At 41.6% G+C, this 113209-nt stretch overlaps 5 protein-coding genes and 1 non-coding gene across 11 annotated transcripts; 5 read left to right on the forward strand and 1 right to left on the reverse strand.

Moving 5' to 3' along the window:
* Window positions 1-496: 496 nt before the first annotated feature.
* Window positions 497-21525, forward strand: LOC131474220 (guanine nucleotide-binding protein G(I)/G(S)/G(O) subunit gamma-4). The gene is made up of 3 exons (XM_058651983.1): window positions 497-1335; window positions 4109-4214; window positions 19428-21525. Exons 1-3 carry the CDS (start codon window positions 1268-1270, stop codon window positions 19554-19556), a joined length of 303 nt encoding a protein of 100 aa, XP_058507966.1. The 5' UTR covers window positions 497-1267; the 3' UTR covers window positions 19557-21525.
* A 4747-nt stretch (window positions 21526-26272) lies between these two features.
* Window positions 26273-38220, forward strand: b3galnt2 (beta-1,3-N-acetylgalactosaminyltransferase 2). 3 transcript variants are annotated; one of them, XM_058652254.1, is made up of 13 exons: window positions 26273-26542; window positions 29644-29770; window positions 30115-30215; window positions 31829-32028; window positions 32177-32272; window positions 32803-32913; window positions 33034-33112; window positions 33580-33763; window positions 34106-34231; window positions 35509-35668; window positions 35768-35824; window positions 36890-37062; window positions 37451-38220. In XM_058652254.1, exons 1-12 carry the CDS (start codon window positions 26434-26436, stop codon window positions 37025-37027), a joined length of 1488 nt encoding a protein of 495 aa, XP_058508237.1. In that variant the 5' UTR covers window positions 26273-26433; the 3' UTR covers window positions 37028-37062; window positions 37451-38220. The 3 variants fall into 3 exon arrangements, with proteins under 3 accessions (XP_058508237.1, XP_058508238.1, XP_058508236.1); XM_058652255.1 differs by having other exon boundaries at window positions 37678-38220; XM_058652253.1 differs by having other exon boundaries at window positions 36890-38220.
* Window positions 38221-44828: 6608 nt separating this feature from the next.
* On the reverse strand, window positions 44829-55074 carry ggps1 (geranylgeranyl diphosphate synthase 1). Of its 2 annotated transcripts, none has more exons than XM_058652391.1 (4): window positions 54501-55074; window positions 51996-52088; window positions 51401-51471; window positions 44829-46376 (listed from the first exon to the last, which is right to left on the reverse strand). In XM_058652391.1, the coding sequence occupies exons 2-4, from the start codon at window positions 52066-52068 to the stop codon at window positions 45573-45575; spliced, it is 948 nt and encodes a 315-aa protein (XP_058508374.1). In that variant the 5' UTR covers window positions 52069-52088; window positions 54501-55074; the 3' UTR covers window positions 44829-45572. The 2 variants fall into 2 exon arrangements, with proteins under 2 accessions (XP_058508374.1, XP_058508372.1); XM_058652389.1 differs by having other exon boundaries at window positions 54505-55073.
* A 133-nt stretch (window positions 55075-55207) lies between these two features.
* arid4b (AT-rich interaction domain 4B) lies at window positions 55208-98246 on the forward strand. Of its 3 annotated transcripts, none has more exons than XM_058652386.1 (24): window positions 55208-55415; window positions 58313-58361; window positions 69691-69801; window positions 73581-73646; window positions 74709-74799; window positions 75815-75894; window positions 76779-76870; window positions 79880-80021; window positions 81397-81476; window positions 84428-84504; window positions 85186-85334; window positions 85496-85568; window positions 86480-86574; window positions 86701-86798; window positions 86938-87136; window positions 87249-87451; window positions 91192-91374; window positions 92349-92433; window positions 92522-92720; window positions 92855-94090; window positions 94259-94369; window positions 94481-94708; window positions 94886-95032; window positions 96076-98246. In XM_058652386.1, the coding sequence occupies exons 2-24, from the start codon at window positions 58356-58358 to the stop codon at window positions 96219-96221; spliced, it is 3897 nt and encodes a 1298-aa protein (XP_058508369.1). In that variant the 5' UTR covers window positions 55208-55415; window positions 58313-58355; the 3' UTR covers window positions 96222-98246. The 3 variants fall into 3 exon arrangements, with proteins under 3 accessions (XP_058508369.1, XP_058508370.1, XP_058508371.1); XM_058652387.1 differs by having other exon boundaries at window positions 92522-92657; XM_058652388.1 differs by lacking the exon at window positions 91192-91374 and having other exon boundaries at window positions 55209-55415.
* Window positions 98247-99396: 1150 nt separating this feature from the next.
* Window positions 99397-102085, forward strand: tomm20a (translocase of outer mitochondrial membrane 20). The gene is made up of 5 exons (XM_058651806.1): window positions 99397-99610; window positions 99874-99920; window positions 100012-100093; window positions 100617-100759; window positions 101544-102085. Exons 1-5 carry the CDS (start codon window positions 99487-99489, stop codon window positions 101586-101588), a joined length of 441 nt encoding a protein of 146 aa, XP_058507789.1. The 5' UTR covers window positions 99397-99486; the 3' UTR covers window positions 101589-102085.
* LOC131474686 (small nucleolar RNA SNORA14) lies at window positions 100803-100935 on the forward strand. Its single transcript, XR_009242440.1, has one exon. It is a non-coding gene; the product is annotated as a small nucleolar RNA SNORA14 (small nucleolar RNA).
* Window positions 102086-113209: the final 11124 nt, after the last annotated feature.

The raw sequence follows: 113209 nt of genomic DNA on the forward strand, positions 1-113209 counted from the left end.
AAACATCAATGAAGTGATGGTCCTTGGCTGATGACTCTGCAGCTACCAACTTTGGTATGCGGTCTGGCTTAGGCCTGACTCAGGGAAACTGACGTCCCTGCCATGCATAGTCCTCCATGGGCACCGGTGGAGGTGTGACAGTCGGGCAGGAACACCATCATCAATGTATGGCACAATAATTCTGCTTTTTTTTTTTACACATACTGAGACATAACCGATAGAAGTGCAGTGAGTAAATTTGATCAACATTTATTGTTGCAGTTGCATGTTGCAGGTCCCTCACTACATCCCTCCCTTCCATTTGTGTTGGAGAACCTATGTAACCTCCAGTTAGCTTAAAAAATAATGACAAGTTTAGTGTGTGGGATATTGGTCCACAGTGGAGACTTTGCCATTATAAATATTAAAGGCTCATTCTAGGCTCATAAGTGTACGCTTATAAATACTTAAATATAGTTATTTTATCTTAATTTACTGCCAAATGAAAATAATGTACACACTGGATCTTTAAAACCCACAATTGAATGTTTTATTAAATACAATAATATCAATTGAACCTTTTTTATTGAGATGACGTGTGGTTGTCGTGCAGCCTTAAATCAGAGGTATAAATAAATAATAGATGTAAATATTGATCATGATTGGTTGAACAGGAGGTTTTTCATGTGGATGCAAAAGTGCAGTGTTGTTGTTATGGATGAGGCCCGTATCCGTTGCTATGTTGGGGAGGAGGGGGGGACCCGGTGATGTCAAAGATGATGTCAAAATAAAATAAGGAAGCCTGCACGTACATAATCTGCTGCAGGAGGCAGCGTTAAAGCAAAAAAAACAAACAAAAAAACGTTTGTTTTAATTGTGCGGGTGCGTTCACGGTCAGTGTGTCTCTGCTCCACTGATCGAGCTCCTCTCTGCCCCACAGAGTCTGATCGTCACTCAGAGATCCCCCCCCACCACCACCACCACCATCACCACCACCACCCACCGCCCGCTACATGCGAAACATCTCTCCAGGTCCAGCCGCTGCCGCTGCCGCTGCTCTCCAGGACCCCGCCGCTTTAGATTTCATCTTCCTACGCGGATTACGCACGACGCACGGGGATCGAGATCCAAACGCCAGGACTCACTCAGTCACTCACCTCCGCGGGTTCAGTCCACAGTGAAACCAGGCTGCTGGGATTTCCTCCACCTCTCATTTCATATTTGACAGATTTTTTTTTTCTCTTCTCAGTGTGTTTGAGTAAGTGTGTGTGTGCTTGCGTGCGTGTGTATGTGTGTGTGTGTTGGGTGGAGTCAACCCGGAATCCTCCAAATTGGAAATCCATTGGCACATTTCAGGTAGGTCAGCCTACATTAGTCAGCTTATACATCTGGGCATCGCAGCGAAGCCACGAGCGGCTCCTTTTGTGTTTATTTCCTCCATTTATTTCCTTATTCTTGTTGTTTATTTTCCATAATGTGTGTGTTTTTGGTTTCGCTGTTTTCTGCTCTCACCACACACACACACACACACACACAGGCAGGGCCGCAGCAGCGCGCGCCGCCACGATGTGTCTCCACAATTTACTGCCCTTTAGAAATAAGAGGCGCACCATGTTTGACTGATGTGCACCAACAGTCATCACCGTCGCTTCACGGGGATGAGACAGATCCAGTGAAAGCACGCGCATACGTGTGTAAATATGGCAGGAAACGAAGGGGGAAACCTGAGTGGAACAGGCCTGGTAGCTTCCTACGAGGGAGTGATTCAAATCCACAGATTGGCTTGAGAAGAAAAAATCCCCGTCTGCATCCCTGTGCATCATAGACGTTATAATATCTGTTCAATTACAAATACAGTTCGATTCAATGCGTTAGAAAGGAAATAAATGATGATAAAGGGCAGCGTGAGTCCTCCTCACTGACATGTGGTCAGGTGTCATTTATACAGAGAGACAACAGGGTTCAGAGAGGAAATCTATATTTTTACATCACAGCACACACAAGTGGTTGATCCACTGCTTCCTGCATCTCTACAAGTTCAAATGTGTTCTTTTGTGAAATGTTGTGCTCGGATTTACCCAAGTGACACAAACTTACACTCGACCAGTAGCTCCTGTGTTTCTGCCGCGTAAAAACACTGGTTTTCTCTCCAGACTTTGGTTTCTGGAGATTTAACAGCATGAACTTGTTATGAAGCAAACCTACAACTACAGTGGCCTTTGCGTTAGGAGTATCAATTTGGTGATATATCGTCGTCCTTCCTCGTGCAATATCGATATTTTAATGAATAAATTAAAGTCCCTGCTCGATATCTCCTCTTGGTGGCGGAAGAGGGAATTTACGGCGTCATAATGGTGGAGAAAGCTACGTTAAGAGATGAGTTGTTCTCTATGTTGTGAATAAATAGAGAAATCCTTGTTTTCTTCAGTCAGACAGATATCGTGGCGTATCGCTGTATGATTGTCTTGCAATATATTGATTATCACAGAATCGTTGTATTGTGATATTATTGGTATCATCGACCATGGACCCTGTGAGCCTCACCCTTACTTTGCATACCACAAAGAGTGTAAACCACTCTCTCACGCTCTCTCTCATTGTCCCCCTTCTTCTTCATTGGTTCAGGTGTCATGGTTATGTGGGGGAGGGGGGGGGGCATTCATTTTCATCTGTGCTGTAACAAAATCTGTGTAGAAACGTGGCAACACAAGATGGTGGCCATCATGACACAAGGCCCTTAAGTCTAAAAGTACAAAGTCTAGGTTATCTGGAATTATCCCTTTAATCCCCTGCATCATCTTTGTCAGCCTGTTCTTTTAAAGAATAAGTTTCTAACTTTAAAGGCACACTGAGTGTTGGTGAAGTTGCATGTTGCAGCGGAATATCTCTCACCTTACCCTTCCCTTTCAAAAGTGTTGGAGAACCAGTGTAGCCTTTAGTTTGCAGTTAAACGTAAAGGGACACCAACTCTTTTTTTTTTTACTAGTTTCCAGAGCTAAATGTGTTATTTGATCATCAGACAGTGGATCTGAGCTCCATGTCTCATTCCCACAACAACAGAGGAAGAAAATTGACTGCCCTCAAAGAAAATAAAAGCCCTACACTGTCCTTCACTGTGTTTCTGTCAATTATAACATGTTTTATGAGTAAAAAATCTGAAAAAATAAAATACATTTAAAAAAAAAAACAAACAGATCAAATTTAATCCAACTCCGTAACAGAATGTGGATTAAACAATTGTTTTAAGTAGGGCTGCAGCTAACAATTATTTTCATAATCAATTAACCTGTCAATTGTTTTCTCAATTAATCGAGTAATCGTTTAGTCCGTGAAATGTTGAAAAATGTTCATAATTCTTTCTCAAACCTGGTGATGATGATGTTCTCAAATGTCTTGTTTTGTCATCAAACCAAAAATATTCACATTTAAGAAGCTGAAAAATCAGAGAAGCTGGTTGAAATCCTTTAAAAATCACTCCAATCGATTAATCGACTATCTAAATAGTTGACGATTCATTCAGTAATCCATTAATAATCGATTCATCGAGTAATTGTCTCAGCCTTACTGTTAAGCTTACTCTTCATTTGACCAAGTGGAAAACAATTGGAATTGAAAACAATTGAAACGGCCCTTTAAGTAAAAGCATTTAAACCTAAGTAAAACCTAAGTAAATAGCATAAAAGCATTGTAAGAGCATGGCTATCTCTGTATATAAATATAAAAGGCTCATTCTGGGGTAAAAAAAAACAATCAGGTGATTGTACACACATTAAGAGTGTTTTTTTTTTTGTCTTTAAGGGATTTTGGCTAAATAAAAATAGCTCTCCCTGCGTTGTACACACTGGACGTTTGAGCAGTGTCCGTCACGTGTCCAGCGGCCGCCGTCAAAGCTGTTTATTCGGGTATAATGGAGCTGGGCTGCTGTAAAACATGTTCCTTATGGATAAAATGGGTGCTCTGAATTAAAAAGAAAAGGTAGTGGTGGATAATGGTCGCTGTGAGGGCAGAGACATCACCCTGGGGGCTGCTGCATTCTGGGTCTAATGGGATGTTCATTGACTCTATATATGTGTGTCTCCCCCCCACCCCCCAACCACTACCACCTTTGTGCGTGTGTTTGGTGTCACAGGAGCATCATGAAGGACGGCATCGCCAACAACAGCACGGCCAGCATCTCCCAGGCCAGGAAAGCTGTGGAGCAGCTGAAGATGGAGGCCTGCATGGACAGGATAAAGGTACAGTGTAATAAATCGTCTTTGTTTGATTTGTGAGAGCAAATATTGTTGTTATTTTTTTTTTTTAAATCGACATTATCTGAATTTACAGATCATTCGTAAAACTCTCAAACTCATGGACATGAATCCTGAACTTTATTAGAGGTCAATATTTACATCAGCTTATTTAAACTGCTCTGCATGTGTCACTTTGAAATCAGCAGACTAGAAACATGGACTGGTCCAGACATGAACATTATCATCTTCTCATCTACGCCAAAGCTAATGCAGTAATGAGGTTTTCCCAAAGTGTCACATTGTCTCTGGATTAAAATACAGCTTCTTTATTCCCCCCCCCCCGCCATCATTTAACACATTTCCTGCAGCTCCCTTTAGAGCCTCAACGTTTTGCACATATAATAGTAACTATCACAATAAACCATAATGAGTTCACATCATTTATTTACAACAGCAAGATGAGGAAAAAAACTGTGTTTCTCTGCATAGTTTAGGGCAGCCTTCTTTGACAGGTGTCACATGATCTGACCTTCATCACCTCTGACATAAATATACGCAGACGCCACGTTTTACGTCGATGCCATATTGTGATAATCTGTATAAGCGAAGTCGACGGTTGACTGTGATTACTGCATTAAATCATTCATTTAAGCATGTTATTAAAGAGATCCATAGAAACAAAAGCACGTTTTTATAACTTGAAATCATATATCCGGGAACAGCTGAATATGTATAAAGGCTATTATTATAGCAGCTCAGCCTCAAACTTCCGCTACTGAGGTTTCTGACTCCGGATGACCTGGTTGACGCGCTTTGCCTTGGCGATCGCTCTTTTGAACTCTGATTGAATGTCCACGCTGTTCGTTTCGTTGCAATATATTGGTTTTATTGCTGTGCGTTTTCTTTGCATGATGAAATTCCAACAAACAATCCAAACAGTCATGAGAAGCGCCTCCGCGGTACAGCGGTCGAAAACCGTTTGCCCTTCCGGTTCACAAACCTGACAATGACAGTGATAGTGCCACCTATATACACCTGAGCTCCCCCCTCTGAGAGCACAGCGACCCCACACACACATTGAGTGAATTACACCAAACCTCATAACACACATTCGGCTCCTATACACCGGCCCCTAATTGTTAATGGCAGCCTGACATAACAATTCAAACACAACAAGACAGGAGCAAATAATGTGTTGATACAGTTACATTAAAGTGCAGTACAGACAAATCTATATTCCATGTACCAAACAAAGTTTCGTCACTGGCCTTTCAATAATGTTGGCCCTTGTCTGTAACCTCACGGAACGCACCAGCCCTTGTTTATCTGGAAAAACCTCCAGAACCCTGCCAAGCAGCCATGAGAGGTTCCAGGCCATAGCATCCTCTGAGAGAATTCTGTTCCTGTAGGGTGGTGGTGTGTCGCTGCAGTGCCACCATATGGTTGTTAAGAGAAGTGTTCTGGTTCTCCAACTGCTTGATCTGGTCCTTCAACAGGCTGCTCTCTGTCTGCAGAGAGGCATTTACGGTCTTATGAGCAGTGGTTAGCTCGGCACGCAGTGCAACATTGAGTGCTTTGCTCTCCTGAAGCTTCTTATCCAGAGTGGAGATTTTCTCCTCCTTTATCATTGACTGTTGGACAGTTTCCTCCAGTCGAGACTCAAGTAGCCTGTACCTGCTGTCGTCCAGCGTTTCTTCGAGCTTGCACACAGAAATCCTGTTCACCATCGCCAAGGGCAGCTCCACCTCAGAAGCACCACTGTTTCCATTCAGTGGTCCGTTAACAACCCATCCAAGCACTGTCTTTATAGCATATGGGCCATTCCCGCTACTGTTAATGACCTCCAAGGGTTCTAAAATCCTGGGAGCGTTGGTTCCAATTAACAGGTCGACGTTTGCTTTTATGTTTGGGATGTTTACCTTGGACAAATATGGCCACTTTGCCAGTTCTTCAGATTTTACCATGTTATTAACATTGACTGGCATTTGTGTTTGTGTGAGAACCTCTGGGAGAATATGAAAGTCATTGCTGTCCAGAGTAGATACCTCCAAGCCAATTAATGAATATGATGGAACCACTGTTTTCTGCCCCATCGTGCTCAACAGGAAGTTGGTTTTTCTCCCTGTGATGTTTAGCTTCCGCATTAGTTGTTCTGAGCAGAATGTGGCTGAACTTCCTGGATCCAAAAAAGGCATACGTTTTTATTATGTGATTTCCCTTTGCACTTTTGACCTTCACAGGCAGGATGGATAACACACACCGGTCCTTACCGGCCCCTGTATATCCACATGTTTTAGGTGAAGTTGGCTGGTGAGATGTTTCAGACTTTTCCGGGACTGGTTGCCTTTTAATATGAAGCACAGTGGGGTGGGTTTGACTACATATTTTACATGTCAAGCGATCTTCACAGTCACGACTCATGTGTCCCACACATAAACATGCAAAACAAACCCCCCTTTGCCTCAGAATCTGAATCTTTTCCTTGTGCTTCCAACCCTTGAACTGTTTGCAGTCCTCCAAAGAGTGGCTATGAGCACAGCAAAGGCATTCAGTCTTTTCTGGGCCTGCTGTGGGCTCCTCAACCTTTTCTGGCGCTTCCATAGATGTTATAGTGGTGGCCATGACATTTCCTTTCATATTGTATCGAGGTTGTGCTTTAAACCCAGTGACAGACTTTATCCCAGCAACACCAGATGACTCCTGTATCTCACCAAACAAAGGGTCAGAAAGAATCCTGACACGACGCTCAATGAACATGACCATATCCATGAAGCAAGCTGGTTGATTGGTTGTCTCCATTATGTCATGGGCTATGGTCCTCCATTGCTCCCTCATTCTGAATGGCAGCTTTGACACAATGGCTCTTATATTTACTGGCATATTCAGTTCCTGCATGTACTGAAGCTCTTCCATTACATTGCAGCATCCACGCAGAAATAATGAATAGGCTTGCAGAGTTCTTACGTCCTCAGATTTAACTGTCTGCCAGGCCAGAGCCTTTTCCATATAAGCACTTGCAATTTTGTACTGATTTCCAAAATGTTTCTGGAGAAGTTCCTTTGCCACTGCATAACCACGCTCTGGAGCCATATGCTGGCAGCTTCGCACCAGTTCACGTGGCTGTCCTCTTGTGAACTGTTCCAGATAGTACAAACAATCCGCTTGTCCTGCCTTTTCCTCTACTCCTTGCTCAAAGGCTTTGATGAACGTCCTGTAATGGAGAGGGTCCCCCTCAAATGTGGGAATATCTCGTGGTGGTAGTGTCATCATACGCTGTTGCTGTACCAGAGCTGCTGTTATTTCATTTTGCCTTTGCATTATGGTAAGTATGTCAGGTGGACTTTGGCCAATGTGGTGTTGTTGCATAGGTTGAGCAGTTGATGACTGGTGTTGAAAATGCGGCAATGTTTCAGATATGTTGACCTGTTGCTGCTCTTTTTGGCTGCACTGGTGCATTGAAGCAGCTTGGACCCATTGCTCAGTTTCCTTGGGTTGCACATCCTTTAATATGGTTTCCTTGGGTGGTAGTGACCATTTTGACAATACATTTTGTGTTGATTTCCATGCAACAGGACGGTACGTCTTTGCCATAGGGTTCAACGTGGTGACAGAGTTTTCAAGCCTTTTCTTTTTCTCCTTTTCCAAATAGGAATTCATGCCATTGCTGTGTGCTTGAGAAGAACCTCTCCGCTCTGAAGCCTGTAATACAGCCAGCTTAGCAGTGGATGCAGCTATTTCAGCTTGTAAATCAAGCTGTTCTCTTTTCCTTTTCAGCTGCTGTTCCTGTTCCTCCAAGTCATGCTTTTCTTTTAAAGCTGCAGCCAGAGCAACAAGCGCTGCCCTTTCTGCTTCAACCATTATGGCTGCAGAGGATACAGTACTTGATCTTACACTACTACGGCTCCTATGGCTCGAGTGCTTACTAATATTTGAAACACTGTCATTTGGATTAACTTCATCCACAACATTACCATTTTCGTTTGCAACACTGTCATCATTTGATACCCACATTTTTGTGTTAGCAATACACTCACTAATAGGCAACATTTTTGCCTTGAACCATATTTCATGTTTTTCCTTTTCCTCACATGGCAAAGAATCCAACAAATTAATATGCATGTATTTTGCTTCATAACAGACTTCCAACAATTCATCAAGAGCATCCTGTACCTTTGTTTTATCATTCTTTAGCATCAAATCTTGTATTGATTTTCTTATGATGGCTGTTTGATTTAACTTAGCTTTTCTGCCAGACTGCAACCTGTCTAATTCATTAGCAAGGGCCTTTGCAGTGAGTTTAACCACACGTTTTTGGGTTTGCGTTTCAATACCGCCAGCCACACTACTAGATGTAATAACATTTTGCACATTAGTCCCAGCAGCTTCAATTGTGTCCGACATAGCGCTGCTTCTTCTCATGATGAATAGTCAGTTCATAAACAGCCAGCAGCAATCAACGGATCCGTCGCAAAGTTTATTGTCCCCCTCGCTTCGGCGACCAATGCATTGGGTTTATGCCCGGCGATGTGTGCACACAATTTGAATGGCCATTTACCGGTGTAGCGCTACACATACCTCCGTGCGTTGGGCGCCGTGCGGTAGTTCCATGGTCTGATGGTCCGATGATCCGATGCTCCACAGCCAGGTTCAGCTCCAGCACCGCCCGTCTTGCGTCTCGATATCCTCTCCAAATTCCCTCAAATTCCAAACCGCTTCCAGCAGCTCCCCCCGTCTTGCGCTCTCGTGAGCGGGTGCGATGACGGCGTTCACGGGATCTGGACCTCCGGCGTTCTCTTCGTTCCGTACCAAACGTGCCTTAAGTGTCCCACAAAGTTCCAACTGGTGCGGGTTTTCGACTAATATTATAGCAGCTCAGCCTCAAACTTCCGCTACTGAGGTTTCTGACTCCGGATGACCTGGTTGACGCGCTTTGCCTTGGCGATCGCTCTTTTGAACTCTGATTGAATGTCCACGCTGTTCGTTTCGTTGCAATATATTGGTTTTATTGCTGTGCGTTTTCTTTGCATGATGAAATTCCAACAAACAATCCAAACAGTCATGAGAAGCGCCTCCGCGGTACAGCGGTCGAAAACCGTTTGCCCTTCCGGTTCACAAACCTGACAATGACAGTGATAGTGCCACCTATATACACCTGAGCTCCCCCCTCTGAGAGCACAGCGACCCCACACACACATTGAGTGAATTACACCAAACCTCATAACACACATTCGGCTCCTATAGCTATAGTTTATTTTTCTGGATGTTGTTGCTGTATTGTGATGATTGTTATTTGCCCATAGTTTTGTCCACAGCAATTCTTACAGCCCAGAATAATCTTTTCCGAGAATACACTTTTTGTGTGTGAACAATATATAAAGTTAACATATATATATATATATATATATATATATATATATATTTATATATATATGTATGAAGTTTAAACCCTTGTTGGAAATGTTCAGGATAATCTAAACATACAAGTTGGCAAAATATGGAGTAAATAATCAAATAAATAGGTGTTTTATGATTAAAAAACATCATAATTTAGTGCTTAACGCTTAAGTAATTCCGCTTCTTTTGTACCGGCACTTATTATTATGTTAAGTACTATGTTATTGTGTAGAATAATATTGGATTGCATCATTTCACTGTGGAAAACACAGTCAGTTAAAGTCAGTTAATAGTTTTACTATTTAGATTTTTCGTCTGTGACTGCCATCATTAGTACTTAAATGAATGTCAATAATAGTATATAAATAGGATTCATCATAATATGTTGAATGTAAATGTTAGTGTTTTAAACATTTTTAATTTTTTATTGAGAAAACCCAGTCTCCACGTCTTGCCTCTCACAATATGGCGCACACGCTGACGTATGGCGTCAGTGCTGCGACGCGGCGAATGAGGCGTCTACGTGTCCACAGTTTATTTATGTAGCACATTTTCAGTGTGTGACATTGAGGAGGGTTTATTGGCAGAAATGGAACATACGAGGCATACGTTTACAATCACTTTTTGTCCACCATTTTGTTTCCTGAATGCAGTGTTTTGCGAAAGCTCAGTATATTTCTAATGCTTTCTAATGTGTGAGTGGAGACAGGTGTGAAAGATTGTTTACATCCATTCTGGTGTGTAAGGGCCACCGTAGTTCCCTGGTGTGCTTGGAAGAGGGAGGGGTGAGAGGAGGAGTCTCCCCATTTGTTTCAATCTGCAGTGGAATTTAAAATAAACCCTGTCATCCAAAGAGCTGTAACACTTAAAATACATAATAATAATAATAATAATAAAAAAGATTAGAAAAAATGAAAATAAGAAAATGAGTGAAAAACACTATAAAGTAAAAGAAAGAAAGAAGCAGTACTCACACCCTAATTAAATACATTACATACAATACATACAAGTTCAACTGGGACATTCTGGGTCATCTTTTTTGAATGCGTCCATAAAAACACGTCCTTATATTGACAGCTTTGATGATGAAGTTGTGAGACTAAGGTTGCATTCACTGCAGCACGTCTTAATCGAGCCCTAGTTTGTTTGCTCAGACAGTCCGGTTCATTTGGGGAGGAGTCAAAGAATCAAAGAAGCAAACTCTGGTCCGCCAAAAATCATAGGTCTCGGTTAACTTCAAGTGCATGCAGGAAGCGGACGAAAGTATATCATAACTGCTAGTAAGCGTTGACCAACAGATGATTGTTTCCCAACCCGGGTCCTCAGGCAACACTGCCCTGCAGGTTTTCAGACGCCGCCCTGCTCCAACACACCTGATGCTCGTTATCGAGCTCTGCACAAGCCTGATAACGAGCTGTTCATGTGAATCAGGTGTGTTGGAGCAGGCCAGCGTCCCAGCCTCTCAGACATGTTGGGAAACACTGCATTGTTTGTTTGTCTTCTCCTTCAGTAATTATTGATGCAGCGCCACCTCGGGCGAGGAGGGGAATAGGTTTGTTTCGTTTCACCAAAGCGCTGTGTGAGAGCTGAATGTTGCAACTGAAGACGACCTACGTGCTTCAACAATGGGAGTCTTCAGCAGAAAGTAGTCAGTGATTCCAGAAATCTATTAAAAAAAGGAAGCAGTCAGGACACATATTCACCTTTGATTTAAGCTCCGTATTGGCTCACATCACATGTGATCTGAGCCAAAAACAGAACAAAAAACACCAGACGAATGTTATATATTGTGCTTACATTTGCCAAAGTGTGTCCAGATATCTGTATTTTTATTCAAGCTAATGGACCGTTTATTTACAACGCTGGGATCAAACCTCATATGAAATATTCATTAAGCCAGTGTCTCATTGCTGTTAGTTGTGTGTTCTGGCGCTGATGATCTGCCTGTAAAGCAGAAACACACCATTGAACCAAAAAGATAATATAAAATAAAATATAACAAAAAAGATAACAATTCCCATGATCCCACGCTGCTTCCCCGTGTCTTCAAACTAGGTCATTTATTATTGTTGTTATTTTAAGACCCCTAGTGGCAGAAATAACGTCTCTGCTCTCAGTCAAAGTCCTGAGACTTTTATTGCGACGCCGTACAGAAGAGAATGTCTCCTCATCAGGCCACACCTGGTTAAATATTGACTTTTGAGCCTTGTATAGTCTTTATGGATAAGGTCAGTCACCGTTCTTGTCATAATGCTGTTATTGTCAAGGGAGTTACTTCCATTCAGTCGACAGAACCATTCATAGAGGTCGTTGTTTTTCCCCTCCTCACTAGAAAGCCTGTTTTCCATTAACGTTTCTCTGGAGTGTGAAGGAACGGTCCTTCCCAACAGCTTCTTTTTTTCTTTTTCTTTTTTAAATCAGCGACTTCTTGTGCAACTTAAAAGACCGTGTCATCATTTCATTCGGTATGCTCCTCATGTGCTCAGGGAATGATTGCCCACAGCCCCGAGGCTGTTCGCTCAACCACGGCTGGAATCCTCCCCATACACTGTCATCTCCGGCACAACAAAGGCCTTTTTTATTATTATTTGTTTTTGTTTCCTTAAGTAATTATCTCAACCTGGAAAACATGGCTCGGATGTTGTTTTCGAGTTGGTCCCTGATTTAAAATGTCAATCTTCAAAGATTTTCATTTAAATTAAAGTGTGTTAAATCACTTTTATACTGCGAAATGAGGTAAAACAGGGATGATCGGGTTGATGGAAATGTTCTTATACACTTTATTAGGAACACGGGACATTCTTAGATGGTTTTCTTTTATACCTTGGTGATTAAACCTGTCTCCTATGACCTCAATCTTAATCATATTTTCATAGATTTGATGATTTTGTTATGATATAACTGTCATTTTCTCACACACACACACACACAAAGAGTGATGATTTGACGTGCGTCAACAACCAAAACATTTTCTTTGTCATCTGAATAACACGATTTTTGCGCCAGTGATTCACTGCAGCACTGGAGAATTTCATCATAATGCTGTTCTTTCACACATTTTATGAAGTCACATTGCATATTCCTATTATTTTGTGATGAACTGTGCAGCGCCACTGCATATGTTCTCTTCTTCAGGTTTTCGTTCTTCATGTAAACCATGAAAATCCCCAGTAAGATCAACTGTTTCTGAAACACACAGCAACATTCTCCTCGTTGTGATGCTCAGTTTGAACTTCCACAGGTCGTCTTGACCATGTCTACAGCTCTAAATGAAGTTCCTGTCATGTGATTGGGTGCAAATGGAAATATGTACTAGTGCAAGTGTATTTGTCTAATCACACCATTTTCTGGACTTATTTACTTATTAAGACTGAAGATACTTAAGATAATTTGACTTGATTCGAGGAAACTGAACGAGTGCCATTTTCTTGCTGCACTGGCAGATCATTTAGCTTGAAACAAGTTATTTTCCCCTAATCTCGGTTATATTGTTTTTGCAGTAAAGCAGTTGAACAGCAAGCAGCTGTACCTAATAAAGTGGCTGGTCAGTGGATTTTAAACTGGGTGTCTGTGGCAACACTTTTCAGGTGTTGTCAAACAGTATCACCCTGATCTTTTAGAAGATCATGACCATTTTTAGCTTCTGAATCCTCTCTTATTTCAACACATCCCAGTGTTGTTAAATCAAGGGGGCGTGGTCTCCACACCGTGAATATACAGGGGCGTGTTTTTTCCACATGTACATCATTTTCAGCCGCTGCATTATTCAAAGTTTGGTAAATTCGTGATTGGTGCACCTGAATCTACACCCATATTTTTTTATATATATAAATGAGGTCCAGTGAGTGTAAACTACAAAGCACCAACATGAAAGCTCTGGATATAAGTCACACAAAGATCTACAAAGCAGCCTTACTTTCATCTTTGTTTACAAAATGTTATTTTAAGTAGTTAAGTAGCTAAGAAACAAATGAACAATAATAATAATAATAAACGGGGGGGGGCAATATTTACAGCCAGTCTTTAATGTTCTTTGCAAAATGAAGTAAATTAAGTGCAAACCGTTAAACTGCATTGCCATTAAACTGCGAATATAAATATGCATCACCGTGTGTCCTTGTGCTTGGCTGTGTCGTTGTTTAAATGTGAAGTTAGCGGTAAAAGTTTTTGTTTTACTTAAACTTCAACTGGTTCACCGTCAAAGTGGAGAAGATGTGTTTGATGTGTCTGATTCTTCTCGAGCCGGACTGTTTCTACGAGCGAGTCTCCATGCAATGTACAGTCAAGAGGTTATTATGAGATCATCTGTGAGATTCTATGAGATGATGGTGATGTGGATAATGTATGAGCATGTAGGGCCTCTGAAGATGAGTGCTCCTTTCTCCCAAAGTGATATAGTGATAAATGTTAAGGAATTATTTGGATTTCAGGTGTCAAAAGTTGTCATTTTTATCTGTAATTCCAGTTACAAAATGAATTTCCGTTGTAAAAACCCTTGAAATTGAATTTGGTCTGTTTCTGACGTAATCTGTAATCAGGCACCTACAGAGCTCCGGTAGCTGACGTCATACAATCCCGGCATACAGCTGTCAGAAACAAAACAACGCCTGCTTTTTGGCAGCAAGCTGCGCGGTTCAAATCCAGACGGGTCCCTCACATTTAATTAAAGGACGTGACGTGGGGGAGAGAGTGAAGTGGTGACTGGAGTCGTCTCTGTGCCGCTGATTGAGGATCACTATATTCTCATTAATTGCTCAATCAGCTAAAGGAATGTGATCTGTGCTAATTAGAAGGACTCTTCTTTCATCATGGGGCTGCAGTGTAATTACAGTCTGTCTGGGCATAATGACACACACACACACACACACACACACACACACTGTGCAGTACCGCTCTTTGTCCTGTGGGGCCCCCGCTTCTGCAGAAACACAGGGAGTAGCTGCACGGTGGTGTCATTATTAGTTATTGCATTAATGATGAGGTTATTATTATGAGGACCATTTGTTTATTTGCTGCTTTGCATATATGTAGATATAATTAGTGGTGAAATGTATACTATGTCTTTTAATATGTCTTAAATTACAGAGTCATTCATATGCACATTAACCCTCAAATACGGATTAGATATCAAGTATATTATTGTGCGTCTATGCACTGGTGATTCCTTTCTTTTATATGTTAGTGGATGCAGATCTTGTCCTGAGTCCTTACTTGTTTTCTGCCAAATTTAACAAAGAAAACTCTACGTACAATATGTCCCAAAGTATTTGCGTATGGCGTACGTATTAGACTAATCGCTGCAACATCTCCTCTCTCGTGTATTAGCAGCAGAGGGATTAGACAAACACACAGAGAGAAGCACAGTTCAGGCGCAGTGACGCTGACATAAATAATACAGATGCATTAGCTGGATGAAGGTGGCGACAGTAGTTAGAGCAGAGGGCGGACACAATCACGCAGAGAGGTAATCATGTGTGGGAATACTGCTTTGTCATTTTTCTCTTTTTTTGATCAGGGAAACTAAAGTGTTGCACAGCTGGATAACTCAACACAGGGAGCCCATTTTCTGGTGAAGAAAATCAGTGCGTGGCAATGATTGACTGTATTTTTAGTTTAACCCTTTAGCCTCAGAGAAAATGTCCTGTGAGGAAGTGCTTTTGCCCATTTTTCCAGAATAACTTTCAATATCTGGCAGTTATTTAATGTCATTGTACACACACCAGATTTTGCATGTTGAATTTGAAATTTGAACAGTATAATACCTATTTAAAATATCATTTGTGTGAGTCTTTGTCTCAATGTGAAACTAAATAGAAACTATATACAGGTGTTTTACAGTGTTATACAGAGACGCTGATTTGCCGGCCTTCACTTCAGCTTTGACGTGCAACTTCTCAGCTTTCAGAAACCGTTGGAATTTGTTGCCAACTATCACGTAATTACAGAAATGTAAATGTGCGCTTGCCCAAGCGTGTCGTCTGTGATACGCTCGGTGTATACAGGGTTAAAGGAGAAGTATGATAAGTATATGATTTCATGTAATAATCTTGCAAATCTGAGGAAATGCAAGATAAAAGATTGATTGAATGAATTTATTTTGAACATGAAACAAAAGTCAAACTTTGACTTTAGTTTCTAGTCACACATAAGCTGGGTTTGAGTTACACGAGAGCCGAACTCACATGAAATTAGTGACGTCACACTTTGAGAAAAGGAATAATTTAGTTTTCAATGCAATCATTTACATAAAGGAGATAAATAGTTGAATAGAAACATGTTTTTCCAACCAGCAACTGTAAAGACAAGCCCCAATGCACGCTACTAACTTATAATAAAGCACACCCACAGTATACTATATACTGTATATTGAATCAACAGTATGGATTCATTTATGAAGTCATTTTTTGTGTAAAATAACCTCACAGGAACACTTTACTTTGTTAATAAACGAGTGACTGTTTTATTATTAAGTCACACGTCGGCTCAAAAATGTATTTTTTAAGAAACAAAGCGCTCATTTTATCACACTGCGATACTTACAATATTTATTATACATTGACAGGAAATGTTTTTATTGGACCTCTTTCTTGCTTCTCTATTAAATAAATAGCTTGCTTCAAATGTGTTTACACCCAGAATAAATGTACAAGTTACTATGGCACAGTCCATAGAAGTGACTTCAGCCACTTAGCTAAAGACTAACCACAAACCTTGCTGTTTGCTTTTATTGCTTTTTCTCACTGCGACGCAGCATTTTCTGACAGGAATTGATGGCACCTCAGTTTTGAGTCAGTGCTGTGTCAGGACGTCATAAAACCACACTGAAAACACTGGAAATATTCCTTTCATTCTTAATATATAACACGTGAGTGTTGGTGTTGGATGAATGGACGATTCTTTGACATAGTAGTTCAATATTTTACGTAGTTAAACGAAGTTAAAAGACCAAACCAATAATGACTTGATTGACCTACTTTGTCTCACTGTGTCATCGTATACGAATGTAATCCACAATTAAGTGTAGTATCTAATACTCTGCTTTGTCACATTTGTTTAAAATCATTGTCCTGCTGTTTTGGGAAATTCCAAAGTCAGAAAGAGGCTTAATAATGGTCATAATTTGGTGACTTTAAGGAAATATAATACAAACCAGCCATGTTTCCCTTTGGAGTTCAAACATCCCAGCGGATGATTTTACTTCCTCAAATGATTCTTTTGTCTTTTTCGACTTCTCCCTTTCGAGGGGCCGCCACAGCAGATGATCCGCATATTTGATTTGGCAGAGATTTTGCTCTTTCCTGACACAACCCTCCTATTAATCTGGGACCGGCACAAGAAGTAATAATCCCAGTGTTTAAGACTAAATATCATCGGCAGAACGATGGATTTTATGCGCTGTATGTATGTGCGAGTGCAGCAGTGTGACAGACAGGAGATCAGATGGCTCTGTGTTGCGCGTCGCTCCCTGAGCCCTCACCGGCTCTCTGATGCAGCTGATCCTCCCCGTTACCTCCCACTCAGCTCCCAAGTGCAAGCGTGTATTTGTTAATATTTACCATCTTTTCGACCTTGGAAATGACAATATGCCCGTGGAGATGAAAGTGTGCTGTGTGAGATGTTGTGTTACCTCCTTTTCCCCCTCAGCTGCTCAGGGTCAAACCTTTGCTGTGGTCAGTCGTCCTGACACGCTGTCATTTCCTTCAGGCATCAGTGCGGTCACCACTGACACACAGCTGATGCCATTTTACACTTTTGTTTCTTCAACATCAGTGGTTAGCACATTCTACGTGGAGGTTGCATGTTCTCCCCGTGTGTGCATGGGTTTTCTCCGGGTTCTCCCGCCTCCTCCCACAGTCCAATATGGGGATTAGATAAATTGGACACTCTAAATTGACCGTAGGTGTGAGAGTGATATGTTTGTCTCTATATGTGTCCCTGCGATGGACTGGTGACCCGTCCAGAGTGTGACCCCCGCCTATCGCCCTATGTCAGCTGAGATTGGCACAGCTCCCCCCACGACCCTCCTGTGGAGGATAAAGCGCTCGAGAGTGGATGGATGGCTCGCTTTGCCATTATTTTGACTCTCGATATCGGAGGGAATGGCAATTTTCACATCATTATTGTCATTTTCACTTGAATAGCACATTTGAAATGATGACTGTGTGATATTTGTGCAGATCTGTAAGAAACACAGATGTTTTTTTGTCAGTCTGTGGTATATTTTGGGAATTTGAAAATTGCAGTAGGCCATATTGTGATTTTGACAACATTATTGATTCATTGTTCAGCTTCAGCCCTAGTGGAAGAGCAAACTGCTACAAACCTTAATGCACACAAGTCTTTTGTTTAAAATATCAGAGATTGGTTTATCTATTGGTTACGATGAGGGTGCATTGTTTGACCGACCACTCAGACAAAGAAAAAAAGAGCCATGTGGATCAAGTTTAGCCTCCAGACCATTTTCCCAGTATATAAAAGTGTATAAAACTCACATCTTATTCACCTCAACACATTTATGACTCACCTTTATTACTGTCAGGTCTGACACTGTGTCCATGTTTCCTCACATAAACTATCATACAGTCTCATACATCATCATGGAGCACTAACTATCAAATCAACCAAAAAAAAAGACATTTTAAAAAACACATTTTTCACTCACTTTGTATAAATGCAAAAACATATAGAAATAAAAACCTCTCTTAATCCGATGCAGCAATTCTCTAAACTCATTGTTCTTTGTCCCCAGAGGAGGAATCTCAATAATATTGCAGTGTTCCTATGACATGTCCTGTTTAATGACGTTCCCCATTTCAGGAAAATACTTAAATGCAATTTGTGCGACAGAAACTGTGATTTGATTTGCGACGTAATTCTGTAAGACTTAACATTTACTCTGTAATTAACTGACGGAGCATTAAGACAGAAATGATCACTAAAGTCTAATGTGAGGATGGAAATATGAATATTATTTAAAAAAATGTTATGTATTCATTTAGTCCTGACATAGACTTAAATGTTGGAAATCTAATATCTCTCTCTGGTTATATTTTTAAAGTAATTCTTTTGTGGGGGGGCGGGGATTTTATGCCTTTTGTTAGATTACAACCAGCACAACGTTAGAGACAATGATGCAAGGACGATGCAACAGACCGAGAAAACGCAGCACCAACTTGTGAGGGAAAGATCACTGGAATCATTTGTAAATAAAGCATAGATTCCTGAAAAAGGATGACTTCTAAACCTTGTGTGAAGTAGATACTTTCTGATGATCCTGCATGTTCTAGATGTTTCCCTGCTCCGGCACACCTGACTCAAATGGTCGGCTCGTCAGGAAGCTCTGCAGACGCCTGCTAACGACTCGTTTCTTTGAATCAGGGGAAACTTCTCAGACATGCAGAGCAGCGGGATTGAGAAACCTTGTTTTAGATGAAGAAAGTAATTCAGGCAAGGGAAACATTTCGGAACACGGAAATCCCAAAAGGATCGTTGAGGATTTTTAAAGTGTGGTTTACAGACACTGCAGGTGCAGCACTACTGTCACTGAGAGACAGCCAGAGACACTGACACACAAGTACAAACACTTTGTTACTGTACACAATGCTGTACCTGTACTTGTACCTTATTTATATAGCAACTTTTACTCCACTACATTCACTCTAACTATCTTTGGAGTTCATGGCTGAAAAAAAAAGTGACATCAACTGCTACCAAAGTCCTTTTCTGGTAAGATACTAAGATAAGGTACTTTATACAAGGCAAAAGTCAGCCGTGTCACTGCTTCATACAAATCACTGAGTCATCTATGTGTCGTCGTTTCAGGTGTCCAAAGCCGCCGCTGACCTGATGGCGTATTGTGACGCACACATACGCGAGGACCCCCTCATTGTGCCCGTCCCCGCCTCAGAGAATCCGTTCCGGGAGAAGAAGTTCTTCTGCACCATCCTCTGATGACCTGCGAGAGGCTGCACAGGTGCAGGCATGGCGTTGCCTGGCTTCCCTGTCTTCACCACACCTGAAGCTACATGGCCATAGGCGTTGAGTTGAGTTTTGCCCGGTGGACACTGTTGTTGGTCAGCTCTGTCCTGGTGGCTGAGGGGTTTTGGGGGAGTCGGCTAGCAAACTGGCAACCCAGTGAGCGTATCATGTCTTGTTAAATAGGTTTGTTATTGCTTTGTTATTAGAGAACAGCCTTGCTCAGTGCTTAATGAGATGAGAGATCTTTTCCTTTTCTCTTTTTTTTCTTTCATTGTGCTAAATTTTAACATGCCTCAGGAGACAGTCATTTGCCCAGTGTCGACTTCTTTTTGAACATTAATTCCCTTTCTCTTTACCCGAGTAGAAAACATACATCTTTTTTTATTGTCTCGAACATTTGAGCTAAAAGTACGGCTGGAATTTGACACCTTCCCCCATTAGTGGTTTCTGTTTCAATTTGCCTCCAGTCACCGACAATTAACCTGCTCATTTTAGCGCCGCAGCACAGCATTAGAAACCTTATCTCGTTGTCATTGTTTCGTTTGTGCAGACTGCACTCGTAGTAAGTAGGCGGCGGCTGCTGCAAATAAATAAATTGACTCTCTGCTTATTGAAAGGTGCAGAGCTAATGTTTCAGCGGCGAGATGATTTCTTCAGGGTTATCGCTGTGCAAACAGCCCGTAAGTCAAAAATTATTTATGAATCTGCTGCCTCCCTCGCTGGCCTGCTCTCGTGCGTTCTACCTTTACTGCTCACTCTGATTTACTCTTCATACACTTCAGCCACTTCACGTCAGAGACGCTATCCGTTCATTTCCTTTTACAAAGCTGTGGAATAACCGTTCCTGTTTCTTTTTTTTCTTTTAACAGCCTTGTTTGGTCGCTGGGCATGTTTCCTGAGCGTGATTCTTTTCTGCCTGTCCTAGAGTGAATGGCACGGCCTTTGACATTAATGCCAAAGTAGAGGCCTGCATGTTTCTCTGCTCCTTTCTGACAGCCTCCTCCTCTGTTTCCCAGAGACTGTCAGTCCTTTAGGGTGTACAGTATGTTACAGTGCCAATGTCTGTGCGAGCAGCGTGATCTTCACACTGTGGTCGTGCAGATTTATTTATTTTTATTTTATTTATTTTTCTCATTCTGTTTTTGTTTGTTTTGGACGAAAAAGCACACTGTCGAGACATTTCCTTTACATGGTAGTTGAATAGCATTTGCTGATTTTTATGATGAATTGTTAATGATCGTTATTAATATTGTTATTATCAGTAGTATTATTGAATATTTGTTGCATAGCACTGAGAGCTACATGATGTGTAGTGCTAAGCTTGTATGATACTTACTAAAAAAAACAACATTTATAAATCATGCAATTATTGATACTATTTGAGTATTTTTTAAAAATAATGGTAAGGGTCGGTTTACATAATATGACCCCGTTTGGTGGTTCTGGCTTCTTCTTCTTTTTGCATTATCGTTTCTGTAAAATTTAATGAAATTTCCTCTTGGTACTTGAATATACTTTGCATTAGGAATCCAAATCTGGAGAAGATGCTGGACAAACTCTAAAAACTATTGCAGCCAAATTTCTTTTAGGACAGTTTATTTCCTATTTGAAAACCTGAGCGTGACCTCAGGACAATCTCGCTGACCTCATCTTAAGGATGGTGCCAAATCTGAAACAAGAAAACATAACGGCTACAGATGAATATTGCATGGATTTATTTCTACGTATAGCAGAGAGAACTATTATGAAAAGAAACATTGCCTCTTTCGTTGACGTTTGGGTGCTTCTCTGCACAGAATAATCTCACTGGAGTCCCGATATGTCGACAATGTGCAGCTGTGTTCATGAATGGTATTATTGTTTTGGGAAACAATAGCATTTAAATAGCAGGCTTTGTAAATCCTTTGATGAATCAAATGAATTAAAGGAAAAGGGCAACCCAGATGTGCAGTGTCTTCCATATTTCTGCTTCATATCACACGCTGGCATTTCGAGATCCATATGAACGACACAAAGAGTGAATGGTGGCTGTGTCACAGAGGAACATGGTATTCCGGTGTGTGGTGGAGACCTCCTGTGGCGGAGCTGAACCACAGGCCATCTGGATGCACTGATCATGTGTCATGGCGTTTTTCCTTTTTCTTCTTCTTTCTTTGTTTTAAGATTAGGATTCAGTTCAGCCTCTGCCAGTTTATCTTCTGCAGTGAAGCGAAGAGGAAAAAAAAACAACAACAACACGCAGTACATCCTCTGACTCTGCAGGTCGCATGAATAATATCCATGTTAATGACTCTCCGAGTATCAGCCGCTGACATCAACACTCAAATTATCTGTTGCCGCTATATATAATATAGTTTCCCCCTCCGTGCATACATTTGCAGCCTAATCTCTGGATTAATATGACCACTTTGGTTGATGTTGGGTTTTTAAAAAAGTCAAAACACTTTTCTGCTGATCATGTTAGTTTCAAATTGCTTTTTTCGCCACATAAATAATACAGAGAAATCAATTTGGTGAAGGTCAGATATAACTTAAAAAAAAACAAAAAAAAAAACACACACATCCGTAATGGCACAGATTGCATATCGTGAGATGCTCGTGATGAGTGACGTTGATAAGACCCTCGCTGATTTATCTGAAACAAACCCAAAGGAGCTGGTTGTAATTAAAGACAAGCGGAGATGTTACAGAAGAGGATTGTATTTAACTGATTATTTATCCACATTTATTTTCAAATGAAATGAACCGACACTTTTCTCACTCGGCTTCTTACAGTACATGCTACTGAATGATAGAGTGCAACATGACCATATATAAACTTAGCTCAAAAAGTAAGGAAGTTTGTGTTTGGTCGATTAATTCTTTGTCGTAGCGATGCTCCTTGGCAATAAATCTTATACTGTTAGAATGGTGCCACATTTGTAAGGAAATGCTCCCATGTGCACCCATGAAAAACTTGCCAAATCTTCTCTGCCAATGCCCAACAAGAAACAAGACATATTGGCAATTTAACAATTTATTAATTTAACAAAACAGGGGCCTCAGTAGCATGTGGAAGTCCTCTACTAAGGACCCTGTTTGTTAAATGATTACACACATATTTCTTGTTTCTTCAGACTTCAATCATCCCGTCCAATAAACAACACCTAACAAGAGTCAAGAGCAGAATGAGTTGTTTGGCATTGGCAGAGAAGTTTTTCATGGATGCAACTCTGCTGCATGTCCTTACTTTTAATTTATTTGAATAAATCATTGATCAGAATATGATTGTTGTTTATACTTAGTCACAGTCACATATTAGCTGGAGTGTGTTTAACTTTTAAGAAGTTGTTTTATATTCCTAATTTCATTTAATTTAATCAAATACTTGTGACTGACGAGTCCGTCGTCTCACAGGCTGGCACGGTAATGTCCATTTTATTTACAGTATGTGGCCCAGTCAAGTCGTGACAACAAGCAATCCCAAAATTGATATCCTTGACGAATTTACAGAGAGGTGTGAGTTTTATGTACAGAAAGAAACACTGTAGAACGGTTTATTATTGGGTAAAACCCACAGAGCTCAGCCGGGAACTGGCTGCATAGAAAGAAATCTATATCGAGAAGAGCAGGGAGTGCTGAGTGTTTTGAACAGTGCAGGGTGAAAGTGAAAATGAAAAGAACTGCATTCACCATACAAAAAAAAAGTATAGAACTCCAAGAATGGGGTTTGACATATAGAGAAAACAAATTGGACAAAGCAAAAGAGCAAAAGAGAAAAATAACGTGTGAGATAAGGTTTGAATATCCGCCGCGTTGGAGCAGAACGTTGTGTTTAAATAAACCTTCCATGTTGCTGTGAATAGACATTTCCTTTCATATGAACAACCATTGTTATCGGTACATCAATGATTATGACTCCAAAAGAATTATGTAATGCACAGGAAAGTAATTATCCCTATGGTGGTGGCTTTTCCAACACCAGGTATCAACACTGGTGCAATTTAACAAATTGATCCTCAAAAGGGTACAAGAAAAAAAGCTAATGATTCCTCATATAGAGAATATTTATATCCAGTCTCTGCAGCCTGTCACATCTTTTCACATCATCGTGATATAATGTAGTTCCACACCCATGTTTTTTCCACTGCATTTATTTATTTATTTATTTTTTACCCAGAAGGGGATTATAACGTCTTTAAAATAACATTTATGCATCTCTGGTACTCCATTAAAATCAATACAAATGAAATGTTTACAAGTGTGGCAGCTGGCGCTCTTGGTGGTGAGGCTCTCTCTTCCTCTCCTGGAGAACTGCCGGTGCTCTCAAGAGTCAGGAGAAATCCTCGTCAAGCATCCCTCTGCATGATGCACAACACATTCTATTTAAATGATTTATGTGCGGCTCAGAGGACCTGCTTTAATTTGTTCTAATCCTAAATATCAATATTTTTTTTTTTTTTGAGGAATGAAATTGTTCATACATTTAAGTTTATGGCCACCTCGTGACAGACTTGCAGAAAAACAAATCAGGGAGTGAGGACATTTGGGAAAAGTGAGGACACTGTCCTCACTTTCTGTCACACATTTAAATGGGGGTTAAGACTTGGTTTTTGGGTTAGGGTTAGAATTGGGTTTGGGGTAAAAGTTGGGTTAGACATTTAGTTCTAATGGTTAATCTTTAGAACACAGAGCATTTTGGCTGCTTTTTGACACACAGTATATACAGAGGCTATAAGAATGTGCAACGTAGAGCGTCTTATATCCTTTCTTTCAGCCCAACCTGTGCAATCTGATGAAAAAAAACAACTATAAAAACACACCTGAGCAAAAGAGAACTTAAAATGTTTAAAATTAAATTCAATTTGTGAAATTTGGAAATACATCACAGTTCAAAGTTCACATAAAGAAAACAGTATAATTTGGTGACTTCTGCACAATTATTGCTACCTTATCACTATTAAAAAAGACAATATAAAATGAATCATAACTTTGACTCAACAACACATAAGAAGACAAACAAAAAAAAAAAAAATGCATTTTTAAAGCTTGAATATGTGATTTATAAACACACACACACACCCCCAGGATGTCCATATAAGGACAATTTACCATGGTTGCTCCTGCGAGCACTAAGGGTTATGATAAGGGTTAATGAGTGTCATTATGAAATGAAGACCTTTTCTGGCATTAACATTGACCTTGTCAGGACCAGCAGTCCTCATGGAGCCCAAAACCTGGTCCTAACAAGGCCAAACCTTATTAGTTAAGTTTAAGGCTAAGATTTGAATTGTGGACAGGTCAAGGTTAGGGTTAGGCATTCACAGGTAATGGTTAAGGTTATCGATAAGGCTTTGGTAAGGCCGTCCAAATGAGTGGAAGTCAGTGCAAGTCTGTGTGTGTGTGTGTGTTGAGGGTCAAACACAATAAATAACAATGAATAAATATGTAGATTTATGCATAAAAGTTAATGACCCAGTGGATTCTTAGCCATATGCCTCAAGTTAGGAAGAGACTGATTACTTTAGTCAACAGCAATGACAATTTTAAAAGAAAGTCTTTAAAATGAAATACCAAGAGCAGCTCGTTTATCGGTCAACTAACCTCTGTCTAACCTATTAATGCAATCACTATTACTGAAATATTTATTGTAATTTAGGGCAGTGCCTTAAACTCCTTTTAAAACACCTCTGCTCTCAGATTAATGGTAAGGATTTGGTCCGATCTGATGCATCATGCAAATAAAATATGTCCGGCCCAATCATTCTTACACTATGATTTAGAGACACACACAAGAAATCAGCCACAACATTAAAACCAGTCACATATTATATGGTTGTGTCAGTGAGTGTAGGTATATTTAGAGGCTTAAAACAAGCACACTCTAACACACTAATTCATTCAGTATAGAAACCCTCACTTTATCATAATAATAAAGAACACAGAAGAAAGAGTGACTCATAGTAATTTTCCACATCATTCACACAACCTATTTTCTTCCTGACCATCCTGAAAGAAAAGTTTGCTCTCAGGTAAGAATGACTGCAATATACGCACTTACAATATACGCCATTTTTCTTCTCATCTAATCAGTAACGGATCTAATTGTGTTTATGCTGTACAATAAATCATTAATCATTAATATTTAATGATAAATATTCTGTGATGTATTAAAGGTTTGATTGGTTTAAATTTGCCTCAAATTTCTTTTTATTTTGCTAATAATATGAATCAATGAAAGAGTTATACAGGAGAATGTGTCTCCGAGTGAGTCACTGAGAGTATAAAAACGTAAAATACACATAACACATGACTTAGTAGTAACTGCACGAAACAAACCATTAGAAAAACAACATTAAAGCACTATTTCATTTAAGAGTGCCAGTGACACGTAGAATGAAGTGCAGAGCCAAATTCATAGGTTCTCCGTTTTCCTCCCACAGTCCAAAAACATGCAGAAGTTAATTGGATTCTCTAAATTGACCGTAGGTGTGAGTGAGTGAGAGGGTTTCACCGCCTTTCGACTATGCCAGCTGGGATTGGCTCCAGCCCCCGCGCCCCTCATGTGGAGGATCCAGCGGGAGAAAATGGATGGCTGATTATTGCATTTAGTAGGGTCTTGTGTATTGAACTTCATCTCCCACGGTGCACCGCGACAGGGCTCCTCGTCTCCCATTGGTCCGCCTCTGTGAGCGGCGGAGGCAGACATAAGTCGGTGGCGGCTGTGATGAGGAGTCCGCCCGCCCGGCGGAGGAAGGAACAGAGCTGAAATGTAGCGCACACTCGACGCAGCTCACACCGACGAGCAGGAGGAAGATTCCGCACGTGCAAAGCTGAAGGCTGCTCCGGCTGGAAGTGAAGGGCTCCGTCCATGCGCAGGCTAGCGCTCCTTCTGCTGCCCTGTGCCGTCGCCGTCCTGTTGCACTTGTGGCTGACACCACGGAAGCCCTCCTCTCCGCTGGACAACAACACACACTCGGGTACTTTTTCCCAGTCCCAACCGCCGGTTTTCACCTCCGCGAAGCCGCGGAACTTTTTCACGCTCGAGCGGCTGGCTAACTTTGCGGTGTTGTGTGTGTGTGTGTGTGTGTGTGTGTGTGTGTGTGGGGTGGTGGGTAGTTTGTGTGTGAACGTGTAGTGACTGTGACTGAGTGTGTGTGAGCTGACACAACATGAGTACATGTGTGTGTTTGAGTATGAATGATGTGGATGTGACAGTTCAGTGATGTTGGGCGTTGCTGGGACGTCTGGAAACAGCAGAGCTGAGCATCACTGCTTTTTCTCTTCAACTACAGCACCAACACTTACTTATTACACCATGTTTTTACAGTTTATTACACCACTATTATTGTGATTTTTTTTTTTCCTTTCCTCTGACAGTATTGTCTATGGTTCTTGTGATGTAAGTCAAGCTATTGTTCAATATTGACTTTATTATACATTTAAAAAGTCCTAGGGCTGGGCAATTATTCAATAACAATATGAAAATCTATATCTTGATATAATTATTGTAAGAATCAGTAAAACAAAAGTGAAAGAAATGTCAATATAATGTTTATGCATACATTGTGCAAAAGCTCTTTATGACACACCATTTTAATTGCCATGAGTATTTTACCTCAGATTTGTGCAATTATTCTCTGTACTACTACTACTAGTACATAAAAGTATGTGTGTGTGGGTGGTAGTTAAAGGTGCAGTGTGTAACTTTTTTTGCGATTTTTGTTGTTGGTGTTTTGCGTCTCTGTCGGGGCTTTGTGAACATAAAAAAAACAACAACCATAAACTGTGTCCTGTGTGTCATGGTGAGTGTGGCATGGTGGTTACTAGTGGTTTGCACTGTTGCCTCACAGCAAGAAGGTGCCAGGTTAAATTCCCAGTCTGGGACCTTTCTGTGTGCAGTTTGCATGTTCTCCTCCGACCATCAAACATGAACGTATGAATGTTGGACACATTTTGTGGCGGCGTGCAAAATTTCATTGTGCATTTTCGGTTGTACAATGACAATAAAGATGATTTCTTTCCTTCATTTGGTAACAAGCTCTGTCAGGCTATACTATAGCTGTGTTTCCACCCAGTGGAACGGTTCAGTTTGGTACTCTATGGTACATTTTATTTTGCATTTCCATTAGGATATAAATAATCAGCCCCACCCTAGTTCCATTCTTTGGCACCTTTTCCTTGGGGTACCAGAGTAAAATGGTACAGTATGGGCAGGGTGGAGCTAAACCGGCTCCACCCACGCTGATTGAGCGACAGTAAAATGTCACTCCCTTGCAATCGGTGTAAATATCCCATGAAAGTCGAGGCAAAGGCACTAAATGAAAAGAGAGCTGCTGGATGTCCTCCACTGTTGTCTGTTGTGTCGCGTCCGATATTGTTGTCGTGGCACCAGTTATTAACGCTATGCAGCCATCGGACACAGCACACACCTCGTTTACTAAGTAAAGGTGGTGTACTCAGTTGAAATGCAAGCCAAGCGGTGCTGTACCAAACCAAACCGTGCCATAATGGAAACACAGCATAAAAGACCTGTCATTTGTGCGTGTACTGCAGCAGTGCAGGGGCTGGTGGGGTTGTTTATCCCTTCAAACTGACAAACAATTAAGGTTTTTATGTCTTCTTTTATTCACTTCTGAAATGTTGTGAGGGAACTTGTTTGTGTTTTCAGTCATACGCCATCATGTTCGCAGCTGTCTCGCATTAGTAGTGCAGTGAAAAGAAGAATCAGCAATGTGTGAAGGGGTTTGAATCTAACAGCCATTTGTTTATATTTAAAAATTACTCACTACGGCTTTACAACCACAATTAATTGGTTTCCTCAACTTTCATATGTTGGTTGTATTGCATTTTTAATTGGCATAAAACACATTTATTGGTAACACTTGATATCACATATTATCCATGTGAAAATAGTATTCTAATAAGTACCATCTTATTCCTATCATATCGATTTCCAACTTAATACTAATAATGATTGCAGTGTGGTAATAAGGAGATAATAATACAGTAATACCTTTGTTTTCAAAGTAATGTCCAGGTAATAGCTTGGTAACTAGAATTGCCTCCATCAGTCTAATCAGTATTCAAACGGAAATGATTTTGAATCAATATATTGTTATGCACACCATATTGTTATGTTGTTACTTACCTATTACAAAAACCCTTATCATAAAATGATTGATTGTTCAGCGCTACTTCAGGCTGAATCAGAGCCGTAGAGGAGTTGGCCACCAGTTGACTATTAATTTAAATGCATCACAGTATGTCAATGCAAAGTTAATGTAAGTAAGTGGAGAGTGCAGTAAGCACCAGCAGCGCAACGCATAAATCAAGCCTGTTTTTCAAGTATGGTTTTAATTTTATTAATATATCTGCGCTTGTTGCACTGTCTCTCTCACCAGCTCTAGATGACATTTAACAACACATCACTGTTTACTATTGTGGCACCTTGTTGTTGTTTGAGTGGTTTTTTTTTCTCTTTCTTTTGTCCTCAACATCAAACACATTTTTCACAAGTTACAGGAGTGTTCTTTGTCTCGTTTTGATATTTTCAACCATAACATTTGTTGAATAAAAATTAGGGATGGGATGTTATGCGACATTATCACGCATCAAGATTAAAGAATAAAAAAGATTAAAAACAAATCATTTTGATCATTAGGATGATTGTTAATGGGCAACATTAACATATTAGTGCAGCCTGCATTTTTCTCAGTCATTCCAGGATCTCATTATTTTTTCAATGATATTATTTCTACAGCATTTATGAAACATTTTTAGTTTTTTGTAATATTAATTATCCTAATCTGTAAGTTATTAGAAGCTGTTTCTTACATATACAAACCAAATGAAGGTAGGCTCTGCCCTTTTATGTTTGCAAACCTGAAAAAAGGGACTACTTTAAAGCATATTTCCTTACAGTAATGTGGTCAAATGCAATTATCTTGATCAAAATGAAACCAGTTTTCCCAGTAAGACGTGAACAATTCTTATTCATGATTATTTTTGTAGAAGTCTATTGTAATGTCCATCCACGCATGTTTGAGTGTGTTTAAAATGGTCCCTGTGTTTGACACAGATGAGGCATTACCATACTATGAAGTTTTGGTGGGAGTGCTGTCAGCGAGACACCATTATGAACTGCGACAAGCGATAAGAGAGACCTGGCTGGGATACCTGCGACATCACCCCCACTTCCAGCACAGGTCTGTCCAACTTCACCACTCCTATCTTCTTTTCTCCCCACATGTCGGATTCATAAAGTGGAAGTAAAGCCTGCAGCTGGCAACAAATAACAGACTGCCCAATCAACCCTTTCTTCTTTTACCCAACCAGCGGCCAACACTTTTCTCTCATTCATTCTTCCTTTCGGTCCATTTCCTTCTCAATCTGTGATTTAAGCACTGATAAGGTGTGATGGCCTTTAAGCAACCCTGAGTAACCATGGTAACAGAGGTTGGATTGATGGACAATCTTTTGAAATCTTGTTGCTTAAATATTGGACAAAGGAAAAATGACTGCAGCGCAAGTGTGTGTATTTGTTTTTCAGAGTGGGGGTGAAATTTATTGTGGGCGAACATGGGTGTCCCATTCCAGAAGAGGACAGAGAGGATCCGTACTCGTGCTCCATCCTGAACTTCACCGAGCCAGGTACTGAAGAATCGTCGTCCACTGACTGATAAGGGGAGATTGGCAGCTGTAATACACAGATATGTTCTGTGTGAAAGGAGGAGCTGCGGCAGAGTAGCTGAGGAGATGAGTGAAAGTGAAAGGATTAAAAGAATGCTTTTTCACAAAAAAGTAGAAAACACCTTTGTTCATGTTCCCCCAGAGCTCAAGGACACTTTTCTTTATCCTTCCATACCCAAGGCCATAGCAGTGGAGGCAGCTGCTGCAGCCGTAACTAGCACTGCGTACTAACGGCTATATGAAGCACTCGCACACAGAAAATGAAGTAATTGAACAGACTTACTGTCAGTACATTTTTATGTCTCTCACCTTCACTGAGCCAGTCCAGTTCAGCCATTTCATGACTTCTCCCCATCTGCTCTCTTCACGAAAACATAATTTCTGCTCATCAGAATAGGCTAAGGCCTTTAGGGTCATGGTGACGTTTTATTCTTTCTTCTGTTCTCTGCTCGCCAGTGTGTTAATGGTTTTAAGTGTTTTGCTTCAGTATCAGAGGCAGGTGGGCAGCTTTGGTGCAAGACACTCACTGAGACTGGAAAAGAAAGACATGGTGGCTGCATTGAAACACAGTCGGTTTCCAGACTCAGGATTCTGCTCAAAGCATGTGTGTTATTAAAATATGTTTTGTTTCTGCTGCTTTTATCACACGGATTTAAAAAGAAAACAACCAAAACCTAAATCCATCTCCCAACACGTTGCCAAACGAACTACTTGATGTTCATTTAAAGATGTATGTTAAAGCAGTGACATTTGACTCAAAATAATGATCCATTTATGTGGCAAATATCCTTAAACTTTCATGGATGTACATATTTACAGGTTGTTGTTTTTTTGAAAAACAAAAAAGTAAATTGAATATGTCTGTTTTTTTTGCACCGTTGGGGGGAAATTATACATATTTTAAAAACATCTGACATTTTATTGATTCAATTAATCCAATAATACACTTGAAATGTAAATGAATAATACAGAACATAAGCTGTTTCTTGCCAATGGTTTATGATTTATGCTAGGCCTTTATTGATTTTTCTTCTCAATTAGCAAGTTGGCTATCTTGTGCTCGACACTGCAGGGAGAGGCACTGTTATTTGTTTTTGATAAGTTTGCACAAACAAAGTATTTGTATTGAGTCAGCATAAGAATATTTAATATCTGTACAGACAAATCCTGTCCACTCTTGTCAGTCTGAGAAACATTTGGCTTGAAAAACGGTCTCATCGCTCGTAATTGTCTTTTATTTTGAGGCGGGCAGCACAACGTGTGTGTGTATAACATATATAAAGTAAAAAGCCTGCTTCTCTTTAACAGACTCAATCTTTTTATTGATCCCCTGGGTAATAAACTGCTCTTTTGTAATTAAGAAACAACATTCACAAACAGAAGCTCCCCTTTAAAGACAGCTATCCCTAGAAGCAGCTCTGCAAAGTGCTGATGAGGTCGCTTTACCAGAGTCTCCCTTCTTCTCTCAGTGCTCTCCCTCTCCTCATCACTGAACAGAGATGGTCAGCATTTAGGATTGTAATATATTTCACCTGCACTGGTGCAGTAAGTGTCTGCCCTCCCTTCTGTCCCAGTCTCAGGGCAGGACACCGAGATAGAGATCGTGAAGGTGTCCGACACCTCGGTGCTCACCCTGTCAGACGTTTCGGCCGTCGCCCTGGACTTCAAGGTCCTCCATCCAGTGGTGATCACCAGGCTGGGGGTGTTTACCAAAGGACCCCGTGCTGAGCTTCAGAGTAACATAACGGTGAAGCTTCTCCAGCTGGATCAGGAGGTAACCGGGTCTGGACCTCGAAGAACAATGTATTCCTTATGCTGTTCGTCTGTACAGTGTGTTTGATACACAGCCTGAGGGCAGCCGCCATTGAAATAACTATCTGTCGTATAGTATGTTGTGAAATGTGAATTTTTTTTTTTTGCAGGAGGCCGTGGTTACTGCACGCTTCAGTGCCATCAGCACTGGGACCATGGTGAACGGGGTGTGGTACAAACCAGTGGAGCAGTTCATCTTACCTAAGGTCAGGCTCACGCCTACTCAGGCTCCTGCTAGAGCCAGACGTTTACCATCCAACACCGTTTTCGAGTTTGCTATAGGACTGCACAAGTTATCGTCATAGTATCAATATGCGCAATAGCAAGTACATATCACAAAAGGTAAAACAAATATTGTGGACGCAAAAAATGTTGTTACTTACTGCAGAGGTAGATAATTATGTATTTGTTTTTAATAATGTCATTTTCTCCCAAGAAGTGCAAAGAACACTGGTTAGACAATTGCAACAAGAGACATTGCAGTTAAAAATCAAACAATATGTTGACATTTATTTAAGATGTTTTCAGAATTGTATGAGTTTAAATTGATACAATTCCAAAAACAAATCCTAAATAAATGCTATCCAGGTACTAAGAGATGTTTTTGATTTGAGTGGCTTCTCACAGGTTGACACGGTTGACTTTTATATACAGTATCCCAATGCACAGAAATAAAATTCTTCAAAACAACACCTTACTACACGTACAACAAATGCAGCGTCTGCTCTTCATCCAGGGTTTTGAAGGGACACTCGTCTGGGAGAGTTTGGATTCTTCTGGATTGACAAACGTCAACTCTTCCTCTGTGCAGCTCAATGACGGCGGCGGCGTCCTCAAGTTCTCTTCTGTACGTGTCCACGTATGGTGTCGGTTACAAATGTGTAAAGCACCGAAATGATAATAATACAGAATTTAAAATAAACTTTTAAACTTTTGTTTTTTTTCCCCTGTTTTCTTGGAATTGCAGATTGCAGAAGGCATATTGCCTCACAGAAGTGCTCTTGGATTTCCTGGTTTGGCGGGAGGGTTCACATTTACGATCTATGGTCGGTGCAGCAACACAGAGTACATTGTAAAATGTTCACGTGAACAGTTTAATCAGAATCACACTATGTAGACGTGGTTGTGAAGGAGCCCCCATTTTAAATTTCCTTTAAAAAAAAAAAAAAAAAAGGGTGATGAGATTAGCTTATTCTTTTCACCTCAGGGCACCTGCATAAATAAAATGGGAAACAACATGTTTTCTCCCTTCCTGTTGTGTAAGGTTATTGATTTTTACCTCCTGCTTTTGTTTGCTCTTGACATTATCTGAAAATGGATTTGTAGCCAGTTTGGTCAAAAGAAGATTAAATTCACCATTCAATGTCTGTGTAAACAGGACTAATGATCCACTATGTAAACTGTTACAGTTTTATCACATTGTTTTGCCAGCCTGTGGTTTCAGTCATTATCTCATAAAAGTGCCTGTCATTACCTCCCTGTGCCCGCTGCACCGCCACCACCTGCGTGTCAGATGGAGATGGTCTGTCGGGGCTCCTGCGAGGCCGACCAGCCAGGATTCAGGACCATGCCTCCAGGCTGAGGCAGGAGGACGCCGCCTTGCAGCGAGAGAGCCTCAGGCACGGAGACATGGTTTTCGTGGACGTGGTGGACACCTACAGGAACGTGCCTTCCAAACTGCTTCAATTCTATAAATGGTATGCCAAGTGCTAATAACTCGATTCTCTGTCTCCAAATTGCCTGGCCCCTCTGAGGAAATCTACAACCTGAAATGAAAGTGTGTCGTCGACTCAAACTGCCTCGCTGTTAAAATCGCAATTGCAATCACTCAGTCAGGGGCGAAAGTAGCTGTGAGTCATCATGTAGCAACACACGCAGGGTGGTTCTAATCTTTGATTTCAAGTGTTTTATTTAGCTGCAAGACCTCTTGCCCTGTGCTCTGGATGATATTTGGAAGTAAATCTACCCTAGGATATTGCGGGGGGGGGGGATCACGCGTTCGGCTTTAATTATTAAGGTTTGAATTTCCTCTCCGACAGGTCTGTGAGAAACGCCGACTTTAATCTGCTGCTGAAGACGGATGACGACTGTTACATTGACGTGGACTCTGTGTTGATGAAGATCGACCACAAGGGTCTCAAGCGTAGCAATTTCTGGTGGGGGAAGTAAGTATGTGTTTGTGTCAGTTCATGACAGTTGTGATTTACTTTGCTGTACTGTAAGTCATGATGGGCATGAATATTTGATTATTCCTTTAAGTTAATAATCAGTTAATATGATGACAACTATATTTAAAAGATACAACATTGAATAACATTTTTATCAATGATTGCATTGATTTAAAAAATTATTTCTACCTCAATGACTCTAAGTTGTGGTCCATCGGTTTCCACAAGGTGGCAACAGCAGCGAGGATATAGTTATTTAAAGGACGCGTGTTATTGCCCACAGGTTTCTTGAATGCAGCTTAAAGCCGCTTCTCTAAAATCAACTCGCTGTGGACTGAAATCAACTCATGTGGATTATGAAATTATTTTGGTTTCTTGAATGCGTCTCATAGCGTCTCCTGCAAGCTGAAATGACGAAAGACAAAATGATGTCTAATATAGACCATGGTTATTATAGTGAAGGAAAACTAACGAAAGCTACAATTGAAAAAAAATATTTTCTTTAACTGTTATAAAATTAAAAACTAGAGTTTTTAAGTAACAATAACAAACTGAACTTGTAAAAAATTGTAGCGTAAATGTGCTTCGTTTTCGTTTTTCGTCTTTCGTAAATTAATCTCATACATACCTTCATACATATGAAGGGTGTTTATCTTTTCTCTGCCGGCAATTTTGAAAGGTTCCATTTTTATTCATAATAAAATGTTTTCAATTTGTTTTTGTTTACAATGTGGGGCCTAAGGAAAACATAACATTCATTATGTTGTTTTTACCTTTCACACTAACTGCATCCAACCTCAGCAGTATGAGGCTGTTATATTTGATTCAGGGATGGTTGTTCATCTGTCCTAATATATTTTTAAAATTGCATCTTTTGTTGTTTTTTGTATTGGGTTCTTTTTGAATCTTGCACCTGGCAAATACTCCATATTACAAAAAAACTCAAACTAACACTAAAGCTAATAAAAATCTAAACTACTAAAATAAAAACTAGCAAACCCGCTCTAAAACAAATTAAAACTAACTAATTTTAAAAACAGGAAGTCAAAACTAATGAAAAATCCCAAACTATTATAACCTTGATATAGACACATAGTCGGATATTTGACGTATAATCACGTCTCGTATTCAAGTAGCGTTTTTATTAGAAATGCCCATCCCTTTTGTTTGCAGAACTTAAGTGAGAGAGAAGCACAATTGCTTTGCATTGTCAAAAAGAAGTGCCATGTGAAAGCAAGGCAGGAGGTGATTATGTATCTGCTGTACTGACCTAGTTTCAGGCAGAGCTGGGCAGTGGATCGTATTGGGAAGTGGCAGGAGCTAGAGTATGCTAGTCCAGCCTACCCGGCGTTTGCCTGTGGCTCAGGCTACGTGGTCTCTCGTGACCTCGTCCAGTGGCTTGCCAGTAACGCAGAGAAGCTGAAAGCCTATCAGGTGTAGTACCATAAAGTGAGAAACTGTGGGGAAAGTGCATGATGGTGTAGATGATCATGGACATCATTTGAAGAACGTGTCCTGGGTGACTTGTTACAGGGAGAAGATGTGAGCATGGGGATTTGGATGGCGGCTGTTGGACCTCAGAAATACCAGGTAAAAGAGGAGCAACTGCACAAATGATACACTGACTCTATAAAGTAAAGGCTGTGGTGTGGTTTATTGGCAGAGAGACAGAGATGCATCAGAAGCTGGGATTGGATCCAGGCTCCTCACAGCTCTTAAAAGATTTATGACCTGCTTGATCACTTATCCTCTTATCAGCGTTTGTCAGGCGTTCAACAAGTAACTCAAGATTAATTGGACAATGGAAAGATTAACAGTTGAATTTACTTTCACTTATTAGCTATTAGTAACATTTCTGCATTAAATGTAGTATTGTTTTGAATGGGGTGCTTGCACCAGACACAGCTGCTATATATTATATCCCATGCTCTGCATCCTCTTCTGTTCTAGATAAAATGCAGAGACTCTTCAGTATATGCACCTGCACACACATCCACTGGTCCTGCACATAGTTTACATACAGTGTCTTTGTAATGGTTGTGTAAAGGAGGCTGTGTTTTGTGTACATACAACAGAAAAAAACACTGACATGATGTTTCACCAGCTGTAGTGAGGCTTGTCAGTCATGAGGGATGGAGGATGGAATTTGTCTGTCACTGTCACACTTTATAAAAAAAAAAAGGTGATCATTATGCAACTTCGTAAAAAAGGTGGCACACAGAGCAACTTTGGGAGAGAGACCCCTAGCGGCAGAAATCACATATTGTGTGTTCAACAGACAAAAAACAGAAACAGCAAAAATCTGGATTGAAATGATAAATGTCTTTCTCCTTACTCTCTTACATGACATACAATTAAATCACCGTATTTTTCCTCTTCTTACAAACTGACTGTTTCACTAAAAAATCTAGTTTACTACACTGGTCTCTGACATCTGTATCACATACTACTACACTGACACTTCAGCAGTATCATGCTGTGCCCTCTGGTATAAGTTCATCCACACCGTATCAAAGGTGCATGTTCACAATTAAGCCGGAAAAAGACCTGAAAGAATGTGTGACTAATAAGCCGATGAGCGTGTGCATGTTAACACAGTCACCGTCCTCACCGTCCTCACCGTCCTCACTGTCCTCACCCCTCTGTTGTTGTCAGGACGCTGGCTGGCTGTGTGAGAAAGAGTGCTACCTGGACATGCTGTCGTCCCCGCAGCATACAGCCGAGGAGCTGCACATCCTCTGGGACAGGAAGCGGGCCTGTGGCGATCCATGCAGTTGTCCCTGGGGCCATTAACTCTGGATTACACCACACGCGCACCATGCGGCATCGTGCGTATCATCACTAGTTGTCATTTAAGTTTCTGTGGATTTCTTTAAAACCCCAAAACGGAGACTTTTCAGAGTTTTATCAATGTTGTTATGTGATATAAACACTTTTTCCCTGCCAAATGTGTGATTCTTTAGATGATTTAAACCTTAATATTAATGAAATGCCAACATTATGAGCCATGTGCAACTTCAGAATGCATTACAATACATTTAGCTGTAGTATACCGCCAGTGTTTGTATCATGATACTTGACAATGAGGGAAAAGACCCCATTTCCAACAAATGGTACAGTTTGGTTCAGTCTGGTGTGTCATGCAATTATTTGTGTTTCCACTGTGAAATGTAGAGAATGGCACCAAACTAACTGATCTGTACGGTCCCCGCACAGGGGTCCTGCTTCTACCGAGTGGAACTGGAAACACTTGACCATTTGAACCTTCTCTTCATTCTTGTCTTCTTGTGGAACAGGGAATTTCTCTCCGTCGCTTGTCGTCATTCACCGCGCCGCGTTTGTCGTCTATGTGGAATTTATTGGGGATCTATGGTGCGTCTTGCTGTTTATGATGTGACGCCATTGACTCGGCTGACACAGCTGTATCTGTCTGTCCCACGCAGTGTGCGGTGGAAGCCTCAGTCGGATCAGAGTATGCTGCTCCGAACTGCACACTGAACTGCACTGTACCGCTTGGTGGAAACAAGGCTTTAGTGATGTGGGAGCTGATGACAGTGAAGGATAAGAAATGCGCAATTCCAGCATGTGATGCTAATCATGTACAGAGTCATTGCTGTAATACTTGATATTTGACAGACGTATAAGCCTCTTTGGTTTGACGGGGGAATATTTGATGGTACGGCTTTACGAGTACGTTGCTATATTTTGTAAATGATTGTCATAAGCTTTTCATCCTCCCTCATTATTTGTAGATTTATGACGAGCTGTCTCCCAAACACAGTCAGCGCTGTACCTGTCATTGTGCAAAATAGTGATGTGGCCTTATTGTATTTGTTAGGCGTCATACTGTGCGTATATTAACACAGATTTAAATCACTGTAAATTGCAGCACAATTTTTCTTTTTGGGACTGTGACTAAATAGACACTAGTTTGAACACTGGTTTTATGAAGCCCTGCTCACAGGTAATAAAGAACACTTATGACAGATTGGCTTTGTTGTTGTTTATTATGGGGGACTGTGCTTGTGGTTCCATGTTGGCTTTGAAGCTCAGTTGTCAAACAGTCTTTGCGCTTGTTAAGAAGAAAATGTGTGTTATTATGAAGTCAATGTCAGTGATTTGTTTTCCTAAGAAAAACCTGTGGAGTGCTTTAGCTTAAAATTGATCAGCGGCTTAAAGTTGATCAATAGACCCTTTTTAAAATGTTGACGTGGAGCAAATGTAATTTTCTGATGAGCGTATGCTTTTACTTGCTGCGGTGATTTGTTTTATTGAAGTATGGCCATGTCACTGCAAATAGATTGCCCCCACTATATATATTTTGTAAATAACAAGATGAAGCTGAGTATTCTTCTAACGGAGGATAAGACGAGTCGTTTGTTTTATTTAGGCCCATCCCACCTGCCAAGAAATCTATTCCTGCAATTAACCTGACACTGGAGCACACATTCCTCTTCCTGCTCTCTTTTCAGTGAGCCGCGTGATAATAAAGGCACGTCCACAACTGTTCCACTCCCCTACGTAGATAAGAGCAGCGGTTTTCACTCCATCAGCCTCTTCTCACTGATTTGGCTTGAAGCCCTTCATTGTGAACCAGGAGAATAATGAAAATGAGACGCACCGGTGCTCCTTTAAGAAGTTGAGGACGTTGATTTGTCTACATTTTGATTAACGCTGCGGGGCTATTGTCACTCAGTGATGCAAGAACATTATATTTTCAGACATGTCCAGCGTTTATTTAATCCCCTTAACTGATTTACTAAATCCAACCGCATCTCTGTCATCATCACAAAGTGAGACTAATCACTGCATGTTTTTAATGAGACTTCTCAAGCTTGTAGCTAGTTTTTTTTTTTTTTCTCTCATTTTAATACATGAGTCTCTGTGAAAAGAGGCCCGGCTTTATATTAAAGGCGGATGTGTCAGCACATGGAGTGAAAATGGTGTGGAATAATGTATGAAGGCGAACGCCACTGCAAAAAAAAAAAATCCTTTTGTTCTCAGAGAGATCAATATTTGTGAACATGAAGCCACTCCCTGAGCTAAACTAAAGAAGTGGGGGGGAAATAGTTGACAGTAGAACTGAGATCCCAGCTCATCTCACAGACCATAATGTTTGATTCATCCAAACAACCCATATAAATGGACCCCGCACTTTATGAATCATCTCTGCCCTTAAGCGCGTGTGTAATCTTTTCTAAGCGACGACAAGTGTACAATTCCCCTGAAATGCTGATTTATTTTCACTCCATTAATATTTTGCCATGAAAGTGCAATCATCTGTAAAGCCGGCGACGAGCACTGCGCTGAGAAAATGGAGGAAAAAGTTGGGCCGCTTGAGTTAATTGTATTTATAGAATCCTTTTCATCTCACCTCCGTACTAAAACTCCTCTTCTTCTCGTGCTGTCGACGAGATACATGGCGGTGTTGACATTTGAAATGTCAGTGTTCTTTTGTAAATGTCTCGCTCTGTCGGACGTTTCATCTTACCAGAGTGTTAAGAGTCTTTCTTTTTTTCCCCCCTCATACACCTAAACAAACCAACCAAAGGTTTCAGGGCCAAACAAAGCCATTCAGATATATAGTATACTATACAAGTATTTGACCAATACTGCTAATAATTACTGCTGTGTATAACTAACTTCAACTTTCAACCACTCGTCTTTTTATCTTCTATTCATACATAGAGCAAGATGTTAAATGTCCCTCGAAGGTTCAAATACAGGCCGCAAACTACTGTATGAGTGGGTGACAAATATTAACCTACACTTGTATAGATTAGGAACACAAAAGATTGTCAATTTGTTTGCTTTGGTTTAAAATCTATATATATATATATATATATATATATATATATATATATATATATATATATATATTAGAAACTGCATATTTGTTGCCATTTTGCAAATGTAAGTGTTTCTCTGTGACTCTAATCCACTCCGTTACTTCAAATGTGAGACGTCAGCAGTGAGTACATCAAGTTTTATTCCTGCTATTGTATCACGGAGTGTATTTTCTTCATTTGAACTTTTTATGACTTTTCAACTATTTTGTCAGTGCAAAAACACTCAAAATCTCACTGTTTATATTCACGTGCACACGTGGGGATAACACAGGGAAGAGTCTGTGTCTCTGAAAATGAAATTGAAATGACAAAATTGTTGAAATACCAACACATAATGGTTTCTTTCTCTCTGTTAAAATATAATTACCTGTGTATATACTGTATGTATGTAAAGTAAACTGTGCCTGTAGAAGCAGCAGCAGCTGGGGGGGGGTGACTTGGCCTTAAAATATTCTGCATGAAACAATTAATATTTAACAGTATGAAACTTTCAAGATGATTTGACACCAGCGAAGGTGTCCTTGTGTCTCATTTTCAGAGCCCACAGTGTTTAACACAGCGCACTACTGATAGGAATTAAAACGTACCTGTGGTGTCAAAGTAAAGATGTCACGATTCAGATCAGGCGCAGCTGTCCCGGATCTGACACAGAACAGCGTACAGTCTGCTCTACTGAGGTTTACACAGGGGGTGCATCTGCATATGCATTCAAATAACTCTCCTCACAGAGCATTATGCATTGCTGTCAATCAGCCCCCTCTTCTCCAGCAACCCCTCCTCCTCCTCCTCCTCCTCGTCCTTCTCATTCCCCATGTGCCCTAAAACGAGGAGGAAATCATTTATTCATGACACCCAGCACCAAAAAATCTGTATTTGTCTGAGTGTGATTCACAGAAATGTGTGGGGGGGGATATTATTAGACACACAACTGTGCCCTAATGGGGCAACATTTCCTTTTCCTAACTTGAAATTGTACCCACAGCTCTGCGTCTCATTCCCATGCAGCGACGCCGTCTCGGGCGGCTGAAGTTATGGCTGTCACTTCCTGCAAACATTTTTGCAGGACACAGCTGTGGTGGTCACGTGGTGCTGAGGTTGGATGAGATGATTTGTGTGCAGAAGGATTGGCGCCGAAACGGCACACGTAATTATACACGTCTTTGTCCAAGTGATGCAAAAGACTACTTGACCTCTGCTGCAGCAACATGGCAGACAGTGTGTTTTCTCTGTCATTACCAAACCATACTGACAATTATTCTATATTAAGAGGATCGTGAATTAGATCATCCACCCGTTCTTGGAATCTGATGCAACCATAAACACAGAGGTGGAGAGTAATGAAGTACATCTTCATTAGTAGTACATCATGTGTACTTTTTAAAATAAGTTATTTTACTTAAGTATGTTTATTTGGAAGTGCTGTACTAAGCTACATTTTAAACCACATCTGTTACTGAGTAAAACAAAGTGAATGATGAGGTCAGGTGAAATTAAAGTCTCTGGGTGAGTGAAAAAGTTAAAGCAATTATGACCGTTGTCCCATTTTGACTGATACGTTTATTTGTGTTTACATATTTTATTTTGTCAGCACTTTAATTTGAAAAGGTATAATTTGACGCAGAGCTGAAGATGCTGAGATATTTTTTGTCAGGATGAGCAGGAGTAGTCATGGATATATTTGAGGGACAGCTCCGGTTGAACAGTTTGGAGATAGAGTAAGAGTTTGCGGTGGTATAGTATAGGGATAGTGATTATAGCAGACAATGGATGTTGAAGATGGAGGAAGAAAAGAGGAAGACCACAGAGAAGGTTCATGGATGTTGTGAAGGAGGACATGAAGGCACTTGGTGTGACAGAAGAGGACACAAGATGTAGGTCAAGATTAAGGCAGATCCCTAAAGGGAGAAGCCGAGAGTAGGAGAAGACAGATGTCGGCTGCGTTCACATCACTGTTAAATGTTGGGTTCACACACAGCTAACGGGAGCCTGTCAGCTCCACACGACTCTCTCTGTGTTTCTCAGTGTTTTTGTTGTCGTGTTGTTTGTGACATTCCTGCACTGACTCATTATTACATTACGACCGATGGAGGCAAGGCGGGAGCATAGCGGCTACACATCGTGCTAGTAAAGCGAGGCGACCTCACACAGTTGGACAAAGGCCGAAAACACAAAGAAGCGGCCGTGGAGAAAGTCTCAGTCACTGTCGCACTGGAGCTTTAAAATGTCCTAACAAGACGGAGAGAGACGGGAGAAATGGATGAAACATGCAACATAGAGCATCCTCTCTGAATCATCTGCTTTTAATATTGGAAATGTATGTTAATATTAGATGAAATTTAGTATTTTTTTTATTGGGTTGTTTTTTTTTAACTAGGGCGACAGTAGCTCAGTGGTAGACGTATATAAATGTGTTTACATGTAAGCACATTGTTTATCATTCCTCTTTGAAAATTAATCATTTTAATAAATAGAAAGCATATATATATAAATCTACAATGAAGCTCAGTTAGAGCTACTGTCTTAGATTTAAGAACACTCCATGTGTAAAATGCCTGGATTGTCCCTTTAATCATTTTAAACTCAGAGCCAGATTGGTGTACGCTTCAGTGAACACAAGTAGACACTCATTTTCTTTCTTTCTTTCTTTCTGTTTTTTATGTTTTTATCCTCGTTTATGCCCAATGGAACATGAGGTTTATACAAATAATTGAGAGCTGGCAGAATTATGCATGAGAGCATATGTTGTTGTGGGAGCGCTGACACGAATATCATCATAGCCACGCTGGCGTGAAGCTTGTAACGTGAACGAGCCGATGCAACATGTGGTATGAGAGGATAATGCTGTTCATGTTATGCATCTCCATTTTCAAACAGAAAACACACACACACAGACACTATCACTGGCGACTGAAAATAGTCTTGCAACTTAATGCCTGGCTCATTTAATAGTTACAGTCTGTTTTAGGAATGAAAGCACATATTTTGTGGTCCATTCCAGACAAATATCATCAGTAGGAATGAACGGGGTTGTGCAACATAGAGACTGTGGAAGTCACTTATTATTATCTATACATCTGTAATGAGCACAGAGCGTTAACGGCCTTATACTTAGAAAGAAGTGAATGAATGTCCTGCACAGTGATTGAAAATGTTCTTGCTGAAACCATTCAGGAGTTTTGTGTGTGTGGTTTTCTCTTCAAAGGCTCTTGTGCTTGAAAATAATGCCCTGCCAGCTGCTTTAGTGGAGCAGCTCAGCAGCTCTTAAGAGAAGGACTGCATTTGTTCCAGGAGCTATGAGGTGTGAACGAGTAAACCTGTACATCTGTCAAGCAAAGTGCACCTGAAACAGACACGCGGCAGCCTTGGAAAACTCTGTAAGTCATCTCTTGTCTTTTCTTTTTGTGTGTATGTGTGTGTCATAAATATAGATAGTGATATTTCAATTCCTCTGTATCACCAAAGACTGAAATCAGTGAAGTTTCTACAAACACAGCAGTGCATATTCCCATTATTTTCAAGATTTTGCGGTTCCAAAAAACCAGCAATATATATGACATATCCGCTGAAGTGCTACCGAGCGACACAAAAGTGTAAAGTGCAGCCTAGTGATAAATAATCCAAAGCTTGCAGAGGATGAAGGGGACCGCGTGTGAGCCTTGTCGCTCTTCACACAAAAGCCATTCTGTTTTGCTCCCAAACAGAACTCAGACACTGTGGGTGGAGAAAATCAATCAAGTCAACCTAGAGAGTGGGAGAGAAGAAATGAGAACTGTGAGAGGGCCTTGATTATTGTGATGGACTCCAGTCAGAGCTGCGGCAGCCACTTGGTACGTCTCGGCTGTTTATCAAATCAGAAACATTTGCATCATATTTCCCCTGCTCTCACTGCTGCTTGGATGGAACATTAGCAGAGGATGCCCGTTCCCTTCCATTCTCAAGCATTTGACATTTAGATGAACAGATGTGTTTCAGATGATTTCAATGACCAAAACTGCAGCGAATCACCGACCACATCCATAACCATTTCTATAATACATCTGTCACCTCTCATCCTGCTCTAGGGCTGCACAATACATTCAGAAACAACCATTGCTGCTTGAAGTGCGATACATTTACTGTCGACGGTTGCTTGTGCCAGTTTTGTTTGATCAAGAACACACCAGCAAACATTTTTTATTCTAGTTTCTCCCAACACAATTGCACTTTACTTAAACTACATTAAGATGTTTAAGTTATTATAAATAAAACCATAATGCATTGTTTTTTTTAGTGTTTGCATAAGTTACTCACCCTTTTGGATCTATGTTAGTGGGAAACCAAAAGCAAAGAAAACAATGTATGATCAAGGATTTGCATATTTATCTCAAGTTATACAGTAATAATATCATTCACTAAAGTTATGTTTCCTCATATTGCGTAGCCCTATTTTTCACTGTTAAAAAGCATCACTTGTGCCTCTTGTGAGACTGTATGTGATAGGTGCGTGCGTGACCCTACATCAAGAGTAGGAACAAGTATAGAAGAAGGGACTTTTGGGTCATGTTTTGATTCTCAGTCATGCCCGTGTGCTCAGTAGATGGTGCTGTTGAGGAGTCGGCTGAAGCATCGTTTCATGCAGGGCAGTGGGTCCCTGAGGTCCAGGATTGGGAAACACTGGGCTAAAGCAACAACAACAAAACCGGCTTTGATGCCACAGACATATGAGGAACTTTGTTTTAGAAGTCAAATGAGCCCACAAGATATGCTTTAATGTTTTGGTTTTTTTATTCAATAAATGCAAATAGGTCTGCAACAACAGTACGGAGCCTCCCCTCAAACACTGATGTGAAGAGTTCTGCTGAATCTGGAAAGATAGTTGTCAATAAAACAAAGCATCAACATTGATTTCATACACAGCTGAGCATAAACAACTCGAGTACTACTTTGCATATAATGCCAGCATGTTACATAACAAGCAGACAATTGAATTGCAGAGGGTTTCCCCCCCCCCCACAGGATTGGCACTCGGGCAGCTTAATGATTACAGATCCCGCCAGTCACACCTCACACTCTTAAGACATCCACGTTTTGTTTCAAATAACATCCAGCTTTCGCTCTGCCCTAAATAAACTTTGTCATATATGGTGGTATGCACTGTATCGCACATCAAAAAGCAAGGCTTTTAAGCTTTATTTGCATCTCATTTTCATTTTCAGGCAAACAAACCTAAAACTTTGGAAGTCATTTTCTACCTAATTTTCAGAAAATGGTAATTTGTTATTTGTTAAGTAACACTTAAAAGATAAAGGCAACATTTGGGGCTGAATGCACTCAAAGCTTTCTCCCAGAATTTATGTTGATTGACTGTGTCGTCTCAAATGGTTTGTGAATGTAACCTTTTAGTGGGTGTGTTGTGCTTTTATCGGAATGTGTATGTCTGTGTCAGTGTTACTACCAGAGCTTGTGTGTTAATGGAGTGTGCAGGGCTGTGATGTGAAATGTGGGTGAGGTCAGTGGTTTTGGTTGGAGTGGGTCTCGGTTGTGGACTCTGCTGAGACTTCAGGCTCATTATACAATTGACTTAGGTGTTTGACCAGGGCTTCCAGCTGAGGGTTCCCCCCTAAGCTCTCAATGAGACGATAGGCATCTACCTCCAGGTCCCGCAGGGTCTGGCGGGTGTAGGCAAACGAGCCTACCTTCTCCAGATAATCCACACAGTATCGTTTGATGTCCATGTTCTCCGTGCGCTGCCTCAGGATGTTCTGCACCTGGGTGCTCTCTGGACGTGACCATATGGCATGAATGGTGGGGAAAGAGAACTTGCCCTCAGTCAGGTCCTCACAGAAGCTCTTGTTATCGCTGTACTCGCGGGATCTCAGGTTGGCATAGTCGTCACGGATCTGGAAGAAGAGACCCAGCGTGTCCAGCAGGGGTTTCAGGTCTTGTTTCCAGCCTGAGAAGAGCTGCATCAGGCCCACAGCCAGGCCAAAGAGCCCCCCAGTTTTCTGCAGCACCATGTTGCGGTACTCTTGCTCAGTGGGACAGGTGTAGGTGTCCCTCCAATAGATGTCCAGGCCCTGGCCACGGTGCAGCTCCAGCAGTTGCCGAGTAAACACTTTGACAGCTTCGGGGTGCTCCAGGGTTAGCACCTTTTCCAACCCCAAGAAGTAGACGTAGTTGGCTGAGTTGATAACCGAGGGAATGCCATAAATGCTGTGGGCCACCGGGAAGCCTCGCCGCAGCTTGGAGTTGTCCTCTATGTCATCGATGAGCAAGCTGGCGTTGTGCAGCATCTCAGTCGCCTCGATGATCATCTGGAAACGACAAATCAGTCAATCCTAGATTTTCAGTGTATTGTTACACATGTATTTATGCTAAATAACTAAATTCCTCTACTCATCACAGAGATGATAATTGTATGTTCTTGGAAGCTCAGAGGGAATTATGCACTGCAGCTTGTATCCAGCAGAGGGCGCCATGTCTACATTTCTATCTGCACTGATAGAAATGACAAGAAAGTTGTTGAATCAGTAAGACAGAGAGAATAAAGTGTTCAGCAAAGACACGCTTCAATCCTCCACATTCAGAGAGAGAGAATTGGAGTCAAGAAAATATAACCACAAGGTAAAGCTATTAGAGGTGACACTAAAGGGCCACTATTATATTTTTAGAGAGCTCTAACTACCAAGGTCCTGACAAAGTCAAACAGCTTCAAAGCTTAAAAGGTCCAGTGTGTAACATTTAGGAGGGTTTACTGGCAGAAATGCAATACATTTCTCATAAGTATGTGATCTTGAGCTGCCATGTTTCTACAGCGACCCAAGATGGACGAAGCAGCTTGAGTGTACATTTTTGGTGTTTTGAAGAAGCAAACAGGAGAACACAACATCCATTCTGGTATGCATAGGCCACCGTAGTTCTCATCCATCATTGGTTTGGTACAGTATGGTATGGTTTTGGAATGGTAAAATCCTGGGTCAGGCTTGTGTTTGGACTGAGAACAGTACCTTTACTTGGTAGGCGGGAGAGTAGCCTGCAGGCGTTTGCCTGGACTTCCACGTGATATTTACACCCATTGCAAGGGAGGGATGTTTTTCTGTCACCCAATTAATCGTGGGTGGAGCCAATCTAGCTCCACCCTGCCTGTACCGTACCATTTTACTCTGGTACCCCAAGAGAAGAGTACCCTGTCTTAGTTGTGACAGGTTATTTTGGTACTTCACCTCATGAAAACGTGAAAAACGGAGGGCTTAGCAAAGGAGTCCATTTATTACAATCTTCTTCAGTCACACATTGGACCTATTATACACTTTGACCTTAAAAAACACTCATCCACTGCTCAGGGGAGCCAAAAGTATTAGTATGGAGTCAATTAAAGACAGTGGTCATTTGTAATTGAAGCACACAGCCAGTGTGACCCATCCTCAATCTGACAACCTATGATGACCTGACTAATCAGTCAGGTTTGCCATCAGGTATCTGCTGTACTGAGCTGGCAGTGCAGCCTGCTGGAGTGCTCTGCTGATTTAAAGACAAGTGGTGTGGCCTGGTAATGAAAGCTGTTTGTATGGGGCTGCGGAGCACAAAGAGACGCTCAGTGGATCAGGCAGATGGCCAAGACTGTGCCAGCTGAGCAGTTTATCCTCCAAACACAACCTTTCCCTCGGCAGTGTCCCGACACTCTCTCACCCTGCAACCTCAGTGAGCCACTCAAAAGAAAGGGGGGCATTGTGGGTAAGACTACAATGAAAGCACACGTGAATAAGAGGAATATTCTGGTCTTCTGGCCTGGTCTTTGTGCACAATAAAGGCGAGATTAGAAATTTGCATGAATAGCGGCAGCTATAGTCCTTTACACAAGCATCAACAGTTTTTTTAAGTTTTGGACTGGAAGTGTCTGAGTTCTCTAATGAATCTAATTAGCCAGTCTGTCGCTGTATAATGCTGAGTCTGTTAGTTTATCAGTGAATACAGTGCATGTTTTATTAATGGAAAAATAACGTCAGACTTACAGTTGAGTTTGTGCTGAAAAAGATGGTACTAAGCAAGGGCAATGGGAAGGGCAATTTGAAGAGGCGTTAAACACAAAAACTAAAACAATAATAAAAAAAAAAATAATAATAAATCTGGACCTTGAATATTCCGCTTTAGTGTTTTTTTTATAATTAAAACAAGCTTTCTGCCTTTTCAGCTTCTTAACTGTGATTATTTTCTGGACCAAACAAATTAATTAGACTAATCGAGAAAGTAATCAACGGATTAATCGCATTGAAAATAATCGTTAGTTGCAGCTCTAGACAGCACCAAGGTGTTGTTGCTGCTTCACTGACTATCACCACAGGTTACTGATGCAGAAACTCACTCTCACCAAAGCTATAAAGCAGTAACACGTTAAGATTGCAGTGAACCCTTGAGAAACCAGTCCTATATGAAAAGGGAAATAACTCTGACTGAGTTCGTTATATAAATCTGTCACCATTAGAAGACCTACAGTAGGTGCTGAGTACCATGGTAACTAAGACACTAGTCAAGCTCACAGAAGTATAAAAAGTGGAGTCTTCGGTTTGCTGGATGAAGACAACACCGAAGCAAAACTATATTGAAAAGCCACCAGGGGGCGACTCTGTACAAAGACGTCAGTTTGAATAGAAGTCTATGGGAAAATTAGTCTAGTTCTCACTTGATTTATAGCATCAGCAAACATTTTCCTGTCTCAACTAGTGTCTCAATCACTAGTTTCAGCTATTCAATAGAACGTGGTGTCAGTTTTATTAATTATGTTCCCATTTACGAGAAAATGGATGGTAGAGCACGGCACATGAGTGGACACCATGTGATTGACAGCTGGTATTGTTCAACAGGTGCCTGGGAAGTCTGTGAACACAGTTGTAAAACCTCAACATGGCGCTGATCAAAGTGCTAATCTTGAAGCTTGTGGTTGTCCCTTAGTCAAAATATTCACAAACCTGATCACATGCTGCGCCTACAGGCCTGTATGTAACTGTAGAACAGTTAAAGTGTCCTTTTATAGCAATAAGAAAGAATAATCTAAATGTGAAATTTAACTTTCATAGCTTTTTATTAAAACAACATCTTTTGTTGATGCCGTTTGCCTGCTAATGTTCCCATGAACATGTGTCGTATTGTTTTCTACAGTGTGGATAGTTGCACAGTCAGTCAGACCGTCTTATTCTGCAGGGTTTTTCATGTAGATGGACCAGCTCCAAACTCTACAGCACATTCTATAATCACTTTTACGAAAAATGAGGGAAAAGTGCAGGGGAGCTATTCCATAATCCTCCACCACATTACAGGCTGTGGGAATCTGACCTGTCTGGAAAAAAAAGTCAACTTAGTTTTTACAAGAAGCTCTGAGCCTGAGGCAGAGGACGTTCCCATGAATGACACATGTTTTCAAAGTGAAAAACTGAAGGCAGCATATGAAAGCTAACCTTTCTACACTCACTGTCAGAGAAAACAAGAGGAAGCCAGTCAGCTAAAGGTTGCAAAGGTAACTGATGCGTGCAGGGGGGGGATTTCCCAAACCGCCACAGCCTACGCTGTCATATGCAGCACAGAAGCACATACGGGGTTTGGTGAAAATGCACTGCCAAATGAATGAATGTGCCACTGTCACTGCTTCCATCTATCTGAAGGCACGGTTGTTTCCATGGCGGCGACTTCTTGGCAGCAGTGTGCTAATGATGATGAGAGGAGTGCTCTCAGTCTGCATGAGGGGTTCAGCAGGAGTTTACAGTGCTGCTACACAGTGACGGAGAGACACAGGGAGCCAGTGGGGGGATTGGGGTGGGGGTATCTTTGATATTTGAGGTAGATTTAACCTCAAGAACCTGCTGCACAATAACAATGGCATGCTGTCTAAAGTAGAATTATCAGGAGAATGAAAGTGGACACCAAATACTAATCAGTCAAACTGTAACATATTGTTGTAGCCTCAAGGAGCATGTGGATTGAAACAGTGGATGTAACAGCTTTCATGTCAGTGAAAGCCTTTTCAAAATGAAGAATAGAGAACAAATAGCGCCTTTGTCATTAATATAATCCCAGTGGGCAGGATTTCAGAGTCATAATTTCAATTATAATAATAATACAAATGATTTAGGGCTACAAAATACAATAATGGCTCAATCAGTGACATCTTTTGAAAATAACTACAGGCATGGAATTTAAGGCTGATTTCTTTTTAATTACTCTTTATTCAAGATTAATAGGAGGCACTGCATCATTAAATGGTCTGGTATAAACCCAGGGAACACAATTTAGCACAGGATGCCCTGATCTGAGACAGCTGGTATGATTGTTTCTCAACTGGCTTCACAGCTATTTTCAAGACCAGATTGAGAATTGCTCCCCCAAAAATTACAATCATCTCATAAAACTGTAATTTACTAACTACATCTAATACACACAGGTTTGCTAGTAATGACAAACAGACAATAGATTGATCTCGATCTATTTTTCTGCACCAACAGCTCCATCTACACTGCAACAAACGGCATCATCCATCCACTGTCTACCACCTTCTTGTGTGTTTGGAGATTGTCTTGTAGTGTTGCCAACTACTTTCCATGAAAGGTAACTAAAGTAAGCCTGAAAAGGCGTTTAATATCGTTAGAACACGTCCTGTCCTCAGCGAGTTTAGACAAAGGAGGAAAGAAAATATAAGTGGTGAAGATTAACAGTAAAACTGAATTGTAAAATAAGGGGGGGGGGACGGACACAAAACCCATTTTCATAGACACTATTTTTATGTTATTATTATTAGTGAATGTTCTGTACACAGTCAGCTGCACTGAACATCTGCAGCTTGTTCTTGTCTGTGACTCTGTGCTGTGTGGTCACAGTGCTTCTCTCTTTTCCTCTCTGTGTCTACAATAAGGCCGGTGCAGTAAATAGAGGTACTGTAGATGAAGCTCACTCGTGCAGCAGAACTTAGTTAGGGTTATGCCAGAATATCCCAAAGGTTTCTTTTGGATGGAGACATTGCCTGAAACGATGCCATGTTTATGGGAAACCTTTTCAAAACGACAAAGCAATGGCTCGTTTACGTTTTTGTTCTGTTTCCGTGTGGATGAAGCCTAAAAGTGAGTAGGCAGAATGGGATGGTTTCTCAACTCCCTGAAATCCAGTGAATGTCAGGGAAAAACACCTCTTCCTTTCAAATATTTGTTGGTGGAGTTGTGTGGTCAAACTTGTTTTGGGAGTTGGACAATTGAGCATTCGAGTATTTAGGAAAATGATGTCAATTGTACAGTATCTGACTGTACAATTGACATCATTTTCCTAAATACATAGGCAGAATGGGATGGTTTCTCACCTGCAGTTTGTCCTCTGGAACATTGAGCCAGTGGTTAAACGCTTGGGAGAGTTTTGTCCTCACTTGCTTTCCTGTGAAGAGAGCGAAAAAGCAAGAGCTCAATCATTTTATAGGTGATTCAAGGAAGACTATAATTGCAACTCATCTTACAGCTAGGGTTGGCCAATATTAGGAATACCCTTCAAGTCCTCACATCACTTTTATTTAGGAATTCAGTTTGAAATCATATTTTCCAACAACTCAACCTTGACATGACATTAATTTTACTCTTAACATCTAATCGTCTGTGAGAAACCGCTTCACAATATCAAACCGGAATGACAAATTGAAATTTGCCATGACTGCACCATGTAAAAAAGAAAAGAAGATTAATTGGGAGATTTCACATTTAAATGTACTTATTTGTGATAGTGTCTGCTATGTGTACAACACAGTCTTTTGTAATAATATTTGTAAGCATTATGTCGGTGTCAAGTGTGATGAATTGAGCTGTGTGGACCATCAACCGGCTACATGGCTTTTATTTCACCTGCACGTCTGTCGGTCTCTAAATCGTTCACTACCCCGCAGTCAAAAACAATGACAAAAGACTCACCTGGTAGTTGCAACAAGTACTTGTAAGGCTCCAGCAGAATTCGCTGCGAGGCTGATTCAGAGTCACCGTCCATTACTTTAAACTCACGAAACTCTGCATTGGAGGACAAAAAAAGCATAAAATCAGGAACCCCACGGACTGGTGGGCACAGTTTGTAGTGTGTCTCCATTACGTTCACACCCGTACGTAAAGCTGTTCACTTGTGATCTCAACTCCCTGAAATCCAGTGAATGTCAGGGAAAAACACCTCTTCCTTTTCAAATATTTGTTTAAAAGTGTGGTTGGTGTTGTGTGGTCAAACTTGTTTTGGGAGTTGCACAATTGAGCATTCGAGTATTTAGGAAAATTATGTCAATTGTAAAGTCGGATAATAAATAAAATGGAATTATATGTTGTGACCTTTGCAGTGAATTTTAACCTGGATTTTTGAATGATCAGACAATGCAAAAACACAAGACTGTACTTTTTTTCTTTGAATTACTATTGATTTCATGCCACTGGGATTGTTGTACACACATATGAAATTGATATTATTTAGGTTAATTTGTGATGCAAATTATACATGTGTAGAAAGGTTTTAACTATAATGCTACTGTAACATTCAACCAAATCTAACCACTAACTTCTATCTCGATTCCGATACTTTTCAATTCCATTCTGTGCCGTATTCCACCCAAATACTTCTTAACAACTTATGGTGTTTAAGTTTCTTTACACCCAAATATTTACCTAGTACTGAGAGGTTTGTTCCATGCAAATGCTTCTTTTTCTAATGATAATATTTTAGGAGGAATCCACCCAAATACTAATTTGTCTAATTATAATTTTTAAGTGTTATTCTGCCCATGTATTACTTTGTCTAACTAATTGCAGATTTGACCAATCACCTTTAAAGGTGGATTCTACCCAAATACCATGTTCTGTTTTGCTTGTTTGTTAAGACTTGCATGTTGGCCCATTTGTGAACTAGCACCTATTTAGCTTCTGGTCCAAATTTTGTAGTATAGTCCAAAAAACCATGAATAAAATAAAATTAAAATAAATTAACAGAAATAACTTATTGATTGCAATGACCTGCACTTCAAAGTTAAGCTACAGACAGACAGTGGAAGTGCTTGCATCATATGATGCATCTCCTTAATTCAGGTAATAATTCAATTATTGGATTGTTATACAGTACGCAAATTAAAAGAGATAGAGAAAGAGATAGAGCCTCATTTGTCAAAACAAATGTGATAATTTCATTACCAAGATAATAATAATCTGAGATAATTACACAGAGCCTAAGCCTAGTAATGACCAAAAGATATTTTGAATCTTTTGTCCTAGATTTTGGTCCATCATTTCTAATTAAATTACTTTACACAGGTCATACAGTAAGTGACAGTATAAGCCAATGTTTCCTACCTTTTTTTTTTTTTAAAACCAAGGGAAACTTCCATGTCATGCTTGCCAAACAAACTAAGCTCTCTTAAAAGCGATTAGTAATTTAAGCATTGGACCACATTACACTTTGAATGACAAGCATTTAATGTTTTTGTTTGTTTAAGTTTAACCCTGACTCTCATATCACAGGGCAGTTCAGAGAGGGACAAGAGACCAGAGAGAGGGTGGGTGCCTGCACCTGCTCTGCATACAGGTTCCTTAGAGCCATGGTTCCCAACCTGGGGTCCAAGCCCCCCTTAGGGGGGCGCCAGAGATCACATGGGGGGGCGCAGAGCTTTGACTGCTCTGAATTTGTAAGTTTAATATAATTATATTTGTGCATCCCAATCAGACACTCTACTGGATAATTAGAAGTCAGTATCACCCAAATAAAAACTATAATTTAAACTTAAAAAAGGTTGGGAACCACTGCCTTAGATTCTGGAGTAACTCACTTTGTGGCAAAGCAACATTGAAAAAAAAAGTTTGTCAATTATCAGCAGAGAGTATCAGAGATGGAGAGGTTGCCTCTGGTCATCTCTTGTGTATGAAATGATTGTGTATGGGTGTTCATCTGATGGGAGCAGTCTGCAGATGAAACTGAACAATCAATTTTTTTTGATTGATTTTTGATAACCCTTAATGGCTTAATCCATAACTAGGTTAGTAAAATAATTAAATGAATTACTAAAAAATGAATGTGGAGTATGCAGGAGTAATGTGTAAAATTAATGATATCTGTGATAGAGAAATCATTAACTGATGTCACACCACTAACATAAGAATGTTTGAGAATTGTGGCTGTAATACTATTATTATTACAAGTCAGCCGAGACGCATATATGTATATATATGTATGTATATGTATATGTATATATATATATATATATATTTATATTTATATATATGCGTCTCGTATACATATATACTAGTAATAATAATAATAGTAAACCTGTATATAACATATAACATGAGTTTGCTGCTGAACTGTCTTAAACGTCACTATCATTTAATTTAAAGAAGTTTATTAGCACTTTTTTGGTAGTGTTAGGCTACAGTGTGCAGTATTTCAGGACCCACCTACCTTAGATGAGGTCTGTCAGTGAGCTGTATTCCAGTTAGCCAGACTGATCTAGCGTTAGCAGGCTAACATGGGAACGCCAGAAAACCACCGCTGAGCAATAAAAAAAAAAAATAAAAGCTTCCACTTCCACTTCCACACTAATCGACCAAGGCTCACGCTATTACTAAAACATCAACACTCATATGTTTTAGGTTCACGTGTCACTATACGGCTACTATGCTAAGCTACGACCGGTATAACAGTTCAAACACTTCTAAAAAAGAAGCTAGCTGTGTTCAGAGTAAATATGCACTTCGGTTTCCTCACAGAGCAAGCGCAGAGTATGCAGCTAATGTAATATGGGTGCCTCGGTCATTGCGTGTTGCATTTATATCTCTACGTTGCCCGGTAAACTATGCGGGCCGACATGGAAAATGAGAGCCACGCGGCTATGCTGTGTCGGGACGTACCGTAACACACACCGAACGCACCTATGTGTTCTAAAGCCAAGGGTTGTAGTTTTTCTGCATTTTTGTTCTCGCTGTACTGTGACAACCAAACCGAGTTCACTTCTTACACTGGTACCACGGATATTTTTCTCACTGATCAGCCAATCATTTGGTAAACAGGGCGTTTCCCTTAACGGTTTCGCCCAATGGGCGAGCATAAACGGTGAGAAGGCGGGGTTACTGTAGCCGTCAATCATTCCCAAGGGGCGGGAGTGATCGCAGAAAGAGCTAGGCTGTAGAGGAGCTACTCAAGACAAACAGCAGCGCTCTGCGATAACGACTTTTACCCATCCGCATCCAACATCAACTGGGAGCCTACGGACGACGTTTAAAAACCGTTCGGATTTCTCACATAAATGTTCCTATGGATTACTAATACCTTTTCGTCGAAAAGCAGAAGTGGTTCCCAACTTGACAGCATCGGTGAGTCTGCTTTTGCTTGCCCGAGCCTTCGCTGTATTTTGAACATTTTCTCTGGCTTGCTTTGCTGCTGCCTCTGCTACCAAGCCAACCTTGACGTTAGCTAACTTGTTAACTCATGCTGTTATATGTTTCGGGGGGTTTAGAGAAATGAATGAATTAGGCGACCGAGCAGTAAAACGGAGCTAACGGCCGAGAATGCAGGGGAAACTTGGTCAGCTCGATAACAAAGTTATGCTGTCGCCAGCCAAATTAAGCTGATGAGCACAGAACGAGGTTATGCTACTGCGGGCTTGAATAGTTTCTCGGTCGCTGGACGAGCACCGGGGTGTTGTGTTGTTGAGCGGAGGAATCCTCGGGGAGGTTGTCGTCGAGCAGCGCTTGTCATGGTGCTCACTAATAGCCGTCCAAAGTGATATTACACGGAAACCGTGCACATAAAGATCGACATAGCAACTGGATGTGATTTGTCGACCATCAGTTACTGCAGGTACATTACTCACTATCGGGCTTTACCCCCCTTTTGTGCCACCAGACAGTGTGGGTTAGCTCCTCGAGATTAACTTGTCCTGAAGAAAGATGGAGTTACATCTTGCAGGTTTGATCAGCCAACGAGATGCGAGGTGGAGTTTTCCCCCTTCTGCTCCAGAATCACTTGTTATTGTCAGTGTTGTGCGTGCCCAGTATTTTTTTTGCACGTTTCCGTGACAGGCAACATCATCGCTGATAAATGGGTCTGGACAGGAGTCTTTACAGAAGAGCTTTAATTCGGCTCAGTGCTTCAGTTCACCGTGGTACAAGATTTTAGAAGACGGGGGTGGAATGGGGGTCGGGGCGGTTTATTGTTGGTGCTGGTCAGTTACTCTCTTGCAGCGGCTGGAGTAGGAAAATCGTCTGGGGCGATGACAATGTATCCTCCGCGATCATTCACTAGAGCTATAAATGAGGGCTGCGACCTTGGCTCCTGTTGTAACAATAAAAACGATGTGTTATTAATGCGATGTCTCCCTCTTGGTTGACCTTGTTTCGAACCGCTCTGTCGAGTTGTTTCTTTGTCAGAGGCAACCTCACTCAAGTGAACAGTCAGCGAAATGCCAGACCAGTCGATACAGGGAACATTTCGGTGGAGAAACAAAGTGACTTTCAGGCGAGGGCTGCACGACCGTTACCCACTCACGTTCAACTTACAACGCTGTTAGCGCTGCACGCACACTTTCAAACGTGTCATGTCTCTAAATGTCTGCTTTTGGTGACTGTCTGCCCGCAAGCAGTAATGGTTATCTGCTGTCGAGTGAACTCTCCGCAGAGAGCAGCTCTCCGAGACAAGGGAGAGAAACGAAAGGGGAAAAAACTGGCGGCGTCGAAGCAGTTTTCCTGTTGAATAAGAAAAAACCCAGAAACGAGACACACACACACACACACACACACGAGACAGAAGCGGCTCTGAGAACAGCAGGTGGACAGCTATCGCTGTTCCCCCGCAATAGCTAGCGTTTGTGCGCTGAAGTGTGCTCCTTTTTAGCCGACTGTCAGCTACAGAAATGGCGTCATCCTCTGCTGTAGTCGGTGCGGTGCACACAGCAGGCACACACGCTGCCGTAACTCAGAGACCCGAGTACCGAGCGGCTTTCACCGCGTCACCCGCTTCACCGTCGTCTGCTTACAGTGTTCGTGTGTCTGTGCAGCCCCGGGAAGGAGGTCGCCTCTGTGGCCAACGGCTAGTTACGATGCGTTGGTCGCTTTTTGTGGCCGCGAGCCCATCGTGTGACTGCTGACTGACTGACTACAGCACACTGGGCATTACATAAACGGCTTTTAAGGGCTCTGCGAATGAGAGTGGTCAGCCTGCCACGGCTTACTTTGCAACACGGATACAGTTGTGAATGTGACTCGGAAGCTCGGGCAAGCACGCACGCCATCAACAGATCGCGTTGGTTATTTAAGCAAACCATCTGTAAACTTTTCTATTATCAGTCGCAGCCATGGTATCCACGAGCGCAGCTTATCTAATGTGCGGATGGTGTGTTTTTCCCAAGCAGTGTTAAGTGATCATCCACCGCCCAGCATTTTCGTGGCAGAAGAGAAGTGATGTCATCATAACATAACCCTGTCTTGTTGTGGCAGACTGAAGTTGGCACTATTTGTACGTGGGCTTCCTTCAACCTGTCCATATGCAAATTTAAGATTTGCGCATAAAAAGATCTTTAAGATTACATTAAAAGTTTTTTAACAGGTGGAAACGTTGGCTCATTGATAAAGGTCACATGTTGTTATTGCGATGGAAACAGATTCAGCGAACAAAGGATGACATTTTGAAATCACGTGACTGAAACATTACTTTGAGCCTCCACATATGTAACTGTAAAAATGAGGAGTTGGAGGAGTAATGTGTGTGTGTGCTGAGGAAATCATGATATTTGTTGACTTAGTGCAAGAAGCAAATATTATTACCACATAATAGCAGTGATACGTGAATGATGTCATCAAGCTCTCATTCTTCTCTTGTGACCTGGACTTTCAATTGTGTGCCATTTCCTGCTAATCTGTGTGGATTAACCCCTAATATTTGCTAAAGAACAGTGGATGCACATGTATAAATACACATTTTCTATGGATTGTTGTTGGGAATGTGGCTTGGAGGCTTTGGCATGCATGTTTCCACATTAGTTGGCATTATTTAAGCAAAACAATCTTCAACTGTTCTTTAATCAACCGCAGCCTCAAACTCCCCTTGCAGAACATTATTGTGTGGGTGGTGTGTTTTTCAGTGTGAATGATCAGAGATAAGTGATCATCCAGCGTCCCACTTTTTTGTAGCAGATGAAGTGATGTCATGTCATCATAATATAATCCTGTACTGTCTGTGATGCCTAACAGCTTCTCCAACCTCTTGTTTCCAGCCCCGGGTTCGTCACACTGGTCGCCCAGAGGACTCATTGAAAGATGAAGGTATGGACATACTTTTTTTTTCTCTGCGTACTATGGGATACTTATGCATCTGTTAACCTGACTCATTTTCATTTAATTCACATGTTTTTATGCATTATTTAATCTGCGAGGTTGTACTAAATGTCGGTTTTGTTCTTGTTGAAACACAGGAGGCAAGTGTTTTGGAAAATGGCCAAAGTTGTATTTTTATTTGATAAGCATGATATTGAGTTTCCACTGGCTTTAGTTGTGTACTGTATAACACAATTTGGGAAGTGTGATGTTGATGTAATGTTTTATTATATAATTACAGGGTTTAGGGTTTGGATCTATTATGATATGTTTAAATTTCATCCTGATAACTGTGATCATAGATAGTGTTAGCCTTAATCCATTACTTATTTGTTGCTTGTGGCATTGTTTGTTTCAGCCCTGTTCAGTTTGGTGAAAGTCACAGCTGTCATTCAGTACATTTACGTGAAAAAAATAATTATTGTATTAATGTGACTACGGTAGTTAGACTACTAATCGAATTTCTCAAAGTGGGACTAACACATCCAGATCATGTGATTGGGTTGGGAGTCGAGCTACTACTACATGTATACATTCAGTCAGACCAGAGTTGTACTTGAGCTGGCCTGGGAGCTTTGTTCATACACAACAGTTCCCACCACCAGCTATACACAGAAATAAAAGAAGCAACCAGGCCACAGAAGAATAAGAGAACAGGAACAAAAAAATGGCCAAACACACTGTTGTCATGTAAGCCAAATGTAGATTTGGAGAATTTTCACTTGGAAATGTTTTCATTTTTGTACACATTTTTGTTTGCTGCCCATTACATATAATGTCAAAAGGCATGCAAGGTGAAGGATATAATAAGTAGAAGTATATACATTCTGTAAGCTTTGAGCTTGAACTCCTGTGTTTGACAAATAAAAATGCAGCTTGCTGTTAAGATTTTTCATCTGTCACTTTCCCCTGTAATGGCTTTGTGCACATTGTGGTTAATCTAATGATCTACCACTCAGTAATAGACATGTTGGTAGTCTACCAAAGTATGTAATTAAATGGTGGATGAAGTGCACCCCAGCACATGATGATATAAGAAAACAGCTGCAAAGTGCATGTCTATAACTAGGTAAGATTAGGACAACTAATGGGACATAACACTTGAAAACCTGTGGAGTTTTGCAAATACCTCTTAATTCATACCCAAGGCTAGCTTTTCTGTTCAACGCCTCACACTGTGTATTCCAATAAAGCTTAATACAGCCGAGTGTGCATTTATTAAACAGTGCCTACAACTGTTTTGGAGTTGTTCACTCCAGCTGGATAGCAGTAACCTTCCATTAGATTGTTATTATACTCGTATTTGTTCATCCACATAATCACAGAAGAGAGTGACGCTTCCGCAGTCACCGTGACATTGGCATTTGCTTTAATTTCGTGGCATTTGTGGTTGTTTTCATACAGCTTCTGAGTCATCTGGCTCTATTGATGCTTGAGCAGTGCTCACTTACTGTATTTTACTACTCTGTACTGAAGCATCTGCTCCATGTCTAAACTGTAAATTGTTCTGTAACTAGGACAGCCTTTCATTATGCTCACTTAGCATTTCATGTCACATTGGCTTCAAGTCCACAGCTTTTCTTCATCAACCTCAAAACTATTTTAATACAATGTGCCACGTTTCATCAGTAAACATCATAAAAGTAGACTTATGTGTTGGGCGAGGGTGAGATTTATTTTTTTGGCTAATTCAAAACCCATTATCTGAAATTGTCGTGTAAGAATTGATGATGTAATCCTTACTTCTTAGTCTGTCCTGTCTTAGACAATGGGGCAGTGTAATTATATTTCTTCACTTCTTTCTTTCTTTGACACCCGTCTTTGTCTGACTATGTAGCACTGTAGTTAAATTGAAGGAATGCTTTACAAAGTTTTAACAGTTATAATATTGTCTTTGGCTGTGGGGGAAAATAAACCCTGATATCAGGGGCATGCCAGCTTGAGAATCAAAATGTAAAAATACAGTGAGTCCTGAACCATAGCTTTAACGTTTATAAGGAATTGAGAGAGAGATGGCTATTAAAAGATATGGTATTTAATTATGTGTTTTTGCAGTTCAAAATACTTTCGCACTTTAAATTTGTTTTAATATGTGTATTTAATTTCTCATTCTGTTTCACTCAGTCTTTGAAAGTGCTCTGAATTTGCATGAGGTTATTATCTATCCTTGCTCCAAGGTTACACCTATATAGCAGAAATGCATCCTGTTGAATTTAAATGAAACTGTTAACCGGCACATTTAATAGTAGGCATTCCATTGCTGTTTAAGCCATCAAAGAGAACAAAACAACATTTAATAAAAAGAAAGGCTAATGTTGCATTGCAAAACCAGAAGCTGTATCTCATTCAAAAGGTAAAAAAAAAGGTGCTTGCATCGTGAAGTTATGCATACATTTTAGACCACTTACTTAGTGATTCAGATGTTAATTTATTTTAAAGTTTGTTGGACTGCTTTTTATTTTGTACTATGAATGCATAAACAAAATGTTTTCAGATTGTTATTTGTTGTCTTGTTTAAAGCCGCTCTGGCATTGCCAAAGCATCTCCTGCTGAAGCACCAGTAACAGGAACTGTGGTGACTCTGGTTTTTGGACAAAGAGGTGATTCACAGCAGGATTATTCTATGTGAGAGCTAGACTGGGAGGGAGCTTAATTCTTTCCTGCATGCCTCTTACATGTTCATTTGTTTGGCACACAGGCCTATTGATTATGGCACAATAGGTCAAAATCTATTGTTCATTATCACATTGTTCACATGTGCTGCCTAATACCTGAATGGCCGTTTAAAGTACATTTCAATTGTTTTACATTTTAGTGTCCTTCTGTTTCCTATATTCCTGACTTGCTACAGCTTCTGAATACAAAGTATTTTATATTAATAATCAAAGGCAAAAGGCGGGGTACATCCTAGACAGGTCGCCAGAAAATAGCAAGGCAAACCTACAGGGCGGAGCAACCATTCACTCTCACACCTACGGTCAATTTAGAGTGTCCAATTTACCTCTTTATGTTTCTGAACTGTGGGAGGAAGCTGGAATACCCAGAGAAAACCCATGTACACATGAGAAGAACATGTAAACTCCCCACAGAAAGGCCCTTGGTTGAACCAGAACTTTAACCTGTGACCTTCTTGTTGTGAGGGAACTGTGTTATATTATCCCACAGCATCAGAACATCTGTTATAACATGTTATTCTGCATTCATTCAACCATTTATAATTTAGGTTTGAATATCTTTGCAATATCTTAAAGCACATGCACACACTATAACCCACCCTAGTTCATTTTGGAGAAAATGTACATGACAATGATCTATCACAACTGAAGTGAAGTGGAGGGGAGGGGATGTTGCTAGTTAGCATAAAGCACTAGCATTAGTCGTGCATTGTGGGAAAACTCAGCTGCACTTTCTCGTTTGTAACTGGTTCTGAGCTTGCTGTCGCTTGTTACGATAACAAGTGTGCTGGTAGTATGTCGGATCAGCTGGAACTAATTAACATGATGGCGGGCCTAAATTAAACGTGGCTGTTGTCACTTTGTGTACACTCTGCACACCGCTGCCTTGTCAAAGATGGTTTGTCAGAGTGGAACCGCCGCTCTGTGATACAGTCGTAAAATCTTGACCGAAATGAGTGTTACTGCAGATCCAACGCCTCACAAACGGAGTGAGACATCCTAGCATATCTACTTTAGATGTGTTAGTAATAGTAATAGCATTTGGCTCAAGAAGTGATTCAGATACACTAGTTGTTCCTCCTCAGTATTTAAGTCATGTAAAAGAAGTGCAGATGGACGATTCCATCAACCGTACCTGTTTACATTTTTTCCCTCTGTATGCACACATAGATTAAAAAGATGCACACAGTTCTAAAAATGTAAAGCTCATGAATCAACATGACTCGAAACTGCTAAACTCACCTAAATACACTAACCTTCAAACTACAACTGTCCCACTGCGAAGTGTTGCACCTGTGTTTCTGACAAAAAATGTTTCTTTGTTGTCCTCTTTATATCTACACACTGATTTTCTTTGTAGGGTTTCTCCTTGTACACACAGAATTATGTTGTAAGTTTTAGGCAGATAATGAAATTGGATAGGACAGGTATCTCTATCTGATCTGAAAACTATCTGCTTTTTCATTCTGCATTGACTTCATACGCCAAGCCAGTATTTTCCCAGCTTTTTTGCCTATGTCATAGAATGTCTGCCTCAGTTTCATTAGACTGAATACTACTCTATTTGCAGACAGCTCGTTATACTGTGCTCTGAGAACGGTTAGTTTCTGTCTGGTCTCCTTTGTCTCATGAATATTTATGTCTCTTTCTAGTTCTTCGGTATCGTTTTCTAACATGTTGTAAAAACTTGTGTATTTGGGATATTACTTGATTAACCCATCATTTGCCCTCAGATATAGGCCTGGAATGCCTCTCACCCTGTAGATGCTGATGTTTTGATTTGTGTTGACTTTGAAATGAAGATAATAAAAACTCATTATCATGCAGCCAAACAGAAGTGCTTTAAGGAGCTGTTTAATTTATATAATATGCAGTACATATATACAATACTTTTATATATGCAGAGCCATTGACACTATCTGTCATAGGTATAGAAATGAGGAAATAATCTATATGGGAATAAGAATTGTAAGTAGCAAAAGACTTGTTGAGAAGAATTGTTGTACTCTTTTCCTACGCTGCATAGATGAGGTGAAACCGTTTGTACAGTATATTGGTACATTTTGTTACACACTATGTAAAATAGCTAATATTTGTATGTGTGTACACGGCGTAGTTCTGGAAATGCCATTTCCACACAAAAGACCCTATGCTTCATCAAAATGAGAAAACAGTAAGATGTCTTTATTAAGGCAAGACATCCATGAATGTTTTTAATGGTAGTCCGAATTGCATCAGTGTTTATTTGATGCTCTGTAACGCACTGGCATGTAATAGATGTGTGTATTGTTTTGATGGAGGGAAACAATTTTGTGATCAGTGTTTCATTTTGCAAGAGATTTTCCACAAAATATCTCTTTTCAGTTTGTGTTTTGAGGAACTGAGCTGCAGCTTCTGGAACTAGGTTTGAACATTTGGGAAAAATTTACATGACTGAGCAATTTTGTATTTTTGTGTCAATGGTGACCGTTTGTCTTGTGATCCTGCCAGTGCTTGTCATACAGGAAAGGCATTAATGAACACGACAGTGAGTCTCATCTTTGTGAGTGAGAGGTGGAAGAAATGTTTGCAGAGATCATTTTGTGTGTATTAATCAGCAGTGGGAGTCTGCATGCTTCTGCGGGACAACCGTCCAGAAACAGCTTGTGGTCCGTGTGCAAATGACCAGGGATTCCCAGAATCTTTCTCTGATGACAGATTTTAAATGTGAATTGCAGTCCTCAGTTTTACACATAGCATGTCACGACTGTGCCATCCATCTGTTGTTGTTTCTGCAGGTTTAATCTTTTGATACCTTTCTTTTTTACTGAGTAGTGGAAGAAAAATGCTATGGTCACTCACCCTGCACAAGAAATGTATTCCGTGGAATTATTTCAACTCTCACTCTGTGGACAGGGCTGTTAAATTTTTCATGACCTGGGACCTCCTTATTGAACAGAAATGGATCTTCTTCTGCTGTTGCCGGTGTCACTCCAGTATATTTTGTTTCTTAGTAAAGCTGGAGTGATTTTAGAGCTCTGGCTAAATGTAGCAGCATTGTCTGTTTTGTTCGTACAGCTACAAAGGCATGATAAGCCTCGGTTTACTAGTAATCAGTGAGGTGCTGGTATGATTTCAAATTTCTGAATGAGTCAAGTATTTAATGGCTAAGAAGTCAGTGCACCATCAGTTCTGGCATTGGTTTTTCGATGTTCTTCTCTTTGAGGGGATGATGAAAAAGAAATGAACAGCATGACTAAATAAATATAAGTGTTCTGTTGTAGAGGTAGATGTGTGGTTCATGACCAATGCCAGTGCAGCTGAGGGCTGATATATCATACTGATTTTTGCCAATTCAATATTTTTTATTTTACTTAAATATATATTCTTTGAACAACACTTATGGTCTGTTTTGGATCTGTTTGTGTCTGCACTGCAGTGTGTTTTTATTTATATTTTAAATCAGAAAATCTATATATGAATGTATATACTCAGTATTTAATACATAAAATAGGTCAACTTTGTCAAAAATGAATGAATGAAAGTGTGTTGGCTACATTAAACGCCAAGGATAGGTCGTTTTGGCCCCGAGCACGACCCATAGCTTAGTTTTTAGCACACCGGTATTTTTCAACTTAAATAGGCTTAAAGGAATACTTCACCGATTTGCATTTAGCTTTGTATTACTAGAGTAGCAGCAGTATTTTTGAAAAATTGCGCTTCCCAACCTCAGTTTCCCCTGAGTTGAGAAATATCTTCATTCTTTTCTTTTTCTGCCTGCCCACCAGTGACATTTGGTCCTGTTAGCGTAACTGTTAGCAAAGATGGCGGACACTGTTTACATTCTGAGAATACGTAACTTAACAAAGGGAAAAAATTAAGATATTTCTCGACACAGGGGAATTTTTCAAAAATACTACCTCTATTCTAGTAATACAAAGCTAAATGCAAATCAGTGAAGTATTCCTTTTAATGAGGTTAGGGTTAAGGCTTAAAAAAAAGACAGGGCTAGGCAGTAAATTAAAGAAAATTCCATAAAAAAAATGCCATGTCCTGTGGTATTGTGTGTAAAAGTCTAATGTGGCAGTCGATCCCGTGTCAGTCACACCAAACTACAATGATTAAACCACTAAGTGAACTGCCAGTGGAAACCTCATCGAAGCGTTACAGCTTGCTGTTATTTATACTACCACTTGGGGCGCCCATTTTAAAAATGTACCTATGGTTCATAATTCCTGCATACGACCCATAGTTGTGTTTCGTTGGTGGAAAGTCTCTTAAATAATTAATAATCATGCAATAAATGAATCAGATGATGCTGAATAGTCAGTCTACCCCTAACCTACTCTGATAGCTGTGCATGTCACACTGATATCCAATAAGCATCCTTTCAGTTCATGAACCTTTTTTCCCACTCAGGTGTATTTAATAGAAGTCAAACTACAGTTTACTTTCCTTTCCATGCCAGCTCCAGCTGTGTTTCACCCCCCCAACACACCCCGAGTCACATTTGTCCATGTTTAATCAAGCACGTTTCCTGCAGAGCATTTTCCACATCACTGGCAGTAGGTGAATAGCCAGAAAGCTGGTCTTGATTATTCTACTGCTATTGCAATTTTGTTGACTTATGCACGGAATAGCTGAAGTGGTGCTCAAGGCGTCTGATAAATACTGCTCTGCTTGTTTTCATGACAGCATCTAAACTGAGAGCAGCTCTCATTAGATGCATGGTTTTATTTTGAGTTTGTGGGAGGACGCGGTATATCCAGAAGGTACGGGAATTCCGCCCTCTTTGAGCTTAGTCATATTCATTGGTTGATCCTGTGAGTGCTGCAAATGTTGTCTGTCATTCAGCACTGGCAGGAGGAATGAAAATAAAAAAAGTAGCTGATGTTTTCATTCAGACAGCCGGAGTGGCAATTCAACTTCTTTCTTACTTTTTGATGAATGCAGGGAGGTGGGGCATTTTGACTGGAAACAACAAATCTGGCCGCGGTGGTTGTGATGATTATCACCCCTGCCTTGTTAAGTTGGAGAAGTTTGGCAGGAGCAGCTGTCAAGATAACCCAAGCTGCCCTCTCTGACTCACTAGCAAGACTTTTCCTTTAAGACGAAGAGACTTAGCGGAGAAGCAATGGGAGACGAGTGTCCGTATGAAAGAGGAACTGCGACCGTGGTGTGCACAGTCACAGACTCGCTTTGTGTTGCGGACACGACTGACAAGAGTGCGAGTTGGTTATCCTGTGAAAATGGCCGCTGCGTCATGTAAATGTGTTGTTGGTGAGGGCAGCTGGTGCTGAGGCCAAACTGCTCTAAAGACAAATTAGGTGTTTATCTGAGAGAAAGAGAGGCTGAAGTGTGCAGGACTCTGCCCCTGAAACCCATCTGTCAAAATGCCAGAGACAGTGGAGACAGGAAGCCTCTCCTGGCTTGACTGTGACAATCTTTTGGTCTCCTCGGCTCTTAAGGATGCAATTTGTCGACCTGGAAATAAACAAAAATACATTGCAGTGCCTTTTTCTTATTTGTTCTCATTGGGGCATCAGCGTCGGCTACATATTACATACATATTGTGACCACAATGCACAGCACTCCTCACCGCCAGGAGTCCCACGTAGAAAGATTTCACAGTACAAGATTAAAAAAAAAAGCAATGTGAGTCTCTCGGTAAAGCATAGGTCTTGTGTTATAGAGCTGGACTAAATTACAACTGGAAAAACCTTTTGACAACCTTAACCTTTTGATGCACCGTACACAGCACCTGTACTTGTCCTTTTTAATATCAGTTGGAGGATCCTCGTAACATGATGGATACACTCCGATTGTCTAGCATGATAATGTGTCAGACAGTTGATGTAGAGGAACAGCAGTCTGCCCAGATCCTGATAATCCTCACTTCTGTTGATGTCTCACAGTAAAGTATCTGATTATTTCAATAAATCGGTGGTTTGCATGTGGACTTGTTTCATGCTTTATTTGCCTGTCAGATCAGATTAATCGGCAGGATGAGACCCCTGCGTTCATTCGGATAATTGGAGTGTAATCTTATTACAGTTTCACTGATTTGTCTGATTCATCAGGAAGGGGACATATCGCTCATGTTTTGTAAAATGAATGTCCCTCTATGTCGTACTTTTATCATGGGGAGAGAAAATGGTCAGTAAAATCACCATTTTATATTTTTTTGATATTTATTTTTAAGCTCAAATGCAGTTGGGTCAGTGTTGAGGAGTGTACTGCACATGCTTAAAGCGGCCATAGCGTGGTCCTATCTCACTTATATGTGAGATATGGAGGTGTACTTACAAACATGAAGTCATTTTAATGATGAAAAAAAGTCGCTAAAAACGAGCCAATGTAAATGTCTCATCACTGACACTCTCGTCAGCCGTGCTGTTTTAGACCAAAACCACACCCGCAGAACACTAACTGTCTTGTGAGTGGCCAGCCAACAAGAGCTTTCCCGCCGCCTTGTGATTGGCCAGTTACCTGGAAGTGACGTAATTGGCACGTCAGCTCCCAGATCCGCAGCTCCCCCTCTGGAAAGGCAGATGCACCGCTAGCAATTATCAAAACATTGAGTAATGACGTAATCCCTTACGCATTTGATCCAAAGTCTGACCCAGAGTCAGAAGACACTGTGACAAGTGAAAGACTGCTGCAGGACGCCTCTAGCTTGGATAACGTTGTGGTTACCGAGATGATAAACACACATGCAAATGAAACACGAGCGTAGCGTGTAGCTTAGCGTGTAGCCGGCTATTGCTAATGCTAAACGACAAAACAAGCACACAGACAGTCATATACATACTGTTGGCACTGCTCCTTCCTTTAGGTGAAGTTTGGTGCTGTGTCCTGCTCTGTATTGCTACTTTCAACCATAGAAGAACAAGAAGAAGAACTACTCTTGTTGTAGCTGCTGAGCGTATCGGTTGTACGGAGCTCAGCAGCTACAACAAGAGTAGTTTTTCTTCTTCTACGGTTGAAAGTACGTCACCGGATGTGCCCGGACTCTAGTGCCCGGACTCTAGTGCCCGGACTAGGAGGCGCTGCTGTTTAGAGGAGTGGTGAAATTCGCCAGTGACGTAACTAGTCAACAGAAGTGCCGTTCCGCTTCGTAGAGCTCAGGAAAACAAACAAACCCTGCACTCTCAGCAGTGGCTGAAATGATTGTTATGGACTTTTAGGGCTTCATTAACGAGGTAATGATGCAGATACACACAAAAATGCAGCGTTAATTGGCACTTCCGGGCTATGGGATCTTTAATGTTTCTGATTCGAAGAAGCGGTTTGTTCTCTCACCCCCCAAGAGCTTCTTGGTTACTACTACTCAACGACTCGTTAGTTTTCTTTTCACGTGGTTGAAGGGGATTGCTGAAAAGAAATATTTAATAGTGTTTACACAAACGCAGTAGGCCACAGCTGTTATGACAGCTGTTATCTCTGCAATAGGTTGAAAATGTCACATAGTTCACATATTCATGGATGTGGACTTATCGGCCCTCAAAGTGTTTGCGTCATGGCACAAGTATGTGCCATGGTGGCCTACAGCATCTGGTGTCCGTGATTAGTTCCTCCCCACTGGTTTGAGAGTGCTGCTAAACACTGGTTTATAGTTTTCAGTTGGAATGACAACCTGTACACTCTTTGCCGTCCATGTGGGAGCAATGAACAGCTGTTATGAACCAAGACTCAAAGATAGAATGTGTCTGTGATTGAAAAAGAAATTGTGCAGTTCAAGTTGTTCAAGATAACGCGCTCGCAGAATGAAAGCAAGAGCCATCTTTTCCACGGTGGTTTTTGCAGATGACTTGATATGAGGTTGTTTGGGAGTTTATGCACTGAGCATTACACTGGAACTCACTGCGCTCAGTCTTTCGTTTGTTCGTTCATTCATTCATTTAGTCATTCATTTACTTATTCAGAATGTAAAAAGATGTTTGTGTTTGTTCACCACACTGTTTAAAATGTATATTTGCAATCGGCATTTTAATATCAGGTGTAAATGCATGCGGTGAAGGGCTATCCCTTCACAGGAAATGCATTCTAATGCCAGGTGTAAACACTGCTATACTGTGAAAGGCAGAGAGAGTGTTGAGATGATCGGGCTATTCAGCATTAGCAATTGTACATACATATGATGTTGCATAGGGTCTTGATGTCTCTTAAATATACCAGTGTTTTTACCTTTTTTTTTTTTTCAATCCTTAGTGACCTCCCCATGCTCTGCCTTCATCCACACACTGAAAAGTCTGTTTTCTCTGCAAATGTTGGGGGGGTTGATAAACATCTAATGACGAGACAAGATGGTGCTACATGTTTTTAGATCGCTTCTTCTCCAGTCATCAAAGCAGTAGAGATGTGGCCTTTTTGTTTGCCTCCTCAGAGGCTTGTTTTCCAATACCCAGAGCAGATGGTATCTGTTTTCTGTGGATGAATCACTGAGCTGGGTGCATTTTGCGTAGCGGGCCTATACTAGGTGAAGCCTGTGTTTACAATATGTCCTCCTGTCTCAGCCGTGAGAATTCACGTCGGTTAACTATTCATATACAGTTTATTATACGTATGTAAAGACTTTGAACTCACTGGTGTTGTGCGTGTGTGTTTTTTTTTAATTTCCGCAGACTCTGGAGGAGCCCCCTTACTTAACAGTAGGGACGGATGTGAGTGCCAAGTACCGCGGGGCTTTCTGTGAGGCAAAGATTAAGACTGCCAAGAGGCTAGTCAAGGCCAAGGTAAGTCACATTTCAAAGTGTTCTTCTAAAATTAAGAATAAATGATCTGTCTTTGTAGTGTGTGACATGGAGTACAACAGTGTGAGAGCCCCCTTGTCTTTATTTGATCACTCAGCTTGGTTATACATCCGCAGGAGGTGGCCACATTTAAATGTCATCGTCAAAAAGGTTTCCAGCAGAGACCACTGTGCTGATTATCAGAGGCTCTCAAATAGTCTCATTCTGAGAATGCACAGTGCCCGCGAAGGATTTCTGATGTAGCCTCACACATCCAGCTGCATTGTTCACATGCTGGAGCACTACCACCTGGTTTAGGTTGTTACTACTGCTCATACACTTGAAACACTGATCAAGGAGCCCATCTGTGACAGATGCAGGGTTTAGCCTCGTCCACCAGGTACCCATCCCCACGTTCCCAGACGTCCCTCTCGTATCCCCACTGGTTTTTACGCGCTTCTGATGAAGGCATTACATGATGCATGTACAGTATCTCATTTCCCAGTGGGGCTGGAGCATCTGGGTAATACAATAGAGACAGATTGCTCGTCTCTCGTTCCGTTAGAGTGTGTGGGAGGAACAAAAGAGTGGTTGCTGGCTTTTTGCACTGTGTCAGTGCACTGTGGTTCCCCCTGTAGAGACAAAAGAGCAACAATGTAGTTTTGGCATACCATCTGACTAACAACATGACAAAGTAGATGATCAGATGTTCTTAGTTAAACATAATGGGCTAAAACTGAGATAATAGAACAGTTTAAACTCATAAATTAATTACCATGCTAATTGGCTGAGTGTGGGGTTTGTTTTTGAGTAGCTATAATGCAAGCTGTTTCACTAACACTGAAACGTGAACATTGTAATGCGTTTCTCTTAAGCTCTTGGGCTCATGTTTATCAAAGTTGATGGCAGCGGTGCATGTCACTGATGTCATTTGAATGATTTCAAGACTCTGAGGGGGGAAAAAATATATATCTGTGTGATCTCTTGTCATTTCTGATAATGCCTTGTACTAGAGGACCTGTAAAATGGGAATTAGGACCATGTCATTATCACTTACTGTGAGAGGTTTAGCATGCTGTGATCAGCTATGACTACCTTATGGCACAGGTGGTAAAAGTAGGGCTTACTGCAGATCCGCTCGACATGTTGCATCATGATAAATTCATCTGGGAAATTTGTTCAGTGACAGTATTTATCGGTGAAACAGGCTGAAGGAAAATCAGAGTAGTAGAAAGCTTTGTAACTGTACGAGACGAGAGCAGACCAGAGAGAGAGAGGTTGTGGGAAAATAAGTGAGACGACTGCAGACGCTGTTTATTTTTATCTGAGTTGACACAAATACAGTCAATGCTTGCTGTTCGATAGGGATCATGTCCTTTAGCTGTTTATGGCCAAACATTTACAGAAAAAAAATAAAGACCAAAGCACACTTCACATTAAGCAGAGTCTGATTCTGACTCTGATTTTGGGGAGATCAATATCAATATACTGGCCCCTATTCCTCTTCTACATAGAGTAGTTGGTCCATTTGTAGTTGGAATAATAGGCTTTTGCTCGGCTTATTGTTTCTGTTTATCTGTCCACAGACAATTTTCACATGGGCACATTTCAGCGATGATATCATCACTGAAATGTAATAGGCCAATCTGGCCATAATATAGTGTGGCTATCATTATGTACAATACAAACTGAAGCACAACAATATTGCATTTTAAAATTGTATATATTGTTCCCCAGCCGTGTTTAGTGAAACATCATTTATTTATGTGTTGTTGTGCAGATTTTTCATGATATTACGGACTTATCTGGACTCATGTTAAAGCTACTCACAAATGTGTTTGTTGGAGTAAAGCCATCATCTCTTACATTTAATATTTGTTGTTAAGTCTAAGTGGTGATGCCACATTTGGGACAGTAGGAGAAGAGGCCGAGGAACTATACAATCACAGAAAATGAGACTGAATCAACCATAGCAGGACGTCTAAGGAATGTAAATAAAAGTTATTAAAAAAAAAAAGAATCCCGGTGAAAGAGAGAAGAGGGACTATGACATCATCATTTCCCCAAAGTAACGGTTTTGTTGTTTGCATGACAATGCCAGGGAAGCATTCTGAGAAATAGCATTTCAGTGCTCCTAAAACGCTGGTTCCATGTGGATAAAAAGGCGAAACGATAAAAGACTTAAGCAGATTCACCTAAACTTGTTTTCGTGTGTACTACCCTGAGATTCTGGGCAGCTGGAGTCGCCCTACTTGTGTGCAGAAAACACACTCCCACTCTTCTTTGTCAGGAACAAGGTTTCTTTATTCCACCAGGCAGGAATGTCATTATCTCCATATTTGATGAAATGGTACCTCGGGATACTTTTTTATTCCTGTCTCTTCCCTCATTTTTTTATTTTATAACCTGACAATGCAGCACCATCTCACAGTATATAATTCTTTTATTTGTTGTTTTGATCCTGGCTTCTGAGGGAAACAGTGATTGCGGTTTCTGCTGTTGTAAGACTTGATACAGACTCAACAGAGCGTTGTCTGAATTTGTTCCCTGTGGGCCTGCTTTTTGAGATGGGGTACTTAACATCCGTTTCTCTCCTTGTATGGTGGATGATTCTAAAGACTAAACTAAGTGAAACTCAATCAGTCAATATGAGTGAAACCAGTTCTTCCCTTTTATAATTATGATACTATTTTACTAGCACACGCTCTGAAAAAAAAAAAAAAAAACACTTTAATTCCCCTCGGGAAATAGAAAAGAAGCATGTTTGTGTAATACCACACTGCTTTTGTGCTTTGGCGCTTCTCTTCCATGCTTCTTGGACAGTTAATTGCTGTGTGTTTACTTGTATTTGTTACCTCTTTTGGACCTTTTACTGACCAGGACCAGAAGTCCACCAGAAGACCAAAACCTGGTCCTATTAACGCAGAACCTCGGTAACTAAGTTTTGAATTATGGTTAGGTTAAGGTTAGGGTTAGGCATTATCTGTTATGGTTAAGGTTAGGAATAATATATGAACACTGTCCTGAATGAAGGATAGTGTAGAGTCCTTAAAAGGATAGCCGTGTAAACCTGTGTTTGCGTGCGTGTTATATTTATTTATTTATTTATATATATATGTATGTATATATATGTGTATATATGTGTGTGTGTATATATGTGTGTGTGTATGTATATATATATGTATATATGTGTATATATGTATATATATATATATGTACATGTGTGTATATATATATGTATGTATGTATGTATGTGTGTGTGTGTGTGTGTGTGTATGCCTTATGGTCATATTTGTCACTCAGTGTTGCCAGGTCACCGTGCAGATGCAAAATTACACAACGTGATCAGATTATGATCTGCCACGGTTCACTTAGGGGAGGCTGCAGATACACGGAGGGGGGATGGTCAGTTAGCGTCGCCCCTAACATGCACAGCAGAAATCCACCACAGTTGGCACCAGCAGTTGCAGTACAGCTGTCAGATATTGGGCACTCGCTCAACATCGCCCCGTAAGCACACACTGCTGCCTCAGACACCAACAAACTCTTTGCCAGTGTATTGTCTCAAGCCTGTAACCTTTAACAAACCGGTCTCGCTGAAATAGTCCATCATTGTAATCGGCGTATCAGCAGTAATAAAGTCCGTCCAGCAGTGTTTGCAGAGATGTTCTTCCTCCGTCTCTGTGAAGTGGAAGATTGATGTGGCCCAGTCATGCTGTTGGGGAATTGTTTGTTTATTCTTGTTACTGATTCTCCTCCCCTGTTGCCTCCCTCTTCCCCAGGTGACCTTTAAACCAGATCTGTCCACAGCTGAGGTTCATGATGAAAATATCAAAGGACCTCTGAAGGTAAGACCGGAAGGGTGGACGAGATTGTTGTAGTGTTCCAGTCAGAAAGACCACTGTCATAACACACTTATTGACATTATTTACTCTTAAAGGTCCAGTTTGTAAGAATGATGGCGCTTTTCCACTATACAGTTCTAGCACGACTCGGCTCGACTCGACTTGTTGCTGAACTGATACTAAAATGTGACTTTGGCAGACTGCCGGCCACCGATTGGTCAGAGCGTGCCATCTCTGTAAGCGTTATGAGTGTGATGTCCAATACAGCAGTTAAACAGTTAAAGACTCAACAATCCTGAAAACATGCGTTAATCTCCAACATTTAGCAAGGACATGTCTGTAATCTCAATATTTAACAGAGGAGTCTGGTGTTTTAGTGGCAGCACTTCTGAAAGCTGGCAATCATGAGCCGAATCACCTCCTGTTCAGGTGTATTTCAGCTCAGTGTCAGACAGAGTCTGTGCTCTGGTCATGCAGGAAGTACTGAACTAATCTTTTTAATGAACTGATTCAGTTACACTGCAAACCACTACTTTGCTCGTCACTGGTTTGTGTGTTTGTGTCGCGTATAAAACAGTGTCACAGCAGTTTCGTGCAGACATGACAAGACGTGACTTGACTGATTTCCAGGCTTATCAGGGAACTACGGTGGACTTTACACCCCAGAAAGGATGTTGTCTGTTCGACATGCTGTAGAAACATTTAGGGGGAAGATGGCGGCCTCCATAAATCAAGGCCCTTGCCTTGAGTACATACAAAGAGGCTTTATCTAAGGACACAAAAGCTAAACAAGTTTTATGTTGAAGTGTTTATACACTTAGACAAACATACTTATAAGTTGTGTATTCAGTGTCTGCCAATATATCCTCATAAATGTGACACACTGGACCTGTGAACCGAAGTTACATTTACAAGAGCGTCACTTTAGTAATCGTTTGCATCCAATTTATTTCGAATGTTGTTATTTTTGTAGCCGCAATATATTTGGCTTATTATTTACAATGAATTTATAATGATAATCAGCATACTGACAGGTCAATTAACAGCGGTGAATGTCTTCAACAGGTGGGTGCTGTTGTGGAGGTGAAGAATCAGGATGGAGTTTACCAGGAGGCCACAATCAACAAGCTGACTGACGCTAGCATATATACTGTTGGTAAGTCCATAACAAATCACCTGTCTCCCTCTTCTCTCTCGTCTTACAGCTAAAATATGTTTGTATTCAATCAAATTTCCAAAGTAATAATCAAAAAATGTAAACTGAGGATTGATGATGTTGTATTTTGTATGGATTGTAACACTTGTTGACATCAATTTGTGGCTATAACAGTAAAATGGAAATTGACCTAAGAGCAGGAATAGTGTAAAACTGCTGTACCATACCTGCTCTGATAAATCCATAAACCCTCAGATCCCAAAAACTGGTGCTGTTTGTTAAAATATACAGTAAAAATACATCCGTTCATCCATCTTCTACTGCTTTTATCCTCCACATGAGGGTTGCAGGGGGCGCACGCTGGTAATAAAAATACACATTGTTTAAAAATGTAATGGAACAGACTGAAGTGCTGTAACTGCACGTCTGTTGAGCGTATGCAGATAAAATGTTACACAGTCCAACACAGAACAGTATGATGCTGCAGCTCTGATCTGCTGCCTCTCAGCAGCTGTTTGTCTCTTAAGAGCGCCCATGGGGTTTCTCCGTGTCTTTAACACTCTCTTCATTCATCAGTGAGAAAAAACTAAATAGCAAAACAAAACAAAATCTTACCCCCCCACCCCCACCCTGCCCTGTTTTTACTAAGTATATTTTAGCATCAAATTTAGTAATTTAAGGATTTGCACACCTGGGTCTGTCGGTGTTAACCATAAGGATGGTTCTTTTATTTGTTTAATATGAATTTGAGGGTGTTTATTGTAAAAGTATTTGGGGATTTAATATCAGTCAATGCAACAGATGTTTCCCCGGTGTCTCTCTGTCTCTTGCTGAGGGTCTCTGCAGCTCGGATAAAGCCCTGAGCTCTAAGAAACCCTGTTGCTGTCGGCTGGAGGATTCATAAAGATCATGTTTTCAGCATATCATAAAACAAGCAGACATTTTGTAACTGCATGTGTTGGTGGACTCGTGGCCTACATACAGCAGCCTAATACTTTCCCCCTCGTCTCTGCAGTGTTCGACGACGGTGACGAGAAGACCCTGAGGCGTTCCTCTCTCTGCCTGAAAGGAGCGCGTCACTTTGCAGAGAGCGAGGCGAGTATTGTGCGGTCTTGCAGCTGTTCACGAAAAGCAAAGATTCTTTTATACTTTTGACAGTGCTCCAATTGAAATGCTTCATGTGAATAGTCCTGCATGGGGCATTCAGAAACTCAGCTGTGGAGTATTTTCAGGAAATGTAAATTTGTAACTGTTGAAATGAGGGCCGTCTCCTTATGGTCGACCCAACATTGGCCGAGTAGAATAATCATCAGTGAGATTTCATTGGTTGTTTAGTTGGAGTGGGGAAAAAAAACACTGGTAACTCATGGCTTTAATTTGAAAGCGTGGACACAGGAAGTGTCGTCACACTGTGTAGTTTGACAGAAGTCACTTCAGTGTTTACGGCCGATTCATCATTAAAAAACGATTTATAATTCATTGTGGTGGGGTTGTGTTACAGGTTGATTAAGTACTGTGTTGAAAATCAACAGAATATTCAGTCTACTAGCTGGCTGATCTGACGTGTGTGTCATGGGGAAAATTAATAATTCAGAAGCTCCTCATAAATTGTGTTCTTGTTAAAAGGGAGCATGATGTTCCTCTTTGATCCTCTTTGCTAAGGGTTGATTTTAAGGTTTATGTCAGTAGTGTAGAACTGTGTTAAAAATGTGACTTATAACATCCCTTTAAAGACCTGGGGCTCAAAACCTTTTTGTTTTTAATATTTACATTAAAATCCTCAACATGCCCGACGATTAGTCGATGAATGGCCTCAAATGACGAGCAATGGTCGGCCAAGGAAATCCGTAGTTGGGGGCAGCCCTGGTTAAAAATAGAGGAAAACTTTTTTATGATGCATAGTATGAATCATCTGTCTTCAAATTTAGTAACTGCCTCTGTAGCATTGAGGCTCATTATTGTTACTGTCTCTTTTTTAGACACTTGACAGACTCCCTCTCACCAACCCCGAGCACTTTGGCACACCTGTCATCGGAAAGAAGGGCAACCGCGGGCGACGATCGAACCCGATGTGAGTATTGTCCTCCGCCTCTGTACGTCCTGCGGGGCTCGTATCAAAGTTAATTTATTAAATGTCTGTAATGCTGGTGGGAAAGGATTTTCTCAGCTCCTGCAGTCATCGGGAACAGGCTCGCCCGTTTTTAATCATGCTGACTGCATTTGAGGCAAACGATATACTCTCATCTTCATCCCCTCATAAACAGGCCCCGAGGCCTGGGAGAGGACGGCCTACTCACTTCCTCTACTTCCTTAATCCTGCCTGGCTTGTGTGTATGCGCTCGCGTTTGTGTGTGAGCGCTACATGGCCCTGCTGAGTTTTACCTCTTTTTTTTTTTCTTCCTCTGTTTTGACTTGAATGTTCCAACGGGTGTTTTGTATTCTAACGTGTTGACTTCATCAAGGAATAATACGTGCTGAGGTTGTTTTTTTTTGTTGCACTGGATACAATCGTGGCTGTAGTCTATTATAACAAGGACACTCTGCTACATAATTTCATTCTCCGACACCCACTGCTAATGGCACTCAGAGAAAAGTCAATATTACTGTGAACATTGATGCAATATTGACTTGGAGCAGTCCCAGCTGCACATTAGCACCTTGGACCCGTTGTCTTCCTGCGCACTATCCGTCTTAATTGTTTAATAACGGGTACTTGTGCAGCAAGGACTGGGATTAAAAGATCTTATTATTTTCTATGTCTGTTTAAAGGGAAAGTTAAACAAGTGCATTTCCCAAATCCAAAGACACTGCAGTTATTTGATTAAGTCAGAATTTGCGAGAAAAAAAAAACACCAAACATTATGATGTAATTCTGCAGTGCTTCAGAAATTCACTAGGCCAAAAATCGTTTGTTGTTTGTTAACTCACTCCAAAAATGATATCATAATTGGATCATCATTTTTTTCTCTGTGGAAATGATTTTTCTTTTGTGGCAAAAAAAAAAGATTACTTGTTAATATTGAATTGTCTTGCGGTCTCAATTGCTGTTACTATTTTGCACAGCTCTGCTAAACACTATAACTGGCATTAATAGAGCTTTTTGAGGGTTAAGACTTCGTTTAGTTTGGTGTTAGGGTTAGGTGTTTAGTTGTGATGGCTAAGGTTAGGGTAAGGGGGCTCGGGAATGGATTATGTCTGAGTGTTCTCACAATGAAAGCTGCACAAACGCGCGTGTGTGTGTGTGTGTGTGTGTGTGTCTGTCTGTCTGTTCATTTAGTTGATGAAGTACTTTGTTTAAGATTTAGTTGTTGTTCTTGTATTATTAGTAGTTGCAGCAGCTGCCTGGCTGCTTTACTGCCTTAGAGAGTGTCTGTTAATGTGTGTGTGAGCACATAGAGCTGTTTTCAGGCCTAGTGAGGCATAAAAAGAGAGCGGAGGTTCTGTTTTCCTGCTGGTGTGGCTTGTGTGATAACTGGCTGCCTGTGGCCAGCAGACAGGCAGCATTCTCTGCCTGGGCTTCAGAGAGACTGTAAGAGCAGCGTAGAATGAGCCGACTCATCAATACACGACTGCTCCTAATGAGGGGGCTCATCAGTCGAGCAGACCTTATGTTCATTGAGCAATATAGTGATGAGTCTGTAATTTAGCTGGCGATCTGCTGTGCTATTTTGTTTGTTGGCTGGGGACTTTTTGACAGTTTGCTGCAAAACAGCTGGTAAATGAGTAGACGGTTTGTTTGCAGGTCTGTAGTCATTCTCCTTAGAAAACAATGAATGATGGATTTTGGACCTCTCATTTCATGAAAAGAAATTAAAAGATAAAATAGCATTGTTTGTGTTGTGTGATATTTTTAAACTTCTTATTGTTGGTATGCATTTGGTACATGCACAGCAGTTTTATTCATTCATTTATTCATTCACATTCTGCCTCTTTATCCTCCACATGAGTGTTGCAGGGGAGCTGGTGCAAATCCCAGCTGACATAGGGCAAAAGGCAGGGTACATCCTTGACAGGTCGCCAGTCCATCGCTGTGCCAACATCATCCATCCTTTTTCTACTGCTTATAGATATGAAATTTAATGAGTATTTCCAATTAACCTAATCCCCTAATCTGCATGTTTTTGGACTGTGGGAGGAGGCTGTGAGAGAACCCGTGCGCACACACACAGGCAGAACATGTAAACTCCACACAGGAAGGCCATCAGTCCAACCGGGATCTGAACTGTTAAAAATGAAAAAAAAACAAAAACAAATGGCAAATAGGGTCGTGTTTTGGGGGAGGAGGCAAGATGCTTCTCTTGTGTAAGAATCCAGTGCAAACTTGCCAAAGGTGGCAGAGTAATCTCAGCCACCTACTGAGTTGCCTTCAGTATTGTGGATGTTGAAAAGCCTTGTGGTCTTCACCTGCTGAGGGAGGTGTGACTGTTAGAACTTTCTCATGAAAGCCCAGTCAAAAAAAAAGTTCCATTTTCTTAACCCACCTCCATGTTGTGTGGATTTTATATGAAATGCCAGTGTCTTTACAGCTCTGTGTGGACACCAGGAGATTTGACTTTCTTCATACTCCACTGTGTGGGAGACGGAGATAAGATGACAGTACTTTTTTGAAGTGAAATGACACCAACCAATTTCCAGTGCTGTGGATCAGATTATAACCGACACCAAAGAGAGACTGATGCAGCTTTATGTGCATCCAACATGTATAAACCCGTCTACTGATTTCGTCTCATATATATTATATATATCTATATGTGTGTATATATATATATATATATATATATATAATTATTATTATTGTGATAACATGGTGACAAGTACTCATCACATAATAGTGAATGTGATGCAGTTCTGAACACAAATGGTGGTCACACCAAATATTGATTTGATTTAGATTCAGAGTGGTGGCTCACTCAATAATTATAATTTGTATAATTTGTAACAGCATTGTTATTTTACTGCATATTTTTCACACTTGGTGTATATACAGTCCATGGCTTCAAATGGTAATAGTTAATCACACTTAACTGTACATCACCTGAACTGAATTAAGCATTAAGTTCTCCTTTTTCCCCCCACACAGTCAAGAAGAAGAGTTGTCGTCATCGTCCAGTGAGGAAGAGGAGAGTGATCAGAGGCAGAATGAAGAAATGTTTGGCAAAGTGGTCTGTGTGGACGGAGTCGCCGCCGGAGAGAAAAAGAAGACCACGTGGTATCCTGCTCTGGTGAGCTCATAGTCTCCCTTCCTTCACTGCTCTCAGCTCCATCACTGTGAAGCAACAGGGAGCGCTGCTGCCGGTCGCCTGGTACACTCGCAGCATTGTGCTGTTTCACCCTAATGCCAGCTTATATAACCTCAGCACTCTGCAGGATTATGCTATTGCACTTCACCCACCAAAATGCACGACATGTTTGTGTTGTTGCTCATTTTTTTATATAAAAAAAAATAATAATAAAATAGATGTAGTAGCTGCCTGACTTGTGTTTGAAGAATTACTAGAGCCAAACAGCTTGACTCCGTTTTTTGAAGGATGAAAAACATACAGTATGTCTTGTTTTCCCCTGACGTGTGCAGCAGTGCCGCACAAACACTGATTTCTGATCCATTTCCTTCCACACAGCCTTAACTTGCAGCCACTTATTGCACATAATGAAATAGTGACAGGCAGGGTTTGTTTATGCAAGTGTTACAATTATAACTGAGAGAACAGGAGATGGTGGGGGAAAGCTGTGCCTGAACATTGTAGTCAGCAGGGCCCCGCCTCCAGCGTTTGTGGACTCATCTCCATGCTGCCTCCCTATGACCGCCCGGAGAAGTGCAGCACATAGGTAGACTGCCATTGTTTGTACTGTGACCCTGGTGGATGTCTCATCCTGTTACAAAACGTGTGCTTTAAATTGACATATGTACATTTAAATAAGCGGAATCAACATAGGCATCCAAGAGGAAAATGATATAAGTGCAAACACGCCATCACAGTGGTCACCGTCATGTAAAAGCATCCACCCAGCAAACGTGCGTGTGCCATATATGCAGTGTGTGTGTATAGATAGATGGATGGATGGATAGATGTGTATATATGTGTGTTGTGTGTGTATGTGTATGTATATATATATATATATATATATATATATATATATATATATATATATATATATATATATATATATATATATATATATATATATATATATATATATATTTATGCACCTGAGAGCGCACAAGCTGGAAAGCTGAGTCCTGCTGTAAATCAGAGTTCCATTAATGGCAGTGCTGCTTCCTCTGGGTCTCAGACCCCGGCACAGAACAACTCTAACTAATGTGATTCTCAACTGTAGTAAACAGCAGCACATGCTGTAATTGAGCATGACTCCAATCACACACAAACACCTCTCTTCATCTTTTTTATCAGTCTGTATTTTGTTCGCAGAATATTTTATTTTGTCCTACAGTGAGATTTGTTTTTGCTGAATCTACTTAAGGCACTGACTCGTCCTCTGACAAATACCCCCCCCCCCCCCCCCCGCCCTCACACTCACATACACACTCACTACTACCTCCTCTGACCTATTACCTGTCTCTTGTTTCTGTGCAACAAGGTCATCTCCCCGGACTGCCAAGAAGAAGTGACTATGAAGAAGGACAACATCTTCGTTCGCTCATTCAAGGATGGAAAATTGTGAGTCCAAATCCACCCGAAGCAGCATATTGACCATATGCAAATTAGGGCTATACTAATAGATATATTAACATTTTCATTATCAAATAACCCAAAAAAGTCTGTTTTCAGCAACTTATTTAAAAAAACACAATGCTCTGCTCTGGATACGCCTCGCAAACGCATTACCCTGGTGTTTAAGCACACTGAAAACAGAGGTTTGAAAACCCTGAACTTTTAGTTTTTAGTTTGAGAACTCCAGAGCAGTGTTTTGTGTGCACTCTATTTTAGTGTAATTAATTAATAAATTTACACTAATATTGTAACATGGTTTGACTTTATTTTTACATAAATGAACAGAAATATCAATCATTATTTTGAATGCAGCCCCAGAAGGATATTAGCTCCCCCCCCCCAAGAGTTCAGATACTGTGTGTGCCTTCGATGGTGATGCTGGGCTCTGTTGTTTTATTTGCCCTAAGGCTGTAAGTTACTGGTGAGGTAACATGGTGTAGCTTCTCTGCTGCCGGCGCACACAGCCCAGAACCACACAGTCGGATTGTTTTGTCTGCGGTAAAGGAGTCTGCACTTTACTGCGGCCTCTCTGTATGTGTGGGGAGACCCATTCTGCTGTAGCCCTCGCTGACATCATCGTGGTGTTTTCTCGCGGACGACCTTATTGCCTGTGTGAATTTCACTGATGACAGATGAGCGTTGAGCCTGCCTTCCTCTATAGATTCCCCCTGGAAAACTCATCAAATTACCCTTTATCTCCTGCTGAAGACGACGTATTCATTGCAACAGGAATACTTATCGCTTGTATTTAGGCTAATGCTCAGGTGAAGGGTGGAGTTGATGAGAGGGATGAGATAAGGAGTGATAAATCAGAGAACTGGAAGTCATAAACGTACCAAGTATTTCCTCTGGTGCCCTGTGTGTGTTTGTTTTTTTTTTTTTTTTTTATGTGCAAATTAAATCACACGGGGACAGCCTTCCTTTTTGTTTTTGTAGCAATTTGAGTTCACTGATTGTAACCAAGGGTTGGGCGCAAGAAAAAGTAATGTAAGATGTTGTAAAATCTATATCAGTGCTAATGACATTTTCAGATTTGTTTTCACTCGGTCCCTCAGCTTTCATGTGGGAGGAATAACAAAGATAAAAAAGTGATATTGCTGAATTGTGATGTGTGTGTGTGTTGTAGTTATAAGTTATCATTTGTACTATCACAGATTTTGCATTTAACAAATCGACTGTTCTCCATATCATCACTGCTCAGAGCTCACACTGTGCGGTATGATAGAAATTTTTTTTGCATCAACACCAGTGTTGGACTCTTTTCAGCACTGATGCTCCATTTCCTTTTTATTCCTACGCTGTTTCGCTGTTATTGTACTTTTTTTTTTTAATCATTTAACTCGGCCTCCTCTTGTCTGTTATTACTCATTTATTACAACCTGCTGCTCCCTGTTTGTTTGTTTTTTAAAAGAGGGGTCATTTCTTCATGCATAAGGCATGTGACCTCCCACAGAGAACAGGGGTTGGTGTGTTCACTTATCTCTGTAGAGTTTGGTATTGTTGATGTTAATGCGCCTTCAAAAACAATGGCTCTGGAAAAGATTTTTTTTAGAGAAAGGAAGGTCACAATCGGAGGGGGGGATGGTTATTCTCATGTCGTCTGGTCCGGTTACCATAGTAACATTGGAAACAGTTATGCTGCTCTATTTATTTCTTTAATAACTGTACAATATTTCTAATTTACCCATTTTTAGAACTTAAGCAGCCGACTTAATTCATCGACTCATTAATTCCTAACTTACAATTAAACTCTTAGCCTCTCTCAGTGCAGTGGGGGTGTCCACCATCCACTTAAACTAAATTATTGCAACAACACAAACATTTTGTACAGCCATGTATGGTCACCAGTGGATGAATTTAGTCATTCTGGTGATCTCTTAAGTTTTCATCTTGTGTGCTAGACATTTGAGGTCCAGAAAGTTTTGTTTTTAACAATTCATTTACAAACCTAACGACATTATCGTCAGCCTAAGATGTTTAAGTGCTAGATAGTAAATGTTAACATGCATTAATATAGATTATATGTAAAAGAAAAGAAAAAAAAATGTATCGTTTTTCAGTTTCCTCCTGAAGCCAACCAGGAAATATGAAAATATTGAATAACCACTAGGGGGAGACTCTTCTAGTTGCAAAAAGATCCATTTGAATGAAAGCATATGTGAAAATGAGCCTAATTTCCACTTGATCAATAACATCAGTGAACATTTTCCTGAGTAGTTAATTGTCACAGCACAACTCCAGTGTGAACGACAGCTGTTATCATCCAATAGGAGCCTGATTGCTAGAGATGCCTCTGCACGTCTTCATAGAGCTGCTTGCCTGTCGATATATTCGTAGTCTTATTTATCTTATACGCTGAACGACAAATCATCTTTGCACCATTGTAATGTTAACACAAGTGCACCAATGAGCTGGTGACCCTTAAATAACCATCACCTTTTAAGACATTACTATCCACAGGAAATGGCTGTTAAACAGGACCTTGTTTAGCTTTTTTTTTTTTTATTCACCCCATAGCAAATCCAGACTAGTCATTGGATCAGCTCAACTGTCTACAGATACCACAGTAAATCATTTCTGCGAGACAGACACACTCGTCTAGCCTCTAACTGCTTTCAGGTTTGGCCGGCTGCTGTAGAGTTGTTGTAAGAAAATAGTCAGTGGATCTGCTCTCACACTCTCTGTCAGTGTTTTAATCAACAGAAGTTGATTTAAGCTGCTCGACAGTCCTATGTTTGTTTCAGCAAAACAAAGTTCCGTGTAGATGGTTTGGCTACGTTTACTACTTTAAATGACAGTCCCACTGTAGAGTTGAACCTTGGTCTAGTAACATTCAGTGCTGTGTCCATGCTCTCATTCCCGTGCTACGTTTTAATCAGAGTCGCTGTGTTTTGCAGTTACACTGTGCTGCGGAAAGACGTCCGCGAGATGAACAGGGATTGTCCCCCAAAAGCTGATGCAGGGCTCAAAGCAGGTGAGTTGGAATGGGAAGCCTCACAGAGCTGCATAGCTTGTACCACTCCTCTGACATCTGTGGGCCGGCTCTGTCTCTGCTGACACACTTGGCAGAAAATGCTCACAGAGTGGGTTTGCAGCAAGGGAGACTGATGAAAGAGAAGTTTTGTTTTTGTTTTGGTGGAATGCAGCAGCGGATAGTGCCTGTCATTGTCTAGTCTATTTTTATTTGATGTCATCACCAGGACTTCTATATAGTGCCCTTTTTTTTTAGCTGCTGCACAACTCTTACTCTGTTGTGACTGCAGTTTGGAAACAAAACAGCCTTATATTTATCCCGGGCTTCTTAAGTGATTGACTTACAAAAGTAATAAAACCATAAAAAAAACAAGCATCTGAAAAGGTGGTTAGCTGCTGCTTAAACCCACCTGAGACTTAGTCGTAAAGCTTCTGTTTATGTGCACGTCGGTGTGTTTTTATTCTGTCACATTATTGTCAGAATAAAGAAAACCAGTCATAGTTGTATTTGTTGGTATGTTTTGTTTTAAACCAGTATGTAATGTCAGTTTGAGCATCCGCTGCTGTTGTCTTTCCTGTATACTTTACGGTTTGTTTGCCTACATGCTTGACTACAAGCATGTGTGCGCACAGGGACTGATGTGCAGAGCTTATTGGCTGTACTTGTGTGTTTGTGACACAGCGCTGGACGCAGCCTTTGAGTTTCAGCATCAGCTGCTCGTACCCAGTACCTGGAAGACGGAAGTCAAAGAGGAAAGTTCGGGCAGTGAGGAGGACGATGACGACGATGAGGACGAGCAGGAGGAGGACGCCAATGGTGGAGAGGAGGAGGTAACGACTTTGCACAATTTTTAAAAAGTGCAAAGTGTGTATATATAAAAAAAAAATTGTGTGTGTATATATATCTATATATATATATATATAGATATATATATCTATATATATATATATCCTTTTTTTATCATTTCAAACTGTCTTGTTTACTGTCACAGGAGGAAGTAGAGCTGTTCCCTGAGGAGAGGGAGAACTTTCTGCAGCAGCTCTACAAGTTTATGGAGGATCGAGGTGAGACGAGAAGTGTTGCTTTTTACAGAAAAGGAAAATCAATTCAATCAAGTCAAGGATTTATGTCGGGTTATTTGAGTTTAGTTCATGTTATGACAAAGTCTTCTCTCTGTGACCTCAGGTCAAGGGAGGTTTGAGAAATTTAGGGTTAGGAGGTTTTTTGGAAGCCCGTGGCCAAGTGGAAAGGGAACTTGGCTTGTAACCGGAGGGTTGCCGGTTCAAGTCCCCACCAGGTCAAAAGGGCTGGGGTACCCCTGAGCAAGGTGTGGCAGCCCACTGCTCCTAATTCTAGGATGGGTCAAATGCAGAGAAATAATTTCCCTAAGGGGATTAATAAAGTATAAGATGATGATCATATTTTTTTTCTGTTTACATCGTCTTTAACGTCACCTGAATATTTGATTTTCTAATTTACTTACTGATATTGTTCATGCATAGTTTTGTATCTGCTTAAACTTACTGAACAATGGTCTGTGGAAGTACAAACATCCACTGCATTTATTGTGTTATTGTTAACTGCTGATGAACACAAAAAGTATATGAAATAATTCAGCTGCAGCAATACGGGGACATTTTCCTGCATTAGGACAACTTTTCCAATATGAAACTGTTATCTCACAATTCCGTTACTTCTCAGAAAGCTACGGTTCAATTATAAGATACATTTTGATGCATCAGAATTTTTCTTTAAAAGCCCAGTGTGGACTTACACCACTTAGATGTTTCCTGTTGAAGCTTTGTGTGTCTCCATGACTACAAGGCCATGCTACTGAAACATAGCATGGCCTTGATGATGCATCTAAGAATCAGGTTCCTGCTGTCAGCTTAAAATGTGGTTCTGCATTATTCTGTATATCTGTATCTTCTTTGTATCAAATCATCTCGACTCATTCTGTATTTCTCGTCCTCAGGAACCCCCATCAACAAGCGGCCTGTACTGGGCTATAAGAACCTGAACCTGTTCAAGCTCTACAGGCTGGTGCATAAACTGGGTGGCTTTGATAACGTGAGCACCACCTCAGCAGCAATATCTTCTAGTCTTACTGTGTTGTTTGACTTCTGGTCACACCTGGTTGATGTTGACTGACTATTGTGGAACTGTTTTCCTTCTCTGTCGTCCTTGTTTGAGCAGATTGAAAGCGGTTCCGTTTGGAAGCAGGTCTATCAGGATCTGGGAATCCCCGTGCTTAACTCGGCCGCTGGCTACAATGTCAAATGTGCTTACCGCAAGTACGTAAAGAGCTTCATCTGCAGCCTCTGAGTTTGTTTTTTTTAACCCAGTTGAAAATGCATATTTTGTTTCTGTAGTTTCTCGCCAAGACTGACATGCAGTTTGTTCCATGTTTTTGTCCAATGTGTTGTCATGCAGGTACTTATATGGATTTGAGGAATACTGCACTTCCACCGCCATCACCTTCAGGATGGACCTCCCTTTGAAGCAGGCTCCCAAGGGGGAGGTGAAGTCTGAGGGGGAGGCAGGAGGAGCAGCTCCCACATCCTCTATTTCAGAGGAAGAGAAAGCTCAGGTGGTTGGAGAACCTTGCAGCGAACCGACTGCTGTTTGCAAGGTGCAGTCTCCTTAATCCTTTTTTTTTTTTTAAGACTATCATTTTGATTGTTATTATTGTGTACCTCCCGTGTACGTGTTTTTAATAAATGAGACGCTTCCATCTCACTCAGGAGGAGAAACCCAATGCATCGCAAAACAAAACGGAGCCAGAACCATTGGAAACCAAGGAAAAGGACGATGGGAAGGATGACAATGACGAAGAAGACGGCACGCACAACGGGGAGGCAGATGAGGGTTCATCGACGGCTCACCTCGCAGCCGACGACATGAAACAGGAGTACGACGATGAGCAAGGGAGCAAGGACAACTCTGGGTAGGTGGCCTGAAAGGATGGTTCTCCACCAGAGGTGGTTGAAAAACACCTAAAATGAATATCCTCATTCCACAAACATGCGCTCCATGCAGGGCTCCTGCATGAAAACACTTTGTTGATATCTCAAGTCAAAAAAGACCATTAACAGATGAGAAGCAGTGACCCTCTCTGACCTTAATGATACTAATACGCTGTATTCCCACAATCCACCTCTTCCTGCTAATCAGAGAGGAAACTCTCTCTCTCTCTCTCTCTGTCTCTCTCTGTCTCTCTGTCTCTCTCTCTGTAACTAAGCTCTTACCCTCTGCCCTCTCTGTGCTATTATTTTTGTGGTTTAGTCGGCATCAGCTGGTAAAGACATCTTAGAGCACAGAAGGTGTTACCTTTCACTTGGCATGTCATATGACATGCTGCTCTCTCTCTCTCTCTCTCTCTCTCTCACTCCGTCTGTCTCTCTCTCTCTCTCACTCCGTCTGTCTCTCTCTCAGTCTCTTCAGTACGCTTCCATGCAAAGTTAACTACGCTGTTTATCTGGACGACTGTCCTTGTGTCAGAATATACGCTCCAGTGGGGAGTAAGCATTAGTCCACCTCCGCTTCACTAGGTGGCAGTATGCCTCCATTTCAGCTGAAAGACCCATTTTACCACGGACCAAAAACAACTTTAGCTGGTGGCTCGTTGTTAGCATGTCAAGAGTCAGATAAAAGTTACGCTCACCATTCGCTGGACACCCGGCCTCTTGTCCTGCGCTGGCAGCTGGCGGAGCAGAAATTCCGTCTCCTCGTTGGTCCACGAAATGTGCCAGCCTGGACAGCCGCCATGTTTATTTCTTGCTGTTCTCTTCTTCTTCTATGCTCAAGCTTTCTGTTAATTCTGGGTCAAAGCCAAGTGATGGAAACCGTCGGACCATCATTTATGCAGATATATATCAAAAGTCCAGCTTTACTTATAACAGTGGTCCTCAATTATTTTCTGTCATGCCCCCCCTAGAGGACAGATATTTTTTCACGCCCCCGCTGAATTGAAATACTATTGATGAGAACCTGATAATATTTATTTATTTATCTGTATAAACCGCTGTAAACCGCCTTGCCTCTCACGCCCCCCGACACCTCACCCCGCCCCCACCCAAATACTGTCACTGGTTGAGAAGTAGTGACTTATACCAACAATAATTTAGTTTTTTCTATCATCATGTAAATGTGCTGACTGCCCAACCCGGCTGGGTTTGTTTGACTGCCAGCTACAATTCACTCAATGCACACATGGCTGTGCTCTTCCTAATGTCTCCTCTTTTCAAAAACTCTTATCTCTCTCTCTTCCTGTCCTTTCTCTCATTTTTTTTTGGCTTTTTGATGTTCAGCTTTATTAAATGTTCTGTGTGTGTGTGTGTGTGTGTGTGTGTGTGTGTGTGTTGTCACCAATGCATTTGCACACTAGATGCCAGATAGTGCTTTGGAGGCAGAAAAAGGATATTCCAGTGCTGATAAATGTTTGCTCTGGGTAGTTGAATTGTGTGACCTTGGTTAGATGACTTTTCCTCTACCGCTTCCTGTCTAGAACATCTACACCAGCGCTCGAGACTTGTTCTGGTTGTTTAGGGCTGCTGGGACTAAGTGTGGAAAAAAGAAGTGTCAAGATACTTAGTTTACTGCAGTTTTGTGTCTAATTGAAGTTCTTACAAATCATCCAACATTAGAGTGTCATTATCACAAGCTGCCGCTCTTTCTATCCCGCCTTGTGTTGCGTTTACCTCCCATGGCTGCGGGCACACTATGGTATGATCATGTCTTACTTTCTCACCATCTGGAGATTCTCTGATCCGTTTGCATTGTCAAGATCAGTGGTACTCACAGGTGATGTGGCTGACTGACAGATGTGTCCGTTTCCAGATCTGCATAGCCGACAACCTGCAGGCTGATGTGATGTGATCTGAGTTTTCCTATTTGTGTCAAACCTCTTTGATAATTACACTCTGTCATCTGGATCACACCGCATTCCAGCAGCAGGCACTGTATGCAGCACAATGAGAGCTAATTCACTATGAACATAATTGAGAAACTGTGTTTTAATTTATATTATTGATGATGGAGAGAAACTGTTGATCCACAATAATTGTTAATTTACTGCCTGAGTGCTGTTTACCTTTGAACTTTTTTTGATGGAGCATACTCGGCTCTGTCTCTTAATGAAAAGACTTTCCAGCCTGTCTTTTCAGAGCACAATAATGTAAATGGGTTAAACTTTAATTGCCTTGCTTTTGAGAGTTCATACATCTTGATGAAAGTGATACGTTACAATAATTTCTTCAAGACTGTAGCTAATGATTTTTTTTTAAATAACTGATTCACCTAATGCTAATGTTTGATTAAGGGGCAGTTAAGTGAAAATTGCCCATGAAAAACATACTTCATCAGATGCCTGAGCACCAAACAAGCGAACACAACCAATCAAAAAAAAAAAATCATTGCATTGCAACTCTAAACCTGTGTGTGTGTGTGCGTGCGTGCGTGTATGTGTGTTCTTGTATTTTTTGCCTCTTGAGGACCTTCTTTGGTATAAACACAGACCTTGTCAGGCCCAGTCCTCATAGAGAGCAAAACCTGGTCCTAATGAGGTGGAGCCTTGTGAGGATGTGGTCAAGTTTAGGGCTAAGATTTGAATTGGTGGTTAAGGTTATTGTTGACAGTAACTGGTTACAGTTACGGCTGAATCGAAGACAATGGAGTGTCCTACGAAGAATTTGCTGCGCAAACCTGTGTGTGAGACGGGGAGAGAGAAAACCTATTTGTGTGCTTATTTGTGTTTCATTACCGTATTATGAATGAGCAGTGGAGATTGATTATGAAAACTGATTTTGCACAGTGTGTTGTCAACATCAGTTGTTTGAAATCTAGTGTGCCCCCCTCTGTTGTTGGGTGGTCAGTGTCTTCACTCGTCCCACTTTGACTGCTGCACAGATAAAGCACATCCTCTTCATTGTCGCCTGTTGACAATGTGAGCCGTCAGCGGAAAGCACATGCTCTGAGCAGTTGGATATGGGAGGGATTGTGTGGAGCACTGTGGTCTTGACTGTTCAGTTGTGGCAGCAGACCAAATTGGACCTCGGGACTGTGCTTCCTCTCGGTGCTGTAGTCCTGCTTAGTTGCCACGCTGTCTGCCAAGTTGTGCTTTGCCGTGCTAACCTGCCCCTGTGGCCCCTGCGCCTAAATCACTCACTGGCACTCCTGCATCGCCCATACACCCTCCAGCTTCGACATGTCCTTACTGTTTCCCACTAGCTCCTCCTTGTGGCTGCTTTGTTTCCTACAGTTTGTGTGTGTGTATTTGTGTGAATGACAATCCAAAGTATGCTGTTTTGTGAATGTAGGGATAGGTAGCCCAACTGTAGTGTCATTTCCCATGCAAGATGATTGACTTTTGAAAGAATGTTTTATTTGCTGAAACACTTCATGTACTATATTTCTGACTGGCCTACTGTAAATGATTCAGGTGTTTATCCTACAGTTTGCTGTAGGTTTAAACTGGATTAGGACAAAAGTGGGACATTTATGTTTCTTAATAGATGAAGGCTTAGTGTTGTAATGGGACATAGCAGGCAAAGGTGGAGCAGAAACATTGGAAAACAGGATTTCAAGCAGCAGGCAGTGAGTTGGGCAAGGGGTGGCTGTGGGTGGGGTGTCTGTGGTGTTCAACGGGGCAGCCTAGGGTCAGGAAGTGCTGAACTGTTTTTCTTGCAGGGATGACAGCAGTCAGGAGGGGGAGGAGGGGGAGGAGTTTGAGTGTTACCCCCCAGGGATGAAGGTGCAGGTGAGGTATGGGCGAGCCCGCAATCTGAAGACGTACGAGGCCACTGTGAAAGAGGCAGACGTGGAGGGGGGAGAGGTGCTCTACCTGGTGCACTACTGTGGCTGGAACGTCAGGTAAGACAGGACCTGGGGAAAAAAAAAAATCACCTAATGTCTATATTCACTCCAAAGGAAGAAAAGGACATTTCCTAACCTTCAATTAAGTCGGGGGATGACCGCTACAACGGTATCCCTGCAGCAGTAACACATCCCCTCCTCACAATTCTACTTCATCTAATCCAGTCCCATGGTCAGTACTCTGACTATGGGGGAACACTGGGCCATCTAGTGGTGGAAACAGAATTGAGTTTTGGGTTGTTGTGGATCACTCCCCAGCTTCCCTCACTCAGTTTTGACTGAATCCCCTGTCTGTCTGTCCCCCAGCTGTCTGTCTCTTGACTAAATGTAGAGACAGGCTGAAATTTGACCAGTGTAACTCTGGACTTATCCAAGCAGAGGTTCTGATTGACCAAGTTTTAGATCCTACTATATTGTCTTGTAATGTGAGCGACCCTTTTCTGAATTATCTGAACGGCCAACCAAAGTGCTTCTACACTCACCTCTACCTCTCAACCCTCTCCCCCTCTCCCCAGTGGGTCAGGGTTACTGCAGTGTTAAGTAGAGTGTTAGGGTACCATGACACAGAGGTTAACTAGTGCAATCAGCATTTCATTGTCTCAATGTTGTTGTGTGGTCCTCTAGCACTCTATAAAACAGTGGGATGTTCTCTGCATTGTGTCTGTCGTGTGTGATATCGTGAAACTTTTCATTTTCCTCATACGACACAAGTAGCACCCTTGGTACTGTTGGAACTCTGTTGAATATGATTTGTGTGGTGGTCGGTGTTAATATTGTTTCTTTCTCCATCGTAAAGGTTTGTCTTTTCCCACAAAACACAATGGATTTCTTCCTGTGCTCTTCAGTGTCACAGCAACATGTTGGGGTCAGACAGTATAGATGTTTGTGTGGTGGGTACTGTGAGAGATTCAAGTCCCTCTCGAAGATCCTAATGATAAAGGTTCCTCTTGTCTTTGTACTTGTTTCTTTAGATACGATGAATGGATCAAAGCAGACAAGATTGTGCGGCCCGCCAATAAGAATGTACCAAAAATAAAGCACCGCAAAAAAATAAAGGTACGAGTTTGATAAGGTTGCCTCTTTTCAGCTTAAACCTGGTTTGGATGTCATGAGATGACTCACTGACTGTGTTTAATTCTCACAGAACAAAGCTGAACGGGAGCGAGACAGATTGGAGAGGCTCAATGACAGAGAGGTCCTCGGCCCTTCGCCCAACTCTAACCGATCCCCACGGTCAAAATGTGGCCTGAGTCAGGATGTATTTTCCAAGATGGACGAGGGTGAGGACAAAGGGACTTCCGTCAAGTCTATAGAAATTACATCTATCCTCAATGGCTTGCAAGGTAGCGCCACTCATTAGCCTTTAGTTCGCATGCACACTTGCAGCAGTATAGGACTGTTTTTACTGACTGAGGTTTATTTGGGCGTGTTGGCATCCTTCTGCAAACTAACTGACATCCTGTCTTGTTTGCCTCAGCCTCAGAGATGTCCACAGACGAAAGTGAGTGTGAGGATGAGGAGGGAGAGCATAATGAAGAGGATCACCCAGGCAGCAGAGGCAGCCTCAAGAAGCCCCCATTTGAGTTGGCACAAACGTCGGACCATTGGGAGAACAGGGCTCCACCTGAAGGCCCCAAAACTCCATCAGTCTCAGGGAAACACCAGGATGCAGTCAGCACAGAGAGCACAGATTCTGGGAAGCGTAGAAGTCAACCTGAGCCAGAGGGAGAGGCGAGCACAAGGAAGAGGAAATCTGAAGGTGCAGCAGAAAGGATTCCAAAAAGCCACTCCAAAGCTAAGATGAGGAACACCAGGAGTGCTGACTGGTTACCCGGAGGCTCTCCCAGAAAGATTGAGGAGAGAATGGGTGGTCCTGGGGGCGAGAGGGGGCCTTCGTCTAACAGCAGTTCAGATTCTGAGGGTGGAGCTCCAGCCGAGTCCCAGGCTGAGGAAACACATCGAGGCCGTCCGAAAACCAAAGTTTCCCCCTCGAAGAAATACAATGGGATGAAGGAGAAGTGCAAAGGTAGCAGACAAGCTGGGTTCTGGGAGATTCCAGAAAAGAGGGCCAAAACATCTGGGAATGCAGAGGAAAGACCTGCTGTCCGGTCTAAAGGACAGAAGGACGTGTGGTCCAGCATCCAGGCACAATGGCCAAAGAAAACTCTTAAAGAGTTGTTCTCTGACTCGGACACAGAGGCGGCCAATTCTCCTCCCCCACCTGTGCCCTCCTGCTTGGAGGAGCCGAGTCTTGAACAGGATGGTGGAGCTGAGGATGAAGCCTCAGAGGAGCAGATGGAGAACGAGAAACTCCAGGAATTTCCAAGCAGCGGCAGCGACTCTGTACTCAACACACCACCAACGACACCAGAGTCCCCGTCAGGAGGAGGCAGTGCTGTGGAGGACTCTGGTCAAGCACAGCCTTCCTCTCCGCTGCCTGCCACACCCCCTGTCTTGCCTTCAGAGACTGTTTGTGATGCTCTTCCCCCAGGTCCTGTACAAGAGGAGGTGGCAGGCGGGCGCAGTGAGACGGACAGCAGCACTGTGGAAGTGGAAAGTTTGGGTGGGGAGCTGCAAGACCTCCCTCCGGATGAAGGGGCAGGTTCCCCCTCAAAGGTGTTCGAAGTCACTCTCTCTTGCAACAACAGCAGCAGCAGTTGCAGCCTAGAGCTGAGCAGTAGTTGCCAGCAGGAGAGCGAGCAGAAGTCCAAAGGTACACACATAATGGCAGCGCCACTGCATTTTTCAATGATATTTAATTCTTTTTCTACAGGATTTATTACTAAAGGAATACATGCTGACAGTTCATTTCACAGTCCATTTCACAGTCCATCTGTTATTTGATCATTTTCTTTCATTTTTCATTTCTTTCTCGTTGCAGCGTCTGTGAGTCAGAAGCGACAGAAAGAAACACAGACGGGTGTAGCCTCAAAGAAACTCAAGCCAAGCCGCAAGAGCCTAGGTGTGCCTCCCAAAAAGAACAGGAAAACAGGCAAGTAGACCTATAGATTGCTACACCTTGCTGGCCCTTCAGTTACCACGGCTCGCTGTAGAATTTCTCTTTTAAATGTACTTAGATTTTTTTTTGTCTTCTCTCCTTCAGCCAACAGCAGTGACAGTGAGGACCAGTCTGTTGCTGAGGGCACTGCCAAATCAACTGCCTCTAAGATCAATACATCAGACGTGAAGGCTGCCACCTCACCCAAGTGTCACGGACGATCTCCACCCTCGAGCCATAAGTACCACAAGCAGGGTGAAACTGACCACAGCCACCACCGAGACCACCACCATGGAAGATCGCCACGTGTTTACAAGTGGAGCTTCCAGATGTGTAAGTGTCCCAAAATCCAAGACAGGCAGGCTTTTTTTTTTCATCAGGTCACCTATGATTAATAAAAAATCAGTATCATTTGTCAGTTTGTGTGTGTGTGTGTGTGTGTGTGTGTGTGTGTGTGTGTGTACTCTTCTCTTTGTCCTATTTAAAAATCATTACTCTCATTTTACACAGCTGACCTGGAGAAGATGAGCAGTCTGGAGAGGATTTCGTTTCTTCAAGAGAAACTACAGGACATCAGGAACCACTACCTCTCCCTCAAGTCTGAGGTGGCCTCTATTGACAGGCGACGAAAACGCATGAAGAAGAAAGAACGGGAAAGTGAGTCATTTCTTTGTTAAGGTTGATGATTACTGGGATTGGGTTGCATCTTTTGAATCCAGATTCTGTGCCAAGTCCTTCCTAAATTGAAAATAATTGAGAGCTCATTCCCAACCAGGGATTTTCCAAAAAGTGCAAAGAATACTGTAGTATTAAATGTACTGTATGTTCTCAGTTTGTCATCATGCAGTTAAGCAAATATGTGATTTTGCTTACCTGGTTGAAGCTATTTTTGTATTCAGTCCGATGTGATTGACATGACATTTTGTTATATGCAGTACCTTGGGTTGTTTTTTTGGGTTCACTTAAAAATGTCTTTAGTATTTATTTTGTCTTCTTTCGGGGACAAATACGTTTCATGGTCCATCCATGTGTCTGTTTTCTACTGCTCTATCTTCAACATGAGGGTCATGGGGGGCTGGAGCCAATCCCAGCTGACATAGGGCAAAAGGCAGGGTAAACCCTGAACAGGTTGTCAGTCCATTGCAGGATCAACATATAGAGACGAACAACGATTTACTCTCACATTTACACCCACAGTCAATTTAGAATGTCCCATTAACCTAATCCCCAATCTGTATGTTTTTGGATTGTGGGAAGAAACTATTATTTTGTAACAATTTGGGGAACTGGCTCTATGACGGGGATGCTAAATTTGTTTTTAGCTATTCCTGTTTGCAGTGTGTGCATTAGATTAGTGGATTGCATTGAAAAAATAATTGGGCAGGTTGCAAAATTAAATTGAGCGGTTGGTTTTAACATTTTTTGACAGTAAACTTAAGATATGGTCATGTGCGTCAAGTCTGGGTGCTCAGAACTATAATTCAGAGAGGGAGTCCATGATACATGGTACGAAGTAAACAACCACAAATCAGTTTGTAAGAATCAATTTGAGTGATGTATCTCGTCTATAAATGCCCACTTAGGAATCACTTGCCGCAATATGGCAGGACTGATGTTAAACTTAACAGAGAGTCTCCAGTATGATGTCTCCATCTACATGTCTATTAACTGACCATAAACAAACGTGGTCTCTGTTTCAGGCACGGTGGCTGCTTCCTCTTCATCCTCCTCCTCCTCCCCATCCTCCAGCTCACTGACTGCAGCGGTCATGCTGACACTAGCTGACCCTCCGGTCTCATCCTCCTCATCCTCTCAGAACTCTGGGGTATCGCTGGAGTGCAGGTGACAGGACGTACCAGCAGGAAGCCACAGCACCATGCACTTAACCAGCACCTGGGGGTCACAGCCCCGATTCCCTTCCAACAGGACGGACAACTAAACCTACATACTGTAACTACTGGGGCACAAAATCCAGACCAGAGACAAAAAAAAAACAAAAACAAGAAACAAGCACTATTTTCTATTGACAACTGTTTCCTTGGCAAGCTAATGGCACTTAAGTGCACTTTTATGACGATTGTGTAGGGGGATAAAAAATGTATCCAAAAAAACAACAACAACAACAATTTGTCTTTTGGGCGCTACTTAATTGAACATTTATAAGAATTGTTTTTGCAAGCAATAATTTTTTTTTCTCCATTTGATAACATTGTATTGGTAAGGGATGATTTCTAGTGAAGATCCCTCTGTGCTCTGTCCTCAAAGCTTAGCATGGCACAGTGCCGCGCTGGCCCCGCTGTTTACTATGGGGAATTCAGAGGAACACTGCCACATTGGCATTAAGGGCGTATGAAATGTGACTCTGCGTTTCCCTGTTCACACGCATCAAAAGGCCTTCACGTGGTTAAACCTTGAGCAGTTGACGATGCTCTTCTCGAGTACAAACGTGTGGTCCTGTACATGTATACACATACATGTCACACAGCTGGCCGACAGATAGAGTTTCATACCATCGGTGTTCCACTGGCCACCTCCGTCAATGAATATGGAATGATACTGTAGTGCCTTTTTTGTTCTTATCTGTGGGGCACTTTGAGAAAGGACAGCACATTTTCTCCTTGATCTTCTCAAATCAGAGGGTCAGCTGAAATAATCCTGTGTGAAAGACTGAAGATTTCCATGTGAGTGAGCAGGTAGCGAATGGCTAAGTCTGATAATGATGGGTTTTTATCACTATATGGTAATAGTTATGAATTTTTAAAAGAATCTGAACTCTGATCGAACCCTGTAATCTACTAATTTGGCCGAGGTACAACTATCAAGATTGGCAGTATAAAATTAGCGATGATGGAGTTGTTGAATGCAGTGGTCACATTACTTTTTCATTCATCGGGGCCCGCTGCAGGAAGTATTTACAGCATGAACTCGGTGCTGCAGAACACATGAATGATGCGGCGTTCCACATTTCTTTCACATCACATGAAGTTATTTAGGTAGATTTTTGCTTCATTTAAAAAAAAAAAGGCAAGGTATCTCAATTCTAATTTCACTCATGATCATTGATGTCACACTAGCTCCCTCTCATACTTGTCCCTACCAACAAGTTTGGTTCCGTTTCCTGTACTATGACCAGATTAAAGGTAAAGATATTGTAAATGTGCATTAATATCATAAAGTGACATGTGTATATGTATCTGAAGACATCTCCAGTGTTTCCTTTGTATAGATCCCCTATTGTATGATAACCTGAAGTTGCGTTTTGTTTGGCACTTGTATGTAATTGTATGCTTTTGTTATACATTTGTATATCGAGAAGTGTTTTGAGTCAAGCTATTTAATATCTTGCACTGTTAATAACATGTATTTTTCTGTACAGACAGTTTTACGGTTTTAACTGTAGTTTGAGTGTAAATACGGAGGGTTACAGCATGTTTGTTATCCTTTGTCCTCTTTCTTTTCTCTCGTACAAATAGATTTATTTGAGCTTATTGTCTGTACTGCCTCTTTCATCAGTTTCTGTCTCCTTTTTTCTGTCTTCCTTCTTTTTTTGTTTCATGTTTTGCTTTAGTTTGCATTCTTTTGTGTCTTTCTTTTTTTTTTTTAATAGCTCTTGCTTGTGAGAGGAGAATGGTGGTTGCGGATGTGGCAGAACTGTTTTCCAATCTGTGCGTTGCCTGAAACTACAGCTGTATGCACCTGTATATGGAGAAAGGTCAGGATCATAGATAAAGAGAAAGAAATGGAGCTTATTGAAAAATGCTCAATAGTATTTATTAGGCTCATCTGATGATGGTCATTGTGTAATTTATTGTAAAAAATATAAGCAAAGCAGAAGCCTCTGTTTGAAATAAATGCCATAGTTTGTGAAGTACTTTGTGTGTCTGCTGCCATCAGTGGGGGAGAGAGTGGTGTTTAGATATACTTTGAGGTATTTGTACCTTATTTGAATATTATTAGTATGTTATACTGCTGGATTTTTGTTGCATAGGGCAAAATATAATTTGACTTAACTGAAATTATTTGGCAAATGTAATAAAGTAGTTATTTGGCATTATTTGGATACTACGTACAGTATAAAATGTCTGTCAAGCTTATAAAATATTTTGAATTGTATAAAGATGAGTGACCCAATATTATCTCTACCTGGACCTTATAGAACATTAAGATGCTGCTAACACATTAAAACATTATGCATCCACAGGTTCTTTGACTTCATTGTTACAAGTATATCCACAATCCTCCTGTCACAGAACCACTAAACTAACCCTAACCTGGGATTTTACAGCTGCCTACTTAGCCTGGATCTCTCCCAATCTGTGGCTACTTTCCAATTGCTGACATTGTGGCTCAAAGAAAACATTCTAACTATTTGTTAACATTAGACTTTCAGTTCATGCTGAGCCCTAGTGGGAGTTTGTGAGTAGGCAGTTTGTTTTTAATTATGTAGAAACAGTATGGCACTTAGGCCAAGACACTGTTAAAGAGTGCAACTGTATAGAAAACATAAAAACAAGTTACAAAATAAATGTAAAGTATTGTAAAGGACAAACAGCTATAACAATCAATATTAATAAAGTAAAATTCAAAAACAATGTGGATTAAGTCTGTGGCATTTCTCACTTACATATAAGGGTACAGATTGTGGAGTGCAATGAATTTAGGGTTCACATTTATTATAAACTTCCATTTTGTGAATATAACAGTTTCCAAAGGTAAAGATGACATCGACATGAAAATCAGCATTTAAAAGAGGAAATGTTCAAGATGAGAAACATTGTCCCTCAGTAACCCTAATCTTATGAAAATGAAAAGTTTCATGGACTTACTCTGACATGGTAAGTCATTCATTTATGTATTTGTTTGTATTTTGAGTTTTAATTATCTCACAATTTTTTTTTTATCTTCCCAGTTTCTTTCACTTCGTTTTTGACACCAACGGCTGTTGTATTTGAAAGTCGTTGGAATTTTTCAAATGTTGCGTTTCCGACGTTGTCGCTACGTCTTACGTTGAGACGTTACGTACTTCCGCATCTGTTGAGTGCTAGCCTAGTGGCTAGCTAACGTGCTCCGCTGCGTTTCGTCTTTGCGTTGCCCATGAAAAGTTTTCAGACATGGTGAGCGGCAAGACGGGTACGATTGTGGCCGGGCTGTGCGGGGCCATTTTCGTTGCATACTGTTTCTATTTTGACAGACAGCGGCGGAGTGACCCTCGTTTCAAAGAAAAGCTGCGTGAACGTAAGTGTGAAGCCGGAGGAAGGAAGGGCGGGCAAGCGTTAGCTTAGCGGTATTAGCACAGCATGGGGAGAACAAACACTAAACAAGAACGTCGGCTACTGTTTTGTAGAAGTTGTCTTAATGTTACCTTATAATATTTGCGGTTACGCACTGTACCACATAGCTGCGGTAAATGTACTGGCTGAAACCTGCGTTATCTAACAGCTTGACTTGTGACCATGTGCTGAACGTCATAGTCTGAATTCACTTTATTGTCCACACAGGTAGACGAAAGCAAAATGTTTCTAGCGCTAAGTCTGGACTTTCTAAGGTATATCAGATGTCAAACCATTTCAGTGTTCTACAGATTCACACTGAGGCCCGAAACGTGAATTTCTGACCCCGTTTGTTTGACTTTGAAGCTGCCTGACTTGAAGGACGCAGAGGCTGTTCAGAAGTTCTTTCTGGAGGAAATTCAGCTTGGAGAGGAACTCCTGTCACAAGGTGAGACACGTGGCACCAACCTGCAGAACATTACCCCCAAAACAGAATATATTATAATTTTCAATCGTTATAATACAATTGCGTATTTACTAGGGATCAGTTTAAATGTATGTTGTCTGATTAGAAAGTAGGAATTGTCTCCATGCCACTTTTTCATGTTTAATATAATCTTGAGTGTCTACTGTCTGATACATCTGTTTTACATTGAATTACTAAGTTGTTGACAGCGTTGTTGTGCTTTGAATTTACACATAGCCATAACCATTTGAGAAAATATTGCTCTTACTGTGTAACAGATATTCTGCTCTGATCGGTTCACAAAATGACTGAGTTTCTATCCTTTGTACTATGAAACATTTTGTGGAGCATTTTGTAAATGTCGGCATTTTGGACAATTGTCTGATAGACCCCCTGACAGTGTGCCACTGATCCCCCCCTTTGAGAACCTCCCGTGCTACATGAATTTCAGCCTTCGTGTCCCATTCAAAGATTGTTCATTTTTTTTAATCTATTTCCAACCCAGGTGACTTTGAGAAAGGTGTGGACCACTTGACCAATGCGATTGCTGTATGCGGACAGCCTCAGCAGCTGCTTCAGGTACTCCAGCAGACGCTGCCAGCTCCAGTCTTCCAAATGCTGCTCACCAAACTGCCCAGCATCAGCCAGGTGGGGATACATTCTGCTTCTCCCTCTTTTACAATCTGTCACAGAGCATCCTTTGTAAACCCCCCAGTTGCCATTTGTGGCCTCTGGGACAAGAAGGGATGCCAGATTAATCTTAGAATTATCCAAAGCTGAGAGCTGCGCCAGTAACTCTTGGCTATTTCACCTCTAAGACATAAACACTGACCCCGTATTAACATCTGTCCAGAGTGATTGGATCACAGGTACAGGTCTGAATGCATCCAGGGCTCCCTGAATGTGTCCTCACATCTGATCACATAAGCCACTTTCAGAAGTGGTTGATGGATGCATGCGTGACTGCCTCTTCAGCAGGTGCACTCTGACGGGCAACAATAACTGTGTTTTGCAGTATTTACACGGACCAACACATGAGTTGTTTTTCTAATCATTAAAATTACATGTAACAGCAGCGTTTGTAATGCTTTGTTTGCAACTCTTTGTACTGGCCACTGATGCACACAGACACACTGACGGTGTACACATCTGTACAGTCAGTTTGTTCTCATGAACAGAAATGACATCTGTGTGCAGTTGCATACAGCAGCACACAGATGTGAGATCAAATCACAAGTTGTCACAGGAGAAACAGGATGCATGCTGTTAGTCCTCTATTTGTGATTGTATCTCCCAGGACAGATGTTGATAACAGATTTGAGCAGAACTTTTTCAAATAATTGGTTGTTTATTTCCTGTCATTTGAGAAGGTTGTTATGTTATTGTTATCCTTTATGCACAATCTCTCAAATGTGTTTTGTTTGTTTTTCAGCGAATTATCAGCGCACAATCCTTACCAGAAGACGACGTCGAATGAATGTGTGAGAACGTGCTATTACTATATCTCAGTGATATCACTCTTTCAGATACTGATATTTGTGCACTGTTTGGACATCATATGACATCAATCCTCCACTATCACAGCAATACAGGTTGACAGCTCTGTTAAGTTTACGTCTCTTGGACATATAGAACACATTCCAGTTTTCTTACCTTGTTCCCACCATGTTTCATGTTTTATAGTGTTCTTTTCTGTTTATTTCACTTTTTTGAGGAGGGGAGGGTTTGCTGATATGTTGGGTACAAAGTAAGAAAATACAAATCAGAGATGTGTATATGATTGCTGCACATTTGAGATATTAAATGTGTGTTTTGAGTGACCACTTTAAACACTTGTTTGTGTAATATTGTTAGTAAGTTATCTGGAATTGTCCCTCTATTGTCAGTTAAATGTTATTTTTATATTTTCCAGTCTTTCATATCTGGTCATATTTTTGTGTTGGAAAAATACTACAATAAAATATGAAAATATAACTGAGGCCTTGGGTTTCCACTTTTTTACCAGTAGATGGCAGTAGCACTGCACTGAAGAACCTGAAGCCTTTTTCAATTTTCTTATAATAGTGCGGGCATACTTTTGCTGAATTAAGTTGTATGTTCATATTTCAAGGATTGATATTTTTCAGAATTGCCACAGACAAAAGGTGTGTACCAGAAAGATGGAGTAAAATGAGACTTTATTACTTCAACACAAACGATGCATAATATAATGGGATATGCTTAAAAAAAAGTTGTTTGTGAATACCAGACAATGGCTAATTAAACGCCAACGCTGGAAGTTCAAAGCTGAATTATCTAGTGTGGGATTTCTGTTTTCAACCAGCTTGTTGGACCATATAAGCTTGTCTGTTTGTTGTGAATGGCTTTATTGTGTTTGCAGGAGAAGGAAAGTGGAGCAGCTCTTACGGAAAGGGAGTAGGTCTGGTTGAAAGTGTGTCTCTTGGAAGACAAATAGAGCCGTAATTATTTTTATCCCCGGCTGCAGCTGTTTTTCTAAAGGCTCTCGCCAGAGCAGCCCGGGCCTCGGCGTTGCCAGGAAAAGAGAGCGGGGGAAAATAGTTTTTCTGCATTAGGAATGAAAAATGAAAATTGAACGGCAGCCCAGAAATGTCGAGTGAAGACTAAATGGTAGACAGTGTTCCATTTTCCATTAACTCATGCACTCACTCTGCAGTCCTTTTCTACAGCACCCCTGCTTTATTGCCAGTTGGTGGAAAAGGAGAAGCTGTCAAGAGTTCTGCAGAGTTCCCAGGCCACTGTGTGTGTGTGTGTGTGTGAGAGAGAGAGAGTGCGTGTAGAAGAAGTGCCTCATTGTTAATCCGTCCTTTGGGGAGGCAGAGGAGAAAAATAACAGACTGTCTTGGAGGTCAGACTGAAGTTGTGGTTTGCTGCTAGCACTGGGGTTAGGAACAGGTTCAGACCCCTCTGCTCAGCAAACCACCGGTCTGCTTCTGTAAATAAACACTCCACTGCTCAGGCAAACTGCAGACTGTAGAGAGACGGGTGGATGAAGGATCGCAGATCAGTGCTGCCTGCTCTGAAAGCACGCCATCATAAAATAAACCAGGTGAAGCAGACTTTTGACATTAGGCTGTGACCTGTTTGGTTTCAGCATGACACAGCAATTCTTTTGTTTTAATCCAGGACAAATCTTGTGTCCTTGTCCTCAGTACAGTATTGATCTCGTCAGTTAAATATTTGTGTAATGTCTTTGGACTGAACATTGTTTTTTTTTTTCATTTTCTTGCATTCCTGCTCTTGTTGAGTCTTTATGAATGGATTATGAGTCAGCTCTTCATATCTGATCAAACAAGAAAGGGGGAGGATATATAGAAACCCCCTTCTCTTGTGCAGTAGGGGGCACTGTTGCTCAAGGAAATCTTTGGAAGTCTTCCATGCTTTTCCATGGAAGCAGGACTGAATGGAGAGGGCACAACAGCTCCAGTTGACAGCAATAACAATGGCTGTGCCTGCAGCACAGAGACCATGTGCATGGGAGCGTTGCTTTTTTACATAAAACAATATAATGTTTTTTTACTCTGTTTCTGATGACAGACTCACCCTGTTGCTCCATTACATGTAAATAACCCAGCAATTATTAACATGCAACATCAAAATCAGTGGGTAAAGGTGTTGGGAGGCTTTCAGCAGCAAGGACCAAAACAGTGGTGTGTGATTTGCATGGATTCAAATCATGTGTAAAATGCTGGATTCAGAAACATTACTATTATTATTATTACCATCAGTGGAGGTTCACCTCTCATTATTGGAAACCCTGTGAACAGATGATGCACAGTATAAATTATGTTTGCCGTGACACTTGATCAGATTTTTTTTTTCTTTTGCTGTGTTCTTCCATTTTTGTTTTTCAGCTTGATTGCTGCTCTCCACATCAATAGTCAAACAGTCACAGACTGACCGGTGGAGATGTCTGCTTATGTAGGAGCAGCTGTGTTTGTGTGTTTAATGCTGCCAGAAATAACTCTTGTTGTACGTGGTTGCTATGGCAGCTTCACGTAGCTCTCTGCTGCTTGGCTCTACGTTTGCTCTCATCTTCTGGGTGTTACCTTGAAACCGTGAACCTCGCAAGCAAGGATTGTGCACCCCCGTGGCTCCCTGATCTCACAAAGGCCTCCATATCCCCTTGCAGCCACATATGGAAAATGTGTTTCCATGATTCCTCATGATACTCCGAGAGTCCCAATATCTCTGCCCTGATGCTGATGTCATGGCTGCGGTGTGAGAGTCTGCCGCCCACAGCATGTTGTCATGGAGAGGGCAGGCCGGGGAGAAATATGAGACATGTCCAAGCTGTGCCAGCGGCTATAATAAAGACACGCTGCTCTCTTTTGCACTGCCACTTGTGTGCACGGCAGCCATGCAGTATATTAATTACCCAGTGCCTTCTCTGTGTCATGAAAGAAGAAGGAAAATTTCCAAGGCACCTCCTAAAAATAAAGCAGCACTGTACGTGCTCAGAGTATTAACTTCCACACAGATGACCCATTTTTCCATCTCAAAGGGTCTGAGGATGGATGGAAAAAAAGGAGGGGGGGGGGGGGCAGCACTGCAGCCAATCACGTGAATCTAAAGCAGGCTACACATCCTGGTGGATTTCTCCTCCTCTGCGGGCCAGTGCCTCGCTGTCATCTGTTTTTCCATTTCTCTGCTGCTCTGCTTGCTGTAATTGAACTTGTACTCCTGCCCTTATGCCGTGCAGGGCTCTTCTTTCCCCCCATGTGTTGCCATGTAGCCCGTAGCCTGTTGCTAGGCTACACATTTCTGTTGTTTACATTCCCTGTGTCTGAGCCTCCCTCACCCCCTCCCATCCCCAAGGCACCCAGCCACCCTGACTGCTTCTCTAATGTCAATCTGCAGCCTCCACCCGCCCCCAGCCTCCACCTATATCTCCTCATCACTGGATCTCTGCATCAAGCTGAAATTCAATAGCTCTGCCCTGCCTGAGGGAAGTGAACGCATCACATGACTACCAGTGAATTCCTGTTTACGTTGGGCGGCTTTCATGTTTTGGTCTGGTTACGAGGCTGTCTAGAGGGGGACAAAAGAGGTTGATGCTGAGCTGAATGGGACACAAAAAACGTGTATCACCCAGCATCGGCTCTCATCCTGTCGTCTGTCATCGGCATTATCTCTGCAATTTAGGTTAGGAGTGGAAGTAGACAAGAGACGTGACACATGCGCTGAACAGGAGGGCAAAGTAAGGGTTAACTAAGCAGACTCTGCAGTCTCCCCCAACCCCCACCCCATCTGACTTCCTGTCTCATGGCAGTGCAATGCAGTGGCTTTGAAAATCATGAGAGCGTCAGACAGGCTTGTTTTGCATACTGTAGTTCGCCTGCATTGACTTGTAGCAAATCCCTGCCCTCAGGAGGCATGTCAGAGGGGATTAATGGGAGAGCTGGGGCCTCACAGAGTTTCCCATTGACGCAGCCCAGCCCTGCACTGTATTTCTTCTCCCCGCAGAGTGAGAAAAAAGCGAGCAGGTGGGGTGGGGGGTGTTGGTGCTGGTGGAGGGAAGGGTGCAGCCTGTGTGAGCAATGTAGTATGTGTTGGTGTGTGTGTGTGTGTGTGTGGGTGGGGGGGCAGGGGCGGGGAGTGAGGTGTCATACAGTGGTGTTGATTCCCTCTGCCCTGATTCTTTTGATCTGAGCTGAAAGGGAGGGGGGGGGAGAATAAATATGCTTTGTCAAAATCTGTTTCCACGTCGGTTTGTGTTTCCTCTTTGCCTGAAACCCAAACCCAAAACTATTAGCCCGGGTGTTGGCAGTATTTACTCGGTTTGTGCAGAACCAGCCTTTGTGCTAAGCTAACCTTCTGCCTTGTATTTATATTAGAGCCTTGTTCCCATTAAAATGAGCGGGTATGAACCTGGGCTTTACCTGCTAAAAGGTGGTTAATATCCTACCCAAGTGAGGGTCAAATGCTCAAATGAGCAAGGGAAGCTACATTAAACCATGCCCCACCCACGTTCAATACAAAGACTTTATGCACGTCGTTCTCTATGTTGTGAGTAAATAGAAAAATCCTGCGTTTTTCAACTTTTCATGGATGTTTTGTTTTCTTCAGTTTGACAGATATCGTGACGCATCACTATATGATTGTCTTGCAATATTTCGATGATCACAGAATCATTGTATCGTGATATTATCGGTATCATGATGATGTATCCTGTGGTTCCCACCCCTAGTAGCTACCCTTTAACAGCTCAATTATGCCTCCAAACATGCCCTGGATCTGTCTCTCGGAGGTATTTTTAAATTTTAACATTGCACATTTGGTGCTAAGTGGTATTTGTTTTCATGAATGCATTGTTGTTCCACTATGGCCACCTGCTGCTGTTGTCCCTGTTCAGATAGGAGAACACATTATCAGCATAAAATGGCGAGGAGTGAGAGGCTCAGTGCAGCACACGGATTGATTTATATAAACATTAAATAACGTCAGGCGTGTTTGTCTCCATCTCGAACAACACTCCTACGTCAGTTTAATCACATCATATGATATAACCCCGTGTGCCGCACAGCAGCAGTCAGTAACCGAGTCCTTCATTTAAAATTGAGTCTTTATTTCTCTCCTTTTCTCTCTGTGTGTTGTTCTCTTCTCAGTCTCCCTCGGCATCCGGGCTTTTTTTTCGTTCTCCCACACCTGCTGTTTGATGGTAACGATAAAGGGGACTTCAACCTTGAAACATGATAGAGCATTCCCAACTCCCACAACTACAATTATCTGGAAAAAAAAAAGAAAGAACAAAAATACATCTCCACTGTACACACAGCATAGCCTTGGTGCAACTTTTTTCTATTTCATCCTCTTTTCTTGGGCTCGCAGAACTTGGTTGCCTTATCGCCCTGTGCAGCTCGGCAGCCACAACCCACTTGTTCACCCGGGAACTACAAAGTGGGTTTGACTCCTTGCATCTTGTGTAACCGCGGTCTTTGAAGACTTTGGCTTTGAGCTGCATGTCTCATCAATTCCCTACACGGAGCTAAATTTGAATCTGAGGCGAGTACCTAAGGGGGAAGCTCATCTGCCCCACTCGTTTAATGCAGTATTTTTTATGACAGACTGTTCTGGCAGAACTAGTTTGCATTATATATTGTTTATATAACCAACTTCCGTCTGCGTATAGATGTGTATGTGAATTCTGAGTGACATTACGGTATATATATATATATGAATATACCTCCCATGAGAGAGGAAATACAGCGGTTCCTTGGATGCATTCAAGACATAGTTTGTAATGTACGGCATGAACGTCAGAAGCTCTCATGGAGGAGAGAGAAATCAGATCAACTGTGAGACCACTCGGAGTCTTTCTGGGTCATGCTCTGATGTTAATTCACATCTGAAAATTATGGAGAGCAGAATGCAGAAAATAGAGTGAAACAGATCTCCCCATTTCCAGTCACACCATAAACGTAAGTGGTACTTATCACAGCAAATTCCTGACTTATTTGTCATCTGGGGCCCTGGATTTGTCACATCAAATCTGCTTTTCTCAATGAAGAAAGGGGGGGGGGGGGATTATAGACATAACAGCGTGTCAGGTTTTTTGACTCTCCGATGAAAATCCTCAAGAGGAAGATACGACGACGGGAGCTTCATTTGAAGCAACATTTGATTCTCTCGCTACGGCTGAAGCTCTTTTTCTCTGTTCATCTGGGAATGTGTTTTTTTTTTTTTTCCGCTGCCCTTAATCCATTAGAAATACTGGTCGGCCCTTTGCGATTATTTGGTGGACCTAAGCTGCAGAGCCACATCACACTTTCCTATTCTTCAGCCCTGGCAGAAAATCCTCTGCAAGTCTGAGTTGATCCACCACGCATCTCAGTGCACTGTCAATATAAGAGAGAAGCACGATTTCCTTTCTGCAGCCTCTGTCTCATCACCTTTCATGTGATTGGTTTGACTATTCTTAGTCTTCGGAAAGAATTTTCTCTCCTCCACGTTGTTGCTTTGTTTCAGAATTGTGATCCTGAGTTTACTAGTTTAGATTCTTCTGATCTACATCTTCCTCTGATTTGTTTGCAGTCTATTTACGGCCCCTGTGATGATTTCATATTACTGCCTAAAAATATAAGTGACCTGTTATGTTTGTTTTCGAACCACAGTACTACTTTCATTAGCGTATACAAATTGTAGAAAGGCTGTTTTGATCTTGATGAAGGTGTAAATGATTTCACAGGCTCGATGGGAGTCAATCAGACAAATTAGTTCTTTACCATTTAGTTTCACTCAGAAAGGCCACATTCCCTGCACTTGATTTGAATTTAATGGACTTAAGATGATTAATGAATCACTTATTAGATACAGCATCGCATCTCTGGGCAGCTGCAGCAGAGACACCGACAGCTTTTCAAATTGAAAGAAGCGTAATCATTGTGAAGAAGTCGCCCGCTGCCAACGCAATGTGCTCCTGTAATTATAAATGCATGGAACAATTAACAAACAACTCCAACGCACGGTTCTTACATGTTAGGTCATTTGGGGTCAGCAGCGTCGGACTGGTGATCGCACTTGGCCTGACAACACAGGTTGAGTTAGTCTCTCAGTGAGAAATGCACTGTGTGCTTTCAGTGGAGATGATGTGGTGTGGTGGTGCTTAGTGAAAAGCTTAGCTCGTTGAAAGCGCACACCACCACCACCACTGCCATCCACGCTCTCCAGCCCCCCAGCTCCATTCTTCCAGAGGGATGGTTTGTTGACATCCATTAGGAGGTTTCCCAGCACTGAGCCAGGCCAGGAAAGAGGGTTAATGATGTAATTCCCTGAGAGATGACATTAAAATGTCAACGTGCCACAGCTGACATCATCCATTTGCCACACATTTTCCAATAACATACAGTACATTTGTCTCCTTTTTTTTTTTTTCCTTCCCCCAGCCTTCCTTCCTTCGAAACTGGAGCTCCCCCACCCATGCCAGCGCCTCCAGGCTCCACTTAGGTGTGCAGCCACTCGGTGGAGGACAGATTGGCGTGAGAGGGAAATATTATCAAACCATGTCTTTTACTGCAGCTATAAATGAAACAGTGTTGTGAACAGGCGATGTGTGTTGCATAACATCTATCCTCTCCCCCCCCCCCCCCCCTTTTAGCTCCAGCTGATGCTAATTCAACTTGTCTGCACAACAAAGTCCCTCACGCCCTGCTATAACTCATTCCTCCACCTCTTGTACAAATTCTTGCCACATGTGGGATTGGCCTCGGGCTGATTTTTACATCAGCTATCTGTATTTATTCTTTAAAGTGCGATCCTGGCTGATTTTAATTGTGTTCAAATGTGCGAGAGTGTGAGCGAGAACATATTGTACAAATTGCATTGTCTGTCTGCCTGCACGCTGCAGCCATGTGCTTTTGACACAGTTTTTTTTTCTCCCCCAAAGAAAATGTAAAAAACTGAATTATTTTTCCATGAGGGGAGACTTGACAGCTTTCTATTCTTTAGCTCAGTGAGTGGGCAGGCTTCGACTTCAATAATGGATGCTTGAAGGCAGAGTAAGTGGATGTGAACTGGAAGCAGAGAAGGGGGCTGCGCCTCACTCAATAATGAATCAATTGATCCCCCTGCAGATGATGGATCAGGTTGCTATGGCGACAGATGCAGTGTTACCCAGAGCGTGGAGAAGTGGTTGTTTTCCAGAGCCAGACGCTCGACGCTGTGAGTGCATCTGTGTTGTGAGGCAGGGTTTTATTAATAAAGGAAAACTAATGCAGCCAGTTGGATATTATCCTCCTGTGAGGGATCATTTCTGCAGAATCAACAGTCCATCACATCACGTGAACATCTCCAAATCTCTTTGTCCCTATTTTTACCCTCAGCACAGATGTGAAGATGCTGCAGGTGCATAATATTATATTGGCAATTGTTCCCTCGTTGACTAATCAGGGCGTTCCTGCTTTGGTGGACGTCTTAGCACCGACTCAGAGCGGAATACTCGTGTGGATTTTATTGTGCACGCTGCGCTCGAAAGCGTACGTGTTTACCGTGTCTGCATGTGTGCATTCTGTTGCCATGGCAACGTGGCTGATGCTGGGTCCAGCTGGGACCGTGTTGCCAAGTAACAGCTGAGTTGTGAGAGTCGGGGAGAGGAGCGTGGGCATTGTTAGGGGGGAGAGGGCGGAGGCAGCGCTGTAGAGGTTACGAGGGCTTCTACAAAGACGAGCGGCGAGCAACAAAGACTGGAAGCACGAGGGGAAAAACATCTCCGAGGGTAAAGAGGGGGAAAAAGTGTTTATTTAGGTTACAGCTTTGGGTTGAAAACCAGAATGTTTTTTATCTCTCTCTCCCTCTTTGCCTTCCTGCCAGAGAATATCAATATTCAGTGCATCACAAAGCATCTCTAGTCTTTAGAAAAGGCACACAGACATACTAAGCCATGCCGTTCACATAAGAGACGTGAGCAGCACAGCCTCTCTGATAATTCCTCACACAGAACAATGCAGCAATGAATGTGTGGCACTGTGCGTGCAGAGGTCTGACTGCACTGACCCGGCCTCTAACACCTCCAAACGTCTGTCACTGATCGTGTGTCCTTGTAGTCCAGGAGGCTCAGGTGCAGAGCTGCAGCCAAGTGGTCTGCTGTTGAGTCAGCACCATGTTACAGTGAACTCACTCCTGAGCTCAGTCTCATGGCGGTGGCCTGTCATCTATGAGCTTGTATGAATGGTTAATGGTTTGTGATAGTAGCAGCTGGTGGTGTTTTTCAGCTGCATTGAGGATTGTTTCAAAGACGGGTTACACCCACCAAATCCCATCTGTGTCAGATGATTAAAACCAAAGGATGACGGTATGTTCTTATGCATCCCCTCCTTTGACAAACTCATGAATCATCGCGATCCGGGGCCTCAACTCTGCTACTTTCTCACACTGACAACATGAGTGTGCACTTTTGCCGTTTTAAACTCAGATTGTTTGGCTGGGGCTCATTAAATGCATCATTTTTCACCCACTGAGCGGTCTAATATGTTGCCATGGAAACCGACCATGAAGTTCCTCGGTGGTTCATTCCGTCTACTAATTGCGATCCCCAAACGCGCATGCTCTCAGACTCTCGCTGGCTGATGAAATCACAGCACCTGTCACTCGCTTATATTAAAAAATATCCACATGCTCCAGTTCTTCTCAACAATAAACCTCTGCCACGAAGCCCCATACAAACCCTGCACAGCGAGCTGAAAACAACCGACTCGGCTTCATGAAAGAGCCAAATGAATTTACTGGAACTGTTCCCCAGCCACTTGCTTCAAAAAAACTTGATGATTTCTTTCCTCCACATCAGCCTGTGAAATGTGAAACGGGACTGCAGTCTTTTGGGGCTGAAGGGTGCGTTCGGCAACGTATCAAAGATCAGAAGACACTGTGTCCTTTCACATTTGTGCCGTTCAGGAATTACAGGTGGCGACAGGACAAACCAGAAAAACAAAAACAATGGAGCCAATGTGGCCCCGTGCTTTATATAACAGAGCTCGCCTGTGGCAATTGTGCAATGCAGTGCAGTTGTCTGGGGCTGATGTAAACAGAGCCTTAGTGCCTCCTGAGGCCCAGCCATGTGCCTTGATGCAGCAGTTATGGGCACATGCCCTACTTTCATAAATCAGAGCTGGAAAAAAAAAAGAAAAAAGAAGGAAACAGTGTGAGGGGAGAGGAGGAGGAGGAGGGGCATGAGGGGATGCCGAGAGAGCAGGAGAGGGAGGGAGAGAGATTTTTCGAAGGGAAGGAAGGGGGGGGGGGGGGGGGGGGGGGGGTCTGAACAAGGCTCATATTGATGTTCCAAACACAGCTGCGGGCGTCAGCTGACTAGCTGGCCTGGAAGCAGCCACAAGCCCTGCCTCCTGTCTTTATCAGCTTACACTGTGACCTTTCTCTCTCCACTGGAATAGATCCCCCCCCCCACACTCCCCAGGCCTTTACCCACCCCCCCATATCTGGCCCTATACCATGCCTGTCCCCTCTGGCCCGGACCCTGTCTGTCCTCACTGACTTCTGCTGATGGGGTGGGGTGGGTTTGTATCTGCATGCCTCCAGAAACACTGTGCTCTCTTTTCGGTACATCAGCACTTTTGTTTGTCTCACATGGCTTGGTTTTCAAGCCTCGCCCCACACTCTTACACAACGCACCATGAAGTCACTGTTACTCCTCACGTCCGCACCCAGTGAAGAAAGACAGAGAGACAGACAGACAGAGACAGAGAGACAGAGATACGATCATTCGGGTGTTGTGTCAGAGTTCACCTGAAATTCTCCTCAAAACAAAGACGGAAGCAAGGATTTGGATTTATTCCTGAGCTGACGACTCAGCTTTGAACATATTTGGTAAACGTGGAGTTGGCAGCAGATCAGGATGAGTTTGAGGCAGCAGTTGTCTCGGAGAATCTTTCCCTGGGGGCCGGTATTCAGCAGAGGTAACTGTCAATCACAGGCCTGCAAGCCTCATGGGCTTTTTCTCAGAAAGACACCCCCTCCATACTCTGCACACCTACCCATGATGACGCTCTTGCTGGATAGTGTTTCTATGGGAGCTGTCCACCCACACACACACACACACACACAGCAGTGTCTTTTACCCCTCCCCTCCCAACTGTTTGCAGGAAACACTCATGCTTCTCTGGAGATGTCGCTCACGGCAGCTCATGCACTTATAAATCCTGGGGTCCTTTTCTGGGAAATGAAGGGACTTGAAAGATACATGCATCCACACACTTGGAAGGGAGAAGTAGTTGGGGTGAGGAGAGGGAGGGAGGGAGGGAGGGAGAGGGGGTGGGGGGGGCTGTGCACATCACAGCCTGCCAAGTATATCTTTGCTGGAGAGGTTGGATTGAGTGTCTGCCTTCTGTGGGAGGCAAATAAGGAACATATTCTGTGCTTCCCCGGTTACTGTGAGAGAATCTGAGACACTGCGGTATCCAGGCAGACCTCAGTGATACCCAAAACATCACAGGAATGAGAAGTGTTTGGCAGCGGAGGACAAAGGGGGACGGGATGGAGGGAATAAATAAGAGGGAAGAGAAAGAATAGAAGCATTTAAAGGCAGCCATCGCCGGGCTTCAAATATCAGTCAGCTCCTGGACAGACAATGGA

Source organism: Solea solea, chromosome 15 (assembly GCF_958295425.1).
Source record: "Solea solea chromosome 15, fSolSol10.1, whole genome shotgun sequence".
NCBI classification, from domain to species: domain Eukaryota; kingdom Metazoa; phylum Chordata; class Actinopteri; order Pleuronectiformes; family Soleidae; genus Solea; species Solea solea.

Excerpts from the sequence above, each read along its gene's own strand:
- LOC131474220 (XM_058651983.1), top strand. The coding sequence starts at position 1,268 with ATGTGTGTGTGTGTTGGGTGGAGTCAACCCGGAATCCTCCAAATTGGA. Across the intron at positions 1,336-4,108 it reads AATCCATTGGCACATTTCAG|GAGCATCATGAAGGACGGCA; the intron begins GTAGGTCAGCCT and ends TTGGTGTCACAG. Across the intron at positions 4,215-19,427 it reads CCTGCATGGACAGGATAAAG|GTGTCCAAAGCCGCCGCTGA; the intron begins GTACAGTGTAAT and ends TCGTCGTTTCAG.
- arid4b (XM_058652386.1), top strand. Across the intron at positions 80,022-81,396 it reads CCACGTGGTATCCTGCTCTG|GTCATCTCCCCGGACTGCCA; the intron begins GTGAGCTCATAG and ends CTGTGCAACAAG. Across the intron at positions 86,799-86,937 it reads GTCAAATGTGCTTACCGCAA|GTACTTATATGGATTTGAGG; the intron begins GTACGTAAAGAG and ends GTTGTCATGCAG.
- b3galnt2 (XM_058652253.1), top strand. The coding sequence starts at position 26,434 with ATGCGCAGGCTAGCGCTCCTTCTGCTGCCCTGTGCCGTCGCCGTCCTG. Across the intron at positions 32,273-32,802 it reads AGCAGTTCATCTTACCTAAG|GGTTTTGAAGGGACACTCGT; the intron begins GTCAGGCTCACG and ends CTCTTCATCCAG. Across the intron at positions 35,825-36,889 it reads TTGGACCTCAGAAATACCAG|GACGCTGGCTGGCTGTGTGA; the intron begins GTAAAAGAGGAG and ends TGTTGTTGTCAG.
- ggps1 (XM_058652391.1), bottom strand. The coding sequence starts at position 52,068 with ATGGACGGTGACTCTGAATCAGCCTCGCAGCGAATTCTGCTGGAGCCT. Across the intron at positions 51,472-51,995 it reads GTACTTGTTGCAACTACCAG|GAAAGCAAGTGAGGACAAAA; the intron begins GTGAGTCTTTTG and ends CTCTCTTCACAG. Across the intron at positions 46,377-51,400 it reads TTCCAGAGGACAAACTGCAG|ATGATCATCGAGGCGACTGA; the intron begins GTGAGAAACCAT and ends TGTCGTTTCCAG.
- tomm20a (XM_058651806.1), top strand. The coding sequence starts at position 99,487 with ATGGTGAGCGGCAAGACGGGTACGATTGTGGCCGGGCTGTGCGGGGCC. Across the intron at positions 100,094-100,616 it reads AGAGGAACTCCTGTCACAAG|GTGACTTTGAGAAAGGTGTG; the intron begins GTGAGACACGTG and ends TTTCCAACCCAG. Across the intron at positions 100,760-101,543 it reads AACTGCCCAGCATCAGCCAG|CGAATTATCAGCGCACAATC; the intron begins GTGGGGATACAT and ends TTTGTTTTTCAG.